This window comes from Cucurbita pepo, chromosome 6 (genome assembly GCF_057944985.1).
Source record: "Cucurbita pepo subsp. pepo isolate OVF chromosome 6, ASM5794498v1, whole genome shotgun sequence".
Classification (NCBI taxonomy): domain Eukaryota; kingdom Viridiplantae; phylum Streptophyta; class Magnoliopsida; order Cucurbitales; family Cucurbitaceae; genus Cucurbita; species Cucurbita pepo.
In genome coordinates, this window is record NC_141803.1 from 4411309 (window position 1) to 4548849 (window position 137541).

The following is a 137541-nucleotide window of genomic DNA, read 5'->3' on the forward strand; positions in this document are numbered from 1 at the left end:
GCACCACAAGGCATTGTTAACGAGACAGATAATATTCCTTATCATAAATGCATCATAATTTCTTAAATTAGCCAACGTAGGACATGAGAACTAAAAATATAGGTGGGTATTTTTTAAAAGTGGTTTATAAAAGTTGCAATCTCCCGAGACAGTTTGAATTTTTGATCGTATTTCAAAAAAAAATTATTTAAATGTTTTATTTTATTGAAATAAAAATATGTTTGTTAATTATGATTGATATTTTATAATTAATAAATAAATAATATCAATAATAAGAAAATTTATTAAAAATGAATTTAAGAATTTTATTAAAAAAGCAAACCAGTGGGCCGAAAGTTTGGGCCGACGCTGAAGGGTATGCAGGTCCATATACAAAAGCCCAAACCTTATGTTGTACCCATCGATCCACTCCAAGTTATCCATTAAGGACCCTACAAAGTTTGGGTATCGCTGTCAACCTCACGATTTTAACTGGCGATATATAACGTGTCAAAGCAGATAATATGTGCTAACGGTGGGTTTGAGCTATTACGAATGGTATTAGGTCCAGTCACCGAACGGGCACTAGTCGGAGTAGGACTAGACCTTCTTCATAGTAGACGCGTTTTAAAATCGTGAAGCTGATGACAATACGTAGCGGGAAAAACAGACAATATCTATTAGCGATGGGCTTGAGCTGTTACAAATTTAGATGAACGAAGTCCTTACCGAGCAAAATAAGGTAGACGAGTATACCATTGAAGATTTGTATGACTTCCTCGATCTCGAATAGTATATGAGTAGAGCGAGAGCAATGAACCCTGATCACCGAAACTCAAAAAAAGGCCTATTCCAATTGCTTACCAATTGATATGATAGTTGTATTGGTCCACCATGAACTTCACATCAAATGGGTACCCCTACAATCCAAAGGGTACTACCCCTATATTTGTTATAGCTCTAGTGCCTATAAATCATAAATTTTTTTTGTATCGAATAGGTTCGAGAAGCTAAAAAATGAGGGGGCATGGGAGAGGTCGGACAAAACATGCGTTGCACGTGGGTACGGGGGTGGACGAAGAGAGATGATTTAATGCAATTATAGTCCAATCCCAAACTCCAAACCAAACCACGCATGCCCTTACATCATGTTTTGAATTCTGACGTTCGTAATATATTTTAATGTAATATAGTTGGTTTGGAGTTTAGAGTCGAAAAGTTTAAAACGGGTATGATTGATGTTCGTAAAGAAGTTGTAACCTAAACATATCAGTTGGAGAAGGGAACGAAGTATTCTTTACAAGAGTGTGGAATCCTGTCCTTAATAGACGCATTTTAAAACTGTGAGACTGACGACGATATATAACGGATCAAAACGAACAATTGGGTCATGTTTATAAAAAGTACTTTTCGACCGGTTTGCTTGATTAATTAATCGATAAAAATGCGGTGGATAAACACGAGATTTTTTTTATTCTTTTTATTATATTTATGGGAAAAAAAAAGGCAATTTCTTGTGGCCTTAAAGTCCATGGAATATATCTCAATGTCCAAATCAAATGAAGATGGCATCCACCCATCTCTTTGATTTTGTTATTTTGGATCTAATTCTTTTATTTCCAAGTCCTTCCAATTTTGCTTATTTCATCTCCATAATCATTTCAATTTTTGTTTATTTCTTTAATATGACCCCGATAACCTAATCAACTCGGACTACTATAGGTTAAAAAATTCAAATGATTTACAGGTTGACATTTTCTTGTCGAGTCAACCCGACCAACCTGAAAATAGGATTATAATTCAACCCAATTCTACCCTACTTGTAAGATTATAACGAAGATTAAGAATATTTGACGTTTGTGATCAACGTTAGTGATACGTTGTGACCTGTGAATGTTTGATATTTGAGATTTTAGTTATTAATGTAACATGTACGATGAATATTCTTGTTGAGTCAACCCGACCAACCTGAAAATAGGATTATAATTCAACCCAACTCTACCCTACTTGTAAGATTATAACGAAGATTAAGAATATTTGACGTTTGTTATCTATGTTAGTGATACGTTGTGACCTGTGAATGTTTGATATTTGAGATTTTAGTTATTAATGTAACATGTACGATGGATAAGTAGAATTTTTTAAAAATAATTTTTTTTAAAAAAACAATCTGACAACCTAACCCAACCAGAAAATAGAGGGTTTATTTGGGTTGGGTTTCAATCTCTATTAGGGTTGATCGAGTCACCAACCTAACCAACTCGAAATTTCGAGCTGATTTAAAGATTTTATAAATCCAATTCAACCCAATATTTGGTCCGATAGTTTATCGAAGGTTAAATTAGGAAAATATTAAAAAAAAAAAAAAAAAAAAAAAAAGCTTAAACTTCATTTTCTAAGATAAAATGGTTACATTTCATTTTTGGATGATAAGTCAAATTTTGTGGGCCTAAAAGGATTCAAACATATGCACCATACAACATTTTAAATCTTTAATAATTGATGTTACTTCTAAATGGAATGATTCCCTCCACTTAAAATAATTATAATATTAATTTAACTGAAACTCGAACACGGTTTCGATTCAGTAGCATTTTCGTCAATAAAATTTTAATCTCGACATTGAAATTTGAGTTCCATAGTATCGTCAATTTAACGTTAGTTCTAAAAATGATAATGGGTCAACGACCAACCTAAATTATTATGAAAATTAAGAATATTTACTCGAGAAAAAAAAAAGCTTTTTATATATATTTTAAAAATATTAATTTCATAATATTCATCCCGACCTCATTTATCTAACAGGGAGACATATCTCCCCATTTCGTTAGGATGGAGCCGCACGGGTTAAATGGACATCTCTCTTATCGTTCCTATCTATTCTTCGGTCCTTTAATTTAATGTCTTATTCATTTAATTACGTTCGAATCGGTAAATATAATTAAATAATATAAACGATTAGAATCATATAATATATTAATTCTTTCATATCTTTATATACACATAAAACATGTATATGAATACAAACATATATAATCTTCAAACCCCAATAAATTAAAAAAAAAACACAATTAGGGTTATGTCAATCTAGTTCTTTACACATTAAAATCCCCGAAATATTAAGAATATTTTCCCTAAATATCAAATCAGCTGTATATTTTAGGTAACCATATCACCTTTTTAAACTAATTTTGTATATGTGTGTGTTATGAATACCAATTTGTCTCCGGCAATTCGATCGCTGGCCGGAATATCCCGTCGCCTACTATACAACCTTGCAATGTCGGCTGCGGTAGTTGGCTGAGAAGAGCGGCGATCGGGTTGTTGTCGTCAACACCGCCACCGTTCATCAACTGTAATCTCTTGCTCAATGGTTGGTCGTTGGCTGACTGATACTCTTCCTCGTCCCATGATGAAGTTGGTTGCAGCCGCCGTTTCGTCGGAAGAGATAAGGAAGCTAATTCAGAATACACGCTACGGTTCATCGCCGCTGCGGTTGTCGTCGTCGTCGTCGTTTGTTGGTTGTAGCCGTGGATTGTTATGGATGGAGGAATTAGGTCACCCATGTAACTAAAGCAATCTTTCAGCTCATGATCTACTCCCGATTTGTTGGAGATTGTTTTTTTATAAATCCGACATAAAACCCAATCATCCAGCTGAAGAACACAATCAAAATTTGTTTTTGATTATGAATTTGAAAAAAAAAATTCAAAATTGAAAAAGATTCGAACTTTATGCTCCAAATTCATACCCTCATTGAGCGTTTTTTACTGCCGATATAGAACTCCGGCGGCTTATTGTTCCCGCCGTCGGGTTTATCGGCGAGACGATATTCATGCATGATCCAATTAGTTTTGATCCCTTTCGGTGGCTTTCCGCCGTAGAAAACCAAAGCCTTTTTCACACCAACTTTCCGATTCCCTTCCGACAAAGCGATCACCGGCTTATCGGTTCCGGTTGCCTTCCAATACCCCGATGTCGCCGCACGATTCGGCCGTGCTCCGTTCGGATACTTCCGATCTCTCGGACTGAAAAAGTACCATTCTTCCTCCCCATAGCAAGCCTTAGCTGAAATTTTCAATACAAAATTAATAAAAAAAATAAAACAATTTTAAAACAGAATTATAAATTTACTAAAAAACCCAATTTTAGCCGGAGATGGAATATTCCGGCGAATAACCCACCTGGAAGCTCCCAAGGATCGTACTTGTAGAGGTCAACTTCGGCGATGATGGCCACCGGCAAGGGCAGAGAAGTGGCCTTTTTCTTGAGATAGTGAACCACCAGCTCTTCGTCGGTCGGGTGGAACCGGAATCCCGGCGGCAGATTCGGCCGGTCTGAATCGATCTCCGGCGCCGACTTTGAACTCTCCATCCAACAACTTGCAAAAATTCCCAGGCTTTGTTAATTGGCCACAGAAATATTTATAAAAAAATAAAAAATAAAAATAAAAACACACGAAAATATCAAAGAGAATCATTGGTCGGGGAATAATCACGTACATATGTTTCATCGGAACCTATTTAAAATAGCCGAATAGACATTCTCCACGTTGCCAAAGCTAGTGCTGAATTTACCATAATAGCCCTACGTATTGCGATAATGAGGGCTGATGCGAACTGGAATATGAGACGTTGATGAGTCGACACGTGTAATTCGAAAATGGAGCGATGAAACGTGGGATGAAGCTAGACGACAAAATAAAGGATAAGGGTGGGACCCGCGAGCCGCGGATGACGTCGGAAAATAATAATAATAATAATAATAATAATAATAATAAAGGGTTACGCTTCAGATGTCATGGTGTTGATATCAAAATAAATGGCCAATTTTTCAAACAAATATTTATTAATAAAGAAATTAGGTGGGCCATTTCTGTTTTTTTTCATTTATTTTTATTTTAAAATATGAGTTTAGACTGTGAGACTGACGGTGATACATAATAGGCCTAAAGGGATAACATATGCTACTAGTGTACTTGGGTTGTTACAAATGGTATCAGAACAAAACATCGGGCGGTGTGTTAGCGAGAACACTGACCCGAAGGAGTGGTTGTGAGATCTCACATCGGTTGAGAGAAGAACGAAACATTTCTTATAAGTGTACGAAGACATCTTCCTAACAAACACGTTTTAGAACTGTAAGGATGATGATAATACATCACGAGCCGTTTACAATTCTGTTATTATTATTTTAATATTTTGGCACCAATAACTCGAACAACTTTTCTTGAAATTCAAGCAATTCCTAGGATTCACAAAAGTCGCTTTGGTCCATAATTTCCTCACCATTTACCTTTTTTAAAAATTTTATATTCTCGGTGTTCATAAATTATTCAAAATATTCATCATCACGAAATTTTTATTCGTAAAATCATCATTTCGATATCGATAGAGAAAATTAGACAGACTAACATGTACGATGCTAATATAGACTAAGATAGTTGTAGCTGTTTCGATTCAGTTTTAATTGATTGGTCGTTTTCTTTATTTGATGGTCGATTCAAATAATAAAAACTAAAATGAAAAAATTTCACATTGAATATGGAATATCGAGTCGAACCGAGCAGCTTAATCGAACGGGATAAAGATAGATCGAAGGAGAGAATAAAGTTTAGAAATATACTTGGGGTCCCACTCATTTCCTAGATTGCTATCAAGTCCTTGTCTTATCACTATCTTCTCTGTTTTACTTTCTTTCAATTTATTTCATTTTATTATACTCACGAAAAGGGCAGTGTAAATCTCTCTCTAGCAGACATGTTTTAAAATTTTTGAACGTAAGCTCGAGAGGGAAAGCCCAAAGAAGACAATATCTACCAGGTCTGGACCGTTACAAATGAAATTAGAGCCAGACACTAGGAGGTTGTTCCTCGAAGGGGGTAGACACGAGGCAATGTGCCAGTAGAGACGTTGGGCCTCGAAGGGAGGTGTATTTGGTAGGGTCCCACATCGATTGGAGAAAGAAATGAGTGCCAACAAAGACACTGTGTCCGGGGTGGATTGTGAGAATATTGTCGTCTTTGTACTTTCCTTCAAAGTTTTTAAAACGCGTATGCTAGAAAGAGATTTCTACACTGATCGACTATATCAAACACATATCTCCTAGATCCTCTTGTACTAAGATAGATAAAGTTTATCTTTATTAATCATCAACATAGCTAACCAAATTAAGATTGCATCTTTAATTAAACATTAATCCAACAAAATAGTGGGTCCCACTCACTTAAATCCAATCCTTCATACAATATGAGAGGAAATAAAAAATAAATAAAAATATATAATTCTATGTTCGGGTTGATCGAGTTGACCCAGCTAAAAAAATTTCAACTGAATCGACCTAAATTTTCAAATTTTTAAAAATTCGACCCAACCCAAACAAGAAAAAAAATCTAACACAGCCAAACCCAACCTAGGTTGGGTTTAGATAGTCTAGATTGTTCGAGTTCTCGAGTCATATATAAATAATTAAAAAAAACTCGGTTGTACGAGTTGAGTTGATCGAATTTGTTGTAATATTTGAAATTTAAAATGTCATTTCTTATGAATAAAATGTCACCACGTGTTAATTCTGTTGGACGCCTTGTTTAATCTCTAAACAACAATTAGCCCGGGTCTAAATTTAATCATTGAAAAATATAATTATTTTAGAATATGATTAAAAGTCATAGGCTACAATTAAATGTGAGAAGAAACTTTAGTCTAAAATCAATAATGAAAAAAATACTTTTAAGTGAAAAGACAAGACTTTGATCTATAATTAAATGTCTTAATAATATATAAAATTTAAATTTAGAATTAAATTTGATATTTTTCAATGTAGAAAAGAAAAACCAAGATATTTATGTCTAACTCGTTTTTCTCACTCACCCGAACTTTTAGCAACGTTGCTCGACAAAACTTCATTGAAACATTGTTGTTCTTTCGACGATGAACCGCTTCAATACAATAAGCTAAAGTGACCTTTACGCTTGATTTTCCTGGTACGTAGGGTCGGTGTCCTAACGTTTTTTTTATAATCATTGTCTTAATTTAATAAGAATGTTAAAAAAATCCAATTACCCGAAAAATTCAATCCAACCAACCCAAACCGTACCGTTTGAGTTAAATTTAAATAAATAATGTGAATTGAACTGGATTAATAGTTGAATCAAACCTAATTTTACAATGCTCGATTTGCGCTAGAAGTCCTTCTAAGATCTTTGCAAACTTTTCCAAATAAAGTTAATTTAACTGATGGGTTCCAACCACGAGCTGGTTAGAAAAATGAATAACTCTTAGATCGAATTTGGAATTTATGATTTGGGTTTTAGGTTGCAATCTTGTAGTCAGTGGATGGGAGGTCTTCCATTCCGTCCTTCATTTCTTCTTGTCTTGCTTTCTCCTCGTTTACGGGCATGGACTATACTTGAGTCGAAAATGGGATGTCGCGTATCCGCTGAGATATTGGACCCCTATGGTATCTCGTACACATTCCGATAATTGGCCGTTCGTTCCTCATTACCGAGTTCAATAAATCCATAGGGTCAGTTCGACTATTTGGTCATGACGAATGAGTGGCTATGCAGCATGCTCTGGAGGAGATTGACCCGCTATTGTGATCTAGCAGCTGGATGAGAATCAGGTCAAGCTAGAGGAGCTGTATGAGGCGGAAGCTCCACGTACGGTTGTCACTCTTAGATACCAAGACGACTCACTCCATAAATTAGCTTGATCAAGACTAATCCAATGAATCGATCTAACGTCAAATCTAAAGCAAGGTTTGAAAAAGAATAATACCAAAAATATTTCGAGAAAACATAAGATTTTTGTATTAAACAATTATTTTAAACTTAAATGTTACGTGTCTTTAAACCCGACAAAGTGATAATTCAAACATAATGGTAATTCAAATACCAACAATCAAACAAAATATGACATGACATAAACAGTCTTAAACTAATAAAGACAAGAATGTCTCCGAATGTCAGGTGGTATTTATTGTCGCTTTGTCTAGCTTCATGTAATTGCTGGTCGAATAGATATTATTTATTTTATTTTATTATAATTTCATAATTATTTTTCCTTTATTTATATTCTAACCAATATTTCATATAATTAAATATTTAAAAAATAAATAAATAGACCAACTAACACACCCAAACAACTGAACAACTTTGACTTTATATTAAGACTTTTCAAAAATTCTTTGGTCATACACAACGGCTTATTAAAGTCTTGAAGAACAAGCAATGAAATCAACAACCGACTGCGCCATTAGCCGGTCAACGAAGCCACCTCCAAATTTGGTCAACTTCTTTGAAAATTCCAACTTTCCTTAAATACTCCATCAAAACCCAATTTTCTCCACTAAATTCCATCTGGGTTTTGATCCAACGCTCCAGAAATGCCTACAATTTTCCAGTCTCAGCCCCAGCCTGCTCGGAGGCCCTCCCTCGCCGCCGCCGCCGCTGCCGCCGGCAGAGAACCCAGCCGGAGTATTAGATCCACTTGCAGGAGCTTTAGTTTTAGTGGGATGGTTAGGAGTGGCCGGAATGTGATGACGGCTGGTGGAGATAAGTTCCGGCGGAATCAAGGGAGGAGAGAGGTTTTGAGAAGGGCGTTGATGCCTCCCAGCCGGAAACCCACTCTCCGGTGGCTGAATTTCCGTCCAACTCCTAGTCGGCTTTCCAATATGTCTATGGCGGAAGCTTAATTTTTTATTTTTTTTTTCTTTTTGGGTTATTTTTTTTATTCATATACGACAAATTTCTTCGATTTTCTTTCAATGTGCTGACGATCTGCGAATGATTTAATTCTTAATTTTTGGAGTGAAATTTCCGAATTCTTTGCTGTTCTTGTAAGTCTTGAACGTGTATTCAGAGTAACTTCAGTGTCGAACAAATGTATAGTTTGTTTGAAGGTTTCAGAGAAGGAATCGATTAAGGGGAGACTCTATGATCTAGTTTGTTCATATTGTTGACTATATTGAGCGGAGTTACAGGAGAACTGTAACAACGCAGTCTCACCGCTAGTAAATATTGTTCTGTTTAGACTTTACTTTATGTGTTTCACCTCAATATTTTTAAAACACTTATGCTAGGGAGAGATTTCTACACCTTTATAAAGGAACATTCGTTCCATTCTACAACCGACGTGGGATCGAACAATAAAAAATATATTCGTATAATTTAAAAAGTATATTCTGTCTAGAATTTTTTTAATTTTATGTTTAATAAATTCCGAAACTATTTTAGATATAAATAAAAAAAAAATAAAAATGTGAGAGATCTATAATTAATACCAAATAGAAAATTTTTAATTTTTTTTAATATATTTTTAAAGTTAAAAAAATTAACTAAATTTATAATTTAATATTTTCAAAATATAAGTTAACATATTTTAATTTTAATATTTATTTTTTATTTAGTTCATTGAATTTAAAAGTCGAATTAAATCCCGTGGTAGGAATAGTTAAATTGTTTTCTTTAAAAACATTTATTTTATATTTAATTATTTTAAAAATAAAATAAAATAAAATAGTTCTCACACACAATGCGTGGAAATTAGAAAATGATAAACATATAAGTTTCCGACACGACCATTGACTAAATGAACAGATAATATTAAAAAAATCTCACTTACATACTTTACATCGTACACATCACTAGTAGATATTGTCTGTTTTGGCTCGTTACGTATCATTATCAATCTCTCACGATTTTTAAAACGCGTTTACTAGAAAGAGGTTTTTACACCCTTATAAGTAATGTTTCGTTCCCTTCTCCAACTTATGTGGGATCTTACATTCAGGTTTCTGCACAAAAAATGTCAATGCGCAACCCGACCCAAATTTTAGGTTTTCAAAAAAGTCAACCCAACCCAATCCAAACAAAAAAAAAATTAAGTAATCTAAATTAGTCGGGTTCTCGAGTCATATAAATACCTTTAACTATTTGTAAGTTGAAAAAAAATCTACTTAATAACATAAACGCTCGTCCAAATTACAAAAACGTGTATATATAACTCAACTGATTAATACGTATACACACTCTTAAAAGGAATGTTTCGTTCCCTTATCCAACTTATGTGAGATCTTATATTCGGGTTTCTGCACAAAAAATGTCAATGCACGAACCGACCCAAATTTTACGTTCTCTAAAAAGTCAACCCAACCCAACCAAAAAAAAAAAAAAAAAAAAAAAAGTAATCTAGATTAGTCGGGTTCTTGAGTCATATAAATACCTTTAACTATATGTAAGTTGAAAAAAATCTACTTATTAAGACATAAACGCTCGTCCAAATTACAAGAACCCGTGTATATAACTCAACTGATTAATACGTGTATTCTCGACCGAAATATTAGACGTTTAAATAAAGTCGGAGAAGAAGAAACAACATTATATTTATTGCATACGACAATATGGTTCGTAGTTAAAAACGTACACATAGATCGTTTCAAACACACGTAGTAAGTAAGTAACCAAGCTTTTATTCTTAGAAGGGTGATGATATGAAGATAATCATAAGGTCTTCAACAGTTGAAGTAGCAAAAACAAGCCCTTCCAGGAAATTGGGCATGGCAAGCTCCATGTTTGGCACCTTCCCAATTCTTGCATTGTCGATCACAATGGCTCGTGTTCCCGCACCACCCCGACCACGTCTTGCTCCGCCTCTCGCACACCTTTGCCTCCACCACCCCGAGCTTCTCTATACCCACCATGTCGTAGAAACAAAAAACAAAAGTTATGTTAACAAAGAACAGCTTCTATCTGTTTATGTTCTTGTTCTAACGTCTTATCTGAAAAAAAAATAGTGACGAGATAGCGAAAAATAGCGTAGATTACCGTTCGTGGAAAGAATGAGGGCGAAGAGGAAGAGGAAAGCAACAGCCATCTCAGCAGAGTTAGCCAAAGCCTTTGCCATTGTTCTTAAGTTCTTGATGAAAAAAATGACTTTTAACTACACAACATTAGAGATGCTCACGGGGTGGAGTAGAGTCAGGGAAGTCTTCCCTATCCCTATTCCCGTCACCTATTTATTCTCTATCCTTGTGAAATTCTCCATTTATTTTTGTAGTGATTTGAGCGATATTTTTGCTGGTAATCTAATGTTTAATTTTCTTGTCCAGTGTAGACGTGGCTGTGTGAGTGGGTCGGTGTGAGAGATAGATTCAAAATCGGTACTTTAGGTCAAAAAGTCAAAGTCTACCAACCAACTATGTTGTAAATATAATATACAATTATTTTTCTTTCTTTTATTTTTTAATACAATATAATCCATAATCATTAACATCATGCGACTTCATGCGACTGTAATAAAAATATCCTCAAATTTTATACTTATCTTAAAAATATCTTTAAATTTTTAAAAATTTTAATAATACCCTTAAATTTTATACCCTCAAATTTTAAAAATTTCTTTCTTTTATTTATGAGAATTTTAATAATTCATGAAAATTATTAACAATGTTTTATCAAATTGCTGGGTGAAATTCTAAATTTTAAAACTAGAAGTAATATTACTATGTGTATGTTTAATGGAAAAGTTGTAAACAAAAAGGTCCTATGGTCTAGTGGTTAGGACATTGGACTCTGAATCCAGTAACCCGAGTTCAAATCTCGGTAGGACCTTTTTTTTTTATCCCTTTTTTCTTTTTTATTAGATAATTTCTTTTTATTTTAATTATCCATTCTTTCCATATCATAGCTAAATTATCCTTCTTTTTTTATTTTTTTATTTTTTTTTTCCTTTTTCCCCTCTAATTTTTGTTAATATATTTTCCTTTTATTTCAATTATTTCAATTATCCTTTTTTTTTTCTATTTTCTTTTATTTTTCATCCCTTTTTTTCCCTTTCCCCTCTATTTTTGGTTAATATATTTTTATTTTATTTTCTTCCTCTCTTTCATTCAAATATTTGAAGGGCCTCCCATTATGATCTGGAAAGAAGAGATAATTAAAAGAAAGGGAATAAATTATTCAAAAAATGAGAGAAAAAAAAAAAAAGGTCCTACCGAGATTTGAACTCGGGTTACTGGATTCAGAGTCCAATGTCCTAACCACTAGACCATAGGACCTTGTTGCTTTCAGTTTTAAATTTTAGATATATTTTCTAAAATAATTACATTGAAATAATTTTAACAAATCAACCGCCCATTGGTTTCCACTGTGAAATAATTTCTAACTCCGACAGATTCTTGAGCCTAAATAATATATAATCCATTTTATTAATAGGAAAACGAGAGTCGTATACGTTAAACATCTCAAAACCTACGAGGAAAATGATATTTTAGAAAAATTGAGTACACCTTCAATTGTAGGCCACGAGAAGAACGGAAAAGAAAACGTCAAGTCAATTCATATCTTATCATATAAAGTGCCAAAAAAATGTTAATGTCATATGGATGAATACATCCCTAACCGTGGTCCGACCCCATTACACGTTCCATAGTGCTTAAAACATCGTCGATGTCAACAAATTTCTTTAATAAGTGTTCGGTGGTTAAGTATATCTATAAGAACTCTATACTTTTAAAATTAATACATATACGAAAAGGGTAAAGTTGTCATATTTATTGTATTGAAAAATGGAAGTAAAATAATGTATTTATTTTAATTTATTTATATGATATTAAAAATGAATAATATGTGGATAGAAATTGGCAGTAATGGATACATTTCGGCATCAATATTATATGATAGTGATTTGACCAAAGACCCCATTCCCTCACTCATCTTTATTATTCATACATTTATTTATGCATATTTATATCTCATTTCTATAAATACCCACCTCCTTTTTCCTTCTTATTTATTATTTCTTTAATTAATCACTCACTATCCTTTTCTTTTTATACAATTTTTGTGGATTATTTTGCTTCCACGTAAATATCTCGACCCCCTCGATACTGGGTCGCACACCTCTTTCCTATGAGTGGGAGATAAGGACCAAAGCGGATAATATTTACTAGTCGCGGGTTTGGGTCGTTGTACAGACCCAATTATCTGACTCTAGGTCAAATGGGTCTAGAGGCTAAGTGGAGAAAAATCTGACCCCTTCCCCTGTTCCCGCCTACCCCTTCCCCTATTCCCCTATTCCCACCTACGTATATGGGACTTTCTTAGTTGCAGGGTCCGGGGAAAAAATATGAAATGTGATTTTTTATAGTGGGCCGATAGCTCTGAAAAACAGATTGCCCTCTTTTCTTTAATCTCGGGAGAAATACGATCGGGGGGCTAATTCAAACCCTTCGGGTGAAATAAGAACAGCCCCCACATTCAAACCGCCCCTTTTTCCCCTTCGCAAGAACTTGTTTCAGTTGTATATCATAAGGAATTCGAACAACTGCTTCAAATACAGTATCAATAAGTACCGCTTGTGGAATCTCGATTGTTTCAGTTGTATATCATAAGGAATTCGAACAACTGCTTCAAATACAGTATCAATAAGTACCGCTTGTGGAATCTCGATATCCACAGGCTTATTCGAGCAAATCGAATAAAACCCAGAACACCCTCGACATTAAAATTCAATAGTAGTCTAGCTCATCTACGTTATTATTCAAGACAACTCATCATAATCCAATCAAGCTAACCACACAAAAGAAAAGACATAAATACCCCGCAAAAATCATAATCCAAGGGCTAAAAAATATAAAGAAAAATCAGCATAATTATATATTTATATTTTCCATTAAACCTTTTGGGTCTGCTTCGCCTACCCAAATTACCACTACACCCTATTAATTACTTTATAATTAAAATTACGAGATTTTTTTTTTTTTTTTTTCTCTCTCAATTAAATTAAAAAAAAAAAAAAAAAAAAAAAAGCTGACGGGGCAATGAGATTATGCCAGGTCAGCATCTCCAGTCCAATCGGACCTCGCCAAACCCCACAAAGTGATGAAGTGGCTTCGTAAACGACACGATGTGGCTGCTGACCATGAAGGCCGTTACACCCTCCGAGACTCTAATATTCTCCATCTTCAATTCTTGCAACCTTCGCACGTACTCCGGCACGTGCAGTAGGTCCCACACAACCCCGGTCCCACCCGGTTTCAACACTCTAACTAATTCTCCGACAACTCGCATTCGCTCCGCCGCCGCCTCCGCCGTACGCGGCCCATGCTCCTTCCCAATCGTGTGAACAAACACACCGGAAACCACCACATCGAAGTAGTTATCCCCAAACGGCAGCCGTCTAACATCACCTTCTCGGCACGTGACATACTCTCCCACACCCTCCATCTTCGCCGTTCGAAGCGTCGACAACGTCGTCCGTTTGCTCCGATCCAACCCCACAACCCGACCCGAACTCCCTTCCTGTTCAGAAACGAAAGATTAAATTTACTGTATAACCCATCAAGTTTTGTGGTAATTTAATTTTTACCTTCTTGAGCTGTGTCGCAACGGCGTTGAGAAGAATGCCGCGGCCGCAGCCGAGGTCGAGGGCGTGTTTGACGGTTGACCAATCGGAGACGGCGTTAACCATACGGAGAGCCATTTCGTAGTGGAGAGGGAGGGAGGAGTAGAAGATGTTCGCGGCGGCGAAGAAGAGACAGAAGGCGGAGATGGCAGTGACGCAGCCGGTGAATCCGACGGCGAAACGGGCGGAAGCGCCAGAGAACAGAATCTCGAAGAAAGAACAGATGAATTCGAAGTAAGAAAGGTAAAAAAGGGAAAGCGCAGTAAAAAACACAGCATGAAGAAGAAGAAACACTATGGTCTGCCATTGATCTACTCCATAGATCGCATAGATCTGAGTCCAATCCCGACCGGAACTGTTCATCGTTTTACCCATTTTTCCCCAATTTCAGCCCTAAAAAACCCAGAAAAACAGAATCAAATCGACCCAGAACAGGATTCAGAGATCTGAATCAAAACCCATTTCAGAATCCACAAAATGTTCATGAATCTCTCAGATCAGATCCATCGGAATGGGGGATTTGAAGAGCGCCATTTGAAATGGGTGGTTCAAATGAACATCGGAATCTGGAACAAAAAAGGAATAAACAATCAGGAAAAGGAAATTGACGCGGTTTTGTCAGATGGGTTTTGCTTTAAACAACAAATTGATTTGGGAATTTTGACGACGAAAAATTCTCACTCGCAGTTTGGGAGTGGGGATGAGTCTATAAAGGAAAAGGGGGGAGGGGAGGAGTAGGGTGACCGGTTCAGCCGGTGACTGGAATTTTTCGTACGAAAAGTCCAAGCCCAAGAGGGGCCAATTTGAAAATTTTAAAAAATAATTATTAAAAATTTCTAAACGAAAATAAATAATTAAATAAATAAAAATTGATTTTTTTTAAATGAGTTGATAAGATAATTAGGTGGGTTCATGTTGAAAATGGGTATTATTTTTTTAATCTTATTTATAAAAGTTTTAGTGTTATTAATTGAGTATAATCAATATTTATTTATTGCTAAATAAATATGAAAATTATTTAAGCAAAATATGATTTTTAAATTTAAAATTTTCACAAAATGTACACGGGTTCGGGTTCGGGTTGGAGATTTTTTTTGGACCCACTCGAAATTTTGAATTGGTTATGTTGGTGATCCGAACAACTCAGTAAAATTCACAACGCAGAAAATTGGTTGGATTTTTTTGTTTTTTTTATATATAATTATTTCAAAAATTCTATTTATCCACTACAAATGTTACATTAATAACTAAAATCTCAGATATCAAACATTCACGAGTGACAATGACTCAAGAATATTGGTAACAAACGTCAAATATTCTTAATTTTCATAATAATCTTTAAAATAGAGTTAGATTGTAACCATATTTTTGTGTTGGTCGGGTCGACTAAAAAAAATAGACGCAAATTTTTAAATTTTTAAAAAATTCAATTTAACCTCAACTGAAAATAAAAATTTATCCCAACTCAACCTTGATAATGAAGTCGTCAAATATTCTTAATTTTCATAATAATATTTAAAATAGGGGTTAGGTTGTAATCCTATTTTTTGGGTTGATTGGGTCGACTAATTTTAAAATTTCCAAAAATTGAATTAAAATAAAAAATGTATTTTTCAATCCTTTAAAATATGTTTTTCCTTTAACTTTATGTCATTTCAAAATTTAATATCTAATATTATAAATTTTCAATATTAAATACTAAAATAGACTTAAAAATTCTATCTTTTTATCATTAAAAAAAATATCGTTCTCTTTGTACTATGCTTTCATCTAATTCATGTCGTTAAATATCGTTCTCAACCGAGCGTGACGTGTTTATTAGCTTATTATAATTTTTTAAAAAAATAATATTTAGATTGAACAAAAAGAATGGCCTTGAGAAAAGATAGCGCAAATCATGGGGTGTGACCCATGTGAGGGACGTACAATGGGTCCCATTAATTTACATTTTTATTTTTATTATTATTATTATTATTATTATTATTATTAAAAGCAAATTTAGATTTTGAAACTCAAAATTCATTTCATTTTCTTGCTTTGCCTAATTGCTCCCTTCCCATCATACTCTTAGTCAAATGTTTCTCTCTTTTTTCCTTTTTTAAGCAATGTTTTTTCACTATTATGCCCTTTTAAAACGAGCAATTACGTAATGTTTTCGAGGGTAGTTTGGTAATTTTATCATTCCACCGACTAGATCTACTTGAATGGTATGTTTTAAAGTAAAATTATACATTTATTGAGAATTATTATGATTCATTATATTACAGCAAACATCTAATTTTCACACCATTGATTTGACTTTTTATATTCGTATGTCAAAAAATGAAAGTGGACTAGGATGTTCGAGTTCGGGTTGGGTTCGGTTGAGTCTGATTAGAATATTTTTTAGACTCAACTCAATTGTTACCGTCGTAAGATAACTTTTTATTAAATAATGAACCCAACCAACCAAATCATAGATTTTTTTGACTGAGTTTAATCTGGATGTTTGAGTCATTTATTTAATTTTTTTTTTAATAAAACAAAAATATTAATTTTAATATCTATTTATTTATTTCTAATTTGTAATTAAAATTTATCCTTCCAATCTTATAAATGATTAAAATTATTTAAAAAGTGGTGGAAGAATATATAATAAAAAAATAACTAAGAAATTAAATAAATATATGTATACACAATTGTATAAACGAACGCAACTCTCGTGTTTAGTTGCCAACCGTTGAGGTTGGAACCTTGAGCAGATTATCGGTGATAAGTCGAAGGAAGGTGAGGATGACGTCAAGTCATCATGCCCCTTATGCCCTGGGCGACACACGTGCTACAATGGCCGGGACAAAGGGTCGTGATCTCGCGAGGGTGAGCTAACTCTAAAAACCCGTCCTCAGTCCGGATTGTAGGTTGCAACTCGCCTGCATGAAGCATCATTAACATTAGTTAAAAATATTATTTTTAAAAAATAGGGTCGAAGTTGTAACCCAATTTGTCAGGTTTATCGTGTCTCGGTTTCTAAAAATTTAACCCAACCCTAAACCGAAAAGAAATTTAACGTGTTAAATTGGATTAGATAGTCTAAGTCGATCGGGTTATCGAGTCATATTGACATTGGTAGTCCAAGTGAATCGGGGAAAATGGGAAGGAAAAGGTAAGTAATTATTTTTATTTTTATATTTCCTTTTGTTTTTATTTTTTATAATAGCGTGTGGGTCCCACATACTGACATTAGTAGAAAGTGGGCCCCAAGAATTCGGGAAAGCGACCAAGCGGATCCGTCCGATCGTAACCTTTCGTGGACCAATTAAAAACACCGACTTGCCACGTCGTTTTTTAATTTTAATTTAAAGATAAGGTTTGGGCCCCAAAATTTAAATTAAAAAAAAAAAAATCAAAATTTAATGCAATATCTAGATAATCCGCCACGTGGAGGTAAAATAGACTAAATTTGAAAATTCATAAAGTAAAATTTTAATTTAACATAATAAATATATAATATTATCATATTTAAAATATATAATAGAGAGTTCAAATGTGTATCGTGGAAACTTCCTTTTCATCTAGAAAATTTTTGAAAAATTAGTATTACAAATAACAAATAAAATTATTAACTTTAAAGTCAAATTTTTCAAAATTTAAATAACAAATAAAATTATATATATATATATATATATTTATTTATTTATTTAAGTTTGAACGTAATAAATATTTAGTTAAATTACAAATTTATTCCCTCAACTTTTTTGAAATTTGGATAAGTTGAATTCATAATTTTCAAAATTGCAAACTTAGTCTCTTAACTTTAATATTTTAGATCCGAAATTGAAAGTTTAAAGTTCCATCAGACATAAAATCTTTAAAAGAAATTAAATTTGTCACTAACCTATTAGATACAAAATTAAAAGTTTTGAGACTATATATATATATATATATATATATATTTTTTTTTTTTTTTTTTTTGAGCCAACAAGGTAGAACCCAGTGAACCGATTAAAATTCAATACTGATGGTGCTTCCAAGAGGAAGCAAGACTTTCATGATGGCCTTTTTGATCTCATTCGAATTCCTATAGAAGAAAGAAGGGTTCAGTCTCATAAAGCAAAACCTCTTTCTGAATCGCTCTGTGGGGATTTTTTTTTTGCGCTTGCTTACTTCTTAAAGTCAGGATTTACACTGAGACTCCAAGAATGAGCCAAAGAGCCTGAATCTAACTAGTTGATGGAGTCTGATTCAAAGAGTTTTTTTCGCATTTGGGCCGGTCACATTTGGATGGTAAGCTCTCTATCTATCAACAACAGGGGGAGGGGGTTGTTCTCCTTTGTCAACGCTACTAAGGACTAGGGCGAGCAGAATTCTGTAGATGGTGGAAGAGCCAGGGGAGGCCGAGTCATTTGACGGAAATAGATAGAACGAACAACAAAACTTAAAAACAACTTTTTTGTTGTACACCTTCACGTGCATCACATACACAAGTGCTCTTTGGAACCGTACAATAAGGTCACCCATAACACAGCTCTCCCCCTTAAGCTATCTTAGCCCTAGGCCGTGCTATTCAATATTATATATATATATATAAATAAAGAAGTCAAATCAAGCAAGGAAGGAAAATCCCAATCTTTCAACCCACAAGAATCCAAGCCAAATTTCCTTAATAAATACAGAAATGGGTGAGTAGGCCATAATGCAACATTTCAATACTATAAACTAAGATGCAGTGTTTAATTAATGACTAATTTAATTAAATTTGGCTAACTCTACGTTTTATACTCACAAACAAAGTCAACAAAGGCATTAAAGTTTTGCCTTCAACAAGCACATCTACCTAACCCATAAAGGGTTATACACACCTTAAGACCATACTTTTCAAACTTCCCCTCATATCATTTTTTTATAATTATTATTGTGTTGACCGTCGAGGTTTTCAACGGTAATCACTCAAGCCCACAGCTAGCAGATATTGTCCGTTTTGGCCCGTTACGTATAGCCGTCAGCCTCACGGTTTTAAAACAAGTCTTAAAATCGTGAGGCTAACGACGATATATAACGGGTCAAAGTGGATAATATCTATTAGCAGTAGGCTCGGGCTGTTACAAATAGTATATTAGGAGATCTCACATCAGTTGGAGAAAGGAACGAAACTGTGATGTCCCACATTGGTTGGGGAGGAGAACAAAACACCATTTATAAGGGTGTGGAAATCTTCCCCTAGCAGATGCGTTTTAAAAGCCTTGAGGGGAAGCCCGAAAGCGAAAGCCCAAAGAGGACAATATCTACTAGCGGTGGATCTGGGTCGTTACAACCTAAGAAAGGTGTGGAAACCTCTTTCTAGCATACGTGTTTTAAAACCGTGAGACTGACGACAATACGTAACGAGCCAAACCAGACAACATCTACTAGCGGTGGGCTCAAACTGTTACAAATAGTATATTGTGAGATCCCACCTCAGTTGAAGAGGAGAACAAAATATTCTTTATAAGTGTGTAGAGACCTCTATCTAACAAACACGTTTTAAAACCATGAGGCAGACAACAATACGTAACGGACTAAAGCGAACAATATCTACTAGTAGTGGGCTTGGACCATCGTACAAACCATATTGGCTTCATATGTGGGGTTCCTATGTAAAGATGGATCAGACAAGGACAAGAAGAAGAAGACATAAGGATAATGTTGTTTTATAATGTATGATTAGTTGGTTACTTGGTCTGGGTGTTTTTAAATGAAGAAACATGTGTTAGTTTGGTTTTCCAGCTGAAAAAACAGAACAAGTTTTGGATGAGAATCTTTCTGCTTTGTTTCTTTCTGTATTAATATCAAATTCAGTATCTGTTCTACTGGAAAGTCATGTAGTAAAGAACAAATGCCAAGAACATTCATCACATTGCAGCCAGCCAATCAGAAGATATAAACAAACTTTATTCAAATGGCTCTATCAGACAAGAATTTAATCAGATGAATCAGTTTGGGTAGAAATAAGTACCTAATGGTGGCTAGTCAGTCGACTGGATCGATCGTTTGTCGGGAAAGCTTTTATAGACTGGAAGAATCCCAACTGGCATAGACTGCTCCAATGATTTTCTCATGTAAGATTGGCCCCGAGCAAACAACTATTCCCCGGTCGAGACCTTCTAAGTATATTCCCCTTGAGAAATCCAAGGGTCGACCTCCTGCGTCCGTTACCACGCCTCCTGCTGCTTCTACAATGATAACACCAGCAGCATGGTCCCATATCTTCTCTCGGTATCCCGTCCTTGCAAACTTCATGAAAATCTCGGCATCGCCTCGAGCTATGGCAGCATACTTTACCATGCTATAGACTCGTAACGGCTGCTTCCTGCCACATGAGTGTAACTATGAAGAGAAGTTGTAACTATAGCCAGGGGGCCTTCTTATACTAGTAGTGATCATAGTGACAAGCATAAGAATCCATTTTGAAGCAAAGCTCTTCACATGTTGTGCATAAAAAAAATTCATTAACTTAACCTAAAGTTTGGTAAAGTTCTTGTTGTTCTGTACCTAAGCCCGACACTGTGAGCCAGCCCTGCGGTGAACGAGTGGTTCGAGTTCCGCTTCTCCACAGGTTCACAGAAAGTTGCAAGTGCTGGGTCATCAATGGAAGAAACTCGAACAAGGCTAGCTGAGTTTGGCCATTCGAGCTTCTCATCGCCATGGACTAATGGCTGCATCCACGCCCCACCACAACTTCTCCTTGCATATATTACACAACCTTTTTCGAAGGTACCGGAACATGGTTGCGATGATTTCGGTGTCGCTGCCTTATAATGATAATCAAAACATTCCTTCTTCAATGGATAATTAGGACATCCAAGAACTCCAAGGACTACTTCACCATTTACAATCAAGGCCAAAGCAACGGCATATTGATCCCCACGAACAAAACCCAACGTTCCATCAACAGGGTCGAGCACCCAATGTCTTCCTGTCGGACCACCGGTTGAATTGCACCGGCTTATAGCCTCGAGAATTTCAGAAGTTCCGAGTTCTCTAGGTGGACATTGAAGGCCATATCTTTGAGCTTCAGTTAAGCATTCATTTACGGTTTTTACCACAGCTGACAATAGACTTCTCGAATCCGGCTTAGAAAGAGTTTGTACGTCCTCCTCAGCGACAATGGATACGTTTTTGCTTCCAAAGTATTCGGAAAGGATCCAGCTAACAGTTGCTTGTACACTCCAATCTGTTCATGAATTGACAAACCATATGAAAAACCGATAAACGGAACGAACGATAAAGGTCAAAAGAATCTGTTCATTAGCAAACATTTTCATTCATCTGTGAGATAAAATCTGCTCTACCACTGCACCTCTTGTAGCCACTCAAACTAATGCTACAGCCAAGCCATTAACAGAATTTTTATAGAGATCGAAAAGTACAGGAGATGTATTTGAACAATCGAAATATGAAAGCCTAAGTTTGTAGACCACAACAACGGTTTTAAATTAAAAGGTCAAAAGAGTGACTGCACCATGTTTGTAACAGCCCAAGCTCACCGCTAGTAGATATTGTCCGCTTTGGCCTGTTATGTATCTTCGTTAGCCTCACAGTTTTAAAACGCGTTTACTAGGAACATGTTTCCACACCCATAAGGAATGGTTCGTTCCCCTCTCCAACCAATGTGGGATCTACAATCCACCCCCTCGGGGCCTAGTGTCCTCGCTGGCACTTCGCCTGGTGTTTGGCTCTAATACCATTTGTAACAGCCCAAGGCCACCGTTAACAAATATTGTCCGCTTTGGCCCGTTACAATATCTATTAGTGGTGGGCTCAGGCTGTTTCAAACGGTATCAGAGCCAGACACCGAGTGTTGTGTCAGCGATGAAGTTGGCCCCAAGGAGGGTGGATTGTGAGATCCCACATCAGTTAGAGAAGGGAACAAAGCATTCCTTATAAAGGTGTAGAAACCTCTCCCTACCAGACGCGTTTTAAAACCATAAGGCTAACGGCAATACGCAACGAGCTAAAGCAGACAATATCTACTAGCAGTGGGCTTGGGTTGTTACAATTTTAAACCCATCAAATGAAGAATAATAATAAATGCATAAACTATGGAAGCATTCAACCAATGGTATGGGAATCAGCCTTTTATACTATCAATATTCTTGACCAAGTTCATATACCAATTGCTCCCAATTCCTATTCATCATAACTGCATTTAATATCATCAACAGCCTCACATGTTTCCATTCTTTAACAGTGTTCGATTCGATGCATCGACAAATCCCGTGGGATTTCCTATTTAGAATCATTTAGCAGCATGACTTAGAGACAGAGTTTGTGTGTTATCTTCCTCATAATACATCAATATAGAAGTTAATACACAACTTATGAAGAACATCAATCCAGATAAGAACAGGAAAGGAAAGAATTGATGAACAAACAATGAAGAGATAACAAAAGAAAAATGGATGTTTAGAGGCAAACTACAGAGTACACTCCAACGAAATTAGAGGTCATAAAGTCATACACATTTGGCCTTTGGACAATGTGAGAGCAATGGCTAAGCAGCCCAGATGGCTGCATTAGTCTCTACTGTGTCTTCTTGATATCAATAAGTATTGAAAGCATTACATATTTTCAATTTCTTGCTCTTCCCAGCAGTGAAACAAACACATAAACAAAGCAAAATACAGTCAAGAGGCACATTCGGGACAAACCCCACCAAGAACAGCAACCATTTTCAAAAGAAAATAAAAGGGATACCAGCAATCGTCACCGGAGAATCGTCATCCTTGGCCATAACCTGGGCATTATCGGCTGAAACCAAACCCTCTTGAACTCTCCGGCAAAGGGCACACGCCAAATGAACAACTCGAACCGCCATATCCAATTCCATCGAGAACTCTCCGTCCTCCATTGCAAAACCCAGATGTTAAAACAATGATTCTTGAAAACCCCAACAAAATCAGGAGGTGTTCATCGTTGTAAGGATTGAAAACGTCGAGGGGTTTGGAGTGGGCATCGGCTTGGCGGTTGAATGGCATGTAGGGGTAATGGTAATGGGGCTAATTTGGGTTACTGCAATGGAAACGCTTCAGGTTTTGTGCACTTTTGGTAGTCATAAAGACCACAGGTGTCACTTTCCCGCATAGGGAATCGAAAATTTTGCCTCTTTTTCTTCGATTGTTTCTTGTTCATCGAAATCCTTTTTGGGTTCAAACTTGAAAGACAGAAGGTTCCAATTCTGAATTTAATTTCATTCCTTTGACGATTTTTCTTTCTTTTTTTTTTTATCGTAAAATCACAAACTCTACTAATTTAGGAAATGATTATCGATTTTTCATCAAAGAATATCCATTAGTACGAGGCCTTTTGGAAAGCCCAAAGCAAAGCTACGAGAGCTTACGCTCAAGATGGATAATATCATACCATTGTGGAGAGTCGTATTCGTCGATTGTCGATTCGAGGTTGCCTTTTCAATTATTTTCAAAAATTATATTTATAGACAGTATATGTTATATTAATAACTAAAATTTTATAAAATTTAAATATCAAACCTTACTAACGTGTGGGTAACAAATGTTAAATATTAATCTTCATAATAATCTTAAAAGTACAGTAGGATTGGGCTGGGTTGTAACCTTATTTTCAGGTTGACCAGGTTGACCCGATCAAACAAGTGTCAGTCCGCCGACCCAAAATCTAATCCGTTCTAACTTTTATAGTTTGGGTTAGATAATCTGAGTTGGTGGGGTGTAACAACTCAAGTCCACTGCTAATAAATATTATCCATTTTAGCCCTTTACGTATCACTGTCAACTTCATAGTTTTGAAACGCGTCTACTAAGGAAAGATTTCCACACCTTTATAGGAAATGTTTCGTTCCCCTCTCCAACTAATGCCAGATCTCACAATCCGCTCCCTTAAGGGTCCAACATCCTCGCGGCACACTGCTTGGTGACAAACTCTGATATCATATGTAACAATCCAAACTCACCGCCAGTAGATATTATCCGCTTTGGCCCATTGCATATCACCGCCAGTTTCACAGTTTTAGAACAGGAAAGGTTTCCACACCTTTATAAGTAATGTTTCGTTCCCTTCTCTAATCGAAGTAGGATTTCACATCGGGTCATCGAATCATAAGAACACCCCTAAATTTTAACAATAAATTAATATTAGGGACATATTTGCAAAGATTTATTAAAAATTTCATTAGTTTGACAGCGGAAAAAATGTAATGTTTTAAAATAAATGGATGAAATGAAAATTAAATTTAAAGATTAAAACAGATTAAATTGAATAATTTAAAATAAAAAAAAAATAAAAAAAAATCGATTTTTAGGGTTTGCAAGCGGTCTTGGGCTTAAATGGGCCGAGTATAGATCAATACTGGGCCGATATTTTAGCGTTTGCAAGAATAAATATTTAAACCATTTTTTCCCAACTAAATTAAAAGGAAAATATTCTTTATCTATATTCTAAAATAAATAAATAAATAAATATCGGTAGTGGGCCTCGGTAGGCCCATTTGGAAGGAGTATCTGGGCTTGGATCGGACAAGTCCACGACCCGGGCCCAGTCTGTGTATCGGTAGCTTAAGAGGATGGAGTGGCGGAAAACGAATCCCAACACAAGAAGCAACGATGTGTTGTAAAAGGGTGACGTGTCATGCGGGGTGTATAGTTGTCAAACAAATTGGGATGCGGATGACGTCACCCACGTGACTCTGCATTTCTTTTGGGATCGATGCCAGCGGAGCAGTGCTTGCTGGTGCACCAAATTCCCTTTTTATTCGTAGCACTTTTTTTATTTAAAAACAAAAAAATATTAATTTTGGGTTATTTTTCTCAACCACACGACTGAAAATTAAATAAAAATAAAAATATAAATAATAACTTTTTATTTGCGTTTTTCTTTTTCCTTCTTCTTATTCTTATTTTCCGCCTCAAATATTCGATTCCTCCCTCTAAAAATAAATTATTATTATTTTATAGGCTAAATTAATACAAATATTTAATTTTATATTTTATCTAAAAAAATATATTTAATTTTTTAAATATTTAAATAATCCGGTAAATTATTAGTATTTTATATAAAAAAATTTCTATAAACTTTAATTTTTTTTTATTAATATTAGAAGTATTTTTATACTCATAAAATTTTAAAAAAGTACTATTTACAAATTTTACCATTATAAATAAAAAAATATAAAAAGTTTTCACCGTCAATATATGAATATTTTTTTTAAACGAAGGTACGGATTTTTTTTTTTAATTTCAAAAGTGCTCTACAAAAGTTTAAAGATATTTTTGAAGTTTCTTTTCTCCACGGTATTTTTTAAACATTTTTAAAAATTAATATGTATTTTAAAACAAAATATTAACCGTTTCTATAAAGAAATCCTATATTTTAACTTTTATATATATATAGTTAAAGGGTATTCGTTTTTTTAATATTTTTAAAATTTAAGTAGCTTCGGAAGAAAAAATTATAAAATTTAAGAGTATTTTTATTAATTTAGCATAAAGTACTAAGGAGTAGATATAATAACAATTTTATACATTTATTCATGTTAATTTTTATAGGTTTTGTACTCGAGCATTTACTTGATGTTTTTGCAAAATGTATATAAAATTTGCACTATAAAATTTATCCGTGATTTATTGACGTATGATAAATAAATAAAAAATATTGGAATGTGACATTTCACGTGGTCTATTTTTTAAAGATTATGACTGTGGGTACAGACAATAGGTGCGATAAGAGCTATGCATTATTCAAATATCTCGTTAGTCTAAAATTTTTAAAGTTTTGACAAATATTAGACGAGCAACTATTTCACACTCCAACAAAAATAAAATTCCAAATTGGAAAATACATTAAATAAATCATAAATTTATTAGATACAAATTTGAAAAGATTAGAAATTTTAAAATTTATTTAAAAAATTATCCGATATAAAATAAAAAAATAAAAAATATATTAAATTAATATTAAAATTAATAGACTAAATAAATAAAAGAAAAGAAAAAAGCGTCAAAGCCACAAAAGTACAGTTAATCATTTGATAACAACTCTCTTAATCCCATTTCGAAAGTGCCATAAAGTTCACCATAATTAAAATATTAAAAACATATATATATTTATTTCTTTTAACTTTCATTAAATTAACAATATAGTTTTTTAATTTTCAGACGTAATAATTTAGTCTTAATTACCGTAATATAATATTAATTATCATACTCCAAAATTACATTAAAAAAATACAATTATTTTATTAATAATATATGTCTTAATACGTTAACCGATGCTTAAATTAAAAAGGTAAGGTAGAAATATTATTTGCTTCTGCTAATTACAGTAAAATTTCACAGTTTTAATGCGCGTTTATTAGGCAGAGATTTTTACATCCTTATAATAAATGTTTCACAGTAAATTTAGTCTCTAAATTTTTAATATTCAATTTTTTTAAAATAAAATTTTAATTTTGTGTCCAATTAGATATAAAATTAAAATTTTATGAATTTGATATCGTGTAACACACAAATTTATTAAATATTTAATACTAAATTATTATAAATTAAATAATTATAAAATTTAAAGTTAAAATAATTGATATTTAAGAAATTGGAATCCAAAGAGGAAAAAATGATTATTGTAATTTAATCAGTGATTATAAATTAATAATGCTAGAAGTCAAAGCGGTGGAGTTGAATTTAACTAATTTCTTTTTTAATAAATAAATAAATTTTATTATTATTATTATTTTTTAAAGCGACGCATCTCTCGGCGGAACCCACGGCAGAATGCGGCACGGACAGCCGTTTCTTATTTTTCATTAAATAATTATACACCATTATTATTGTATATCTGATTGGATGAAGATTATTTATTTTTTTAATAAATTAAAAAATTGGATACTTAAAATAACTCGATTAGAGTTCTCAACCCAACACTAAATTTTTCGGGTCATATTATTTTATTTTAAACAATTATATTTATTTGTGGGGCCTTCTTCGCCCTCCACCTAAGCTGCGCAGGAAAGACCCAAAGCCAATCCCACGAAACAGTGAAGCTTCATAGGGGTCTTTTTCTGTCCAGGTGCAGGTAGTCCGTATCTTCACAGACATATCTATTTTACCGAGCCTCTCTCCAAGACAGTGCCCAGATCGTTACGGCTTTCGTGCAGGTCGGAACTTACTCGACAAGGAATTTCACTACCTTAAGACCGTTATAGTTACGGCCGCCGGCTCCCCTGTCATCAGGACGCCAACTTCCTTGACCTTCCGGCACTAGGCAGGCGTCAGCCCCCATACATGGTACATAAATAACTAAAACATCATCGGTTAGATGAAAATCCCACATTGTCTAATTTAGAGAATGATCAGGAATACTATCTTCATTGTTACTATACCTTTTGGGAAAGTCCAAAGTAAAGCCACAAGAGCTTACACGACAAAATCATATCATTGTGGAGAATCGTGTGCATATTTATAAGAATTGAATAATAGGGAGAAAAATATTAAAAAAATGAGTGATAGCGACGTTGAAAGTACGTGACCATGTGCTTGGATACGCCTATTATAAGAATTTATTTATTTATTTATTTATTTATTTCGAGGTCAATTCTAATGTAATGTAATGGCCTGTCGGGTTACATCCAATTAATAAATTAATTCTGTTATTATGTAATGATTTTTCTGTCTTTTAATTTTATTTTTTATATTTTTAATAAATCTTAAAAATAGTTTTTATGGTTAATTAAAAATAAATTTGAAGGATTAATTTTTATTTTGTATTTTTGTTATTAATAATAAGTAGCTAAATATAGTATGGCATAATGACAGACAGATACAATAATTTTGACGATAGATTAAAAAAATAATAATAAATAAACAAATAAATAAATAATAAATATTAATTATAGCACCGTCATACAGCCGTCAAACAGCTAGCAAAGCAGGCGTCTCCGAGGAAAGAATCAAGTTGACGGCGATTTAACACCGTCAATTGACGCCCCATCACCAGCTCTTCCGTATCTTAAAGCCGCGTAAAGCGGGACCGGCTTGATCGTTTGTCCCTGCACAGCAACCATACCCTTTCAATCCTTAAAAAACATTAATATATATATATATAAATTATATATAATAACGATAGAGTTTATAAGCAAGGAATATATTTCTATTGTTATAAGACGTTTATTTGAGGGGAATACAGTTCAAAATAGACAATATTATAGGAGGGGTTCAGAGAAGAGGTCAAGACTATTACTTTTCAAGAGTTTTATGGGTCTCGAGGGAGACTATGTGGTATACTTTGTTCGAAAGGAGGATTATTGTGAGAGAGTCGGAAATGATCATGAGTTTATAGGGGAAATATATCTCGATTACTACGAGGCTTTTATGTTGAGGAGGGGTTTGGTAATTTCTAACGAAAACACCCCAAATTCGGATAAATCATTGTTTCTTCTTGGTTTAAGTGCAGATTAAGGAGTTTTATCACTAACCCATTTTAGAAAATGAGGGGAAAACAGAAAAGAAAACAGAAATGAATTGAATTGGTGGAGATTTTGAAGGGAAATGGCGTGAAAAAGCGCAGTTTCTGTAGCAGAGAGGTGAGGTAGAGGCAGTGTTTGTTCATGGCGTGAGTAAGAGTTTGATGAAGGCTTCCATTTCATCCCCCTTTTCTTATTTGTGGGGTCTCTAGTTTTTGTATATTGATGACAGCCTCGATAACAGGCTGGAAAGTTTTGTGTGGTGGCTGCACTAAAAAAACTCTGCTCTAGAGCCCTTTCATGCCGGGATTAGTGGGATCTTTCTTCTTCTTCTCCTTCCCTTCTCCGGCCTCTTTTCTCTCTGATTCTTCACTTCCCCAATACCCTTTTCAGGATTATCTGTTCTTCATCAGGTAACACTCTCATTTCTTGTTTGTCTCTTTGTTCTTTCAGCACTCTAAACCTGATTCTGGTCTACTATGGAGTTTCATGTTCTTATCTGTGAAATTTGTGAAATGGGTATTGTTAGATAGATCCATATGGAGGTGGGTTTTGAAGGGTTTTGTTAGATTTGTTCTTGAAGTGACGCTGTTGGGGTTTTAGTGAATTTAGGATCTGTGGGTATTGAAAATGGTGGAAATGAAGCTTGTTTCAATGTTTCTGGTTCTGTCTGGCGTATTGTTCATGTGTATTGGATCTTGCGCCGCTTTCACTCCCATTGATAATTATTTGATATCATGTGGTTCTACACAAAACATCACGTTCCAAGGAAGAACTTATGTTCCTGATTCTGGACATTCCTTGTTCGCCATTGATGGTGGAAGCTCTGTTGTTGTTAGTTCTAAAGGCACAAGTGAGCCATCTCCAATCTATCAATCTGCTCGGGTTTTCACCGGCATTGCATCGTATAAATTCGATATCAAGAAACAAGGTCGGCATTGGGTTCGGTTGTACTTTTATCCTATTCCGAAGTCGGAGCGAAATCTGGCGTCTGCGTCGATTACTGTTGTTACTGAGAAGTTTGTGTTGTTGAATAACTTCACTTTCAAGAACTATAATGGTTCTTTTATGTTCAAGGAGTATGCAATCAATGTCACTTCGGATTCCTTGACGCTTACGTTCATCCCGTTTAATGGTTCTGTATCGTTTGTTAATGCGATCGAGGTTGTTTCGATGCCTGATGAGCTGATACCTGATCAAGCATTGGCTTTGAATCCATCTGCTCCGTTTAGCGGTATCTCTGAACTTGCTTTCGAAACTGTTTATCGACTAAACATGGGAGGTCCTTTACTCACTTCGCAAAATGATACACTTGGAAGGACTTGGGAGAATGATATGAAATACCTCCATGTCAATAGTTCTGCAGTGAATGTCTCGGCTAACCCGGGGAGTATAAAGTATCATGCCGGTGTTACGCCAGAAACTGCACCGAACTTGGTTTATGCTACTGCCGATGCCATGGGAGACCCGAATGTACCGAACGTGAACTTTAACTTGACTTGGGTTTTCTCGGTCGAGCCAAATTTTCAATACTTCGTTCGAGTACACTTTTGTGATATCATGAGCAAGGCTCTTAACAGTCTGGTTTTCAATCTTTACATCAATTCTGATAATGCTCTGGGAAGTTTCGATCTGTCGTCGTTAACGGGTGACTTGGGCGTGCCTTATTACAAAGACTTCATTTCGAACTCAGCAGATTCGGCTACTTTGACTGTTAGTGTCGGTCCAGATACGATGGCAGACATCACCAATGCAACCATGAATGGTTTGGAGATCATGAAAATAAACAATCGAGTCGGGAGCTTGGATGGAACTTCGTCCGTTGAAAGCCTTTTGCCGAATGCGCCCTCGAAGAAGAACAATATAGCAATAATTGTTGGTTCTGTCTCGGGAGCTGTCGTAGCCATTGCTTTGCTCGTCTTGTGTTACTGCTGTTTCGTACGTCGCAAGTCGAAGTCTACTCAACCAGCACAACCATGGCTGCCTTTGCCCTTATATGGGAACTCTCAAACCATGACAAAAGTGTCAACAACTTCTCAAAAGAGTGGAACTGCAAGCTTCCTTTCATTGACTTCCTCCAGTCTTGGCAGATTCTTCTCGTTTCAGGAAATTCTCGATGCTACGAACAAATTCGACGAAAATCTACTCCTTGGAGTTGGCGGTTTCGGTAGAGTTTACAAGGGAACACTTGAAGATGGTGTAAAGGTTGCTGTTAAAAGAGGTAACCCCAGATCAGAACAAGGTCTGGCTGAATTTCGAACCGAAATCGAAATGTTATCAAAGCTCAGACATCGTCACCTAGTGTCTCTTATTGGCTACTGTGACGAACGATCGGAAATGGTTCTTGTCTACGAATACATGGCAAATGGACCTCTCAGGAGTCACTTGTATGGAACCGATCTACCACCGTTGTCGTGGAAGCAACGACTTGATATTTGCATCGGTGCTGCTAGAGGGCTTCATTATCTTCACACTGGTGCAGCTCAAAGCATTATACACCGAGATGTCAAAACCACGAACATTCTCTTGGACGAGAATTTCGTCGCCAAAGTTGCAGATTTCGGTCTCTCAAAAACCGGACCATCTCTGGATCAGACTCATGTTAGTACTGCTGTCAAGGGTAGTTTTGGTTACCTCGACCCCGAATACTTCAGACGACAGCAGCTGACCGAGAAGTCCGACGTATATTCATTCGGGGTCGTGCTAATGGAAGTTCTCTGTACAAGGCCAGCTCTAAACCCTGTTCTGCCTAGAGAACAAGTCAATATAGCAGAATGGGCAATGACTTGGCAGAAGAAAGGCATGCTAGATAACATCATGGACCAAAATCTGGTAGGGAAAGTTAATCCCGCATCGCTTAAGAAGTTCGGTGAAACAGCGGAGAAATGTTTAGCCGAGTATGGTGTCGACAGGCCGTCCATGGGCGACGTCCTGTGGAACCTGGAATACGCTCTTCAGCTCGAGGAAACGTCGTCTGCTCTAATGGAACCCGAAGACAACAGCACGAACCACATCCCTACCATCCAACTGACTCCACTTGAGCCATTTGATAATAGTGTAAGCATGATTGATGGAGGGAACTCGGGCACCGACGACGACGCAGAAGACGTTGCAACGAGTGCAGTGTTTTCGCAGCTCGTAAATCCTCGTGGGAGATGAGAAAACGAAACAACGTTGTTCGGGTAGTAAGATTTAGCCTGGATGACCTACAAAGACATTGGTGGGTCTAATATATTTACAGTGGATGGATGAAGAAGTATATGATTATGTGAGTTCTTTGTCTTGGATCAAAGTCCATTGGCTCAATTCATTCAGATTGTGACATGGTTCTGCGACATTAGCTGCCGCAGGTTGTTTTTTTTATACATTTACTCGGACAATGGATTGTATTAGTTGTATAATGTTTTTCTTGATGACAAAGGGTACAGTGAATAAAGCACACGTTTTTTACTTCCACCGCTCGCAGATATTGTCTTCTTTAGCTTTTTTCTTTCCGACTTTCTCTCAAAGTTTTTGAAACGTGTCTGTAGGGAGAGGTTTCCACACCCTTATAAAGAATGTTTCGTTCTCCTCTCCAACCGATGTGAGATCTTACCCTCCACTCTCCTTCAGAGTCTCGTGTTCACCCCTGTTGGGGCTCAGCCTCCTTGCTAAGACATCACTTGTGTCTGACTCTGATACCATTTGTAACACCCAAGCCCACCGCTAGTAGATGTTGTTCTCTTTAGGTTTTCCCTCAAGATTTTTAAAACGCGTCTACTAGAGAGAGATTTCTATACCCTTATAAGGAATGTTTCGTTCCCTCTCCAACTGATGTGGGATCTCAGTTTATTTGTCTCGAAATCGGTAAGCACACTTTTTTGACAAAGCTAATGCTCAGTATGGCTTGGTTTTGGTTATTGTGATTTATTTTCCGCAAACTATTCCATTTCCACTTGTGTTTTCTCGAGATGTCTAAATTGCATTATCTTTCGGTCTACTTTGTTTTGAAACTCTGGCAGGGGAAAACAACACAAACATTACGTCATGGTTACGCTTGTTCAAGGTGTGTTGCTTATGATCGCATGATGTCCCGATCATGTTTGTTTAGGACGTGTTGTCCGTGGCTGCATACCCCTTCATATTGAGTCAATACGTGAGTATACGACCCGTCATCAAAATCTAAAATACTCTATTTTGATTATTATACCTTCGAACTTGATATGTAACGAGCAGTTTTGTAAATGATGTTGTAAATGACATCAACGATATCGAACTATAACGACTATTTTAATTTATGTATAATTAAAATTGAGTTGTAAAGGATTTTTAAAATATATATAAACAATTAAAAGGAATTATTAAAAGTTTAATTGTAGCTCAATAAATAAACAAATAAACTATTAGAGAATAAATAAAAAAGAAAAAAGAAAAGAGAAAATAAAGTATATAAAAGGTCAATTTTCAAAATACGAAAATTTTTCCTTTTGCTTCAACTCGTTTCTACCCAAAACCCTAATTTCTCCTTTCTTCTCCGCTAATCCTTGGCCTTAAACCCATGCAGGCGAGTTGCCCTAATTGTGTTCGTCGATTCCATTTCTGATTTAGGTCTTCAATTTGGCGAATTTCGACTCCCCCATTGGCTTGGCTTAATCGAGATACGTTTTCTTGCTTCTGTTCTTTTTTAATTTCATTGTTTACGTCTGGGGCTGTGATTTTCTTTCGTCCATCTCAAAGCTTCACGTCGATTACGAGAAGTATTTTTGAGAAATTCTACCAGCGGAAGTGGTTTACGTTGTTTTGGGGGATACTCGTGCAAGGCGGTAATGTTATTTTTCAAATTCTGAGGTCTCTCATGGAGTTTCTCGATAATTGTGTGCTGATTGATTAGAATTTGACCAAATATGTAAGGAGTAGTGATCGAAACGAGGGTTCTTTTCTTAGACGGATTGAATTTTTTTAGGAACGTATTGTTGAATGATGGATAGCACCCCTGGTTTAGTTTTGAAACGTTCCTTGCGTAAGAAAGCTACTTCGCGAAATTATGACGAGGATTTAATGGACGAGGTTATAGAGCAGCATTTAGGGGGTGTTTCGAAGAAGAAGAGCAAAACGGCAGAGGATCTGGAGAAGGAAACTGAAGTTGAGGCTATGATAGCATTATCGGTTGGATTCCCAATTGATGCGCTTCATGAGGAGGAAATCAAAGCGGGAGTGGTCAAGAAATTGGGTGGGAAAGAGCAGAACGATTACATTGTTGTTAGAAATCATATCATCGCGAGATGGCGGGGTAACGTACGAATGTGGCTGTCGAAAGGGCAGATTAAAGAGAGTGTGAGCAGTGAGTATGAACATTTAATTAGTAAGGCGTATGATTTCCTTCTGTACAATGGATATATAAACTTTGGGGTGACACCAACCTTTACATCTCAAGTGGTAGAGGAGGCATCTGAAGGATCTGTGATTGTTATCGGTGCAGGTCTTGCCGGGTTGGCTGCAGCTCGGCAGTTATTATCGTTTGGTTTTAAGGTTGTTGTTTTGGAAGGTCGGAATCGACCTGGTGGACGAGTTTATACACAAAAGATGGGTCTGGAGGGCAAATTTGCTGCTGTGGATCTTGGTGGTAGTGTCATTACTGGTATCCATGCTAATCCTCTTGGAGTTCTAGCTAGACAACTTTCCATTCCACTTCATAAGGTTAGAGATAATTGTCCATTGTATAAACCTGATGGAACACTGATTGAAAAAGATACTGATGCTAAGATTGAGTATATTTTTAATAAATTGCTTGACAAAGTGACTGAACTGAGAAAGATTATGGGCGGATTGGCTAATAACATTTCTCTTGGAACCGTTCTAGAAAAACTCAGGCAATTGTATGCTGTGGCTCAGAGCAAGGATGAGCGACAACTTCTCGATTGGCATCTAGCAAACTTGGAATACGCAAATGCAGGATGTCTTTCGAATTTGTCTGCTGTGCATTGGGATCAAGATGATCCTTATGAAATGGGCGGCGACCATTGCTTTCTAGCAGGAGGTAATTGGAGATTGATAAAAGCATTATGTGAAGGAGTTCCGATATTTTACGGGCAGGTTGTTGACACCATTAAATATGGAAGTGACGGAGTAGAAGTAGTAGCTGGTGATCAAGTGTTTCAAGCTGATATGGTCCTGTGCACGGTTCCGCTTGGGATTTTGAAGCGAAAGCTTATCAGATTTGAACCGGAGTTACCTAAAAGGAAGGTGGCGGCGATTGAGAGATTGGGTTTTGGATTATTGAATAAAGTTGCAATGGTGTTTCCTCATGTTTTCTGGGGGGAAGACCTTGATACATTTGGATGTCTTCGAGAGCATTGCCATCAGCGGGGGGAGTTCTTTTTGTTTTATGGGTATCATACTGTTTCTGGAGGTGCAGTTCTTATAGCTCTTGTTGCTGGAGAAGCTGCTGAAGCGTTTGAATGCACAGATCCAACTGTGTTGCTCCACAGGGTTCTTGGAATTCTCAGAGGTATGATCTCTCCGGTTTTGGTTGTGAATTACCGTATGAATATTTCAGTAAGACTTCTCGTTTAACCTTGTTACCTCTCTACGTAAAGGCATATTTAGCTCGAAAGGGGTTGACGTGCCGAATCCAATACAGACGATATGCACGAGATGGGGCAACGATCCATTTTCCTATGGCTCGTACTCTCACGTTCGAGTTGGGTCCACTGGCAGCGATTATGATATTCTTGCAGAGAGAGTGTGGAACAGATTATTTTTCGCCGGTGAGGCCACAACTAAGCAATATCCAGCCACCATGCATGGTGCCTTCTTGAGCGGGCTACGAGAAGCTTCGTGTATTTACCAAGCAACTTGGGGACGATCAAACCATTCAAGGAAGTACATGACAAGAAATCTCAGACACGATATTCTGGTGGATCTTTTCAGGAATCCCGACATTGAAGTTGGAAATCTGTCATTTATTTTCGGTTCATCGTTAGATGGTGAAAAATCAATGGGGATCATGAAAATCACATTCAGGGACAAGGGAGAAAGTTCTAGCATTGAAGGACTGGCAGAGGATTGTGAAGATCCCTCACAACAACAGCTGCTGCAGCTTTACACAATTGTATCCCGTGAACAGGCACGCGAGCTGCTACTCGCGATTGAAGAGGATGAAAGTAGACTTCCTTATCTAGTGAAAGAGTTTGGCTTAAAGCTGATGGGACCGAGTGCCTTGGCTAATATTGGTAACTCGTTGATTTCTCGTATTGTCGGTGCTCGAAGAGGCCGGGGTAGGAATCGGCTGTCTGCTGGACCCCAACCCCAACCGCAAATGCAACCACAACTGCCACCCCAATCCCAACCACAACCACAACCACAACTGCCACCCCAATCCCAGCCACAACCACAACTGCAACTGCAGCCCCAGCCCGAACCACGACTGCAACTGCAGCCCCAGCACGAACCACGACTGCAACCGCAGCCCCAGCCCTGGCCCCAGGCAGAACCACAATTGCAAGCCCAGCCCCAGCTCCAACCCCAACCCCAACCCCAACCCCAACCCCAACCCCAACCCCAACAGCAACTCCAGCCTCAATCACAACTGCAGTTGCAACCCCAACAACCCGAACTACAGATACGATCACAGCCACAAATCTAATACATACTCTTCTGCTGCTGATATAAGAACCAACCTTGTTTTGGAAATGGAAGTACCCAGAACATGTGGGTGCATTGCATGAAAAGGGTGCCCACAAATGGGCATGCCTGTCCATTCCCAGATGACGAGTTGAACTATATAGCCCAAGGGATGATCAATTGTTTATTTCATTGTTTCACGATTTGGAAAACTGCCATTTTTTTAGCCTCGTAAGGATTGTTGGAAGCCTGAAGCAAACTGACAGTAATAACATCATCAGATGATCATGTGTAAACCTTTCGAGTAAATCATTGACTGTAAGACATCGATTTGGTGTCGGGTAGGAAACCATAGTAGTTACAATTCTTCCCTGTAGTTCTTGTAGTTCAATACAACTTTATGTCAACTCATTTTACACTCCAAATGGAAAGGTTGTACTCTTAGGCATCCATGGTTTTACTACACATTTTGTATCTGTAATATACACTCAATATTTTTTCCTGGAAAATTATAACCTACAGAACTCTTTCTTGCATTGCTTTGGTGTCTTATAGTTATCAGTTTATACTTTGGGGCTAAAGATGTTAAAAAAAAAGTCTAAGAACATCTCCTGATTCCGAAGTGGCGTAGGAGACATCTGGATCAATCACCGGATGTGCAACCCTGGTACTTTGACTGTACCAGTCCAAATCCATCGCTAGCCGGTATTGTTCTCTTTAGGCTTTTTTTCGGGTTTTCTCTCAATGTTTTAAAAATGCGTATGTTAGAGAGAGGTTTCCACACCCTTATAAAGAGTATTTCGATCCCCTCTCTAACCGATGTGGGATCTCACAATCCATCTCCCTTTGGGGTCCAGCGTCTTCGCTAACACATCGCCCGGTGTCCACTCCCCTTCGAGGCTCAACGTCCTTGCTAGCACACCGTCTAGTGTCTGGCTTTGATACTATTTATAACAATCCAAGCCCAACGCTAATAAATATTATCCTCTTTAAGCTTGCCCTCAAGGTTTTTAAAACGTGTATGCTAGGGAGAAGTTTCCAAACCCTTATAAGAATGCTTCGTTCCCCTCTCCAACTAACGTGAGATCTCCCACTCCTCGTTGTCATCACATGTCATTCTGAAACACAAGTATAAACCAGCATCATACCTAATCCAACTCTTATGTCGTAGATAAAGGCACTAACTTGGGCATAGATACAAACACCTCTAACCTTTACAAACCTATGTAATAAAATTTCGTTTTTGACCTATCGTTCTCTTTGAGATAAAGAAATATTTAAATGCATATTATCATCTCAAAAGTTGATGGTTCGATCTCTCACTCTACGATTGTAATAATTTAAATAAACTTTCGTACTATAGAATCTGAATTTTAGTATTCTTCAAAAAAAAAAAAAAAAAAAAAAAAAAACAAAAAAAAACAAAAAAATCCTATAAAATGACAGTGGTGGACTATTTTTTTTAGTCTTCAAGCCGCCGCAGCGCGCCACTTTCAGTTTCTCGAGGAAGATGTGGGGCTTATCCTGCTCTGTATTTTCTTATCCGTCGCCTAATTTCAGACCTTCATTTCCGGCAGCTACCCTTCGCTCCGCCACTTCTTTACCGGTGTCGCTCGATCGGAAACATTACACTTCCGACACTCCATTTGCTCCGGAGGTAACAAGAAAACTTCTCTCTCTTTGCACACTCTAAGATGCTTAGAAATGTGATTTCTCCGTCTTTTATTTTAACCGGCGGAGTGCATTTTGATTTCTTAGTAATCGGGTTTTGCCTAATCGAGTGGAACCTGAATCTCTCAAATACCTAACCTATCAGCTTAAGTAATAGAACTGAATTTATCAGCTTAAGATTTATTCTCATGTTTGGAGATAGTTTATTATGTGACTGATAAAACTCTTCTTCCTTCTTGCAATTCTTGTTGGTAGGTTATAGATCTTTCTATACATTATGGATCGTATCTGGTGCAATTTATATTGTATGTGCTAAGTTATGAAGGTCTTGATCAGCAGGTTGTTAAGGCGGTAGACTCCTTGCAGTATGAATTCAGGGCAGTGGATAATTTGGTGGCACGTAATTCTGCTAAAGTTCTCAAAGCCTTTCAGAATGCTCGGTTAGGATCTCATGTTAGTAAATCAATCTTATGCATAAGTGGATAAATTCTTGCAAAGCAATGTTTCACAATGTTAAACGATTAAATAATCTATTTGGTATTGTTGGTGCTTTATTTTCGATAGAGTTGATCTCATCCATCTTGTGAAAACATGCATTGGGAGATGCCACATCGGTTGGAGAGGGGAACAAAACATTCTTTATATAGGTGTGGAAACCTCTCCCTAGCGCTAGATGTGTTTTAAAAACCTTGAGGGGAAGCCCAAAGAAGACAATATCTGCTAGTAGTGGGCTTGGGTTGTTACAAATGGCATCAGAGTTAGACATCGGGCGATGTGCCAACAAAGAGGCTAAGCCTCGAAGGGGGGTAGACACGAGGCGGTATGCCAGAAAGGACGCTGGGCTCTGAAGGAGGGGGAGGATTGGGGCGTCCCACATCAATTGGAGAAGGGACGAGTGCCAGAGAGGACGCTGGACACCGAAGGTGGGGTGGATTGCGAGATCCCACGTTGGTTGGAGAGGGGAACAAAGCATTCTTTATAAGGGTGTGGAAACCTCTCTCTGGCATACGCATTTTAAAAACTTTGAGGGAAAACTCAAAAGAAAAAGCCCAAAGAAGACAATATATTGATGAGTGGCGTTTCTTGAAATTTTACTATCAGCATTTTGGAGGATCCACTGGCTATGGTCATGATGAAGCTGGAGGACGTGAGGCACTTGACAATGCTTTTGCTGAGATAGTTGGAGCAGAATCTGCAATAGTCCGATCACAGGTTTCAAGCAATTATTGATTTTATATTATATACGTATAGAACTAATTCCCTAGTTAGGTATTTATGATGTCTCTATCATCAGTTTTTCTCAGGTACTCATGCTATTACGTGTGCCTTGTTTGCGCTTTTGAGGCCAGGGGACGAGGTGAGTACACCTTAATGTCTCGTTTGATTACCATTTAGTTTCCGTGTATTGTTTTTGCAAATTAAGCTTATAAACACTATTCTCACGGGTTTTATAAATGTTTTTAACTAATTTAACCATCAGCTTTTGGCGGTAGCTGGTGCTCCATATGACACACTAGAGGAGGTCATTGGAAAAAGAGATTCTCAGGGATTGGGTTCCTTGAAGGATTTTGGGGTAGAGTATCGAGAAGTTCCAGTGAGCAACTAGTACCCGTACAAATAAAGCAATATGTTGCAAGATTTTTGAGCTTTCTCATATTGATTTTTTGGTTTTCTTCTTCAGCTTGCTGAGGACGGTGGACTTGACTGGGAAAAACTTGCAAGTTCTTTGAAACCTCAAACAAAATGTGCGCTCATACAAAGGTCATGTGGTTATTCTTGGCGGCGAAGTTTAAGTGTTGACGAGATAGGAAAAGCAATAAGACTGATCAAGGTAATTCTTTTGATTGAATGTCGTAACGAAGATTGATAGGATGGTCATTTTTGTAGCCAATTTCTCGGTTTTGTGCGCTTCAGTGTTCATCATTCAAGATAAAGTCCACCCTTCACCCTTCCCCTAAATACGTAAAAGTCTAAACCCACTGTTAGCAGATATTGTCTTCTTTAGGCTTTTCCTTTCAAGTTTTCCCTCAAGGTTTTAAAACGGACGTAGGATCTCACAATCCACCCCCCTTGAGGGTCCAGCGTCTTCGTTGACACACCGCCCAGTGTCTGGCTCTGATACAATTTGTAACAGCCCAAGTCCACTACTAGTAGATATTGTCCTATTTGAGCTTTCCCTTCTAGAGGTTTTAAAACGCGTATGGTAGAGTGAGGTTTCCACACCTTAATAAGCAATGCTTCGTCCTCCTCTCCACCTCACCCTTATAAGCAATGCTTCGTTCTCTTCTCCAACTACACCCTTATAAGCAATGCTTCGTTCTCCTCTCCAACCGATGTGGGATCTCACAATCCACCCCCTTGAGGGCCCAGCCTCCTCATTGACACAACACCGTCCAATGTCTGGCTCTAATACCATTTGTAACAGCCCAAGCCCATTGCTAGCAGATATTGTCTTCTTTGGACTTTCCCTTCCGGACTTCCCCTCAAGGTTTTAAAACGCGTATGTTAAGGAGAGGTTTCCACACTCTTATAAACAATGTTTCGTTCTCCTCTCCAACCAATATGGGATCTTACGAAATATTTGCTTGATTTACTTCAGATCCCTACTTATCGGGTTGAATGTAAAATAACACAGCTATCTTGCCTATTATTGACTAATAATTATTGAGATCGTAAATCTTGCATCTCCTATCTTCCTCTTTTCTTTCCCTTCTTTTCCTCTGTGCACTCTGAAGTCTAGTCTGTCACTAACCCTCCAATTTCTCTACTTCTTCATCTCGCTGGGTTTTCTTTTTGTTTTTAATTTCTCTGGCTCTCTGCTAATGTCAGTACGTACACTAGAATGAAACTATCGACGCATGACGTAGTATGACTTATGACCACTAGTTCATATGCTCTGCATGGTCAGCAAAAACAACAATGCCATCATCCAAGTGAGCTTGGAGAAATAATATTAATACCCTTCACGTTTTCTTTGTATACTTAAAACATTTAATCCTTTAAATAAAATACATTTGCTGAGATTTTCAGATGCAAAACCCTGATTGCTTGGTGATGGTGGATAACTGTTATGGAGAATTTGTGGAAACCATTGAACCTCCAACTGTGGTAAGTGATCTCAGGCTCCTTTTTCCTGCTGAAGAATAGCATTTCTATCAGTAATGGTTGGAAGGGCGCGGACTTAATTGCAGGAAGTTTGATAAAAAATCCTGGTGGAACGCTTGCACCTTGTGGCGGATACGTTGCTGGTCGAGACAAATGGGTGAAAGCGGCTGCAGCTCGTTTATCTGCACCCGGGTTGGGCGTGGACTCGGGTTCGACCCCTGGCGATATCATGAGGACATTTTTTCAAGGATTGTTTCTTTCACCTCAAATGGTTGGTGAGGCAGTTAAGGTAATTTGATTCTTTCCTCCTAGTTCGAGTTGTCTTTTGGTATGAAGACAAATTTTGTTAGGAATCACAACTCTCCACAATGGTATGATATTGTCTACTTTAAACATAAGCTCTCGTGGCTTTGCTTTGGGCTTCCCCAAAACGCCTCATGTCAATAGAGATGTATTCCTTATTTGTAGCCAATTTAGAACTCCCTCCCTACAATTCTCAGCAAATTTCTTTCTTTTCTGAGATCAGGGAATGATCCTAATAGCTGAAGTCATGGCATCAAAAGGCTACAAAGTCCAGCCACTACCACGTGTTCCTCGCCACGACACCGTACAGGTCTGTTGCGTTTCGCTTTCTCTATATATGTATTGAAGGTATTACGTCTTACGAATTCATATATTCCATTCAGGCAGTACAACTTGGAAGTCGCGAACTTTTGCTTGCGTTCTGTGAGGCCGTACAGAGAAGCTCTCCTGTCGCTTCGTATACGAAACCAGTTCCGGGAATAACTCCTGGATATGCATCAGAGGTAGAGTCGCAACTTCTTTACATTGATCAAATCTTAATGCTTTCATTTCAAATTGTTGAAGATGATTGACTGCTGAGTAGAACTAACATGAGAATGTGATTCAAACATCCTTCGTTTTGCAACAATTATGAGAAAAATTGACTGTATAAGCTTTGATGTCGAATAACATAACTACAGGTGATCTTTGCTGATGGAACTTTCATTGATGGAAGCACTAGTGAACTTTCTTGTGATGGACCTCTGAGAGAGCCATTTGCAGTCTTTTGCCAGGTTTGTGCTATTTTTGTGGAATACTCTCGTAAAATTACCGGTTCTTTTAACTTTAAAAAGTGTCTAATAGCTTAAACAAAAGAGTCACCCAAGCTTTGATCATTCTCAAAACTCCAACGTTTTCTTGTTTTCCTATATAATCCCATAAAATCTTAGACTCTGCCCTTACGCAAGTTTCGGATAGCGTTTCTAAGAGCATATCATCAATCTTCTTAGGTAGTCAAATTGATAAGCTCTCGTGGCCTTGTTTTTTGTTTCCTTAAAGGCCTCATACCAATGAAGACGTATTCCTTACTTATAAGCTCATGATCTTTCCTTTAATTAGCTGAAATGGGACTCCCTCCCAACAATCCTTAACAATGATATGACATACCGACTGGGACTAATGGGGATTTATTTGGCTTAATGTAGCAAACTTATTAGGCAATAGTTTGATTAACCAAGACTAAGTAACCTTTGGGACTGAATTTGTGAATGAACCGAATGTTTGTTTGTTTGATAGAAAAGTTCAGTATGAAAACCCTCTGATGAAGTGTTAACTTTGTGGTGCAGGGTGGAACACATTGGACCCAATGGGGCTTAGTTCTAGGGGAGGTTTTGAAATCTGTGTAGAATTATAGCAACAAAGGAGGGATGGGAACCATCATTCCCCCACCCCACACCATGCTTGGAACCTAGCCATGTGTCACGATCATGCTCATCCAAGGCATGTTGTCCGTGGCCGCATGCCCAAACAAGCCATCTTGGTAATCACCGAAACACTAAACCTTGTTGAAAATGTGAACGAACTAGAAAAACCAACCCACTTTCATTCAACTCCACCAAAATCTAGCACAATATATAAGGAGATAGGGAGCGGAATTTCCCACTCTCTCACGGATGAAATTGAACGCTGGTCCATTGTTGCAAGACGCTTGTGAAGAATTAGTGAAATTTAACTATCTCAATTTTCCGGCAATTGCATCGAAAATTCGAGTTTCTTTTGGATTTCCTTCCTAAATACTCCGTGTATTATTTATTATTTAGCTTACACCATTTTAACAATTTTTTTTTTTTTTTTTGTTACCCATATAGTTAAATTGATAATAAAATTATGCTATGATTGTTTGATATTAGCTATGGGCGATTGATGATCTCTGGTGCAAATAATAAGTCAGAGTGGGTACAGTGTTTAAATCAATAGAGAACCTTTTGAGTTTGGAGCCGCTATCCTTCGATTCGAATAAGTCAAATCCCTTCGGTCGGATATAATATAATAATAATAATAAATGCTAAAAAAGAAGAAATTATAACTTATTTTAAGCTAAGATTTGAAAAGAAACGGAATATAATTTAATTGGATCTTTAAAAAAAAAAAAAAAAAAAAAAAAAAGGACATCCCATGTTGTGCACGCGGAAACTTAGTTATGGAAGCAGTGAAACTTACGACGTCGTTTCAGCTACCAAAGAGACGAGTGGACGACGTGTTCGATACACGAGATTCACGAGTGGAAAATTCATCAATCGTACTTCGATCATTACAATTATTAAATCTACATCACGACGAACTTCCCCAGAATTTCTAAGAATCAAGCATCGGAATCTTCAACAGAAGCCAAACACTTTCAGGTTTCAATTTCCTATCTGGTAAGATTCCTTTCGCTTTTTCGCTAGATTTTCAGTGTTGTAGCATGTAGCATCTCGAAGCCTGTTGTTGTTGTTGTGGTAATGATAAGGAAATAGAAAAGGAAATCATAATCGCCTTTGTAATTGACTTCATTTCACTTCACTTTCCAAGTTCGAAGAACCGCTTTGGATCTGACTTTTGTGCGATCATTACAACACCTTGATTACGTTCTTCTTCTCATTTGTGTCACACTAGCTTTATTTCTCCTCTTCTGTACTTGTTCTGATGAAATATAGGAGAATGGAACGGAAAAGTAGGCGAGATAATGAGAAATGCGATTAGCATTGATCGTATTACGCAAGTTTCGTTATGTAGAAGCTCTACTTTCCGAGCCTGAACTCAGGTTGCTGCTGATGTGGTATTTCTAAATGTTTCATAGCTGTTTAGCGAAGCTATGTAATTAGTATGTTTCTAGTTACTAAGAGTGTTTTCTAACTGCGAATAATGATTTACCCGAGCTGGAACTGTAGAGATTTCGATTCCTAGAAGACATTTTTTAGCTGATTAGATTGAAATATGGAGAATCTAGCACTTCTTAGTACTTTCCCAGTAAGGATGTGGAAGATGGTCCAGAGACATGAGAATACCAGCTTATATTTGTTCTTAGCTAGGATCTGATATCAAAAGAAAAAAAAAAATCCCACTATTCATTTAATCATCATCTAATATGTGGTAGGTTGTATGATGTTTATGTATACAACCTACAATTTACAAGTCCAGGAAATAAAGATATCACCAAGGAATAATTCATATGTTTTAAATTGTCAAGTTGCAACGATGGTAAGAGATCGGTTAGGAAATGGAAAGCAACTGTGAGCCTATGAATTTTATGAATGATTTAGGTTTTTATTTGAGCTTTTCCCCCCTTAATTTGTTGGCTTTTAATTAATTCTCGGATGAAACTTCGAACTTAACTCTTTGCTCTAGAACTACTGAGTCGATTGTGCTTTCGGATGCTTATTAAGCTTTATTTCAATCTGCAGATCTCATTTCTGGGTAACCTCAGTGGTACATATCAGCAATCACAATGGATTATGGATATATGATTTTTCTGGCGGTTACTTCCTCTGTTGTTCTCACATCAGTATTTTCATTATGGCTCCTTTCCCAACATCTGTCTAACTGGAGAAAACCAGCAGAGCAGAAGGCCATTGTTGTTATAATTCTTATGGCTCCCTTGTATGCTGGTATCTCCTACATCGGTCTGTTAGAATTTATGGCAAGCAGTACTTTCTTTTTGTTCTTGGAATCAATTAAGGAATGTTATGAGGCCTTGGTAAGATTTTGATCCTATAGAACTTCTGCGAATGAAAGATTGATTTCTTATAGTAACTTCCTAGTTTTTCCTTGTAGGTGATTTCTAAGTTCTTGAGTTTACTCTACAGCTACTTGAATATATCCATAAGCAAAAACATTGTACCAGATGAGATCAAAGGTAGAGAAATCCACCATTCTTTTCCGATGACCCTCTTTCAGGTAGATTTTTTTTCTTCTCTGTTCATGTACTAAAAAGGATATACCAGGCCATTCCTTTGATGTTCATTTAGATTCAATACATCATGATTTGTTGTCGTTACTAGAAAAATATGAAGCATTAAGGTTTTATGTGCTACTATGCTTCTTGAAACATTTCATTCTTCTTGTTTTATCTTCTCAAACCCGGAAAAATTGAAATCAAGAATAGGGATCTTTGACGAACGGGATCAAGAATTATTAATTATTTTATTATTTCAACACAAGAACAAGAAAAGGAATTTTTCTGGTAAAGGAGCTCTCTTTGTCTAATTCGTAGTCTCTACCCAGTGATCTTTCCAAGTTCAGATCTTGGCCTTTCCTATCTGCCAACAACCTGCCAAAATCGGGGTAGGACCCTCCATAGCATCAGGTATGTGTTTCCAAAACGAACAAGATACGGGTTGAGAAGGGGGCTGCTACAAGAATGGAATATTCCGAAGCATTCCCTGAAGAAAGAATTTGAACTAATTGTGCCACTTGCGCAAAGACGACTGACTTTGGAAGTGGAACACAAAGTGGAGGGTCTGCCGTTCTTAACCGGGAAAAGAGTGGGACTTGAAAAGAGGATGGGAGAGAGGGGAACTCAAACAAGTAATAGAAGAGAGGAGAGAGCCTGAAAAAAGCCGTACTGTGTTGTTTCTATAAACAAATTGTGTGAATTTAGCCCAATCATTCCAGATAACGCTTGCATCCTCTGTATTACCGCGGCTTACAAAGGAATATTTGACTGTGATCAGTTGAACTCTAGAAAACTAATACAAGTCAGTAACACATTTGAGAATCTATGGCAATGATGATAAGCTGGTCAAACGGACTGATTAAACCTTTAAACAATGAAACTAATATCATGTTGAACAATTTTGCCCTCTCATTTTTTCCTTTATACTATTATTACACCAGTAGCTCTATGAATATCCATCCATGGTCAAAGTTGACACTCTGAAATCGTTCATACATACATATACATTTCCTGAGTATTTTGTTACTCAATTTCGTGGTTTTTTGGAATATGATTAATTCGATTTCTTAAATACTTCTTGCCCAACTTACAGCGCAAGTTCACAGCTTAGTAAAACTAAACCAGTCACTTTATTTCTTTGGGTTTTATTGGATGACCAAAGAGTAACTGTGAATGTCGACTCCTTATCAATTGCAGCCTCACAGTGCTCGATTAAATCATCACACATTGAAGCTTCTCAAGATCTGGACCTATCAATTTGTGGTGATTCGTCCTGTATGTTCCATCTTGATGATCTCTCTTGAACTAATTGATGTATATCCAAACTGGCTCAGCTGGACATTTACTATCATATTAAATGTCTCTGTGTCACTGGCTCTGTATTCCCTGGTGGTTTTCTATCATGTATTTGATAAGGAGTTGAAACCACATAGCCCTCTTGCGAAGTTCTTGTGCATCAAAGGGATTGTCTTTTTCTGCTTCTGGCAGGTAATTTTCTCGTTCCGAGTTTCTCAGATTTTTCATTTAGCCTAATCATCGGAATATGTCATCGTATTCCTTTGTAGTTAACATGTCATTTTCCCAAAATTTAGAACCAGTCACTTGCGACTGGGCCATAGAGAAATGTACTTGTCGGTTATATATATTTCCCAACTGATTTGGTGCTTTACATGCATGGAATTTCATTACTCTCGTTGAGCTGTATTCCATCCTACCAAAACTGAAAATAAGATGTTGCTGTACTGCCAGTGTACAGTGGTGATGATATTGTAAGTTAGTTGTAGGTTACTGGTTGTTGTTATGATTGGTTGTGGTAGCTTAACTGATTTCTTCGATATCGTTATCAAATCGGCAACGCAAGTATTAAATATGGACGTAGAGTTCGAGTAATTAAATTAATGAATGACAATATTATACCTTCACTCTTATAAGTTTGCAGCTACCTTTTGAAATGTTCTGTAAGTCTCAATAAACAATAATCCCTCAAGGATAATTCTTATTTGCTCAAGTATGCATTAAGGCTAACTATTATTGAAACTAATATTTCACGCTTTCAATTAAAACAACTTAAATCATCGTTTTCTTTTTCAGGGAATCGTTCTTGAGATGCTTGCTGCAGTGGGCATAATCAAAGCAGAACATGCCTGGTTCGATGTGGAGCACATAAATGAAGCCATACAAAACACTCTGGTTTGCGTGGAGATGGTTTTCTTTGCCATGGTTCAGATGTCTGCGTACAGTGCTAGCCCGTATAGAGATCAATCTGCAGCAAAATCTAAATCGGAGAAGAAGGAACAGTGAGCTCCCCCTTGGTAACACGCATCAATACAGATGAGCACTGAATAATATATCTCAGCTTTTATGAATGTTTTCTGCTCTTCAGCATCGATTATATGTGAACTTTTGAGAGTTGTATTTGGAAAGTTTGTTTTGGCTATTACCAGTTAGGCGACATTGTTGTGCCATACCCTCTGTTGAAGTCGAGCTCTCGGTATAAAAACTACCTTAGCAGGTCGTGTGGCTGACCAATCTGCTCGTGTTGTTGCTGTTAGCCTGTTTTGTATCTCTTTGTAGAACATTTATAGCACGAGAATCTGATTACACAGAAAAAATAATGATAATAAAATGCTGCCATCGTTTTGGGGAAATCTTTCTTAGTCTTCTTGCTTTCATGTTTAATCCCAAAGAAGATAAGACATGCCGAAATATACCTAGAATATTTAGAAATTACTTTTGTTAAATATCACAATTCGAAGGTGTGAAATCCCACATCGGTTGGGGAGAACGAGGTGTGGAAATCTCTCCTTAACAGATACGTTTTAAAAACCTTGATGGGAAGCCCGAAAGGGAAAGCGCAAAGAGGACGATATTTACTAGTGGTGGACTTGGACTGTTACAAATGGTATCAGGGCCAGAAACCAAGCAATGTACCAATGAAGAGGCTGAACTTTGAAGGGGTAGACACAAGGCAGTGTACCTGAAGGGGTAGACACAAGGCGGTGTACCAAAGGACGCTGGGCCTCGAAGGGGTGTGAATTGGGTGGTCCCACATTGATTGAAGAAGGGAGTGAATGTCAGCAATAATGCTAGGCCCCAAAAGGGGGTAGATTGTGAGATCCCACATCGATTGATGAGGAGAATGAAACGTTTTTTTATAAGGGTGTGTAAACCTCTACCTAACAGACGCGTTTTCAAAACCTTAAAGGAAAGTCTAAAAGGAAAAGCCCAAAGAAGACAATATCGGCTAGTGGTGAACTTAGGCCGTTATAATTGGTACATCTACCTTATAATGGAGCTTACTACTAGTATCACCGATTAACCATTGATGATATCCATCCACCTAAAGTACTGATAAACGAGCAAGGGAGGCCTAAACACGAACGTTAATACTCTAAGTAAATCATGGAAGATTTTGACAGTCAAAACACCTAACGTTCAATCGTCGAGGCCTCCCAATATTACACCGTGCACATAATTAAAAGAATGCATATAAATTTGATCCCGGTAGGAGATGAAAGTGAAAGAAACCAAGAATATAGGATAATCACACTGAAAGTTCGTTTTGCAACTTAAAACATTTAAGGATATTGATACAGAATCATATACCACACCGGGCAACCAACGAGAAAGCCTAGCAACCCTACCTTCTGTAATTTTACTTCTATAGCTTAACTTGTACCCACCATTCACGAGCTAGTACTGATCACAGAGACAGCCCAGCAAACAGCAACTCCAGTTCTTCTTCCTGTGATGCAGTTCTCTGACAAACGAAAACGAGATAACAAACAGAAAAGATATCAAATTCCGAGTTCAAATCATGAATTTCACATTACTTCTAACTTCCAAGAAATTTCTGCAACCATGAGAAAGTTTATGACTCGACTGTAGAACAGCACGTGTTAAAATTATCGAGTATATGCTCTTTTGGAACGAAACTAAGATCTTTTTCACGATGTTATTCTAGACTAAATGGACCGAAAGAAAATTGTGAAATAGAACTTGAAGCCTTGTATGAAGAAAAATCTATCTGAAATTACCAATAAGAAAATAGGAAAACAGAGAGTAAAAGTTTAATTATTGGAAATCAATAGAATCATTGAAAGGTAGACTAAAGATGAATAGATGTTCTTCTAATTAGGAAAGCTGCAAATTATTACTATTAGATAATACCACTGCAAAGAATTCGTACAAGTACAAGCTTTAAAATGAATGTGAAACCTAAAGACATCAATATGAACGAACAAATAAACAAACTCTAAAGTAAGCAATCAAACCATTAAGCATTAGGCAACGACATCTTGTTGAAAATATCAATTTCCTTTGCGATTTCAAAATGTCCCTTTCGAAACACAACAGATATGCAACGTTGTTTAAAATATCAATTTCCTTCGCAATCCTTTCAAAACGTCCCTTTCGAAACACAACAACAGATATGCGAACAAGATGGCTATAACAGATACTAATTTAGACTGCGAATGCAGGGTAATAGAGTGCAAATATAGTTTTATAACCAACAAAATTATTAACATGAACTGATTTTATGATTGCTGCAGTTCCATGATACCTGAATTGATAAAAGCTGCAGAATTTTGTTTAAAACCCGCATCCGATGAGTAGCATAGGTGCTGTTAGAAGGAAGCTGTTGAACTCGTTTCATTTCTTCCTGAACAACCACCTTTGCCTCTTGATGTCCCATTTGTTTCCCGTCGTTTTTAGGCAAGACACTGACTTTACCTTCCATGATCGGTCGATGGACCAGATAATCTACATATGGTCATCGAAATTGATATACAAATATAAACATCATGGTATACAAAGAATGTGTGTATGTATAACTAACAAATGCTGCATTGGATTAGGGTTCATCTCCCTCAAATCACCAGAAGAAAACAAACTCCCAACTGGGACTCGAAGTCATAATACTATCCAATCTCAGAAAAGGAAGTATCCAATCTCAGAAAATCAAGCACTTAATCTATAACAGCCCAAGCCCAAGCCCAAGCCCAAGCCCACCGCTAGCCGATATTGTCCTCTTTGGGCTTTCCCTTTCGATATTTCCCTCAAGATTTTTAAAACACGTCTGCTAAGGAGAGGTTTTCACACTCTTATAAAGAATGTTTTGTTCCCCTCTCCAACCGACGTGTGATCTCACAATCCACCCTCTTCAGGACCCAGCGTCCTCACTGGCACTCATTCCCCTCTCCCATTGACGTGGGATCTCAATTAATCTATAATGAAAACCATGACCAAGTACAACAGCTACTGCTAATTAAGAAGCTGAAACTCATTTTTAGCCCTTAAGCTTTCGTAACGATTAAGTTCTTGTACTTTAAACAATGCAACGATTCAACTAAATGTTTAGGAAACTAACAAATACAAATGGATCGATAATCATCGTCGATATTGAATCACAGGAGGTTTCTCAACTTCATTCCCTCACTCAAATTCCATTCCCAAACCATTCTCCAATCGGATATTTAGTGAAAATTTTAAGTCAAGAACTAAACCGTCACACGAACAGAAAAACCAAATTACAGAATCGCCATAACTACATGAAGCAGAAAACCCTAAATGCAGCCAATTCCATTTCTTGTTCATTCACTAAGAAATCTGTCCTATAGCCTGAGAATCATGATAAAGAAGGTTTCAAGACACAAACGACTCCAGATTCCTCCACCGTTAGGTCTAAAAATCCGCAACAGAGAGAAAACGATTCCAAATCAAAATGAACTATTACAGGCTCAGAATCAATATTCACTAAGTCCACCCGATCTCTTTCTCGGCAACCAAACAGAAAATTCTCCATAATCCTAAAACTTTAACCTAAAGAAAATCAGAAACAAAAACAAAATCTTACGAACTCACCGGCTTCGTCGTTGCCCAAACTTCAGCACCCCCAGCAGCAGCACAGATCCTCTAGGATCGCTATTGCAGAAGCTCTACACGTATGCCGTTGCTTGCCATTGAAACGACATCGTTTCATCGTTCCAGGGTTTATTCGGTGAGCCGGTAATACTAATATTAATAATAACATTCTTAATATAATTATATATTATAGTTGTAATAAATATTTTTAATTAGTGTCTAATAATTTTTTTTTTAATTTTATATTTAATAAATCAGTTTATTTTTAATTTTTTCTCGAATATATTAATAATTCATTAAACTTTTTTAAAATTCAATATAAAAACTAAATTTATAATTTAATTTTTTAATTACAAAATTAAAATATATAAACATATTTTAAGGAGAATATTTGAGCTAAGGTGGATGCCACGTGGACACCACATGGCTCTTGTTCGATATCCCACTCTGTTAATGTCAACTAGTGGTGCTTACGTCAATTTTCCATTATCGTAATTATTTCTTTTTTTTTTTTAGATTGTTTAATTATTTATTTATTAGTTTATTTACGTCAACTTTTATTAATTTATAGTGGAGGTTAAAATATTAGTTTAGTGTTTATTAGCAAAATATAATAATAATAATAATAAATTTTGAATTGGCATAAATAATACATAGTTTAAATAATTATTTCTATTTATAAGTAAAAACAATTTGTTTTAATTATGTGAAATTAATTAGTGTTTGGTTAATTTTGGATTTAAACTTGGAAAAAGTAGGTTCTAGTGTTTTATCAAGTTAATCTCTCGTTAGAAAATTAAGTAAAATTTTAATTGAAATTAAGGACGGTAACATTCTACTGTGATAAGTGCCTACAATGCTAGATTTTGCAAAGTTAGAGGTCTTTCTAGAATCCCTATAAACGTTCACAAAGAAAGCTAACTTTCTAGAATCGAACTTGGAATCTATGATTGTCACTCTTAGATTCTAACATGACTCACTCCAGAATTAGCTTGATCAAAACTAATTCAATGAATCGGTTTAAACATCATACCTAAAGCAAGGTTTGAAAAAGAATAACACAAAAAATGTATCAAGAAAATACGAAGGTTTTGTTTGTATTCAACGATTGCTGCTCAAACGTGAATATTACATGTCTTTAAATAGGTCGAAAAGATAACCGAAACATAATGAAGTTCATCTGCCAACTACAAACTGCAACTACCAATAAAAGTATTAAATACAAATCGAAGAAAATAAGACAGGACATAAATTGTCTCAGTTCGTAGTTCAACTACCAAAGTCAAAAATCTTCTATTCACTTTCTAATGTCAGTCACTCAATTCTTTTATTGATTTGATATTAATGCTATAAAGATTTTTGGTTTAAAAAATCCTTGTTTTGAAGATGCAATGTATAGGCCTCTTGAAGCTTCTTAACCTTGCTTCTCGTAATCGATCCTTCGAGTACATGCAAAGGGTCAGTAGTTGAATTTATATCATACTGAATCTACAAAAAAATACAAATACAAATCAAGAATTGGTTCAAGTTTTATGACAAGACAGGGATCAGGGTTCGAGAAACAATATTTTAAAGGACACAAGTCCTCAACATAAAACAGATACTTGGAGATAAACTTCCTCTGTAATCTCATAGCTCTCGAACGCTCCCCTATCTTAACCAGCATTCAAATAATTACTTGGAAGAAGAAAAGTAGAATTTAAACGGGAAGCTATTTAGACAAAATATATATATATATATATATATATATAATAATAATTATATCAATTTACAGATATTTTGCATGATTCTATTTTAAATTATCTAAATAAAACTATTTTTTTTTTCTCAAAGTCTTACATAATTAGTAAAAGAGTTATGACGTAATTATTGTGATATATATATATATAATAATTTTAAATTGAATGAAAAAGAAAATAAAAATTCCCTTATTTTCCTTCTTCCTCTGTCTTTTCGGTCTCAAAATAATCAGAAGACGAGACGAAGGGCTAGAGAGAGAAAAAAAAAAACAATTAAAAAAATCACTCTAGAGAGAGAGAGAGAGAGAGGAGAGAGAAAAGTGCGTTGAAAGACCAATCTGACCTCCGTGTCCGGCTGCTTCTTCCTCCTCCTCCTCCTCCTCCTCCTCCTCCTCTCTACTCCGCCCCCTCCCCGTTTCATCATGAATGAGAAGGCCAACGTTACCAAGGAGCTCAACGCCAGGCACAGAAAGGTACTCCTTCCCCTTTCCCTTTTCCATCCTCTCACGTTTTCTTCTTCGGATCATGAATCTTTGCAGGATTCAATTTGTCGGTGTTTCTTCCCAGTCATCCGCTTCTTTTCCTTGGTTGTTGATCAGTTTAACAGAGACGAGTTCTTTTTATTTGTTTATTGTGATTGAATTCGCTGTTATTAGGTGTAGATTTGGATTTTTTTCTTTTTTCTTTTTTCTTTTTTCTTTTGTATGTTATCGAACGAAATGGTTATGGATTTGGGATGCGGTTGGTTTGATCTCCGTATGTGGATCAATTGCATTTTATCCGACGTTTGGATTAGCAATTTGTTGTTTTAGTTTTGTCTTCTTGCGGTCTTTTTGCTGCCTTCTGAGGATTTGGTTGAATTCTGGCCGGTGGATTTCAGTTTTTTGTTTCTTGACGCATCTGATTCAAACTATAACGTCGATTGCGTATGAGTTCGAGTAACCTCATTTTATGATTTTGATTGATCGTGTCTATATCAATTTCTTAAGCGTAATTGTTCTAATTATAATTCGAGTGTTGTAGTTACATACAATAATCATATTTCTTATTCGGCAAATTATTTCTTTTGTACCACGGCCCTGGGTAGGAGGAAGGAATTGAACCTGTTAGTCAAATATATTTGAGAAGTGACAAATCTTTTAATTAAATTAGTGTTCTTGGAATGAAGTGTCCGCTCGAGTAATTTGGATTTTACAGAATTCCAGTTGCTTGGTGTTTTAGTAGTACATGATACCGGGGTCTCACATTTGTTACGAACTTCATTCACAACCATTTTCTTAGAACTTACCCCGAATCTCAATGCGTCATAGGTTGCTTCATAACCATGGGATGGAACAAAATTAGTTGATTGCCTATATACCCGAGTGGCCGAGTTAGAGCACTTGTGTTCCTTTTACCTCCAATCATAGGTTGCTTCACAACCATTTTTACGTGTACTTGTGATTGATAATGTAGTTGAGTTATATACGGGAATACAGATTTATCGAGTTAGACTTCAAAAGTTTCTGTTCAACACACCTTTTTTCTAGTTAATGGTTGCTCCTTTCGTTACATTGTCAATAAACTGGTTGTTTGATGAGATTCTTACCTTTTATGCTCTTATTATGTGCAGATATTAGAAGGGCTTCTTAAGCTGCCGGAAAATAGGGAGTGTGCTGATTGCAAAGCTAAGTATGTTTTCTCAATTCTTTATTGTTCTCATCGTTGTTGATAATTGGATTCATATCAGTTGTAGTACTGAAGCAAGTCCTATTTTACACCATAACTAGCCCAATGCTATTTCAAATAAATGCATGATAATTGATTTCTGTTTTTGCAGGGGACCACGATGGGCTAGTGTTAATTTAGGCATTTTTATATGTATGCAATGTTCTGGGATCCACAGAAGTCTTGGTGTTCACATATCAAAGGTAGTGTTTTTATTTATAAATAGCTGAAGAAAAAGAATTCTTCGTTTCCTTGGAAATACTGACGTCATTGGAATTATGCATGGGATGTATTAGTCGGTATAGCGAAGATATGCATGCCTATCTCTTCGTCTTGACCATTTCCATGATCATACTTTAAAAATATCGCTTGCGTATTCATCTTTTATCTTGACTGGCCCTTATTCCTTATGACCGTGGTAATTGGTTCAATTGTTGCTTCCATCCTTTGAGTAACTTCGCCTCAAGAAATTCAATTTGACTTAGTATTTTAGGGTTCAATATATGTCTTAAATACTTTCATCTTCTAATGATAAATCTTTTAACTTCTTATATCGCTAGCATGTTGGCAATTAGTCTTATGGTTTGATGGTTCTTTTTTCAGGTACGGTCTGCTACCTTGGATACTTGGCTTCCAGAGCAGGTTACTTTTATTCAGTGTATGCTTTCCAACCTATAGTTTATCTTTTTCGGTCAATATTGATTTCTTTTCTTACCAAGATTGTGTTTTTGTAGCAATGGGGAATGAGATAGCAAACAGTTATTGGGAGGCGGAGCTACCACCAAATTATGACAGAGTTGGGATTGAGAATTTTATTCGTGCAAAGTATGTTTGGAGTTTGCCTGCCTTCTAATAGATGTTCGTTTGGAGTTTAAAGTTATATTTACCCATTAACATTCTCTTACAATACAACTATACTGCATCAGTAATGTTTATCAGTATCGTGAGGTTTAAAAGTACTCTGCTTTATGCAAATTTTACAGATATGAAGACAAGAGATGGGTTGCTAAGGATGGAAAACCAAAGTCACCTTCTCGAGTACAGGAGGAAAAGCCTTCTTTGCAAGGGCAGAGGCCTGCAGAAAGAAGTGGGTCAGGGTATTCAGGTCATTCTGAAAATTTGTTCGAGGAAAGGAAGAGAGTTCGATCTCGTATTGTGAAGGAGAGTATACCTGCCTCGAGAGTTGCTCTTCCGGTTCCTCCCAGAGGACCTGAACAAGTATGTTGGCTTTTCTTTCCTGTTTATTAACTTCCTTACTTAAAAATTGGATGTTTCTGCTAAGAGTTCTATAACGAATTTCATCATGTGAAAATTACTTTTGATTTAGGACATGTTGTGGAAGAGAAAAAGTACGCGGAAACTGTGAATTGTAAATTAGTTATGTAGCTAGAAGTTCATTTCATAATATTACTTCTTTACTACTCAATGAACTTATAGTTGTTTACTTGTGCTTATTTCAACGGTTATTCATTCAAAATTAAAGAGAATTTGTGTGTGCTATTCTTTGTAAGCCATCAATAATGTAATTAGTAGTGTTTTCACGAATGAGTCATTTTGATTTTATTTGGTCGTAGGACCAAACCGGGGTAATTGTGGCGTTGCCTCCGGTCAATTCAGGGTTATTATGTTCATCTTTTCTTTCGACCTTTTTTAAAATCTAAACCTTGCAACTAAATGTGGTAAGATTTTTCTAATACATTTGTTATCTATATTTGTATAGGTTGCTCCAGCCCCCATACCACGCCAAGATCCAAAACCTGAACCAGTTGTACAGCAAGCCGAAGCAATGAAACAGACTACAAATGATGCCCTGGCTGTCTCTCCTCCAAAAGTTGATTATGCTACTGACCTCTTCAACATGTTATCCTTTGATAGCCCTTCCGCTGATGGTCCAGCTGCAGCTTCTACAGATGATAGTGCATGGGCTGGCTTCCAGTGTATGTTTTTAACTTTTCCTTGCGCGTGCATTTTTAAATATTTCAGAAATTATTTAGATATATGTTCAATGTTACAGCTGCTGAAGAAGCATCATCAGCAGAGAAACCTGGTCCAGCTAAGCCAGCTGAAGCCATTACCCAACCCTCTTCTGGAATTGAGGATCTTTTCAAAGATACAACTTTAGTTTCACCTGCTTTAGTTCCCGAAAAACCTTCGAAAGATGTCAAAAATGATATAATGAGTCTTTTCGAAAAGGTAAACATTTCATTATCACTTATAAGATTCGATACTGTTCTTTTCAGTAAAGTTTGCTACTTCTCTATTTTAAACTTTTGAGGTGGAATTATTTGTTTTGTGCATCTCTTGTGGTATTTACTTATAAGAACTATTTTTATTCTTTATTTTAATTTTGACTGAATTAAGCTATTTAGTTGTACGAAATTTATATGTAAAATAGCTACTTGATTAAAGAGGAGTTCTTCTTCTTCTACTGACAGTTGTATTTGATATTTTGATTTGAATACATGCAGTCCAATATGGTCTCTCCATTTGCTATGCATCAACAGCAACTTGCCATGCTAGCTCAACAACAATCACTTCTCATGGCTGCTGCAGCTAAATCAGCTGCTGGGGACACAAAATTTAGCAATACTCAAACCTCTGTCCCCAATGGCACCAATGTTCCTCCTCAAAGTTGGCCAAATGTTGCCTACCCGATTCCGGGAATGATGATGCAAATAGGTGCCCAGGGTGGGCCGCAAACTACAGTGCAGGTAGTTGGAACTGTTCTTATGATGTTCATTTGAAGCTAACTTAATTGAGAATCATCCACGTAGTTTCTAATTGTTCTTATCGATATTTTGCGAGTTAGATGATGAACAGGGGGCTGGCAAATCCAGTTGGGAGTTCTGTTCCATATCCAACATCTAGGTAGGCAATTATATACCTTTTTATGATACCAACGAAATTCCAAGTTCTGAAAGACTTCAAAGTTTTCAAATCGAGAGCTTGTGCTTATTTCCATTTTCAGGGCTTTGTTCTATCAAAGCATAATGATGATGATTCTGGAAACAACCAACATTTGAAACTCATCCATCAATTCGTTCTTTTCTTGCAGCCTTTACAGCCTCGGCCAAGTTTCTTCGGTGCCAGTTAATGGCGTGACCCCCACAGCGAAAAATAAAACTCAATCGTCTGCGTCGATACCATCAGCGACTCCATTGCAGTCGCAGTCAGGAAAAGAGTACGACTTCTCGTCTTTAACACAAGGTATGTTTTCAAAACATTAAACACTGGTGTTGGATTAAGGATGATTATGATGGTGGGATTATTTGGTTGGTGGTATACCAAGAAAGTTAAGTCGCAGAAAGATTAGAAGTGTCCAATTTTTCCACCTGTAGTGGGGATTGTAAACTATATTACTTGTAGAGAGGCAGTCTCAGTATTCATATTTTTATATTGTTTGTTCCTTTTCGAGTGAGTGATTTCTTCATTTGTATTATTATGAGTAGCTGACCAATAAAGAAGGGATTAGATTAATATGATTTATCATCTATACCATTTTGTAGTTGCTTGCTTTTAATGTTCTTGATTTGCTTTTCATTTGTAGTTGTTCTTAATGCTTGATTTAGCCATGAACACACTTGTTAAGTACTTATATTTGCTTCAAAAGGATTGTTCTTGAGAACTTGATATGATCCATTGATGCTCTTCCTTTATATTGTTGTTCGGATTATAGCTCAATTCAAATTTTATGATGTATTGTATTATAGTAAAAGAAAACAGTAAATTCATAAATTTTACATTAATTCAATGCTTATGTATTATGTTGGTCATCTATGTGTGTTATTTAGCTTTCACTATATTTGATTCAGGTTTTACGCATTCTTTCGTATTTGTTCCATTTGTTAAACAAGTTGGGTTCAAATTAGAACCTTTATTGCATGTATTATTTGGAAGCATCCCAACGAAGTAGCTAATGATAGAGTGAAAGATGGTCAAGTAACAGTGGTCGAACGAACGTTAAGCGTAGACCTAATAGTAGTTAGCATGACGGACTTCGATGTAATACTAGAGATGAATTGGAGTTTAAGTTTTGAATCTTTATTAAATGAATAATCTTATGCATTAAATACTTTTATTTAACACGAATATATGCTTTTATTAATCGTAAACAATAAAAATTACTATAAACTCTTTTATTAAGGACAACCCTAAATTTATATGTTTATATATATTCTAAGTTTTATAGTTTAACATTGAATCAAATATTTTTTAATAAAATATTATTTACTAATATTTCAAAGAAAAAATAAGGTCAATTTTAATCATTAATTTGACAAAAAGAAGTTAGTGAACTTTAAATTTTGTTTCATTTTTAATTAATTCCTTCAAAAATAAAAAAATATATATTAATTTTGATATTTGCTTGTTATTTTGTCACTTAATATTTACTTGGATACGCAAATATATTAATATATATAATTTGCTATAAAAAAAAAATTAATTTCTTAATGATTTTATAAATTATTTATAAATTTTAGTTTATATGGCTAAATTTGCTATAAACTAAAATTTATTTATAAATTAGGAAGAAAAAAGTGTTATTTATAAATTAGGAAGAAAAAGTGTTATTTATAAATTATAAACTAAAATTTATATAATAAAAGTATTATAATAAAAGTATTATAATTTTGAAATTTTTTAATGAAATTAATTTTAACACATTAAATAAATAGTCGCGAAGTCCCACATATTTCGAGTATTTTGTAAACCAAAGCCCTCTTTCTCGACCTTTCTCTGAACCGCTGATCAGAAGAACACGATATGCTCTCCGTAATGACTTCAAACCGTCTATGGATTCTATTCCTCAAGCTCCTACTCCTCTCCTCCGCCATTCTATCCATGGCGGAGACTCTGAAGTTCTACGTTCCGCTGGTTGTCGACATCCTCGTCTCCGACGTTCCTGCCGTTTGGAGCTCCATCGTTTTATGGTTAAGGCCTCCTTACCTTTACTTGTTATTTAACTTTATTATCGTCAGTATTCTCGCCTCTTCCAAGCTTCATCAGTACCTGGTAGATCCTCCGTCGACGACGGTGCCGAAGCTGTACGATGATTCACGAGCAGATTTCACAGTTATTAGAGCCGTCGGCGATGTTCTCGAGAAGAGCGGTCGTGATGCGGACGAAGACTTCGCGGCGGATGTTTCGGAAGATAAAGAGAAATCGGATGCGGAATTGTACTCCAAGATTTCAGACAGAGAAAATGATGAAAACGGAGAGACTGATCGGAGCCGATTACAGAACGAGGATTCGGTGGAAAATTTGTTGCAGAAGTACGATAAGAAGCCGCTGAAGCTGTACGCTGATTCACGAGCAGATTTCACAGTTATTAGAGCCGTCGGCGATGTTCTCGAGAAGAGCGGTCGCGATGCGGACGAAGTCTTCGCGGCGGATGTTTCGGAAGTTGAAGAGAAATCGGATGCGGAACTGTACTCCAAGATTTCAGACAGAGAAAATGATGGAAACAGCGAGACTGATCGGAGCCGATTGCAAAAAGAGGATTCGGTGGAGAAGTTGTTGCAGAAGTACGATAAGAAGCCGCCGATTTCTTCGAAGATCCGTAATCGGAAAGCTGCAAAAGCTGCTACGACTCCTGCAGGTGCAGTTCTCTAGTGTTTTTCCTCTCACTCTTCAACGCTATAATTTTCTTTTCAGAAACTGATTAACAGATGGCAGAACCGTAATTAATTCGATATTCGGAGGGTGAATTCGTGACGCAGGGACGACGTCGAGATGGTCCACGATGAACAGACACGACACGTTGGACGACGCGTGGAACGCGATAACGGAGGGCCATTCTGCACCGTTCTCGAGACGGTTAGATAAATCCAATACGTGTGAGTCGCATACCACACGGAACGAAGAAGAAGAAGAAACCGCCATAGGCCAAAACAACAGCCCTCCAAAAGTAACGAAATCGGAAACTAGCTTCAAGAACAACGACAAGAACCAGGAGTTGAGACGGTCAGCGGCGGCGGCGAGAGTGAGAAAAATGCCGTCGGTGACGGAGGAGGAATTAAACCGGCGGGTGGAGGCGTTTATAGAGAAGTTTAAGGAAGAAATGAGGCTGCAGAGGGAGGAATCACTGAAGAAATTTGAGCTGATGATCAACGGAAGCTATTACTGAAATTGCTCGCATTCTGATCGGTTAGTTGATTTACGTTGAATGCGTTTTTGATTTAGGGTTTTGTTCTTGATGATTTTCGTTTCGAGTTCTTTGATTCTTTGATTAACTGTTTTTTCTTTTTATAAAATATATAGAAAGTTAGGAGCTCACAAGTGAAAGGGTTATTAATTTTAATTGGGCCTTTGGACTTCAGAAGCCCATTTATGATAGTTGGGCCATTTGCAGATTAATGGGCTTCTATTAAAAGTCCAACGTGGATATGACCGGAAATATTATTTTAGGGTTAAAAATATAACCCGAGTTTTTTTCCGAATAATTTATTAACTAAGGCACACGTGGAGAGTTTCCATTGGTTAGAGAAAACAGAATAGTTATTTAGATAGATTATTTGGCAAAAACTTGGGCGTGCAATTATAATTGGACAGAGAATAGAATGCATGTGGAAACGTGAAACTATATGTTGTGTCTGTAAAAGAAGAGGCCAAAGCCTAAGCCTAAGCCTAAACCTTGTATTAGAAGGTAATAGGAATGCCACGTAAGCTAATCTAATATTTTAAGCTTTTGGGTATATATATATATATATATATAAATATTGTCCTCTTTGGGTTTTCACTCTCGGGCTTCCTCTCAAGGCTTTAAAACGAGTCTAGAGAAAGGTTTCTACACCCTTTTAAATGGTGTTTTGTTCTCCTCCCCACCCCCCTTCGAGGCCCGCGTTCTCGCTGGCACTCTTTCCTTCCTCCAATCGATGTGGGACCACCCCCAAATCCACCCCTTTTGGGGCCCAGCGTCTTTACTGGCACACCGCCTTGTGTCTACCCCCCTTCGGGGAAGAGCGAGAAGGCTGGCAAATCGTCCGGTGTCTGACCCTGATACCATTTGTAACGCCCCAGATCACCTCCAATCGATATGGGATTGCCCCCAAGTCCACCCCCTTTGTGGCCCAGCATCCTTACTGGCACACCTCCTCGTGTCTACCCCCCTTCGGGGAACAGCGAGAAGGCTGACACATCGTTCGGTGTCTTGGCTCTGATATCATTTGTAACACTCCAGATCCACTGCTAGCAGATATTATCCTCTTTGGGCTTCTCCTCAAGGCTTTAAAACACGGGTGTCTTGGCTCTGATATCATTTGTAACACTCCAGATCCACTGCTAGCAGATATTATCCTCTTTGGGCTTCTCCTCAAGGCTTTAAAATACGTCTACTGGCGGAAGGTTTCCACACCCTTATAAATTGTGGTTTGTTCTCCTCTCCAACCAAGGTGGGACATCATATATATATATATTGAAGCGGTTATCGGGATAAGGAATATAATCCTCCCTCCTAGCTCCATTTAGCTAATTAAAAGAAAATCCATCTTCACTCCCCGTTTGAGGGACGGGTCTCTTATTTATAAATTAAATGAAATTCTAGCCATTATATCAATTTTAAATTATGTATTAATTAGATTATGAATATATTCTATATTATAAAGTTTTTATATAACATCTAATTTATATAAAATAAAATGAGAAAAACTAAATATGAAGACAAAATAATAAAATTGAAAAGTACTTTTAAAGTAAAAAACAAAATAATTGAAATTATTCCATTTTATTATTAAGAGAGAGAGGAGAGAGTAAGTTTATGTCGGAGTTTCATGTTCCCTACACCATTATATTGCATCATTAAAATGTGTCCAAATTCCACATGACTTCTCATCACCAAATCTATAAATAAATAAATATTTCACATATCCCACAAATCTTTACCTTATTTACATTTCAAGTCGAATTTATTATTTATTATTAATTTTAAAAAATATATTTTTACCGTCTAAGGGTATACTTATATTGATGATTAAATTTTGTAATTACAAATATGATAATTAATAACGATTGAATTATATTCAACAAACATATTTAATATTGATTCAATAATGAAAATGTTGAATTTTATCAAATAATTTGATATGTTATAATGTACTACTCTACTCTATAGTTTTTAATATACCAAATGTTCCAATTATAATTTGAAACGGGTGAAATTGCAATTATTGAAAAACTTTCGAGGGACTAGATTGCAAATATAGCTACAACTTATTTCCCACTTATTTCAACTTATTTCATAAGAATTGTCTTTTTCTTCGTAATATCTTACACTTTAAGTCACTTATTTTAATATTTAATATTGATATCGACCACGTGACAAAAAAAAATAATTAATTAACTTTATAAAAATTTAACGTTGAAGTTTAAGGTTCTGTTCCCATTTATATCTTTAAATAACTAGTAAAATTAGGGAGTGAACGTGATAATATAAATAAACCTCATGAAATTAAATATGAGTCGAGGTTTAAAAAATATTTAAATCTTTCTCGTTATACATAATGTTACGAGTTGGAAATTAATATTTTTTTTAAAAAAAATAAATAAAAAGAATCTAATTATTTTAATTAATTAAGCTTTGGACTTCGGAATTTATTGAAATGTTTAATATAAAATATTGTCGAAGTGATGAATATTGGCGAACCACAACTTTATAGAAATTAGAACATGATCTCAATCATACACTATTTTTTAATTATATTTCTTAGAACATGCAAACCCTCTCCAAATATTTTAATGCATGCCAAGTGGACTCTAATTAATTACGTGGCATAATATATTTATTTTAAATATATTTGTGTGTTGCTCGTTGTAATGCTGACGTGGCGCTCTCTTCTTCCTCTCACTCCTCTTGTTCCCTGCGCCGCCGCCAACCGCCTCCCGCCAGACTTCCTTCCGCCAGATCTCGGCCGTTCGTTTCCAAATCTTGAATATAATATTATTATATATTTTTTTTTTTGCCACAACTTAAAATTTCCACGTCATTAATGTTAGCTGCCATGTCAAATAGAACTTCAGAGACGGAAGTGATGGATCCAACATGTATTTCGTACTATTTTTCTTTGGATATTCACGAGTCACCTCGTTTTGAATCATTTTGACATCATGTCGTTCGAATAATGTCGTTTTCTCTACAGAAGATGCGAAATCTCAGTTTTTTAAACTTTTACGACTATTCAGTACCCTTTTGACTTTCTTGAAGAAGTTGATGGGAGATCGAGATGTAAAACAACCCCAATTCTAGTACGAGCATAGTGAGATGAGATGACTCCACTCGATCAACTATGGTGGTTTCGTCTACTTGCCATTTCAAGCTCAATATTGACCTAACAAAGTTCGAGGGGTTCGAGTGGAGTTTTATAGTTGAAGAGGTTTGAAAGACTATTCTTACACATGGGGTTAGTAGAAGCAATGGACTTGCTTGAACGTTGCATATTTATGATCCATGTGGGCCATAAACTAAATTTATAATTTTAAAAAAAATATATAATATATATATTTATATATATATATATATATATATTTTATTGTTATTATTTTGGGTATTTTTTAATTTAATTTTTTAATTTTTGAAAAGTAAAAATTAATGGAAAATAAAAACAAATGTGAAATTCCAAAAAGGGGTCCGGGGGATTAGGTGGACTTTTTGGTCATTTTGTATTTGTTATAATGCAAATTATTGATCTAATTTTTTTTTTTAAATTGTATTTTGTATTTTGTCAGTTAATTAAGGTGGGGCCCACTTACCGTTATCATTAAATTCCAAATCCCTCTGATTTCCCTGCCACCAACACCATGCATTCCTTTCCCTCCATCAACTTCAATTTACCTTTTTGCCCTCCCATGTGTCCTTAATCATCTCCCCACCCCCCTAACTAAATGCTACCTCCAATCATTTTTAATAAATAATAATAATAAAAAATTAAACTATTATGGACGGTGTATGTAACTGTACAAGCCGACTGCTACCGACTCTTCATAGTGGTATGATATTGTCCACTTTGAATATAAAGTCTCATGGTCTTGCTTTCGGTTTTCCCGAAAAATCTTGTACCAATGGAGATGTATTATTATAAGTAAAGAATCCTCACGTCGAACGAAGTACATCACAGAACATAGAACCTCCTGTGAGACCTATGGAGCCCTCGAGCAAGCTCTCCTCAATCAAGACTCGACTCATTCTCTGGAACCCTCGAACAAAATACACCATTTGTTCGACACTTGAGGATTTTATTGACATGACTAAGTTAAGGGCATAACTCTAATATCATGTTAACGACTCAAGTCTACCACTAACAAATATTGTCCTCTCTGGACTTTCTCTTTTGAGATTCCCCTTAACGTTTTTAAAACACGTATGTTAGAGAGAGATTTCTACACCCTTATAAACAATGTTTCGTTCCCTTCTCCAACCGATGTAGGATCTCATAATCCACCCCCTACGGGGCTCTTGTTGGCACTCGTTCTCCTCTTCAATCGATGTGAGATCTCATAATCCATCCCCACTTTGAGGCCCGACATCCTTGCTGGCACTCGTTCCTCTCTTCAATCGATGTGAGATCTCACACAATAAGATTATGAGAAAGCGCCCATTGCTCTATCTCATATTTTAATTATGTTTAAATATTATTTTTGCCAATATATTTTATAAATATTATTTTGAATGAAAATGTCTTGAATATATTATTCCAATGTTACCCTTATATTTTCAAATAATTAATATATTAATTTAATATACATAATATTTTATTCTTATGAATTCAACTTATATTAATTTTACACGTTTTTGTTTGTAAAACAAGTTAATTTATATTGTTTTGAGATTTTTATAAATAATAAAAAAAAAAACATGTCATTAAATATTAATTTATATTTTGAAGTGAAATGTTTAAATTTATAACCACAGTATTTATTTATTATTATTTTTTAATATTGGATGATCAATATTGTAAGACTAAAATAAATAAAAAATCTCATTTTAAATTTTAATAGAAAATAAATTAAGATATATGAAAATAAAAATAGTGTAATGGAAATTTAAAATAATCTCCAAAGTCAAATATGGTTTTTATTTCCTCAAAGGGCATAAATGTAAATTTAATTTTTCTATTTAATTCAAAATTCCCTCCAAATTTAAGCAAAATGTCACGTTCAAGAAACTTTGACTAAAAGAACAATTATTTATTAAATTCCCAAATTCAACAAAATACCTAGTCATGTTCTTTCCAGAAACAATAATAAATAAATTAATTAATTAATTAATTTGGAGATATTTGTGGGCACAATTAAAAACTCATGTCATGACAAATAAATAAATAATTTAAAAAAAAAAACCAACTCTTATTTCAAAATTACGCATTTGCCCTTCATCTTAATTAGTATTTACAATTTTAAAAAAGAGGTTTATTCATAATTCAATAAAAACTTAGCATAAACATATATTTATTTATTTATTTGTTTATTTATAGATTAAAACATAGCCTTGAAAAATATTAATGGTTGAAAATAATATTGAAGAATTAAAAAATAAAAATAAAAATAAAATGATAAATGTATTTAATGAAATTAAGGGGCTCCAATGAGCCCATACATTTGGTCCACAAAATAGTTGCGGTTTTGATTTTGTGTTGTTGGCCATGTCTTTGTGGTGATGTGATTGACAAAAATGTGTCTTCTTTTTAACCAATAAATTATAAAGGATTTTCCCTTTTCTTCAAAATAGTAATAATAATAATAATTAATAAATGTTCGAATAAATTAAATGAAAATGACGTAAGATTTAATTTTATATTAATTAAGTCGGTTAATTTCTTATCGACATTTAGTGTCATCTCCGATGCAACATCCCATCTCATATTGTCATATGGTCTGGACACCATCTCAAGTCTTGGGATGTCATCGGCCATCACAACTCACTGGGTCATGTCATCGAAAATGGACCCACGTGTCGCTCGTCTCATCAGCACACTCGAACATCCATTCATCTGGGTTCTATCGAGGCACTGACCCTCCTATGCCGATACCATGTCATTTATGCACATTGTACAGAAAAGTCAGTGCATAATTCAACCTTAGACATTGTTCTTTGAAAAACACATGTCGTCCGATACTATCATTGAAAACCCACTTCAAATGAAGTCGCGTGAAACACTCATCACGGAATGCTCGTCCTCATTGTGACACGCGCATGTGCCATAGGATAGCTCGCTTAAGTCACAAAATTCGAGAGTGGTGTGACATACTTAAAGACATAACTAAATGTTTTAGAGACCAAATAGGGACTAAATTGTAATTTCACACAAAAACCAACTTTGTTGGATGATAAGACTAAGGAGCATGTTGAATATTTAATGCCATAATTTTAAAAGTAAGATTTTTGAGCCATTGACTAATTAATTTTCAATATGATTTAAATAACAAATTAATTATTAATAAGTAATTTACATTAAATTTATTAAATAATTAACTTTTAAATACCAAACCTTATTATAATTATATTATTGTTTCATTTAATTTGAAATTAGGTAATCCCAATCGCAACCCAATTATAGTATGTTAATCAATTAATAATAAATTAAAAAAAAAAAAAAAACTCCAATTTTTACAAAGAAATTAAACAGAAAATTGACAAAAATAAATAACAATAATAATTAAAATTTGAAAATTGAAAATTAATTAAAAAATATGTATGTATGTATGTATGGTGATGGCAAAGTTGTAATTTTGATGTATGTATGTATGTCTGGTGATGGCAAAGTTGTAATTTTGATGTTGTATGTATGTATGTATGTATGTATGTATGGTGATGGCAAAGTTGTAATTTTGAGCCAAAACATGGCCTAATGTTGAAGCTACAGCTTTAATTCTTTACATGACGATTCAGGCGTTGGTCTCCGGGTTCTGAATATTTTTTGTCATTGCTTTTCATGAAAATCCGAATTTCAAGAAAAGAAAATTAAGAATTTAATTAAAATTTTAATTTCTTTGTTGAAACCCAAATGAGAACCAGGCGGGTTCCGGAAGGAATTGCTTGAAACTCTCTCTACGGCTCCACCTACCTGAACCAAATTTTGAAAATTTTCTGTTCTTCATAGAAGCTTCAAGCAACAACAACAACAACAAATTAACTGAGCTTTCTCTCTCTTCTTTCAGTTCTTTTTTGGGTTTTTTTTTCGAAACAGAGTGAGAGAGAGAAAAAAAAACTAGAGCGAAACAACCAAAACTGCTTCTGTATCTTCCATACCCTTCATTTTTTCTGTTCTTCTGTTAATGGAGGGTTGTTGCTTAACGGAATTAGCCTCGTTTCCAATACCTATGGCTGTTGTAGAGTTTGTTTTCTGCGATTGTTCTCTGTTTTTTGTTCTAAAGTGATTCGAGTTTTATATTACCTTCGATTTCTTACTTTCTTTTTCACTTGCTTTTCGAATTCTAGAATCTGGGTGTGTAAGAACTCTTATATGCCCGTTTGATTTTGGGGTTTTTGATTACTGGGTTTTCGTTTACAGTGGCTGATTTTGGTGGGTTTTCAGTGTATTGAACTTGGGGGTTTTTGTTTTGGGTTGAATTCTGTGAGTTTTTGGCGTTTGAAGTAGTGGGGTTTTGTCAAAATGATGTTATCTGCATCGCCATCGACGATAGTTCGAAGCTCACTGGAGGAAATGCTTGATTCTCTTCGACGAAGGGATGAGATTGAGATACCTAAAGACTTACCGCCGGCATTGCCGTCTCGGCCCACTTCCAAGGCTCGGATTCCGCCGCTGCGGCGGGCTTTACCCGTTAATTTCAAGGTTAATGGCGACGGTTCCTCTGAGTGCTGTATTAATGGTTTCAATGGAAGGGAAGATCCATTGAGGAAGGAGAATGGTCTGGCTAACTTTGCATTAAGGAGAGTGAAGAGAGATCAAGGCGATGAATCGCCTTACTTGGTTGCTTCAGAGAAGGATAATGAAGATCAAGTGAATGGTCCGTATGGTTCTTCTCCAGAAGGGTCTAACTGGGAGGAGATTATCAGCTATTTTCTCCATAAGGTACCACTTCTGCTCACAATTTTCCTTATATTAACACATATCTTAATAGGAATATGATCGTTTTTGGATCAATTTTTTTTGGTAATGAATAATGATTATGAACAGTTCATCTAGCCTTCTAGATCTTGTGTGCATGTTCTTCATGATTCTCATGCTTTCTCCTCTATTAGAAACTCCGGGTTTGGTGTCAAATTCCATCTGGACAATGGGAGTTAGGAACTATACAATCAAACAGTGGGGCTGAGGCATCTGTCATGCTCTCAAACAATAAGGTAAGTTCATAAGCTTGGTGATTTATTCGTATCTTGAATCTTGTTTGATTCAAAAACTTATGATGAATGTACACTGCTTAGGTTATTAAAGTTTCGACGGTAGATCTTTTACCTACGAATCCCGATATCGTGGAGGGGGTTGATGATCTTGTACAGCTTGGTTATTTGAATGAGCCCTCGGTTGTTAACAGTCTTCAGCAACGATTTTCTCGAGATGAAATTTATGTTAGTATGGTTTAGTTTTGATGCGCGCTCTATACGTGTTTCGTTCTTGTTGTTGTTTGACTGTTTCTGGGTATTCTTGTTGCAGTGTAATGCAGGGTCAGTTTTGATTGCTGTTAATCCCTTGAAAGACACTATGAAGTATGGAGATGGATTGATTACAGCTTATAGAGAGAGAGTCATGAATGACCCTCATGTTTATGCTGTAGCAGATGCTGCCTATTCTGGGATGATGCAAGGTAGAATAATTCATCTGCACTATCTTTTATTGTAACAGCTCAAGCCCACCGTTAGCAGATATTGTCCTCTCTCGGCCTTTCCTTTCGGACTTTCCGTCAAAGTTTTTAAAACGCGTTTGCTAGGGAGAAGTTTCCACACCTTTATAAAGAATGTTTCGTTCCCCTCTCCAACTGATGTAGGATCTCACAATCCACCCCCTTCGGGGCCCAGCGTCCTTGCTGGCACTCGTTCCCCTTTTCAGTCGACGTGGGATCTCACAATCCACCTCCCTTCGGGGCCCAACATCATCGCTGGCACACCGCTCGGTGTTTGGCTCTGATACCATTTGTAACAGCCCAAGCCCACCGCTGACAGATATTGTCCTATTTGGGGCCTTCCCTTTCGGGTTTCCCCTCAAGGTTTTTAAAACACGTATGTTAGGGAGATGTTTTCACACCCTTATAAAGAATGTTTCGTTCCCCTTTCTCACTGATGTAGGATCTCACAATCCACCCCCCTTCGGGGCTCAACGCCCTCACTGGTACACCGTTTGGTGTCTGACTCTGATACCATTTGTAACAGCCCAAGCCCACTGCTAACAAATATTGTCCTCTTTGGGCCTTCCCCTCAAGGTTTTTAAAACGCGTCTGAGGGAGAGATTTTCATACCCTTATAAAGAATGTTTCGTTCTCCTTCCCAACCGATGTGGGATCTCACAATTTATATTCTTTTGTTTATTTAAGCTTTGTATTTCACTAGTTGAGTTTATATCTAACACCCACAAATTTGGGTTGATATTCATGTTGCAGATGAAGTTAATCAATCTATTATCATCAGGTTAGATTTCGATTTCGTATTCCCAAATCCAGGATATTTCTGCGCGTATAACTTGTATTCAATGATATATTTTTTCCCTTGTTCTTCTAGTGGTGAAAGTGGAGCAGGAAAAACTGAGACAGCAAAAGCTGCACTTCAGTACCTGACTGCTCTTGGCGGTGGCAGTGGCATAGTCGATAGAATCCCACGGGCTAACGTCATCCTCGAAGCATTTGGGAATGCTAAAACCTCCAGAAACAACAATGCCAGCAGATTTGTCAGTTTTTCTAAAACATTTCCTTCAATTTTGGAAAGAACTCTAGCAGACATTTTAGTCTGACCAAGCTAGTTTGTCCCTTGTGCAGGGGAAGCTGATTGAAATTCTTTTTAGCAGAACAGGGAAGATATGTGGTGCTGTAATCCAGACATGTAAGGAACTTTTGTGCTGAAAATATTAGGATAATTTTATAAGTTATGTTTCTGCTTACTTTTATTGACTTTCTGTAACGTTACGTGCATATCACACGTCGACTCACCTGGCAAATATCGATTAGTTCTGTTGGAAAAGGTAATTATCTCTGTTCTATCAGATCTTTGATCAAAACATACTTTGTAATTATGTGTCACCCTGAAGTTGTTATGTCTTCTTTGAGCAGTCGAGGGTCGTTCAGCTGGTCAATGGCGAGAGATCGTTCCATGTCTTCTATCAACTTTGTGCTGGAGCGCCATCTACACTTAAAGGTATCTGCGTTCGTGTTTTCTTTTTCTAATCATCAACTTTGTTCTCTTCATGAATATCTAGAAATTGTAATTATTTCGTTGTGTTTGTTTCTTCAGAGAAATTGAATCTCAGAATGGCCGGTGAGTACAGTTACCTTAATCACAGTGAATGCCTCGTGATCGGTGGTGTGGACGATGCACAGAAATTCCATGTTCTTGTGGTAAAGAAATATATACTACTTTGATCCGAATGCTACCGACCAACTTTTTTGAGATTTTATTCTAACTCGACTGTGTCAAATCCCTTTTTCTCCTTGCCTACAGGAAGCCTTAGATATGCTTCAATTCACAAAAGAAGATCAAGAGCATGCATTTCGTTTGCTTGCTGCAGTTTTATGGATAGGGAACATTACGTTTCAAACGATTAATAGTGAAAATCATGTGGAGGTCGTCATGGCTAATGAAGGTAACGCTTGGACCAAGATTTGTATTACTTTGTTTAAATGTGGCATGCATTTAATTACGCATGATGCTATAATTTGACGTTGATAGCCCTTGTGACGTCGGTAAAAGGGAAGACTTGCGGCGTTTAGGACCTACATAATTATGCATTATGCTATTTCATTTGCTTTATGTATTTTTGAACTTTTTTTATACAGCGGTCGCAAACGCTGCTGAGCTGATGGGTTGCAGTCCTAATGAGCTTAAGTTAGTTTTGTCAACTCCAACATGCAATCGGACATTACGACAGGTTGCTTTCTATTCTCCTCATCTGTGAAGTCGATATATATCAATTCCCAGCTGTCTTAGAAAACCATTCTTCTATCGTAACACGATATCCATTTGTCGTTACAAATACAGGCAACTGATGCGAGAGATGCATTGGCAAAATTCATCTATGCAAGCTTGTTTGACTGGCTTGTAGAACAGATCAATAAGTCACTTAAACCAAGAAGGGAGCACACTGGAAGATCCATAAATATCCTCGACTTCTATGGGTTTGAGTCACTTAAGGCACGTTATTTATCCGTCTATGTGTAACTTTTTTTTAATATGAAACGACATGTTATGGTGATTATCTCGTTGTCCCCAAATTCAGAAGAACGGCTTCGAACAGTTTTGTATCAATTATGCAAACGAAAGGCTGCAGCAGCATTTTATTCGGCACCTGTTCAAACTTCAGCAGGAGGTGAGACTCTAAAATCACCTGAACTTAACGCAATTCTTTAAAGAAATGTTGCTTGTTCTTCCCTTAATTCTGAAGTCTTCCACGCACTTCCATGATTTGTGTTCTTGCTTAATTTTGTCGTTTTTATAAACAATCCAAGGAAAGTTGCATACCATGGTTGATCGGTTTATCTTGCAGGACTACGAATTTAATGGGGTCGATGGCACCAAACTCAACTTCAAAGACAATCAAGAGTGTTTGAATCTTATTGAGAAGGTAACTAATTTCGAAACTAGAATTCACTCGGATTAATTACACGATCCGTATCATTTTAAGCATATATAAAAAATTATTTCCATTTCCTGAGATAGCGAGATTAATTCGTTTTATCTGGTGCAATCGAGCAGAAACCTATCGGAGTTCTAGCTTTGTTGGACGAAGAGTTGAGTTTTCCCAAGGCTACCGATCTGACATTTGCTAATAAACTAAAGCAACACTTTAAATCTCATCCTCGCTTCAAAGGCGAGAGAGGTAGGGCTTTCGGTGTTCGCCATTATGCTGGAGAGGTTAGTCGTTTCTATCTCCTTTCTCTTTTTCTAAGCAAAAAAAGTTAATTACCGTGCACCGATTTTATCGACATCTCGGTTCCCTTCTGTAGGTTGTATACGATACAAATGGGTTTTTGGAAAAGAATAGAGATATGCTGCATTCAGATTCCATCCAACTCTTTTCATCATGTTCTTGCAAGCTACTGCAATTATTTGCCTCAAAAATGGTTAACCATTCCCACAAACCAACAGTTTCAATGTGTTCTACAGAAGTAGTACAATCCTCCGAGCCAGGCGCGGGTACCAAGTACAAGGTAAAATGGTCGTGAGCGTTTCGATTTTCTTTATTCAAAACTTTCGTGGTAACTTATAATCCAAAAAATCTGTCTCTTCTGTTTGGATAGGTTTTACTATGTGACCTATTTCGTAAATTGGAGCGCACCGGCCATCATTTCATTTGTTGCATAAGACCAAACAGGAATCAAGTTTGTGGCATATTCGAGGAGGACATCGTCTTACAGCAGCTTAGATACTCTGGAATTTTGGAGGTTGTCAGAATTTCAAGATCTGGTTATCCTACCAGAATGATGCATCAAGAATTTGCTGAAAGGTAGAAGAAATTTTTTTTTCACTATCTTCTTTAGATTTTATGCTATAACTAAACTGTTATTGAATTTCATATCTGAATATGTTATAAGGTTCGGATTCTTCCTTAAAGAAACTGGTGTATCTCGAGATCCGTTGAGTATATCAATGGCTGTTTTGCAACGATTTAACGTCCACCCCCATATGTACCATGTTGGTTATACCAAGCTATTTTTCCGAGCTGGGCAGGTGAGTCCTGTCGTGTTTGCTTTTTCTTCCTTCCTTTCTCTCCTTTTTTTCCCAGTTTAGATAAGAAATGACATTTCATTGGTATTGTGGCTCTCAGATTAGGGCATTGGAGGAAAGGAGGAAGCAAGTTGTACAAGGCGTCCTAGCGGTTCAAAAGTACTATCGTGGTTGCCGTTCCCGTGGCCACTTCCTTCAACTTAAGCAAGCAGCAACTACCTTACAATCACGTATGTTATCTATCTTTAAAGTTTCGATTGCCAGTCGCGTAATATGTTGGTGCTGTTTCGTTTGTAGTTAGATTTGACATATTGATCTTTTAGTTCAATATTTTATCTGTACCCTTGTGAATGCATGCTTCTAATCAAGAGTATAATCTGCTATAAATACTGATTAATTGTTTATTCATGCAGTTATTCGTGGCGAAAATGCCAGAAGGAGATGTACCGTTAATGTGCCGAGGTTCTCATTCGTTGTTTATGCTTCCAGTGTTCCTAAGAAAGTTTACGAGCTGCAAGCAGTCATACGAATACAATCGGGTAACTGTTGTTATTGTGTTATGGTACGACATTTGTAATGATTGACATCATACTTAATCTTATATTTTTCATTTTACCCCTCAGCTATACGTGGATCGTTGGCTCGAAAGCATTTCAAGAGCATACTGAACTCTTTTCGAGAAAACAGAATGTCTAAAGTAAACGCAGACAAGAGAGCTTCAGAGGTAAAGGCACTCCACCTAACATGCTGCAGCTGACAACTTTTCATGTGTTGGCTTGTGTTTTTAAGTTCATATGATTATTAACCGTGTCATCGTGCTCATAACATCGTAATTCTTCTTTCTCGAGCAGGACAAACTTCAAGAACAGGTTGAATCCCTAACAACAACTGTGGATGAGCTTCAAAAGAGGGTTGTGATGGCAGAAGCAGCCATGGAGAAAAAGGAAGAGGAAAATGCTGCACTGAGGGAGAAAGTAAAGCAATTTGAGTGTATGCGGTCAGAATATGATGCCAAGATGAAATCCATGGAGGATATGTGGCAAAAGCAGACGGCTTCTTTGCAAGTAAGTTTACAATGATTATAGCAGTTTACTTCTCTTTTGAGCTGAGCTGAGATGTGTATTTTGTTAATGCAGATGAGTCTTGCTGTTGCTAAAAGGACTCTTGCTGCTGCTGAAAATGTAGCCTGTCCGCTTGGAAGAGTTGATGTAGCTAATTCACCACCTCACTATTACGATTCTGAGGATATGACGTCGATGGGATCTCGAACTCCCGGTGGTACCACGCCTGTAAAAGCCTTTGGAATCTCTGAGGTTGGAGCAGGGCGAGAAATGAACGGTGCTTTATTTGCAGTGAGCACTCTTGTAAGGGAATTTGAACAGAGAAGAATCGCATTTGATAACGATGCGAAAGCTTTAATTGAATCGAAATCAGGTCATGCACAAATACGGTCTAACATGAATCCAGAAGAAGAATACCGTAAAATTAAAGTCCGATTTGAAGCATGGAAGAAAGAGTACAAGGTAAGATTAAGGGAAATGAAAGGAAAGGTTCATAAATACGGTCATTTTGAGGTCGATAAACTTCGTCGAAAATGGTGGGGGAAGTTGAGCTCAAGATCATCATCATAGCATGTCAGTTTTGGACAGTTGATTCAGTTCAGCTCTGTGAATGAAAGGATATAGCTCTTGACAACTTGTTGGTGTTGAAGCTGAACGTGATAGAGCCGAGAAATGTGTCGCCCGTGAGGTAGTGTTCCGAAGGTTGTGCATAGCTAAACCGTAATATGCTGAGGGATCATCGTCTCCGCTGCATAATAGTTTAGTTTGTGTATAGTTTGTATTGTCATTATATATATATCATATATATATATATATATATATATATATTTAGTTTGATGGTATAGATGTTGATAGTTTGTAGCAGCAAAGGAAGAATAGAAGAAAGTGTTCATACTGTTTGTACTTCTGGATAGAGTGAATGAGCTCCATTATTATTTAATGGAAAGCTTAGTTTACTGATATTCTCTGCACTCATTTATCACCTGCAAGTTCTCCAGCCAAATATGAAGGTCCAACAGATGAAAATGGCCCCAAATGCTTGCCATACCATAATTCAATACTCTAGAACGAACAAACATAACATTACATTTAGGTATCTGTTCTTTCCGCGGCAAAAAAGGCAAAAAAAAGTTGACTTTGTCGACCTCAATTAAAGCAAAGACGCAATACATCTAGAGGTGGTAAATGAAGTATTCTTTATATACATCAAGAACGATCTACCTCTTAAAAATGGAAGAAGGCAAAGACGCAATACATCTAGAGGTGGTAAATGAAGTATTCTTTATATACATCAAGAACGATCTACCTCTTAAAAATGGAAGAAGTCAAAGACGCAATACATCTAGAGGTAGTAAATGAAGTATTCTTTATATAAATCAAGACCGATCTACCTCTTAAAATAGAAGAAACAATTGACTCTATTGATACAGTAATAATCCAGTAAAATCCCGAATGTCGAAAAGATTGAGAAATAAAATGTTATATAATTAGAATAAAGCTCCCTGTAACTTAAATTGTTAAATATATAAAGCTAAGGTCACTATTGTGCCAAAAAAAATAAAAAGAAGTTACTCTGCTTACCAACCAACACCTACAGAACATCCATCTTCTCCAGTTAATAAACGCAAGTCTCCAGCTGAAATGTGCTACATCACAAAAACGATTTAACACAGCATGAATTATACGGTGGATGAGTTGATAGGACAGGAAATATGTTCTCAACTCGAATCAAGACTCAGGTCGCCTCATGTCGTAGCTGGCAGTGAATCTATGAGGTTACATTCATGGCAAAGGTAGCTTAGCTATCTACCTTTTCTCAGTGCACCATAATTTCTTGTCGCCTGAAAATGTTAAGATAGATCCAGGGTAACAGTATGTAGAAGATCTCTCATTCTCACTCTCTAATAACTATAACAAAGATAGCTCTGTGATATTTTACTTTTTAGAACTCAAGTGATATTTTAAACAAATCAGTAGGTCAACAAGGAATATTTAAAAAATTCTCCATGTAAAAGGAAATGGATGCTAACCCGAGGTTGAGACTTATTTAATCTCTTTCTAGCGTTGTCTTCATCTTCGCTGTCATCATTGCTGTCATCTCTACCCATGAACGTTCTCTGAACTGCGGAGTTGTCTGATTTCTTTCCCCGTTTAGACTGAGTGGATCCTCTCCCTCTACCCCTTGGAGCAGTGCGCTTTCTTCCTTTGCTGAGAAGACTATCATCATTTTCCTAATAGAAAATGAACGTGGTTCAACAGATTAATCAAATAAGCATTGGTAATCTTCAATATAATTCGCTGTGAAAATCAATTTTCACAGGCAATATCAGCTACAAATTCTTGTATTTCATTAAAAAAATATCTTTTAAAAAGTTTCAATAATACATTTAAACTTTTTTTAAAAATTTAAAAAATACAATTACGGTTGGTTTTGGATGGAAACAAGTAGTATGTTGTTTTAAAAATACCACTAAATTTTCAAAATAAAGTACAAAATTCATAGATATTTAGCCAAAATTTAAATATGGAAACTTCAATAGTTAATATTTGCGGTTTTATCTATAAGTTCTACATTCTGCAGCTGAATTAACTCAAACTAATTGAGAAATGTACCCTACCGAACTGTCATTAATTTCTTCCACTTCATTTTCCCTTGGTTCTTCGCTAGAAGCAGAATTCATAACATCTGTATCGGCTATGCTTCGAACAGTAGCAGTTGCAGCAGCAGATGCAGACCTGCATTTTTAGCTACAACATTACATTTTATGATTGAAGTATGACACGAAGGACGTTCTTTATATTTAATCATCATACGAACAAACAGTAACATCCTTTTTAAACTTCAAGGCTATCAATATATTTGTTGTATAAGAGAGAAAACAAGATAATATAATTTGGACATCAACCCTTTACGCTTAAGTGTCTATATAATGCTGGAACTATAGATAGGGATAATTGGCGAATCTAACCATTCTATTTTTCTTGGTTGGGAAGGGCAAAATTGTGGGAGACACAAGTAAAACCTCACAACCAGCTGCTATGTTAGTGTTCCACGACATGCTTAGTAGATAGTGATTATTACTTTCCCTTTGTTTCAAATCTCTGACTCAGCAGGTTTTTGCAGAGAAAAACACTGGCTAACAGCTAATTGTAGTTTTAGGAGTTTCTACTGGCATTTTTTACTAAACAATATTTACTAATAACTGAGTCAGGAAGAACCTTTGCGATTGTCGAAATCCAAGAGATGCATCAAGAGTTGTCTGCTTCAGGCTACTGGTGCCCCTCCCTCTACCCCTTCCCCTTCCTCGTGTGGAAGTTTTAATTGGAGTGTCATCAGCTGCCTTAGATGATGCTTTCCGACCTCTAGTGGGCTTTGACCCAGATGCTTTTACCGTATCCTCATCATCACTGAAAGAAACAGCAGACCCAACTGCCGTGGAACTTTTACTGCCTAAATCCTGATATTGCGCATGATCAACAAAATTCTAATAGATAACAAGAGAGAAAATTCATGTGATGAGACGTAAGAGTAGAATAAAGTATAACTACTTTTGACGACTGCATAGATGATGTGAATGCCATATCCTTCTTGGAATGGGTGTTCCTCTCCTTGACTCGATCCTGTAGAAAATATATTCCTTTATTAATTCATGCACATTTATACCAAACTATAGACTTAAACCGGTGTATTTTCATTTATATGTTTACCATCCCGACGATCTGTGCACTTATTCCATTTATAATTGCTTCCATCTACTTTCTTTCTAATTATTATTTCTTTCTGCGTATATGTGTGGGCGAGTGAGCGTAAGTGTGTGTGTGTGTGTGTGAGAGAGAGAGAGAGGGAGAGAGAGAGGGAGAGGGACTTTCCTCCAAGCACTCCCCAACTTTAAGAATTAAATCTTCTTCTTCAAACTTCAAAGGATCTGCGTCTTGAGAAATCTTACTCTATGACGAGAGAAATTTAAGAATTATTAGCATTGAGAATATAAAGGAAATATACGAAGTAGAGAAAGAATATACTAAAGGAATTTCTAATACTTTTGCAAGTTATTATCATAAATACAAACTTTTAAACTTGCAAGTACACAGAAAATATCAAACAGGAGGATCCACACTTAGTTGCGACGATGGAGGATAAATTGAAGTACTTACTCGTGTTTCTTCTAGATTGTATTGCACGCAGGAATAAAATGCCATTTTGTCATCTTTATTTACAAAATTGTGCAACGCAACATCCAAATCATTGACAGGAAGGATCTCCATTTTCTGAATGATCGAATATGGCCATAGACACAACAAAAAGGGCATTAAATTGCAGATAAATAATCTGTCAAGAATCGTAATATCATTTGCAAGTGCTCATCTTTATGATTTTGAATACCCAACTCTTAAATTCTAGAGAGAAAAAAAAAATGATCGTAATAATAAGGACAGAAAAAAAAAATGGTCCATAGGATAAAATAACCCAAAAATGTAATATTGTCAATAACGCATCATGTGACCCTATTTATGGTCTAATTCATGTGAAAACTTACTCTCGGTAAATTATAATTCCTAGGAAATAAAGAAATATTACACAGTAACCCATATAGGAGCAGCTCTGTAAATTCGATATAATTGATGAAACAGCACCAAAAAAAAAAAGGAACGAAAAAATAATTGTTTATACCAGATTATTTTCTGCAACTAATGCTTCTATGTTTTGTTGGTTTAGTTCTTCTGGACGAAGCCTTTCTGAGTCATCAATTTTCACTATGCAAAAGAAAGAAAGGAAGGAAAGAAGTTACAGAGCACATAAAACCATGAAGCAACAACTAGTGGGGACTTTGGTTAAGTCAATTCCGAATAATAATAATAAAAAAAAAAAAGTTGACCACTTGGCATGAGATGTGACATTAAGAAATCTCCAATACCAACAAACACCACCCTCCCCCGACCCCCCACCCAATCCCAAAGGCAAAAGGCTAGGAATTAATCACCATCACTGCGACCTTTCCTTGAAGCTTTTGAGAATATAAGGATGTCTTGAGGATTTGCTACCTGAAAATAAATATGTTAAATTGTTCTAGCACAATATTGAAAAATGAATACAGCTTCCTGATCCAGGATTCCAGTAAGACACTACCTTGCCAACATATTTCTGACCAAATCTTTGAGGATTTATTGTCATAAACCCAGAGTAATCCACCTGCCAAATTAAAAAAGTTCATGATCCATACGCATAGGATTTCATTATTCAGAAAAAGAAGTCGGCATTGAATTGACTAGATTTTGGGAGAAAGAGAAAATGATAAAAATGCAGAAAAGTGAGCTTAGAATAATAAATCAGTAAACATTTAAGATGTTGAGTTATGTTCTAAATGACCGAAAAAGATGCAGTTAACCTTATGAATTAAGCTAGAGAGATGCAAGAAAGAAAAGACGTAGAAAGAACTTTCAAGAGCTGCAGAACAGCATACATGGTTACCTTTATGCGGACTAATGGAAGCTTGAGCTCTGATTTGTTTACAGCCCTTTTGCTAGATTTCTCAATCAAACTTTGAACCTGAAAAACATTGTGAAGTATGTAATTCATACACCCTGGTTACCACACTCTAAAAAAAATCGATAAAACAAAATGGGAAAACGAGGAAAATATTTCAACACCATTTGAACAAATTTTACATACCACTTTGTCCAAGTGTTCGATAATTGAGTTCTGATCATTAGAGTCGATGTCAGACTCATCCTTCAATACAATCTGCGTCAGAAAATTTGATTAATCAATCATCGGTTAGCATTGATGAACATCAAACAAAAACCACATATAACATTACCTCTGTGTACTCAAATGGCCTTACTGAAGTCAAAGGTATCTTGGTTGGCCGATATTGATTACCCTAAGTATATGATGATCCATGATTAAGAACACGCAGGTCTAAATACATTGCAGCTTCCATGCATACATGCAAAAACATTTTGACAAAGACAACCTTAATTTCCAACAAAAGGACATGCTTTGGCTTTGATTCACCATCAATCAATGATGTCGCGACAGAGGAACCTGGTTGTGTGATGTGAAATCCCATCCCAGGAACTTCCTGGAAAGAAATAGCAGGCATGCAATTTGATGAACTATCCCGAAGATTGTCCTATAGTGTTTCTTCCTTTGGAGAGAGAGAGAGATAGAGATGATACCAGAGGGTCAACCAAACATTCGTGTTCATGTCCCCAGACAATGAAGTCCAAGAAGCGAGGTAAAAAATGCTCATTTATTGCATTTTTAGGATTTGCCTTTACTCTGCAGGCCAAAGTAATTTCCGTCGGATTAATTTTAAATTCACCAAACTGGCATCACAGTAGGAATAGTCCATCACACATGATGTCGATAGAAGATATTGTTAAATGCGGAAACTAAATTTTCCTCAAATGTAGCTAATAGCCATAAACTATGTAACCTGTTTTGATGAAGTACCAGAATGTTGAACCAGTCTGTCACTTGACAGCCTTCCTGCGCTTCAGGCCGCATCCACTGAACAGCATGTGGTGTCTGAGAAGTAAAATAAATGTGAGTATCATAAACACTCGGGAATTCAAAGGTTGATTTCAACATAAAATACCTGGAACATCCTGTTCAGTCTTTCATCTCTAATATTTCCAAGACCATAAAGAGCCACGGATGTTGAACCCTGAAAACTTATAGCACACTCAGATTATTAAGTATACTGCCTTAATTGCATAGAAACTACCCACCAACCAACCTTTTTGATAAGAATGGGGCAGATGGTGATCTGACCAACACCAGAACCACCAAGAACCATTTTCCCGAAGTAGTTCACAAGATTGCATGCAGAGAGAATATCAACAGCTGAAAGGTTGTCCTATCCACCAATAATAGATAGATGGTATGAAGATACGTAAACCACGATCAAATGTATGACCAATAGGGCACACAGAAGAACAACAGCTAAGTAGAATAGATTACTTGTTAGACCCTGTAAACCAAAACCAGGACCCAACTGGGTAAAAAAAAAAACTGTGCTGGTGTGGTCGAAGTGTTGACTGCAAAATTATCATAATAAAAGACATCCGTCTACAGTAATATTCATACCACTCCAGCAGGATCATCATGGTTTCCATGAATACTGAATACTGGCAAACCAACATTAAAATGAGGATCTTCATAGTTGACGTGACCAAATCTGTTCAACACAAGAATGTAATGAACAACGAAAACCTTTGGAAACAAACATCTTGACAATATGAAACTAATGCTGAAGATTCAAAGCGAGATAGAAGTTCAAAATCAGTCTCACATTGAGAGAGGTAATGAGAATTAAGAAGTTAGTGAAGCAACTCCAAGTGCAAAATTCTAAGGTTGATAAAAAAAGCATGAAGAATAAGAAGATACAGATTTGCATGAATAAGCATTTGAATGCACGTATAAGACATTACGTGTTTGGAAAATTGATGGTTTGGTCGCTAACAACTTGGAAATGCACAGGTTTATCATTAAGGCAATGATGACGCAGGATCTCAATTGCCTTCACTAATGTTGATCGTGATGGCTTGTTCTCATGGAAAAGGTCACCGCCAAGAAGTAAAAAATCCACCTGAATGGAAACAATTGCCAGTCAGGATGCATTCGACAGGTCTAAAGAATAAAAAAAATCCAGCATATGATTTGATGTAACAATAAACGATATGTTATTTCTGCGACCTCTTTTTAATTAGAGCTGAAAGATGAGAACCATCAACTAAAGAGGACTCAAGAAGTAATATTGCAATAGTTTCCATGGTTTTGAATTGAAGAGAATAATTATGAATGCAGTTCCTCTCTGCTTCTGCCCAGACGAGAGAAGCAAATCATTTGAAATAATTTATCAGTTCTACAACAAAAATACTAATAGAACAAATTAAAGTCATTTTGATCAAGTTCCTCAACTCATCCCTGAAGGACTAATGTGACCAAAATACATTACAGGCCATGTGAACGAGCATCTAAGAGAAATCGGAACACAGGAATAATAAAACTCCCCATCACCTGCTTTTGTTCTGCAATTGAGCATATCTCTTCAAATGCCTGGAATGAATCATGCCGCCGTATTTCATCCTTCTCCAAATAACCCAGATGGCAATCTGTTGCGACAAGTATTCGAAGTGTATTTTTCATCTCCTCCCTAATAAATTGTCATTCTAAATTCAAAAAAAATTGGAAATAGTACAACAACAAAAAAAAAAAAAATTGCTGATTTAATCATAGATGTTCTTTTAGCATGCACATAAAAATTTCTTGATATAAATAAAAATCTGAGTAGGAAGTTTAATTAACAAGTCGAGAGGAAGATTGGTCTTTCCGTTGAACTTAAGTCTATGGAAGTCGAGATTGATCAACTAACATATGAATGCTCTCTGCAAAGAATTTTTTTAAAATATGCATAAAACTAAAGCTAGAAACAGCACCACATCCACAATGTCTCCTCTCACCTAGAACCAAATACAAAAATACGTCTACTTCTCACAATCCAACCTTTCCAAAAAGATACCCAAATCTGCAGTCAACTACAAAATTCTTGGCCTGGCTCACAAATTTGATTTCTAGCACTCCATTTCGGAATGAAAAAAAAATAAAAAAAAGACCTCAAAATAAGGAGAAAAGAAACCGATTACCGAGATATATCTCCCATTGCAATAACCCTTGGACTTCCTTGAACCTACGATATAAGAAAACGTTATGAACGGCGTTAATCCGAATCCCACATATCAAGTTACAAGTTTCTGAACATGAGCACTTCCAGCTATCCACAATATATGAGTTAAACGTCCATTTCTTCAATATCTCCCATCATTCCCAAAAACGAAGTAATGAACTAACACGAAGTTAAAATCGATACTGTGAACGATAAAATGTATATTCCACTAAAATTTCCAATTTCATAATCTTAAACCCTAAACAGGGTTTTAAGCGCAAACATTCAAAGTTGGATCAAGAAAAGGCCAAGCACTTTACACAAGCTAAAACTAAGCTAATCAACAGAGAATAAACCCGTAAGCGTGAGATGGAGAGAATGGATATCAAACCGACTCTCCACAAGGTGTTTGTGATTAATTTCGCGTAATAAACAGAGAATTCTTATTCAACCCGCATTTTCACTGAAGCGAAACGGCAAAGTGGAATCCAGAAACAAGCGAAACGAAGTTTGAATACCTGTGGTTATGGCGATCAGACGAACTATGGAGCTAGCAGAGCGGAACTTCAGACATGGAAATGCAGAAGAATGAGGTCAAAGCGGTGAAGCGTGGCGTGGCGGGGAATTTTTGAAGCCATGGACGGGGCGTGGGGTAAATTTTAAATTGGAATGAAATGTTGTCCTTATTAGCAATATTTTAATAATGGTTCAATTAAGGTTTTTTAAGTTTAATAAAATTTAATTTTGTATTTAATAAATTCTAACCAAATCAAAATTTACAAAAAATAAATAAATAAATAAATAATAATGTATTAAATATATATTTTTTTAATTTACTATACTTATAAATGGTTAAATTTATAATTTTTTAAGTTCGTGAAATATATAATCTCAAATTTTAAAATTTATAAACCAAACCTATAATTTAATTGTTAGACGAATACGACTCTCCACAATATTGTCCACTTTGAGTGTAAGCTCTCACGACTTTGCTTTGAGCTTCCCCAAAAGGTCTCACACCAATGGAGAGAGTATTTTTTGTTTATAAACTCATGATCATTCCCTAAATTAGCCGATGTGGGACTTTCATCATCCAACACCAATTAACGTGATTTGATCAAATCTTTAAGAACAAGATACGTAATTGATTGCATAGATTAATAATATTAAGAATATATATTGATTTATAAGATCTAGAATATAAATATTGATCTTGATTGTCGTGACTATCGAGATCGAGTTTTTGATTAAACTCTCGAAAACCCATATATAAAGGGTATTCTTTAACGTTTAGATAGAGATGAAAATGAAGTGGCAAATTTACTGGTTATCTCATGCTCGGCAACTGAACCAATTAATTTCGAGAAATGAGTTTAAATTGAACTATAATGTATGAAATTCCGTTGAAATCGTATTAACAAAAGTATATGTATATATTAGCATTAAGATGGTCGATATACATACATAAAACAAAAACCCACATATATTTAATAATTCAAAGTCGATTTAACGTAATTTTTTCTTCATAAAATCGACTTTAAAGAATTAAACGCATGATCATGAATGATTTTATTCATTTCAAAATCACGAATTCTACTAACATCGGATCATTCTTTGACAGTCTCCAAAACAGAAAGTTGAGTTGGATCAAGTTGTTCGGAGTCGGAAGAGCCTCTGAACAGCAAAACTGCAAGGCTTCCAACACAAAAATAGATGAAGCATCCGCAACAATGTGTCACAAATGACCCAAAATCCGTTCCCACTATGCATTGCCATCCTCCACCGTACATCCCGTCAAATTCCTGCCCAATTTTCAACACAAAATATCAATCGACTCGTTATATATCTATCTCGATTTAAAATTTTTAACTATCGTGACTGTGAAATCCCACATCGATTGAAAATGAGAACAAAACATTTCTTATAAAAATATGAAAACCTCTCTCAAATAGACTTGTTTTAACAAACGTGAGCCTAACAACGATACGTAACGAATCGAAACAGACAATATCTATTAGTACTGGACTTGAGATTATAACTATTAGGACTTAGCTGATTGTAACATCAGCTCAACAGCTCGATTCACAGGAGTTATTACTGACATTGACCATTAACTTCGAAAACAAGTCATAAAACTAAAACTAAAACATTTTCATACATAACGAACCTAAATTTTACCTTTTTAATGAAACGGGCGATGTCAGTGGGTTCAGTGACATCAAAACTGTCGAGCGCCTTAGCCGCAAGGTCTAGAGCGTCCTGTTGCATGGCCTGCAACATATCCGTCTCTCCGATGATTGCTTTGCCTTCTAACATGGCGGCCAACGGCGGAGTTGGCGGCGGGGCTGTGGCGGATGTGGGCGGAGGGGGAAGGAAGCAGGTTTAGTTATATAGAAGCTTAGGATAAAGTTTGGCTGGTGTGTGGCTCACCCATGTCCATACCCTCTCTATGTGGTCACTAGTGGGTCTTGGTAGAATGATACCAATTCCTTCATTTTGATACCCAAATAGGTCCAAAAATTTATGCGTCAAATCATTTAGATAAGCTTCGACCAAACTAGTAATGGATAAGTTGCCCACGTGTCGATTAATGGTTAACTATGGTTAATGATGGCTCGACTTGAATAAGACTCATGAACTTTGTTGAATCAGTCAATGGCATCTCGAGCTCCTCTCATTAGCTCGATATACTTTTTCGATCAAAGTGTATTGACTCGTGGAGCTGACGGAGAGCCTCGTGATTGTCTATATCTAATAAGAACGTCTTGGTATTATTTTTGAAATTTTTTTTATATGGGTGTAGAAACCTCTCTCTAGTAGACGCGTTTTAAAAATCGTGAGGTTGACCGCGATACGTAATATGCCAAAGTAGACAATATATGCTAACGATGAGTTTGAAGTGTTACAAATGGTATTAGAGCCAAATAGCTAGCGGTGTGCCAGCAAGGATACTGGGCCCCAAGAGGGATGGATTATGAGATCCCACCTTGATTGTAGAGGAGAAGGAAGCATTCTTTATAAGGGTGTGAAAATCTCCCCGTAATACGTAACACGCGAATGCAGACAATATCTACTGACAGAGGGTTTTGACCGTTACAAATGGTATCAGAGTCAAGCATTCTTTGTAAGGGTGTGAAAATCTACTCCTAATACGTAACATGCCAATGCGGACAATATCTGCTAACGGAGGATTTTGATTGTTACAAATGGTATCAGAGTCAGACACCGAGCGGTGTATCAGTGAGAACACTGGCCCTAAGGAGGTGCCAGTGAGGACGCAGGCCAATGCGGCGTGCCAGAGATAGAACGAAACATTTCTTATAAGAATGTAGAAACCTCTATTTCTCTGGGTATCGTAAGGCTGACAACGATACGTAACGAACTAAAGCGGACAATATCTGCTAAAGATGAGTTTTGACTGTTACAAAAACGCTCGCCCATGATAGGGTCGCAACGGACAAGAAAAAAGGTGGCATAAGGTGCTTTGTATTGGTGAATGGAATCAACGCTACAATATGTGGATATGTAATTGAAGCCTTTTCAATGAGATTCCAACTCGTCCCACTCCGAACGTCAAATGGTACAGACCAGGCCGAGAAAATCCCACCACCGTCGAGCCCGGAGAGCTCCCAAGCACTCTTGCGGCCCGGTTCCATGATTTTCGAAGCCCGCTGTGGAGAAACTATGGTTAGTGTTGGGTTTTATGTCCTAAAACTCATAGTTTGTAAACAAAGATATATTCTATTTTCAATAAAGTTATTATTGTTGTTTATTCAGTAAAAATTGTTATTGAATAAAGTGAACTTTACGATCATTAATCTAAATCCAATAAACTAAGAACACTCTGGCTATAGTATGACTACTTGAATTATATGTAGAGACATAAGAGTGGATCAAGTTCAAGTATATAGTCAAAATGATCTATAGTATAAGGATAAGGCTGAGTACCTTATTCTGGGGACACTATGGATGCGGCCCACTTTTGTATATGATATAAACAATGCGATCACTAAATTGTGCATGTGGAGACATGTGAGTGGGGGCGTCCTATGCAATGAGTATTGCATAAGATCGGACCATGAAGAAAACCACTCTCACTTTATAAAGTCGTTTACTGTTGAGACTGATTTTCTTTTCATTCGATAACCTAGGTAACTCGGTTTTAATCCTGAGCTAACCATGAACTCCTATTTATTCGGAATTATCCTTAGATTTGCATGGGTGAGAGTGGCTCTAGTTCGCCGACTCAACAGGCCTCCCATTTCAGGGGTAAAACTGGGTGAATGGTTGGGGACGTGGGGTGCAAGACGGAATTCACTCCTACCCACTTTTAGGGATAGAAGAAAGGTAGTTCCCTTAAGCACTGACTCCAGGTCTTGAACAAGGGGCCCCACCCTCTCATTGGCCTGAGAGGGATTCGGTTTACTGGTTGGACCACAAACCAATTGTTTATTAGAGGATCAGTGAGACATAAGGAACAAGAAGTAACTTCAGGGGTAAAACGGTAAATTGACCCAACTCTAGTTACGAACAACCTGTGAAGGATCGACTTACTAATCATGGTTATATCAGATGGACAGAAATATATCTATAGTGAGGGGAGTGCAACTACTAGGCTATAGTGGAGTGTCCTAGTAGTTAACGAATATTGGTTAACCAGGTTAATGAGTTTAATCGGTTAATCTTGAATCGTTGGAGCCCATGATCTATAGGTCCATTAGGTCCCTCTGCTAGCTCATATCGGACTAAACCATAGAACAGTGTGACGAGTGAGTTCGAAGTGTTCGAATTCAAATTAGGGAATATGCGTTACATATATACGATATATTTAACCGCAATTTTATTTTATTTACGAATTAAACGAAAAGAGAGAATCTGAGATATTTAAATAAGATTTAAATATCTTAATCAATTATGTGTCGGAATTGATTGGGATTGGCATTTGAATTAATATTAAATATTAATTAAATTGTTTAATTAATTATTTAATGTTACTTTAATTTGAAATTCATTATTCAAATTAATTGTTGAATTAAAATGAAGAAAGTCAAAATGTTGACTTTCATCCCATTAAAATGAAGAAAGTCAAAATGTTGACTTTCATCTAATTAAAATGAAGAAAGTCAAAAGGTTGACTTTCATCTAATGGAAAAATCATGTTAGTGGAATTTTGAGGTGTCAAAATTTGGTTTAACCAAACTTGCATGTTTGCCAAATAAACCCCACAAGTTTGAGTGGAATTTTGAGTGTCAAAATTTGGTTAACTCAAACATGCATGCTTGCCACATAATCCCAAACATTTGAGTGGAATTTTAAGTGTCAAGATTTGGTGATCTCAAGTTTGCATGAACATGCAAACTTGACTCTTTAAATAGAGTGATCATGATACTTGGAAGGAATTCTTCTTCATCTTGATAAAAAAAAAACCTCTCACAAGCACTCTCTTTCACGTATACAAAATCCCTCCCAAGTTTAGTCACTCACCGGATTCCACAATCCCGTTCTAAGGCCGGAGAATAGTGGAGAAGACACTAGTGGTGGTTCGAAATCGGTTCGTGAGGCAAAAGGAGTTTGAACTACAAAAGGTTAGTATTTAAACTCATTAAGTTTTAATACTTATGAACATGCTAGTCATTTACAATAATTGATGTTCTAAAAGTGCCTAAGATCCAAATTGCTTCCGCATGTGTTATATTAACACCATCAGTTAGTCCTTCAACGAAGAATCAATCGGCCCACAAATCGTAGCCCGCACTACTGAACTGAGTCCTTCAGCAGTCCAATCCGTACCCGGATTCACTCCGATTAGGCCTTAAAACCAGTCGGTCGGTTAGTATTCTATTCGTCGAGTTAACCCGATCAACCCGAAAATTGGACTGCAACATTACCCTATTGGTAAGATTATTATGAAAATTTAAATTGCGAATAGGGATGTGATGTCTCACATTGGGTGTGGAGGAGAACAAACCATCGTTTATAAGGGTGTGGAAACCTTCCCTTAACAGACATGTTTTAAAGCCGATAGATCTGGGGCGTTACAAATGGTATCAAAGCTAGACACTGGACGATGTGTCAGCCTTCTCGCTCTTCCCAGAAGGGGATAGACACGAGGCAGTGTGCCAGTAAGGACGCTGGCCCCAAATGGGGTGAATTTGGGGGTGGTACCACATCGATTGGAGGAAGGAAAGAGTGTCAACGAGGACGCTGGCCCAAATTTGAGGTGGTCCTAGAGGAAGGAAAGAGTGTCAGCGAGAGCGGGCACCAAACAGGGGTAAATTTGGGGGTGGTCCCACATGATATTGTCCACTTTAAACATAAGTTCCATTTTGCTCCTTTTAATTAGTAGATGTGGGACTCTCCACCATTAGTCTTCAACGGTAACCAATGTTAGTGGATGTGTTCTGAGTTGTAAACGCTTAATATTTAAATATTATGAGATTTTAATTATTTATGTAACATATACTATATATAAATATGATTTTTTTAAAAAATAATTGAACAAAATTCGACAATTCAACCAGTAAATAAAGTTGGGTTGAATTGTGAACTTTATTCGAATTGCTTAGATCACTAAATCAATGGACACGAAATTTTATGATGGTCTAACAGACTTATCTAACTCAACCCGTATACATGATTAGTCCAAACCAACGAACGCTAAACTTGAACATAACTCGATAATTAATATATTCTCCCATTTTGAATTTCCATTTTCCATTAAAGAAAAACAAATCTAAATTTATAATTTTTAAAAGCAAATATAAACAGGTGAGGTATTAATTTAAGGCTGTGATATTCGGAGGGATTTAAAAGTCCGACCAAATCAGATTATGACACAATGCGTCGGTTTGTCACCGACACATCCGTGCCGGTAACGCAATCGCCTCCACCCCAACTAACACTAACCTACTGGCTAAAGGTGAAATAATAAAAAGAATAAAAATAATAAAAATAATAAAAATAATAAAAATAATAAAAATAAATAACTAATTTGAATAAATAAATAAATAAAATTGTTGTGAAATCCTTTTATTCCCTGGTTGTCACAGCACGTTCTACGGCGCCATTTCCGCGGGACCACCAAAATGGTTGAGAAAAGCTCAGTAATAAATCGAATACAAATCATCCCTTCCATTTCCCCTACATCTCTCTCTAGAAACACATCCCCTTTTCCCTCTCCCTCTCCCCACCGCGAAATCCCTCAGCCACCATGGTCCGCTGCCTCTTCACATGCTTCGGCAAGGGCGGCGGCGACAACAACGGCGCCACGCCAGACCCTAACGACAGAGGGACGGCGGAGGAGCAGGGGCGCAGCGGCGGCGTCGTGGTGGAACTATTCTCGTCGCAGGGGTGTGCGACGTCGCCGGAGGCGGAAGTTCTGATATCGAGATTGGGGAGAGGAGATTTCGAATTGGAGGCGCCGGTGCTGGTTCTGGCTTACCATGTGGATTACTGGGATTATATGGGGTGGAAAGATCCGTTTGGACATAGCCAGTGGACGGTCCGGCAAAAGGCTTATGTGGAGGCGTTAGGGTTGGATACGATGTTTACTCCTCAGGTGGTGGTTCAAGGCCGGAAACAGGCTGTCGCCACCGATGAGGCTAGTTTGCTTGCTATGATTAAAGATGCTCCGATATTCCCCTCTCCCGCTTTTCAGGTAATTCTTTTCTTTTCTTTTTTTTTTTTTTTTTAAATTATTTAATTGATCTGTTAGGCCAATATTTTATTTGATACGTATAGATAAAAACTTTAATTATTATTATTATTATTATTATTATTTTGTTAATCTAAAATATAAAATATATATGTAACATCTCAAATCCACTTCTAGTGAGTAGATGTTGTCGGCTAACGTGGTTTTAATTATTGTGATGTTTCTACACTTTTTGGTTTTGATATTATTTGTACCCGTCCAAGCCTATCTCATAATCCACCCCTCTCGAGGGCCTTATGCCCACGCTGGCACACGTATCCGTGTTTGTCTTTGATGTCATTTGTAACAATCCAAGTCTATCGCTGGCCGATATTGTTTGTTTTGGCTCGTTATATATCGCTGTCAGCCTTATGATTCAAATATTTTAAAATCAACGGACAATATCTTCCAACGGTAGATATCGCCAACCTCACGGTTTTTAATGTTCTAAACCCATGAGATTAATGGTGATACGTAACAAGTCAAAACAGATAGGTTTGGGCTGCTCCAAATGGTATTAGAAGACATCGGAGCCATGGGGTTGGACTGTTACAAATGACATCGGAGCCATGGGGTTGGACTGTTACAAATGACATTGGAGCCAGGGCTTTGGACGGTTACAAATGACATTGGAGCCAGGGCTTTGGACGGTTACAAATGGCATCAAGCCAGGGCTTTGGACGGTTACAAATGGCATCAAGCCAGGGCTTTGGACGGTTACAAATGGCATCAAGCCAGGGCTTTGGACGGTTACAAATGGCATCAAGCCAGGGCTTTGGACGGTTACAAATGGCATCAAGCCATGGGCTTTGGACGGTTACAAATGGCATCAAGCCAGGGCTTTGGACGGTTACAAATGGCATCAAGCCAGGGCTTTGGACGGTTACAAATGGCATCAAGCCAGGGCTTTGGACGGTTACAAATGGCATCAAGCCATGGGCTTTGGACGGTTACAAATGGCATCAAGCCATGGGCTTTGGACGGTTACAAATGGCATATGAGCCACTGAGCCTGGACGGTTACAAATGGCATATGAGCCACTGAGCCTGGACGGTTACAAATGGCATATGAGCCACTGAGCCTGGACGGTTACAAATGGCATATGAGCCACTGAGCCTGGACGGTTACAAATGGCATATGAGCCACTGAGCCTGGACGGTTACAAATGGCATATGAGCCACTGAGCCTGGACGGTTACAAATGGCATATGAGCCACTGAGCCTGGACGGTTACAAATGGCATATGAGCCACTGAGCCTGGACGGTTACAAATGGCATATGAGCCACTGAGCCTGGACGGTTACAAATGGCATATGAGCCACTGAGCCTGGACGGTTACAAATGGCATATGAGCCACTGAGCCTGGACGGTTACAAATGGCATATGAGCCACTGAGCCTGGACGGTTACAAATGGCATATGAGCCACTGAGCCTGGACGGTTACAAATGGCATATGAGCCACTGAGCCTGGACGGTTACAAATGGCATATGAGCCACTGAGCCTGGACGGTTACAAATGGCATATGAGCCACTGAGCCTGGACGGTTACAAATGGCATATGAGCCACTGAGCCTGGACTGTTACTAACATGTTTTAAAATTTGAGGCTGACAACCGTACATAGCTAGCTGGTAGTGGGTTTGTAACGGTACAATATATAATATAATATATTATATATTATGAGATAATACAAAAGAATAATTATACAAAATTTAGAACATAAATATTTTCAATGAATTAGTAAGAATTTATATTATAATAATATTAGTTGGTTATTGGTTCATATAATACTTTCAAAAACATTTGAAGCCATTGGTAACAATTCCGCAGGGGACATTCCAGAGGCCAACGACGGACAGCCTGGAAGTGACACTAACCGGAACATTGAGGACGAAGGTGGACAGCGACGGCGCCGACGTGATGGTGGCGCTGTACGAGAGCGGACTTATCAACGATTGCCTAGCCGGCGAAAACAAAGGCCGAGTTCTAGCCAACGATTTCGTCGTCAGAAGGCTCGAAAAGCTCTGCTCCGTCAAAGACACCTCCGCCAAAAAAACCGTCTCCGGCAGCCTCATTCTCACTCTCTGGGAAGGCTTCGAGGGCTCCAAATGCGTCGTCGCCGTCTTCGTTCAGAACAATTCGCATCATATTTTCGGGTTTCAGAGCTTTGAATTGCCGGAAGATATATGAAATTCGGCCGAGATTCGACTGTATATCGACTTCCTCGGAGCTCATCAGGGCGGCGGCCGATTTTGATTCCGACCACGATTTATGTACAGGATGTGTTAACTCCGTTAACTATTTGGTAGGATTTGTCGTTCAATCTCTTCATTTCTTTCAATAGTTTTATGACTTTTGGTTGTGATTTTTTTTTTTTTTTTTTTTTTTTCATTTCATTTCTATTTTTTCTATTATATTTTATATTTAAAATGTGGTATTTTTATGTCCGAGATTGGAGACTGGATAACATAATATATATATATAATATATATATATATATATACATATACACATATATTTTAAACTCGAGAAATATTATTATTGTTTTTTCATCGCTAGGATTTAAATTAAAACTTTAATTTACCATCGAGATTGGAGACAAGTTTGTTTGTGTTGCATAGTTTTTGTTTGATATCATTTAATTTTTTATTTATTATTTTAAAAAAATAAAGTTTGAGTGGATCTATTCAACCTATGTTTTAAAAAATCAAACAAATTTGGAAAATTTCTACCGAACTTATTTTTGTTTTTAAATTCAACTTAAAAAAATTCAAATATTTTTGTTTTTATACATGTAAACTAATAAATCTAAATTCAAGATAACCATTGGTTCAGTATAAATAGTTATTTTTCTATAAGTAAGCAAGAGAGTAAGCTCACCGTATACAATCTTTAGGTAGGGAGAAGTTGACAACTATCACAGTATATAACCTTACGTGGGAGAAGTTGACTACGGTTGACAACTAGTCAAATCTCCTTATCCAAAATTATATATCGTGAGCCGTTGTTACTCTCTTGCTTGCTTATATAATGTTTCTTTAAGAAATATATCTGCCCTCATTTTCTAAAACCTTCTTAAACTGAGGTCAGAGGCTCGAGCATATGTCGCTTGGCCGTAGGCGACGTAAGAACAAATTGGCTTAGCTCGCTTGTCGTTGGAAAGTGAGTGCCGCACAATTATCTATTGTATGAATAGTCATTATATGTTCTTCTATTGTGAGAGGGGCTGGGATTGTTTGAGCAACACAGTTGAGCTCTTGCCAATTGATTCTAAGTAGCTTTATAGAGAGCAACTCACGGTTGACCCAATTGATTCTGAGTAGCTTTATCGAGATCGAATTGAGCAAAAACTTCTAATTCGACAAATTGAGCCAATTCCAATTTTGATTTGAGCTAACAAAATAAATATATTCATAGAGAGGGTCAGATATAATATTTGGAGAATATGTTAGTATGAAATATATCTTAGATATTACATCTTAATATTGATTTATAGTATATTTTATTTTATTATAAACATTTAATTAATTTATATTTTTTTTATTGGTAAGTATTAGTTATCCCTAACATATTTATAAATATTTATAAGTTAACACATATTGAAATTTATATTTATTTTGAAATTTAAAAAAATAAAAAATAAAATAATTATCAAAATAAGCAGCACCTAGTTTTAAGCTCAAAATTATTGAATTTTTGGAAACACAATATTACATATCTCATGGGATCCAAAAGGATTTATAATCCAATTCCAATCATGAAACCACACACACATATATATCTTATGATCATAAGCAGTAGTACATTTATTTTTACAAGCAAAATTCATTATATACAATAAGCAGTGTTCGACTTTCATTCAATCAAGTTCTTCGCGTTAGTAATGACATCGACATCGGATTATTTTTCGCTCAGTCGAACTTTCCAACTAAAGACTCCTTCCATCTTCCAGATATCCAGAGCTTGAAGATGATGATGATAATACCTGTACAGATTTACCATTGAAAAGAGTGTAGTGCAACAGTTAAATCTAACTCAACACCGAGTCTACTGCGCCGATTTGTTGACGAGCGAGGTACTTCTCCCTCCGTTCTTTCTGTCCGATCCAAAATCGAAACCCAGAGGATTATAAGATCAGTATAGGAATATAAGATGAGCTCAACATTGATAACATGAATATTGAATCGAAAATGCACTGTCGGGTTGGGTTGGGTCGGGTCAAGATCATCGTACGTACCCATTCATCTATCACAAGACCTTCACCACCAACAACCTGAGGACCTGATTCTGCTGGAGGCTTCTTGCGTGCTTCGAGTGCAGCCTCGGCTTCGGCCAATTGACGTTTCAGTCTTTCGAGAGCCTATAATATCAAAATGCAGTTAAATTGGACCTCTATCTCCCAAGAACAAGACTTGTGTTCATTGATTTACTTACTGCACTAGGTCGCTCTGGATCTACGAATATGACCCGCAAAATCCGCTCAACGATTACTTGGTCCTTCTGTTCATCAAACTGAAAATGTTGCAGAACATAAATACATGCCAATATCAAAAAGTTAGACAACTAAATTCGAACTTTCACAATGTATCCTTCAGTGGTCGAACACAAACGTGAACCGAATCGATTCCGTACAACTTCGAATAACAATAACGATAAACAAACTTATTAGCTTATTTCAGCGGCTACCACCGAAGAAAAAGTCCATTACAAACTAGTACGCTTATTAGATGGTAATAGAACCTACAAACTAGAGATGCTATTTGACAAAAAATCATATTAATCAAAAGAGAAGAGATGCTCTCATGGCTTTGTTTTGGGCTTCCCAAAAGGCCTCATACCAAAAGAGAAGAGGGAGGCTTATGGAGCTCTCAACTAGCCTCCCCTTAATCGAGAGGGCATGGGTCTGATACCATGTAGGCTTATGGAGCTCTCAACTAGCCTCCCCTTAATCGAGAGGGCATGGGTCTGATACCATGTTAGGAATCACGACTCTCCACAATGGTATGATATTGTCCACTTTGAGCATAAGCTCTCATGGCTTTGTTGGAGAAGCCCAAAAGGCCTCATTTATTATTCTTTAATTTTATTGTTATTTCCATAAATAAGAGAACTCTCACCCCATTTAGGTGTGGTGGATTCTGCAAACATTCACAAAGATGTATTCCTTTACTTATAAACCCATGATCATTCTCTAAATTAGCCAATGTGGGACTCATTTCCAATAATCCTCAACATCAGAGATGTTTAAGTTTAACAAACCTCGAAACAGCATAGAGAGACTCACCAGCTCGGGTGCGTATTCTGTTCCACCATTCACTTTAAGGCTCATAATCTTAAACTTAATTTTGCTCTTATGGTCCTTCGGCTTTCCATTGTTCTCGGGGTGCTCCACGAATCTGAAGACTGTTAAAAAGATGGAAGAAGAAAATGAATACTTGTTTGTGTTGATATTCATTATTATCAAAAGTTAGAAAACCATGAAAAATGAGAAATAAACGTACACTAATGAATTGAAAACACTAACATTACCACCAAAAAGAGAAAGATCATGACAATGGAAACATTACCAGTTGCAATAAAAATTTCTTCAGGAGCAAGAATGCCACCAGGAGGCCGCATATAACAGCTCTTCGGGGCCGTAGTTTGAAACTGAAGGAAGATGTAGAGACCATTTAGAATGGTATAGATACTCACATTTTAAGCTATTAATCATAGAAATGAGCAGTTCATATCGGCTTGAAATGCCATTCAAACAAGTATGCAATTCATCAGCCTTTACCTGCCTTTCAGGCGATATCAAATTACGTTACGAAAACCAAACCTAGACTGATAATACGATGACTTCAATAATCTAATCGTTGAATGAGTTGAGACTTGCAATAACTGTACCAGCCCAAGCTCATCGCTAGCAGACAGTGTCCTTTTTGGGCTTTCCCTTCTAGGTTTCCTCTCAAGGTTTAAAAATGCGTCTACTAAGAAGATTTCTACACTCTAATAAAGAATATCTCCAACCGATGTGGGATCTCACTACCAACCCCCCTTCGGGGCTTAGCGTCCTCGCTAGCATTCGTTGTCTCACAATCCACCCCCCCCCCTTGGGGCATCCTCGCTCACACACCAACTGGTGTCTAGCTCTAATACCATTTGTAACAGCCCAAGTCCAAACCCATCGTTAACAGACATATCGTCCTCTTTAAACTTTTCCTTCTCGGCTTTCCCTCAAGGTTTTTAAAACGTGTATGCTAAGGAGAGGTTTCTACACCTTAAAGAATGTTTCGTTCCTATCTCCAACCGACGTGGGATCTCACAATAACTCTTTGAAAAGTTTAAAAATAAAGGAAATTTGATACGAAATCCTCTTCGTTAACGGATTAAAAGGTCGAAAAACTTGATTTCCTCAGCTGAAAACAATTTGAATGCAGAATTTACACTGATTGAGAAAATCAAATAGACCCCATGGACTAACTATGCTAAGAAACAAGCAATTGTTAGATGGCTGAAACCTGAAACTATCGTTTAATAAAGTTCCCAACAACATTAATTACCCAGAAGATGAACAATTATTAAGATGCATGGAGTTTCAGAAAAAGGTAATGGAAGATCAGAATGATAACAGTCATCGTCTCAAAGTAAAGAACAAAAAGAACATCAGAAGAACAGATTCAGATGCATTCATGTTTCCATTATGGCTTGTTGGGAATTAAAAAGTAAGAAATCAATATAAGAATAACTAAAAGAACAAAAGGCGAAAGAAGGACTGCAATGGAAGAAATTGGAGTGATACCTTGAAAGCTACATGGGATCTGCTAGTATTCTTCATCCTAATGGCGCTCTTTACCTGCTTCCCAGGTTCATCTACAGAAAATCCATCAAACAGTACAGAGTTCAGGATGAATGCAAATTCTGAATAATAGTTACGCACAATTTTACAAAACTTGTAATTCCCCTGCTCTCCAAGTAAATATGAACTGACCGCAAATGGTAGCAGGAGAAACCGAAGGCTAGAACGATTATTTGATTCAATTCAGGAGAGTAAAATGTTCTAATCCAAGAGCAAACGAGCATAGTTTCGGCTCGCATTATCCAGATTGAAGAAAACATCCAATTTCCAATTCAAATTTTAAACAATACAATTCAAAAACAAGGAGAGATTCCAATTCGATTCAGAAAACTAAACACCAGCAACGGAAAAGAGAAAAATTAGAGAACAAGAACTTACAAGGAAAGAATAAAGAATTGTTAGGATCAAGATAGAGCCTACGCCGAGGAGGCAACAGCGATTTCGCTACAGAGGAAACCGTCATGGAAGACGATGAAGCCTTCACGTTATTCGACGCCGTTGAATTTCTATCTTTAGGTCCATTTCGAGCATGGTGAATGTTCTGAGTCGACAACGAAGAAGACGAAGTATTCCCCGATTGCCAAATCGAACATAGCCTGAAGAACTTCACATCGGCGGGAGGCTTGTGACGGTCGGCGACAGTCATGATCATTAACACTATCACATTAAGGTTTCCCGGGCCAAACCGAATATCGCCGATTCCTCTCTGATGGAGGCGACGGTGGCGGAGAGCGGATTCGAGAGGCGGATGTAAATACGGCGGAATATGGTTTTGATGTCCGTGCGGGTGGACACGTGTCACAGGGAAAATACGTCTTGACAGCCCAACGGCCGTTCGTGCAATTATTACGAATCCGTGCTGCTCTGAGTTGTAAGATTTTTTGTCAGATGAGATGGAATTGTTTGGAATAATTAGCCCACGCGCTCTTAGGGTACTTGATTTACACGCGCACATTTTCCGGTTAATTCTTTTTACTAAATTAATTAAAAATATTCCTGAAATTTAATTTTTTTCGTAAATACTTTCAATAATATCTTTAATTTTAAGAGTATTAATGAAAATTAATAAAAGTATTTTTTTTTATTAATTTAATCTTTTTTTTAAAATAATAAAAACAAAAATACAAAAGCGCATCAACTAACAAAGGGAAAGAATAATAAGCTACCAGCCATTTCAGGCATTTGACTCCCAACTAATTTTGATTAATTTAGGTATTTAATAAACATAATTAGAAGTCAACTGTTTTATTCTTAGTAAGTTACCCATAAAATAACTATACTCATTTATTTTTAGATTTAGAGTATATTAAGCTACAAAATTAGTAATATTGGTTTTTTTATCGATGAAGTATGTCATATTTTGAATTATTGGTACGTTTTTTTAAAAATTAATTTTTAAATAAATTAAAGTTTTGTATTTTTATTAACAATAATTCGAGAGGACAGTGTCATGTTTTATGATTCAAGGCCCAAGCGTGTATAAGATGTGAGGTAATACATAAAGCTTTGTACTATAATTACGAGTAGAAACTTGCATATATAAAGTTGATTATTTTTGTCTGTCATTCAATTATTAAGTATATATTGATTTAATTCCTAAAGTTTAAAAAATATATAAAAATTAATATATATATATATGGAATGCATTAAAAATTTAGTAATAAAATAGATAAAAAAATTATTGAAGGTTTAAAAGTTTTGAATAACAAAAATAAAAAATGATTTAAAAAAAAAGAAAGAGAAGGGAAAGAAGAGAAATAAAAGAGGGGAGTGCGCGTGGGAGAGAAAGAGAGAGAAGTAGGCGAAGGAAGTAATGATGGATGGATAATAAATGATGAGAAGGTAAATTAGGTAGAGAAAGGGGAGTGGCGGTTCGTACGGCAATTAAAATGGTCGGCTGCGGCTAATGCAGTTTGGTGGGAAGTTGTTGCCCGTTATTATTATTATTATTATTATATATTTTTTCTTTTAATTTAAAAAAAAAAAAAAAAAAAAGAAGATAACATCGAAACAATTGTATATAAATTTTATGTGGGATGGATGAGAGAGGGAGGCAGGCACCCAACATTGAACAACATCAATTACAGCAATGAAATAGGTACCAGCAAGCGACCCTTTTTTTTTTTTTTCAAAAAGAAAACAAAATCCATCAGAATACATCGTCGCATGGATCGATTGATCATCGGTGAATCTTGAACGATTTCCTGTTTATACCTGGCTTGGCTCGTACCATATTTGGGTGAATTCTCAACTGCTTAAGTTATTTTCGTAATGAAATTGGTCGACTACTCTTTGAGCCTTTCAAAGAAATACAAATATCCCATGTCCTTGGGCGGGTTAACCGAAACCCCGACCTTGTCGTCGTTGAAAATAACCCATCTACCATCTTTAAAGATGTGAGCAACATAGTGACCGCATTGAGTCGAAGTCCCAATGTGGCTTATTACTCCCATAAGTCTATATCCTGAAAAAGAAATAACCAATAGTTCAGATTTTAATCTAGCATCAGATCTTGAACAGAAATTCAACGGATCGAACCAGCCAACGAGAAGAAAATTGATTAGTAGTAAGGTTGTCGAAGATCACGTCAATACATTTCGAGAAAAAGAGGGATACATTTCGAGAAAAACTGAATTCACCAAATGCAAGGACAAAATTTTTGTTCAGAAATCTCTAAACAGGACAAAAGTTTTGTTATCATGTAACTAACATCATCATGCAATTGTTCTTCTACTAGATAAATTGACATTAAATTTTGTTCAGAAACCTCTAAACAGGACAAAAATTTCAACGTAAGGGGCTATATCAAGCATATATCTTTTCCTATTAACTTAAAACAATGAAGCATATCATCACATTTATACAAATGGAAACATGGCACCAGATTTTTTGTTTCCAGAAATTTTGAAATTTTTGAAATTGTGAAAAGTTGGGAAGTGAGATATAGAAAAGATGATTGAAAACCAGAAAGAAAACCGAGAATATGATCAGGAGAACACATCCACAGACGAAATAAAAATAATTATCAAGATTAAGAAACTAACTCTCTCCACCATCGGGTAGCGCACCATCGAGGTTGGTTGGTGTGCTCGATGTAGTGGCGTCGAAACAGTCTGCTTCTGATGATATAGAAGCTTCGGGATTGTTAAATATCCAATCTGTTGCCTTCTCAATGTCACCACCCTACAAACAAAGATGCAAGGAGAATCAAAACCCATGTATGATTCACATGTTTCTTCTTTTTAGTTGTTTTCTCTTCTTTTCTCTTTTTACCCTCTTTTAGAGGTTCTTTCTGTGTGTGTAACTATTGAAGTACTTACAGATGCCTTTAATGCTTTCTTCGCAACGGCTTCTTGAAAACCAAATTGAAGCAACATATCAACTTTTGCTTGGTCAACAACAAAATCTGCCTTCTGAGAGATTGGATTATCTATATCTAGAAGAAAAGTACATGAATGGCAAATATTTACAAATAACGCCTTAAAACACAAGTGCTGAAACAATAAAAACTAGATGAATGGCGTATTTGAGGCATACATAACGTTACCTTAAAACCGTGCATGTAATAGAAGTACAAGGAGAGAAATTTGGTGTACATCAGGACAAGATGATTTAAAGATACCTGGATCATCCATGTGAGAAAGTAACCAATTCATGGCCTCTTCAACTCCAACGTTCGAGGTATTAATGGCAGCTTTCTGACAGTGAAGATGGTTAAATCCCATTGACACAAGTTGAGCAACAATATCCTCGTCGGCTGAAGGTTTATTTGATTGAAACTCGTCCTCAGGACCTGACAAAGACGACAAAAAGTGGGCTCAAATACACATTACAAAAAGTGAGCTCAATCAATTTTGAGAGTTCATATTCTTAAGAAGATGCAGAAGTTGCAACACTATATTCCATGATTTAGAGTATTGACAAGATAGAGAGAGACAAAGATCAAAACATCTCGAAATTTCCATATATTATATATTACATTGATAGGTAAGATATGATATACAATTCTATATTCTAAATGCAATTTTCTGCAGATGTAAATATCAAATAGAATAAATTATATAAAAAGAACACTAAATTCTTCAACAAAAATCACAACACAGTCAGTTTCCCAAAAAATGAGCAATAAGTCATCCGCACATAAAGCTCCTTTATCAAACAACGCATATCTCAATGAGGTCAGTTATTCCTTACTTTTTAATCATCTTGATAATTTGTATTCATTATCTATATTAAAACATGTCTCTTTGCCGATTCCCCCAGTTACACGTTGCATATATATAAAATTAGAAAGCACACCCCTCCAATCATATGCCCTGTGAAATTTCCGTGTTAAATGTGTGCAATATCAAATTTGAAAATAGTGTTCCTACCCAAGAAGCAGATACACAAACGCATACCGCACAATATATATCAATTGAAGAAATGACTAAAACATGAATTCATAAATTAAATATATACGACATATGAACGGTAATTTTATGCAAGTGCCAATTCATTTGTGAGAAAGTAAGGACTGAAATACCAAGAAGAATCCACATACCAGCCTCGGGCAAAAGTTCTTCCCCAGTCTGAGGTCCTTTACTACGCATTTGACTAAGATCAATGATGTCAGGGACATCAATATAGACATCTAAGCAATAGAAAATCAGACAGTTAAAACATAAGAGATAGAACGACCACACAAGGGGAAACAAGAAATCAAGAAAGGTGCAGTGAAATACCTAGTTTTTTAGGCACCCAGCCCTCCCCCATGATAAATTTGCGCATATGCAATACCAGGTAGTCTGGGAAGGAAGTTAATCTTGCAGTCCTGTAGAGTTATGGAGCAGGGAAGATGAAAATACTAACTCAATTTTGCTCATGGCAACACCTCACTTAATTATGGAAAAAAAAAAAAACTTGTAAGGCACTGCTTAATGAAATCGATTACCATAGACCATAAACTAAAAACTTTTGGTAACTAGTACTGCATGCACAACGCTACAAAATAAAATAGTGGAAAAACCAATTTTTCAAAATGTTATTTTATTGCAATCCGAGAAAAATGAAGAACGCTTACTTTGTTGCAGTAGTCTTCGTTTGCAAGGCAGTGCTGTAAAAATCATGAATCTCCTCGGGTGATGAAAAGCTTGCAAGGCATGCCTCTAAAGGCACTCTAGGCCGGATAATTTCATCAGAGTCTCTGCTAAATACATTATTCTTAGCAACAAACTATCAATGTCAAATGGTAAAAACATGCAAAAGAAGATTCCCACTTACAGTTCCTTCCCTTCTGATGTCTTCTGTGCCTTGCGCTTCTGGAAGGCTTCAACTTCATCTGAGATTTCAAACAATGGTGTCACTTGGTGACAGACCGTTATAAAGAAATAATGACTAAACCATCTTACATTTATTAGTAGCTTCATGTAATGGGATGTTCAATGAGAGAATGTAATCATGCCGTCTGTTATAAGCAACTTTTCCAGAGGAACACACAATACGATCCTCAATACCAAATTTGAAGCTCCTTGCAGGATCACTTCCAGAACTCCCAGAATTCTGTCGCTCAACTTGGTCAAGAAAATGCAGGAAGAATTCCAAGGCATCCTGTAAAAATTCCATTCACTTTTATGTAAAATAGACTAATAGATTTTTTGTGCAAAACTAGTACATCTGAGATATTTGGATTTCTCAACAAAAACAGATACTTCTGTGGCCATCAGGCACAGACCATGGTTTTAGAAAACATCTTTGACAGTCAAAACCTGAAAAGTTAAACATCCGAGTCGCTTGGATCCAGTATAAGTGGAAACAATGGATTGAAGTAGTTGAGAGAACTTTAAAGATATTATAATGTAAAACAGCAACATAACTCAGCCAAAAACAAACTCGAAGACATTATACTAATGACAGACAAATAGATGGTAGTGGTACATATTTTGTCCAACATGGAGTCAACCCTAAAGCACTATCCAATATAGGTCAAGGCTTCTGCAACAGGCTAATGAAGTGTAATTAATAAACTTACAATGTGAACATACCTGCTGTCTCATCGTAGAAAATTCAGGATGGCTTGCGGCAATAACTGCTTTGAACATTCGAGGGGGTATGCCCTCCTGTTTCTATGGTTGATCCACGTAAATGACACAGAAAGACAAACAAGAAAAGCTTCACAAATATGTCCAAAAGTTGGAACCAGCCATACAAGAACAGGAATTACTAATGAACAAAGAAAGTCTGATTACTTGAACCTCAAGAACAACATGCAAAACAAAGAATTGTTTACATTTACCAGGAATTGAAAGCAAAATAAAAGGTGCGGTAAGTATCATCATTCAGCAATTACATTATCCAATCTCAGGTCTTAAGAACAAAAAAAGAAATTAAAGAGTTTGTCCAAAACTTACTGCATTTGTTGCTAAGGAAGAAGAATTCATCTTTTCAAATTTCTGCAGGACAGATCGGAAAACGGAAATCAACTAAAAGCAGAAATAATTGATATAGAGGGATTGCTTGTCTTTAGCAACTTACGTCTGGTGAAGGAATAGAATATTTTCCAGATAGCAAACCATGTGCCAGCTTTGTTCTGTAAGACCAAAAACATAACTAGTATAAATATATCATCCACCCCCCCCCCCCCCCCCCCCCCCCCAAAGGAAGAAAAGAGCTAAGAAAAATACTAGGTAACTATAAAAGCTTTATAATTTCCTAGCCACTTACAGCTGCATGTTAAGGTCGACAGTCGGATCAGCAGGAGCAGTTTCAAAAGCCGATTTTAAACTCTGTTTTGTGTAGTATCTGAAAACATACCCGAGGAAAAGTAAATTTGAGAAGGAATGTTACAACACGGTTTGCTGTAACAAAACAATGTAGATTTTATGTGGACCTTTCACAGAATGAATGCGTTGAAAATACAACTTGCATTGTCGCTGCCAAGTAGCAGCTGCAAGAAAAAAAAAACATAATAGTGAGCCATAGAAAAAATTAGATATACAAATTTAATAAACAGTCAATAATACATCAATACCTGTTTCCTAAATTAACAAGCCCCGTGTAACCTGGCCCAAAAACTGGTTCGACTTCCTGCCCACTTTCTTGTATCCGATTCCAATCAAAATTAGTGTTTTGGTCAAGCTCTCTTTCAGCAGTGGTCATTTCAGTCTGAAAATGAAAATAGAAGCTGCTTTCAACAAGATTGGGCACATAGAAAAGAGAAACAAGATCGGAAAGTCAACATATAAGTGTTAATTCAATTTTTAGGAAAATATTAAAAATGTTTTTCAAGATCTAACTGTCACAACAAATAACTAGTCAAATCCCTCAAAACAGTGTCCATACAGCTACAATTAAAAGATAATTATAAAAGAAAGAAACAACAGAACAACAAAATTAAGAAGTAAATAAATAAATATGTGTGTGTGTGTGTGTGTGTAGAAAAACGTTTACATTAAAGGCTCAATGTGATATGATCACCACTACGGCAGAGTTGAACAGGCTCAATGTGATATGATCACCACTACGGCAGAGTTGAACAGGGATAGAGGATATGTCAAGGTAGTGAGCGATAATGTTATAGTTCATTGAAGATAATTCAAGTCCTACCCTATCAAACCAAATTTTGTTTCCTACACATTTTGACTTTCCTTTAAAGTGGGAGGGTGGCCATCCAACAGAAGCTTAAATCCTAAAATAGCCAACAGTGACTAGACCAATCAATCTGACTCCCACCAAAATGGCCCTCCACAAGATTAGGTGAATTGTCCTTAGACTGAAGCTCAAACCAGTAGGCAAAAATGTAGGAAGAAGCTCATAACCGTACAAGTAAAGGTGGATCAAACATCAGCAACAATGCCCATTTGGGACGTCACCTTCGATCAACAATTTCCTGCCATGATCACTATTCCACAAAGTCAGAGATTTTGGACCTGAGTCCTCAAGCTCCGCCCTCTCTCCCCCCTCCGTCTACAAATCCCCCCCCGCCCGCCCGCCTAAACCTTCCCTGCTTGTCACTTATTCTTTACCATTTTCCCTCCCTTATCTCAATGGCATCTTCAACCCTCTTAAGCTCAATTTTCACTGGGGAAAAAAATTGCATCATAATTTTCTCTCCTACGAGCATGAAACATTTCTATTATGTAATAGCATTAGAATTATAAACTAAGATTTGCCTCATTTCGGATGGAAAATTGATAATGAAATAATAGCCATAACAAGGTGCAAAAATTAAATCAAAACCATTATAAAGTTCCTATCCTACAAAGATTGTGGGTCCATTGCAAATTGCAGAAAAACCACATCATAAGATCAAGATATACACTGCAAATACAGCTTACAGTACACCACGACAAATAACTTTTGATCCGAACTAAAAATATCCAGTTTCCATATTTGTCAACATATAAGCTCCCTGCAAGATTAAACAAGCTCTCCAAGCATTCTGTTAGAGAATACCCAACCTTCTGTAAGGATGAAAAGTCAATGCCAAAGAAAGCAAGATGCTGTCCTAGAATTGGGTCCAAGACACTATCATCCTCTGGATAAGAGTAAACATCTGAGCTGCCACAAAAACCTCACCCACAATTAAAATTCAAACATGTATCAGCTGTGATAAAAGACGAAACGAGTGCAAAGTAACAGAACTACTTTCTTCCAAAAATTCCAATCATTAAGGAAAACAGAAAGAAATGGTTTGGCAAAGAACCAAAGGAAACACCCTAAACGTTATTCCCAAAGGAGGTCTTACTACCATTACCAACACTAATAATTGAAAGATTCTGCATGATGCAAAAATAAAAATAAAAATAAACATTCAAAATGTTTCAGCAAGGACTCCATGCATGGCCTGCTTTCTTGTGTTATGTAGTCCATCTACGCTAATCCTTCCCATAAATACAAGTCACCGCCTTATGCCATAACTCATTTGTTTCCTCGATCCAATCCGCTCTCCGCTTCTCCATTTCCCACACAAAGAAAAGTTATTTTTCACTCTATTTCTAATGTTACCCCTCCCATTACAAGAATAAAGGAAAAACATACCAGGATACGGATAAGGAAAAACTCACTTTACATCCCCCATATAAAGTAGAGTTTTTTGTGTCTCAATCAAGATGAATACAATTATAAATTGAAATTGACAACTTTATCAAGCAAAACATTACCTGCTGCTTCGAGGTCAGCTGTGATTGTCCCTAGCTTAACAGAAAGAGGATAGCCAGTCTCTTTGTAGTGCTCAACAGCATGGTTGTTACCTCCTGTTCCATCCCAATTTCTTCTCCCACAAAGGATCATTCCATCGGTTAAATTAAGCCACAGATTCTCAGTTTTATCACATTTCGAACACTTCCATCCAGAAGGAGGAACTGTAACACCATTGTCAATCTGCTGCAGATTCATTGCATATGAACTAATCTGCTTCTTATCAGCTGTCCATGCTGCAAGTTGCTCTTTTCTCTCAGTGCTCTCAGCCAATAAGACAGCATCAGCTGCCAACCTTACCTGCAATCGTAGCATAAGCCTGGGTTTAAAATATTAACAAAAAAAGTTTTCTGCTCCAGATAAGGGATGGGAGTGGGGAAAGGACTTTCACCTTCTCTGGCAGCTCCACAGAAGGAAATGGAAGAGTAGCATAATTAGGCAGTATCACTATATTATAAGTTTCATCATATTCGGGTTCATTGTTATCAAACCCACCATCAACTCCTGAAGAAAGATAACAATAAGGATCACAAGTATTGAATGGATGTTCCCAAATTACGTTGTTAGGAAGTTTCATGATATGCATTCTTGGTGGTGTACAGTAGAGAATATTATTTCAGTAAAAGCACTTTATCCACATTACTACTCACGAGAACAAAACTTGGTATTAACTGAAGAGAGCAGAATGCCAAAATAAATTGATTTAATTTCTTAACCAAAATAGGTTACGCAACAGAAACCAAATTTTGAAAGCTTGGACCGTGAAGATTACAGTTTCTTTATACCAATTATATCATAATCACTCAAATAAGTAAGCAAAGAAACTAATTATTATACAATGAAACATTTACACGAATGGGAAACAATCATCTTGTCTAATATGAGTGCAAAAAAAATTTAAAACGGAATGTTATTTGTAATTTGAAAAGAAAAAATAATCATATATTTAGTAAAAAGTAATAGAATGATAAAAAAAAACACTTTGGAAATGGGAAGTGCAAAGGGTTCATGAAGCAAAGATTATAATGCTTCGTTCGTCTTATTACCACGAGTGACTAAGCCCTATGTAAACCTGGACCAATGACACGGCACTCCCACTAGATCCTACAACATCTGAAGTTGAACTAGTTGAAAAACTCAAGGATATCAATACCATAGATAGGCTGCCATCAGTAAGCAAACTCAATTGTTAGCCTAGTGAATGAGGGATAATAGCACACTATTACTTTATTTTTCTTAACAGAAAATGATTTTCATTCTGTCCTGTTATTATTTATTGTATCGCCCTATGCACAATTCAAAATCCGGATTTGGCACTTGATGATCCAGGCATTATGTTGCATCCTCTGCGACATGATCACATTACCTACTCCTCGATTCTTAAGAGTGAAGACCATCCCCATAGATCAACACGAGTCCTTCCAGCATATTTTGTCCTAACTCACATGCATCCCACGAAAATTCCTAAGAGGTCACCCAACATAGAATTGTTCCAAGTAAAGCACGTTTAATCATGGAGTTTCTATAATTCCACCGAAGAAACTCCACCAAAAAGAAAGGTGCACCTTGTTGGTATAGGTAGTGACTTTCAATTCTTTTAAGCCTTTCTTAGTCATCCTATTCTCAGAATTGCTCTCTTTCGGATGTGGTCTCGGTTCATTCATGTACCCCTCCTTTACTCGGGTGACACATTTATAGAGACTTACCTTTATCCTAACCGCTACTTCCTTCGCAAACAAGTAGATTTCAAGGGAAAATAAACTTTTAGTCTCTAAGGTTTGAGTTTGGTAGCAATTTGGTCCATGAGTTTTCAAACTTGACATTTTAACCCCCAAGGTATGGGTTTAGTAGCATTTCGGTCCCTACCATCCGCCTTATGTTAATTAACTAACCGGAAACTAATGTGGCACTTTTTTATTATTATTATTTTTTTTTTATTTTTTTATTTTTTTTTTTTACTTTTTAAAAAATAACCCACGGGGAAGATAATGGGGTTTCTGAACACACACTTAAAATTTGTTTAACTGTGCACTCTGAAAAAAAAAAATCCTTGGTAAGAAACCACAGTGATGATTGATGGCAATTGGAATCTAAATTTCACAGCAGAGGTCTAGTTGAGCAAGAGTTTGAAGATAACCAACTTAAGTTAAAGATTAGAAATAAGGATTATAATAAAATAGAAAAGCTCAGACGCTTGACAGTTCCAAAAGTTACTCTTTCAAGCCTCTCTTTTCACATGCGAAAGCAAGGTTTGTAAACAGTTGGAAATCACCAAAAGTTGTGCGGTGACATAAGACTCCCTCGTTTTTTTGGAAAAAGAAATTGTAGGCACTCAATCTTTAGGGAATCATAGCAGAGGAGGTAAATCAGAGAATCCTAAGGCCCTTATGACAACATGCTGGGTCTGTTAAAAAAAGGTAAGGAAACTAGGATCACTTTGTTCATCCACATTCATTTTAGTTTGAAGTTGGGTATACACCATAAGTAAAAAATAGTCGAGGATTATCTAAATGAATGTTGGCACATCATTGCTATGGGAGCTAAGGTTGAATGGAAATAACAGGATTCCCTTGGATAAATCTAAAGTTAGGGAAGAAATTTGAGCACTAGCTAAACTTTTATTATTGTCTTGGTGGTACACTAGACTAACAATTTTTATAGTGATCCACATTTCAAAATCTCTCTTGGAGTCGTTGCATTGTAAGTTCCTAGAGTTGGATCTTTGGCCACCTTTTTTTTTATCTTTTATACAATCAATGAGAAGTCCTCTCTGACCAAAAATATTATCTATACATATTGACAATACTATGTTTCCCTATCTAAATTCATATGGAAAAAAGTTTTCAAATATTCCTATTTCTACATATAAGTAAAAGTGAGTCATATCATCAACTTACTAATGTACCAATGATGCTACTGGAAGCAACAACTAAATAGAGTACCAACAACTTATTAGAAAAATACAAAAAGCTATAAAAATTGGGTATGTATTCCAATCACATAAGAAAGGTAACCAGAAGAAGACAGATTAAGATTAATAAACGTTGTGGTAAAAAAATACCTATAGCTAAGAGAGTAGGTTTCTTTGAAGGCCTGTCTTCAGGAACCAACTTCTTTCTTTGCTTTATGTGCAAATACACAGGATTTCCAGTCCTCTCATAGTTCCAAACTACAAAATCCTTCCCAAAAGCTAGAAATGTATTCAAATCAATGAACAAACCACCTTCTGATCTCTGAAACTCAAAAGAAAACAAACATCATAAGACAGTGGCATAGAAGAAGAGCTTCCCCAGACAAAAAGTGAAGGACGTCATAAAAATGTATGGAAAGCATCTTGTTGCTTTTGGACAAACAATATGCAGGTAAAGGCATAGAAGAGTCCATGGAGTTGACCAAGGTAAATGTTACTGATCCAATATTTTCGTACACGTGGAAATAAGAAAGTCATTTATATTCCTTGATCTGAAGATAATGTTTTTCTACTCAAGCTAGGAAAACTATGAACAATGTTAGGTTGAACATATTCTTGAATCTTAGCCGGGTATTTTGCGGGCTTACTTGTTCTGTTGTTCACAATGAAACAACCTTTAACGTTCTTAATATCTTACTACAGATTAAATCTAACCATATATATTTTATTCATTTGAACTATATTCACGTTTTTTTTTTTTTTTTTTTTTTGTCCACATTAAGAAATGGACTGTATATATGCGAACTAAAGTATCTCTCACTCACTGTATGACTGAATTGCATGGACAAATCTCCGAACAATCAATAATGACAAAGAAAACAAATACAGTCACTAAAAAAGTAAAGCTTTTACGAATTGACACTTGAACGAAGGCATTAACAACTATAGCTTCAAAACAACTGCAATCCAAATGTTCAAATCAAATAACCATCCAGATAAGCAAAAATCCACGAAAAGGCCAGAATCGCTACTTCCTTGAGAACAAAAACAGTTCTGAAGCAAACACTCAACAAATACAGAGCTTCTCACAACTGAACACCGGAATTCCAGCGCAGTAAAACAAAATGAAGGATTCAACAGAAAAAAGACAGTTAAAACGACGACGGAACACACAAAAAGAAGAAGATAATACCGGCGTGTCGAAAGACAAGCAGCATTCCTGCTTGTAGATACGATTGGTAGGCTCCGGAATCCGAACGCGCGAGAGATTAGATCGAAGCAGGTCCATTGCGTCGGTCATTTGTGCGAAATTCGAATGGATATGGAGGATTGAGAGAGTGCAGAAAGAGGAAGAATATATTCCTTTCCCTTTGCCCTAAGCTGAAAGAGAGAAAAAAACGAAAGAAACTGAATACGCTGTTGCTCACACTGCTGAAGTAGCGGGGAAAATGATGAGGAACAGAGCTTTTATATGCCGCGCGATTTTTCCATTTTCTTCGTCTCCTCGCTTTCGTTTCTTATTCTAGAAAGATACGCGCAACGCAAGACCGAGGAAGGAAAGCTTAAAATATCAGTAATTTTATTTTAACTTTTAATCCCATTGAATTTACTTCGTTTCATTTTTAATAAATCTTAAAATTAACCCTGGGTTAAAATAAAAATGAGAAATATAGGTAATTAAGTGAAAAATATAAACTAACTAAATTTTGAGGATAAGACAAAATATACCGTTATTATAATATATTCTCTAAATATTATATTTTAATATTGTGTAAGTTTGAAAAGAAATTTAAAATGTTTTAGATTTATTTTTTTAAGTTTAATAATGTTATTGAAATTTCGAAAGTTTAAATGTTATTAAAAAATTTAAAAATTTAAAAATATTTTTTAGACAAAAAAAAAATACAAAGTTGTGCGTTTTTTTTTTTTTTTATATATATATAATTTAGCACGTGTATATACATGCATTTTCATACATGGCGTAACGAGATGATGTCATCCACACGAGTATATGACATAAAATAACTCTGAAAAATCTTCCAATCAGAAATAGTGTTTGAAACACACACATATGTTAAATTAATAAAAATATTCATAAATTTTATACATTAGACAATTATAACTTTATAAACCGTCAATAATACATGAAAAGTTAAAAATACCTACGAACTTTTACAAGTAGTATTTGTTGGATGAAAGTCCCACATCGTCTAATTTAAGGAATGATTATGGGTTTATAATCAATGAATACTATATCCGTTGGCATGATGCATCTTGGGGAAGCCCAAAGTAAAGCCACGAGAGATTATGCTCAAAGTAGACAATATCATACTATTGTGGAGAGTCGTGTTCATCTAACATGGTATTAGAGTCATGAATTACTTAAACTTTCGAAAATTTAAAAATATTTTAAAAATTTTATAAAAAGGTTTTAAAGATTAACCCATAAGAGAGAGAGAGAGGATATAATTAATTACTTATTTATAAGATAATTAAGTTATCCATTTTAGGGATTAGAAAATTATAGACATTTATATTATTAGTTTAAAAGATATTTTAACGGTGAAGCCAGACGAAGCGCGCCCTATATCCTCGCCCGCCCCCAGCGCTCCAAATCTCCAACGCCATCCACTCGTCTCCTCCATGAACACAACACCAACTGTTCTTCAAGTTCAGATTCTCATTCTCCAATTCCATTACACTTTCTAGCCTCCAAAATGCCTTGCTAAATCCTCGCAAACTGCTCAGAGATTCGAGTTTTGAGTTTTATGTCAAATGGAGTCCATCGTTGTAACCAAATCCAAGAAGAGGAACAAATTGTTTCCGTGTTTCCGAGCGGCGGCCTCCGGTAGCCCTGTCGGCCATGGCGCTCCAGAGGAGCAGGTTTTTCCATTCATGACGGTGAGAGACAATGTGCTGCCGGTGGATCGAGGCGATGAAGATTCCAGTCGCTGGAAAAAGAAAGGCGGTCGCGGTGCTTGGTCGCGGGCGGTTAGGGCTGTCATATTCGGAACTTCATTGGTTTGTCCGCCGATTTAAAACGCCTTTTGAGATCGAAATGAAACGCATCAATTTCGTTCTCTGTTCTTCTTTTTACGCGACTGATTTACTTCGATTGTACGATTGATTTTTTACCGACGCGATTTCCGGATGTTGTTCGTGTGTTGCAGGCAAAGAAGATTGGAAAAAGGAAAGCGAAACAATATCAAAATTCGAAGGAGTCTCAAAGGCATCTAGCCCCGCCCTGGTTTAGCAGCAGATCAAGAAGTGGTTCAGATCTAAATTACCGCAACTATTCTACCCGTAGTTCTGAGCCATTTTCATCCTCCTCGTTCTACAGTTCGTCTCCTTCCTCCACGGAAAAAAGCGACGCATCATTTCGACTCTATCCAACTGCATCGAATCGACTATACACACAGATTAATTTCAGAAAAATCTTCAGCGGTTGGTTTGTGCTACTGGTATGTCTTCTAAGCTTGGTTTTATGGGGGAAAACCGGAGCTATTATCTGCACTTCGGTTTGGCTTCTCTGTTTGTACCGCTGGAGGTTCGGATTCAGGTCACCGGACGACAAGGCCACTACGGCGGCGATAAGTTCCGACGAATACAACGACATTGAGATCATGGAAGAATTTCTGAAGCGAGACCGTTTAGCTGCTCGGAATTCAACCTTACGCATTGATTGATCTATAACAGCGAAAGGGCGCCAATAAGGTACGAAATGGCGTTTCAAAGCCGATTTTTGCATTTTTTCATTACAAATTTGAAAAACGTCATAGTCGATTTTGTTCATCACAGACGTTAACAAAAAATCAATTAAATAAAAACTACCAAACTTAATTTGTACAATTATTACATTAATTTTTTTCTTTCTCATAGAAAATCGCAATGTAAATATGTTTAGTTGGGGATTTGAACCTTAAATTATAGTTGAGTTGGGTTCAGATTAATAAATCTTTATTTTTCATACAATTGTTGAGGTCAAGATTTTCATTTATCAACACATGTATTTGTAATGAAAGTCAAAAGTATTATATTTGAAAAAATTATTTGCTTAGAAGTCAATTTACGACATTGAGCGAACTGTTGATATGGTGTCGAAATGAAGGTCAATCAACTACCATAAACGTTGGCCTACAACTAAAGCTCGAGTTGGTCTAGTGCTCGACTGCGTACACTCCTAATTAAAGTCAATATTAAGTTGGAATTGGTATCCGAGTGTGAATATGTACCTTTATGAACGACTGTTTGGTTTAGAATTGAGCACGAATCATAACTTTCTTGTTTGGTTTAACGAAGCCTACCGACAAAAATTGCGGTTATACAAACTATCATTTAATTAAATATATGAATTTTAGAAAACTAGTCTCTTGACTTGCCGGTATGTTAAATATAATTGTTCTTCTTCCTAACCCATGTGAGATCTTACAATCCACTCCTTCTAGGGCTTAGCGTCCTCGCCGACACTTATTCTCCTCTACATCCGATGTGGGATCTCACAATCTACCCTTCCCCCCTTCGAGATCCAGCGTCCTCGCTGGCACATTGCTTGGTGTTTGGCTTTGATACCAATTGTAACAACTCAAGCTCACCACTAGCCGATATTATCCTCTTTGGGTTTTCCCTTTCGGGATTCCCCTCAAGCTTTTTAAAACACATATGCTAGGGAAAAGTTTTCACACCCTCATAAAGAATGTTTTGTTATTCTCCCATCTCACGTGGGATCTCACAAATCCACCCCATTCGGGGCCCAACATCCTCACTAGTGTCACAATCGCACTCTTGATAGCAGCGGACTTGCGATTGTGTGTCACTCACTTTCCAACGACAAGTGAGCTAAGCCAATTCGTTCTTACATCGCCTACGGCCAAACGACGTATGCTCGAGCTTCTAGCCTTGGTTTAAGAAGGTTTTAGAAAATGAGGGCAGAGAGAGATTTTTGAAGGAGAGATTTTGAAAGAGACGTTATATATGCAAGCAAGAGAGTAACAACAACGGCTCACAGTATATAACTCTTGGTAGGGAGAAGTTGACAATTAGTCATATCCTCCTATAGTGAGGCATTTCATGTCCGGCAGGTCTAGACATTTTTTTCGAAACCTCATACTCACTGGAAATAGAAAAGTAAAACACTAGAACATGGGAAGACATAAAGGTTTGACATAGGCATGCGACCATAGGCCCAAACAAAAGAAGCCTTGTCTAAATCTTAAACCCTCCTCAAATTTTGGTTTATCTTCAACCTTCAATCCGTAGTCGCCATGGATACTTCTAACCAGTAGCTTGAATCACTTGCCCGTGAGATTATGGTTACAAAGCTTTTCCTCAGGCCGCAGTCGCTTCCTCTCACCGCCTTTACACCGAAATTCATCTTCCCGTCGAAGCGCTTTCTCCAGATATACTTCACCCCACCGTTCTCCTCCACCATAATCCACTCCCAATCTCAATTCTCCGCCCACACTTTCTCCTATGGACCTTCTCTTCGCAAGGGCCACCATCCATTTCCATCGGTATCCAGACAGCTTCCTCTTGATAACTCTCAACCTGTTATCAAGACCGTAATTGGAAATCCGGAGAGGGAGCGGTTGCAGAACGAGAAAAGTGAAGAAGTTACATTAGATGAAGATGCCTTCATTCGGATTTTTGACATTGCTGCACTTCGAATTCCTTCTAGAGGTTGTTTCGAGCTTGAGAATCGGCTGCGTGGCCATCTCTTGAACTGGCCACGGATTCGCAATATTGCAAGAGTTCCCGGCGACGAGGTCGAGGCCGAACTGGCAGAGCTTGTGGGAGAGCAGAATCGGAGCTATTCCGACGACGGAGATGGAGTTGATATTGATTCGCTGCACCGGCGAATTTATGGGAAAGCTGAGGACGATGGGGGGCCTCTGAGTCCCGTGTTGTACAGGGAAAAGCTAGTGAAAACGTTCGATTCAAAAGGGTATGTGAACTTCAGACATTTGGCGAAAATGTCGAGGCCGAAGAAAAAGAAGGAGAAGAAGGAAGAAGGGAAAGACGAGGGGATTAAAAGAATGGGGAAAAGTGAATTTGCCGTTGTGGAGGTCGTGGAAAGCGAGGAACTGGAAGTGGATGATATGAAGGGATTGTTGGGAGATGAGTTTAAGGGTGGAAAATGGAGGGGTTCAACTAGATTGTTGCTTTTGGACGAACGATATGCAGACAAAGGCGTAGAACAGCTTCCAGAGGCGATTAAGGTAGCTCGTTATGATAGTTACTTGTTCAACACTTTGATATAAGAATTTGTTACTTCATTCATGTTTCTTGATCTGCATTTAGTGTTTTGATAGTTACTTGTTCAACATTTTGATTGTTACTTCATTCATGTTTCTTGATCTGTGTTTAGTTTTTTGATAGTTACTTGTTCAACATTTTGATATGAGAATTTGTTACTTCATTCATGATTCTTGATCTGCATTTAGTGTTTTGATAGTTACTTGTTCAACATTTTGATATAAGAATTTGTTACTTCATTCATTATTCTTGATCCGCGTTCAGTGTTTTGATAGTTACTTGTTCAACATTTTGATATGAGAATTTGTTACTTCATTCATGTTTCTTGATCTGCGTTTAGTGTTTTTATAGTTACTTGTTCAACATTTTGATATGAGAATTTGTTACTTCATTCATGTTTCTTGATCTGCGTTTAGCGTTTTGATAGTTACTTGTTCATCATTTTGATATGAGAATTTGTTACTTCATTCATGTTTCTTGATCTGCGTTTAGTTTAGTGTTTTTATAGTTACTTGTTCAACATTTTGATATGAGAATTTGTTACTTCATTCATGTTTCTTGATCCGTGTTCAGATAGTTACTTGTTCAACATTTTGATATGAGAACTTGTTCAACATTAGTTGATGAGAACCTTATCTTGGTCGCTCTTGTATTTTAGAATCAAAATTTTCTGGTTTCTTGTACTTCAGGCTCTGCTGAAAGGAGAAACCCAAGAAAGCATGAAATCAACAATTGAGCTTGTGAGGTGCAGGCTTACTTTATATTATGATTACTGGCAGATGAATGAGGTATTCACAAAAGGGATAATTTTGGTGTTCTTGTTATTTGTTTTCTATTTATAATCTAATTCATTATATCGTTTCATTTTGATTGCTTAGTTTTAGTCTCTAAATCTATTCAGTTTTCTATGTGTCAATTCATTTTGATTGAAGAATTCTAGTTTCAGTAAACGTAGCGTTCAATCATTTCTTTACATGGTTGATTGGTTATCTGAATGTTTCTGAAGCTAAGAGGTGGAAATGTGACAACATATTATCTTCTAAAAATTGGATACGGGCATACACGCTACACATACACACTCATATTAACATATATATGTCAACGTGGTGGTACCTAAGCCGAGCTCAACTGGTTTAGTCATATACTGTTGAGTAAGGAGTTAGAAGTTCGAATCTTCCATTCCTGCATTTCGTTGAACTAGAAAAAAATAGCGATACTGTGATGTCCCACATTGGTTGGGGAGGAGAACAAACCACCATTTATAAGGGTGTGGAAACCTTCCCCTAGCAGACGCATTTTAAAACCTTGAGGGGAAAACCCAAAGAGGACAATATCTGCTAGCGGTGGATTTGGGCCGTTATAAATGGTATCAGAGCCAGACATCGGACGATGTGCCAGCCTTCTCGCTGTTCCCTGAAGGGGGGTAGACACGAGGCGGTGTGCTAGTAAGGACGTTGGGCCCCAAAGGGGGGTGGATTTGGGGGTGGTCTCACATCGATTGGAGGAAGGAAAGAGTGCCAACGAGGACGCTGGGCCCCGAAGGGGGGTGGATTGTGATGTCCCACATTGGTTGGGGAGGAGAACAAACCACCATTTATAAGGGTGTGGAAACCTTCCTCTAGCAGACGCGTTTTAAAGCCTTGAGGGGAAGCCCGTCCCCTCAAAGGGAAAACCCAAAGAAGACAATATCTGCTAGCGGTGGATTTGAACCGTTACAGATACGGTTAATCTTTATCAACATAAAATCTTCACCGTTACGCATATGTATCTTTTGTTCTATAAGTTGTTGTCTGCTTTACACATTCTACTGATTTTTATGTTAAAAAAAAACTATAGTTTCAATTATTATATTGCATTTGCAAGCTCCCGACTAAACCATATACCCCTTTCCCGAGTCGGATAAAGCTTTATTATTTTGGCTAAATGATATCAGTATATTGTTCGTCCCTGCCTGATAAATGTCAGATTGCACAAATTGGCTGTTAAAATTCACTATTGAAAGTCCTTTGCACTGCTTTCAGGTTTTGGAGGCCTTGCTTCCAAAGGATATGGTTATTCCTTCAGCCTTTGAAACCGTTGGACATATTGCACACCTAAACCTTAGAGATGAACATCTCCCATACAAGAAGCTTATAGCCAAGGTAAATTAGTTTACATGTCTTGTATCAAATATAATGGAATTCAATTTTGTTCTCATAAGAAAGTAGCCTTCCCATTCAGGTTGTTTTGGATAAAAATAAGCCAAAGATACAAACAGTAGTGAATAAGATTGATGTCATCAACAATGATTACAGGACAATGCAACTTGAAGTTTTAGCTGGGAACCACTCCCTTGTGACCACTGTAGTTGAGAATGGTTTACGATTTCATTTGGACTTAGCAACAGTGTAAGTTCTTCTCTCCGCAAAAGCTAGTATAAAATTAGTTGCTATTTCTTTCCCTTTTATCAAGTATCATGATAAGTTAATAACAATATTTGGAATAGTCATGGAACGCGATTTTAGGATATGATGTTGACATGGTTAGTCACGAGCAAAATCACTCTCAGACGCACTTTCAATTATTGAAATTATGTTTAAAAGTGTAAAATTAAGATGAAATTGATTTTGAATGATTCTCGAGTGTTCGGAACTGATTTTGAATTCGAACACGATGAAGGTGATTTTACCATTCCCTTAAGGCGCTAAGGTGATAATCTCTTGAAAAGATTCTTAAAACTCATAGATGAATTATGATTGAAGGAATTTGTAAGATTAGAAGTTCAAAATTTTGGGAAGGATTTTTAATCTCTCCCTCCTTGTAGGTACTGGAATTCAAGGCTCGCAACTGAGAGACACAGGCTACTAAGTGGCTTTACGTGCAAAGATGTTGTTTGTATGTTTGTCCTAGATTCACTTAGAACTTCTTCGTCTTAGTTTTATGAATGTTTTCTGAAGTTTACTTTCTGCCATCGACGACTCTTATAAGGCAAAAATAATAATTGACCACTTGTTCTGAAATGGGAATCATCAGGTGATGTCTTTGCTGGTGTCGGTCCAATATCCATATCTGCCGCAAGAATAGTAAAGAAAGTATATGCCAATGATTTGAACCCCAATGCGGTTGAATATCTAGAAAGAAATAGTGTTCTCAATAAGCTCGAGAGGAAGATTGAGGTATGATATCTTTAAAATTTGCAACTTTGATCATGTTTTCTCGTCTGATGGAAAAGGGTAGAATGTGTTGAGGATCGTTGGGAGGGAGTCCCACGTTAGCTAATTAAGAGGACGATCATGGGTTTATAAGTAAGGAATACATCTCCATTGGTATGAGGCCTTTTGGAAAAACCAAAAGCGAAGCCACGAGAGCTTATGCTCAAAGTGGACAATATCATACCATTGTGGAGGTTCGTGGTTCCTAACAGAATGATATTCTCCTCAATTGTTAATCTGCATCTTTATAGCGTCAGGCTTACGAGGTAGTATTCCTTCTCATTCATTACTCTGTTTTACTACTTTCAAGGTTTTTAACATGGAAGGAAGGAGGTTCATCAGCGCTATGTTTGCAAGTGAGAAAGCTCCAAAAATTACACAAGTTGTCATGAATTTGCCAAAGGATGCTGCTCAATATCTAGGTTTGACCCAAATCCCTTTTCCCTCTCCCACCTATATCTCACACTCACATCAGCATCATACGACAACCTTCACTCATGCCATGCCATAAAATCTTCTAGGATTTAGTCCGTGTAACAGCCGCCAGCGTCTTCGCTAGCACATCTCCCGTTGTCTGGCTCTGATACCATTTGTAACAGCTTAAGCCCACCGTTAGTAGATATTGTCCTCTTTGGGCTTTCCCTTCTAAACTTCCCCTCAAGGTTTTAAAACGCATCTACGAGGGAGAGGTTTTGGGAATCCACCCCCATGGTAGCTTAGCGGTGGGCCTGGAACGTCTATTTTTTGATCTTTTATCATTTTTGAGTTTAAGATTATGTAATCCCGTCGTCCCATTACCCTCTCTCTTCCTACACTGCAGATACTTTCAAAGGCATACTAAGAGACCGATCGGATGTAGAGTTCATATCGCCAACGATCCATGTTTATGGATTCTCAAAAGCTCGAGATCCAGAATTCGACTTTCACGAGGTTTGATCCTAAAATGTTCAATTTGAGCGTCCTTCATTCATCCTTTTCCTACAATATGACTGCTTATGTTGCAACAATTGATATGAATATTGCAGCGGATAAGAATTGCACTAACTGAGGTTGCTGTTGATGTTGATATGCGAAGGGTCCGACTTGTTGCACCAGGAAAATGGATGTTATGTGCTTCATTTAGACTTCCCAGAAGTGTCGCTTTTTCAAAGCGTGGACTTAATATGTAAATTACATAGACAAATTTTTTTTAAGGGGAGACGTACTTTGTTCGAGGAGAGGGGTTGGATGATGAAGAGTTTATAAATAAAGAATACTCTCTCCATTGGTGTGAGGCTTTGGGGAAAGCCCAAAGCAAAGCCATGAAAGCTTATGATCAAAGTGGACAATATCATACCATTGTGGAGAGTCGTGTTCGTCTAACACCCAGAAGTGTCGCCTTTTTCAAAGCGTGGACTTAATATGTAAATTACATAGACTATTTTTTTTAAGGGGAGGCGTACTTTGTTCGAGGAGAGGTGTTGGATGATGAAGAGTTTATAAACAAAGAATACTCTCTCCATTGGTGTGAGGCTTTGGGGAAAGCCCAAATCAAAGCCATGAAAGCTTATGATCAAAGTGGACAATATCATACCATTGTGGAGAGTCGTGTTCGTCTAACACCCAGAAGTGTCGCTTTTTCAAAGCGTGGACTTAATAGGTAAATTACATAGACCATTTTTATTTATTTATATATATATATATATATATATATATATATATATATATATATATATATATATATATAATTATGTTTATCGTCCTCAAATTCACACTTTCTTTTATTTCTTATTTAAATTATATTAGGTTTTATCTAATGTTACGGGTAGCTTTTATGGCTTTTATTTATAAGTTTATTTGTTTTTATCCATTTCCAAACAATATTCTCAAAATTTATATTTTTTTTTAAAAGTACATTTTTTAAATTTAGAAGTTGGTAAAAAAATTCAAATCAATTAGAAACCATTATAAAAAAATGGTTAGGAAACAAACAAATGAATTTTGTATCATCTTTTCTTAAAAAGAAAAAAAAAATGGAAATAGAACTTCGAAGGAGTCGTTCCCGTCTGTCCTTAGACCAGCATGCAACGACTCGCTCTTGCCATAGGAGCAGCTTGAGCAATCCACCAACAGCTAACGGGTTTGGGACTGAGACCTCGTGCCCAGCCCTTAGAGCCAATCTTTTTTCTAAGGTTACGGATCCATTTTTTCGACTTTCCTTGCCTACATTGTTCCATCGACCAGAGGCTATGGGTGTTGCATGTGAGGGTAACAATGCGTAACGCCCAAACAAACATGTCCTCAATCAGAAGGCTCCGAGTGCAACTTGCATTCAAAGAGTTAACGAGAAAAAATTAGTCTTAGTTAAATTATTTTGAACTTTTTAACTTCGTTTTTGAATTTTTAAAAAAAGTCATGAACGTTCAAATCGTATCTATTCAATACATTTTTTAAAATTTCATTAAACATAAATTCATCAATTAATTTAAACTATTTTTAATATAAGAAGAATTAGAAGAATTGGGCAAAAAATAAAAAATAAAAAATAAAAAATCCATTTATCCATGGGTATTACCAGACATCTCCCAGACACATTCTGCTTCTACCTCTCATCATTTTGTTTTGTACTCATTTTAGTCCTCACAACCCTAACTAACACTCCCAACATTCAACGGCCCAGATTCATCCTCTCTCTTTCTCTCTGTTCTCTCTCCGAGAGAGGATCTGAGTTCTTGAGATTGATGGAGATCTAAATTTTTATAAATATGATTATGTCTATCCCCTTTGTGTGGTCCTAAACCCCCTACCACCACTCTGCTCTTAACTTCTTCATCCCGAGCTTTCTAGATGTCTCGACTCTTAAAATTTACGTTCTTCGTTGTAATCGAAACTGGTACGAAGGCACGTGTTCGTAATACCCACAATTCTAACTTGGGTTTTTGTTTCAATTCTGCCTCTACTGTTCCAACGTGTTTCGTTTTTTATCGAGCTTTCTAGATGTCTCGATTATTGAAATTTACGTTCTTTGTTCAAATTGCTACTAGTACGAAGGCACGTGTTCGTAATAACCACAATTCTAACCCTTCTTTTACTCTAGGGTTTTGTTTCAATTCTACTATTCTAATATTTTTCATTTTTATCGAGCTTTTTTGATGTCCCGGTAGTTGAAATTTACGTTCTTCGTTCAAATTGCTACTGGTACGAAGACACGTGTTCATAATAACCACAATTGTAACCCTTCTGTTACTCTAGGGTTTTGTTTCAATTCTGCCTCTACTGTTCCAATGTGTTTCGTTTTTTTATCGAGCTTTCTAGATGTCTCGATTGTTAAAATTTACGTTCTTCGTTCAAATTGCTACTGTTACATGGCACGTGTTCGTAATAACCACAATTATAACCCTTCTTTTATTCTAGGGTTTTGTTTCAATTCTGCCTCTACTGTTCCAACGTTTTTCATTTTTTACCAAACTTTCTAGATGTCTCAACTGTTAAAATTTACGTTCTTCGTTAAAATTGCTACTAGTAAGAAGGCATGTGTTCGTAATAACCACAATTATAACCCTTTTTTTACTCTAGGGTTTTTTTTTTTCAATTCTGCCTCTATTGTTCCAACGTTTTTAATTTTTTACCAAGCTTTCTAGCTGTCTCAACTGTTAAAATTTACGTTCTTCGTTAAAATTGCTACTGTAACATAGGCACGTCTTCGTAATAACCACAATTCTAACCCTTCTTTTATTCTAGGGTTTCAATTTTTCATTTTTACCGAGCTTTCTAGGTGTTTCGACAGTTAAAATTTACGCTCGGGTTCGTATATAATTGTGTTTGGATTGTAGCATGAAAGGTTAATGACAAATTCATTTACCATCTAACTTCATAATTCAATCATATATTCTATATGGTTTAGTATTCTTTTTTTTCAACATATAATAAAATGTAGAATCTTTAGCATTTGAAGTGGGACCCACATCCATTAATAGAATTAAGCTTCTAAAGTACATCAGCCTTTTCGACCGAACCCCAAAATGACCAAAATCACGACTCTAAATTTTACGAGCTAACCAGCTAGCTAAAGTGGGAGCGACCACAACTAAAAGAAAACAGTTTGTATATTCAAAAACTAAGACCATTCCAATTGAACACGCTTCGGTTTCTCATTTTGATGTAAGGGTTTAGCCAATGTATAGTGTTGTCAAGCACGAGATGATCCACAAAGTGGTCTAGTATTGTCAGCTCCTCTCCGAGAACAATAACCAATTCCCGTAACCTATAAACCTTATGAGAATGAAAAAGTAAGTAAGACCCAAACGAATAATGTCACGGTTGGATGATGAAAGTCCCACATCTGCTAATTTAGGGAATGGTCATGAGTTTATAAACAAAGAATACTCTCTCTATTGGTAAGGAAGTCCAAAGCAAAGCCAGGAGAGCTTATGCTCAAAGTGGACAATATAATACCATTGTGGGGAGTCGTGTTCGTCTAATAGTCACAACGTATCATACAGGCATCAAACAGTTCGGGTTTGCATCCAAAATTTTAATAAATTTTTATTTCAAAATTAAATTAGAAAAAATATTTAATTAATAATAATGAGGAGAGAGAGAGAGGTAGAGAGAGAGAGAGAGAGGGATTCCATCCACCAATCATAGGCAAAAGGCCACAATCTGCTCCCCAGAAACCAAGAATCCATCGTGTCCGCCCAAACCCAGCAACCTTTCTCTCTCTTCTCACACGTGTCAACACTCCCTTCCCACGTGCCAAACCCACCTTTCATTTCTTCCTCCTCAGCCGCCTATTTCTTAGCCCACTCTCAATATTGGGTAGGGACCACCTCACTGTGGTCCCCACTCCCAAACCAACACCACAATCTCTTTCGCCAATCACCATCATCCGATCCGAATCATTAATTTCAATAATTTTTATTTATTTATTTATTTCATATATATATATATATATATATCTCAATGAATTATTTAATTTTAAAAATTTATTAATTTTATATTTAATAAATAATACTTGAAACTTACTTATTTTTCCTAATTATATATATATTTAATGAATTTTTAAATTTAAAAAATGATTAATAAGTTTATATTTTATGGATTTATTAATTTTTAAACAAACTTGGGTATTTAATTTTTTTTTAATTAATTAAAAAAAAACCTATTTTTTAGGGATTAAAACAATTTATTTATTATTATTTTATTGTCTGTTTTCACCCTAATCGCATCGACACGCTTCGGTTCGGTCACGCGGTTTGGGCTCTTTTCCTCTACACAACCCTTGACCGCCATATTATCAAGGCATCACTTGCGTGAAATCCTACGTGTCGCTCTTCCATTGGCTATTTAATCATCCCTTGTTTTTACCTTTTTTTTTTAATAAACTAATCAAAATTTAATCTTTTTTTTTTAATTTATTTCAAATATTAAAAAAAATAATTTTTAATTAATAAAGATTATTCTCTATCACTAATCACTAATTTATATTTGGATTATAGTTTATTAATATTGATTTTATTTATATATAATTAATAAATATGTGAATATTATTATATTAATATTTTTATCCTTTAATTTCTATTAATGTACGAAATATATATTAAATCTATTTTTTTTCCTATAATAATTATTGGAAAAGGCAGGTTAATTAAAGCCTAATAAAAATAAATTTGATAATAGGTATAGGTTAATTTATATATATATATATATATATATATATATATATATAGAGAGAGAGAAAAAAATTGGGACATTAGAGGGTTCAGCTTTTTGGAATTTAAGGGCACATATGAAGAAAGTACATCATTGCAATCCTACCTAACACTAGCTGCACCTCTTTTTTTTTAGGAGGGATGGTCAATTTATACTTCTATATATTGAGATTCTCGACTCGGGATGCCGTGAGAATCAATGATATGCTATGTTCGAGTTGTATGTTAGTCAATACAATACGTGCTAGAAAAACTTAGGTTAGTCTGTAGGGTTAGTCGGGGCTCAAGTCAAGTAAGTAAAATGATTGTGTTGTTGGAGATGCATGGAAATTTTGAGGTCATGGGGCGTCGAATATGGATTCTAAATCTTGGTTTGAACCCTAGATATGAAGGGTTACGTACAATATCTTCTTAAAATACATGCATGACCATATAAGCTCTAACCGTGTATCAAGTTCATGGTCTTTTACTCTCATTGCTTTTTCAGTTCAATCAAGCCCTTAAATTTGGCCTGTTTGTTTCAGTTGTACGATGATGAAAGTCCCACGTCAACTAATTTAGAGAATGATCGTGGGTTTATAATCAAGGAATACTATCTCCATTGGTATGAGGTCTTTTGGGGAAGCCCAAAGCAAATCCACCAGAGTTTATGCTCAAAGTGGACAATATCATATCATTGTGGAGAGTCGTGTTCATGTAACATAAGTAAGGGCAACAAGTCGAGTCCGTATTAATCAGGGTTAGGGTTTTGATAGGGGTTGGATGACCACCTCAAAAAGAGTGGCCACATAGAATATATATATATATATATATATATATCACAGATCACTCAATTTAAGAATTAGGAGGGACAGTTTCCTATTATATTTAAAATCTCGGACATAATGATATAATTTTTTTCTATGGAACAAAATTTAAAAATTTATTAAATATATTTAAAAATAATTAAAATTTAAAATATATAATTCTATTAAATATTTATTTAAAATTTACTGATAAATAGGACATAAAGTGATACAATTTTTTCTCTGCAACAAAATTTAAAATTTTATTATATATATATATATATATATAAATTAACTTATAAAAGTTTAGAAATTAAATGAATGAAACAGTAAAAAAAAAAAAAAAAACATTACACACATAATGGGAACATGATCACTATAAACATGGCGATGTCCCATTAGACAGGCAGTTCTGCATGTTTTACTCTTCTCTCTCTCCTCCCTCTCTCTTTCTCTCTCTAGAAGTCCTGAGCCTTAAAACCCCCAATCTCTCAAACCCAACCTCTGATTCTTCTTCAATGGCGTCTCCCATGGTGGTGATCGAAGAAACCAAGCCCGGCGAGCCCCTCAAAACCAGAGCCGCCAGAAAAACCGCCGCCAAAAATCCCCACCACAAAAAACCGCCGCAGAGAGGCCTCGGCGTTGCTCAGCTCGAACGGTTAAGGCTTCAAGAACGGTGGAAGAAAATGACCGAAATCTCCCCTCCCCATCCCTTCCAATCCCACTCCCCCTTCCTCCTCGATTTCCCCTTGCAGTTCCCCGCCGCCGCCGCCGCCGCCGGAGGTAATGACTACGCTACCGGCGTTTTGGGTTTCATCGGAAATGGTGGGTTTGGCAGCGGCGGTGGACTGATGACATTGGAGCCGTTTCCACACGGCGGTGGAGCCATGGTGGACCCCAGACTTTTGATTGGAAATAGCGTTGAGGCTACCAGAGAGCTCTCTTCAATCCCAAACTTGCCGCCTCCACCACCACCGCCACCGCCTCCTCCGCCGTGTGTTTCTGATCGTTGTGATATTTGTTTTAAGGTAAAATCTCTATAATCCAATATATATTTTTCAAAAACCATTTGAAATTTTAACATCGCGATTTTTTATTCCCAGAAGAAACGAGTCAATTTCAGCAATACAATGAAAGAGAAGAACATTATCGGAAATGCAGAGCCGCCGCCGCCACCGGCGGCCGCGAGTTTCGATTTTCTCGGTCTGAGTACAAATTCCGCCGCCACAGATTTCGATTTCAGTTTAAATTTCAACCAGGTGATTCAAAAACAAAACCCAGAAAAACCCAGATCATAAAATTCCAAAACAAACCCGAAATTTAACGATCTTCTTGTCGGTGTAATGAAACAGGACGGAGCAGGGGTTAAGCAAATACACCGGAAAGTGGCAGGGAAGGGCGGCGGCGGCGGCGGTGAAGGAAGTACATTAATGGAGTATGAGTTTTTTCCAAGGAAAAATGGCAGAGGAACAGAGTTCGAGGAGCGGAAAAGGCCAAATGAAGAATTGGGATTATTTGCAGAGGAAGAAGAAGAAGAAGAAGAAGAAGCAGTACAGGCGGTGGATCATGGAGAAGGTTCTTGTATTACTACGAGCTGCAGTGATATCATTAATGGCGGTACCAGAAATTCCACTGTTCTTGATTTGTCTCTTAAGCTTTCATTTTAGATGCAAAAATGGCGGAATCCCTTTTTTGTTCATGATTTCCATGTGAATCAGACACCCATTTATATACATTTCATTTTGTTCATCCCATTTTTATTAAATGGGATGTTCTTCATGTTCATCAGCATTTACTTTGAACAAATTTAGGGTTTATAATTTCATAATTCAACATAAACCCTTTATACATTTTAAAATTTTAATCTCTAAAGTCGAATTCCGAAAACGAAAAACATGTTTTTATAATTATCGGTTTGATTACTATTAGTTGAACGAGTTTTTAAATATTTGTTTTTGTTTTTGAAATTTACAATCTAGATAGAAACTTTGAAAGTTCAAGTAAAGGTTAGAAATACTCTCACTCTGTTGGAGCTGCTCTCCCGAGGGTCTGTGAATATAACATTCCAAGCTCACCACTAGTAGATATGTTATGTTTTGACCCATTACGTATCCGTTGTTAGTCTCATAATTTTTGTTTAAAACGCGTCTGTTAGGAAGATGTTTTCACACTCTAAGGAATGTTTCATCTTTAACCACCGTGGGATTTCATAATACACGCCTTGGGGCCAGCATTCTAGCTGACACCGAACCGATGTGGGATCTCACAATCCATGCCTTGGGGCCAACAGCCTAGCCGACACCCAATCGATGTGGGATCTCACAATCGACCCCTTGGGGCCAGCGTTCTAGCTGACACTCAACTGATGTGGGATCTCAAAATTCACCCCTTGGGACTAGCGTTCTAGCTGACACCCAAATGTGAGATCTCACAATCCACCCCTTGGGCCAGCATTCTAGCTGACACCCAACCGATGTGGGATCTCACAATCCACCTCTTGGGGCAACGTTCTAGCTGACACCCAACCGATGTGTGGGATCTCACGATCCACTCCTTGGGCCAGCATCCTAACTAACACTCAACCCATGTATGATCTCACAATCCACTCCTTAGCTGACACACCACTTGAAGTCTATCTCTTATACAATTTGTAACGGTCCAAGTCCACCCCTAACAAATATTTTCGCTTTACACATCTGTCACATATAGATTTCCACACCCTTATAAGGAATGTTTCGTTCTCTTCTCCAACCAACGTAGGATCTCTCAGTAGATCTACATGACATCTAATCCACACAAACTTAGGGGAGCCACTCAGTGGAACCTGCATTTACATGGACGATTCCATACTATATAGTCGAAAAGAATCGCTACAAGAAGTTTTCCCGACTATTGTTAATCCGAGTAAACCCCATCTTATTGCTAAAGAAACGAACCCGAACAAATACCGGAACAAATAAGTTTTAGTTTAAGAAATCCGACTAGAAATTCAAACTAGGAAAGGGATGAAAGCAAGAGAATGTGAGCTCTGGGGGCAGCAGGCAATGGGAGGGCTGATTTAGAATAGAATTCCAAAAGGGAAGAAACAAGCAGTCCATGGAACCCCCAGTGATACCTGAGCTGAGTGTAAATATGGACCAAACAGAAACAAGCAGATAGCAGCAGGTAGCAGATTGATAGCAGCAGCGGCAGCAGCCCAAGGGCTCTGCTAGTGAAGGCGCACTGTCTTCTCCATTGCCTCTTCAACCATCTTTCCTTTGCTCTTCTTCGACCTTACCCGATATAGCTTTTCAATTCTTTTTGTTGTTCGCTCAAAATTCTTACATAAATGTCTAAATAACAATGGTTGAATCGAATGAATTAACGACGTTTGAAACACTGTGATTCGTGAGGGTTTTTATATGACTCGAGAATCCAACCAACCTAGATTTTTTTAACCCAGATTATAAAAGTTGGGTACAGTTGGGTTGGGTTCAATTTTTGGAAAATCGAAAATTTGGATTGGTTTGCAAGTTGACATTTTTTTTTTAAGTTTTATTTATCCACAATTTATAATTATTCGGATATAATCTTAGATAAAAATATATTAAAAGTTCGCAAATAAATACAAATCAATATATAATTATTCACATAAAAAAAAATCAATAAAAAATGACAAACGAATATTGTAACATATTAACATTTTCAACATTGTCATAAAACTAAAGACAGCTAAATACGGATATTTATTGAGAATTCGTTAAAATAAAAAAGTAAAAATAGAAGGATAGATCAAATTAAATAAACAATAAAAATGATTAGTTTAAAAATGTTGTAATAACAAAAATAAACATACTATAAAATATTTTAATTGCACGGCAGCCCTAAACTAAATAAAATAAGAAATTAAAAATAATAAAATAAGATAAAAGAAATTAAACAAAATAATAATAAGAAAAAATGTATATCCGTGGCGTGGGTGTCCTTAGAGAGGCCGAGTACGACTCTGGCAAACATATTAATATGGAAGGATTCTTAGTATAATTTATATATTTTTATTTGGTTCGGGTCAACCCGAAAGTTTTATCCACGAACCTAAAATCGAACCGATTCAGTTCGAGTTCAGGAAAATGAACCCAACCCTACCCGGAATGCTAATCCAACCCAACCTAACCCTTATAGTTTGAGTTTTGGGTTGGTGCAAGTTGTGGGGTTGAATGTATCCACTAAAAATAGGAATAATTTTTTTTGAATTGGGCCAGAGGTAAGATTAGGCCCAAGATTATGGGGCTTTCTTGTGTTCATTTCCGACCAGCAAAAGAAGGCCCATTTAATAAAAGCCCACGAACATAGAATCTTCTATAAGACGTTCCCCATCTTCGTTTTCTTCTACGCTCGTTTTCCATTCCGAACAAGTTTCCCGGATATCTCTGAGCTTCCATTTCCCACAATTTCTCCATCCAATTTCGATTTTTCTTCATGGATCCTCAGCACCAGCTTCGAGATCACACCTTAGATCCTGACCCCCAACTTCCCTCCATCAAAATTCACCATCCGGCTTCCCCTCGCCACCCATCCGCCACCACCCCCGCCGCAACCCCCACCCCCACCGCCGGCGCCCGCCGCAAGATAGGCGTTGCCGTTGACCTTTCCGAAGAGAGCGCTTATGCTGTCCGCTGGGCTGTTCAACACTACCTTCGCCCTGGTGATGCTGTTATTCTTCTCCATGTTAGCCCTACCTCCGTACTCTTCGGCGCCGATTGGGGGGCCATTGATATTTCTCTGAAGACTGCTGGTGATAATTCAGATGATGAGGATGCGGGCGATGCTGATAATAATCAAAATCAGAATCGCAGCGAGCGGTCGAAACGTAAAATGGAGGACGATTTTGATGCTTTCACTGCCTCGAAAGCTGCCGATCTAGCTAAACCTATAAAAGATGCTCAGATTCCGTACAAGATTCACATAGTGAAGGATCATGACATGAGAGAGAGGCTGTGTTTGGAAGTGGAGAGATTAGGGCTCAATGCCCTAATCATGGGCAGTCGGGGCTTTGGTGCAGCAAGGCGCGGTAAAGACGGCGGACTTGGTAGTGTCAGTGATTATTGCGTCCATCATTGTGTGTGTCCTGTGGTGGTGGTACGGTTTCCAGATGAGAAGGAGAGCGGTACTATCGGCGGCGCTATGGTGGCGCTGAAGGAAGAGGACGAGGCCGGGATGAAGTCTGCATCTGCGGAACCGGTGGAATCTTAAGGTTAGAAATCTCTGTTTTTCGAGATTGCTTCTCGTATTGTAATGGGTTTCCTTGGTTTGTTTTTTTGAAGCCAGAAGCGATTCTAAGTCTAGTTGTCGTCTAGTTTTCCATTGGAACAAAGTTGAACATACGGTCTATCAGAATGTTGCAAATTTGCTAAGTATTTCCCCACTTTCATGTTTGTTTAGTAGAGCATGGCTATGGTGAACTTGTTTCTGTTCTTGCTTTCAATAACTTAATGTAATTATGTTATATGTAATTGAAGACATAGCATCTTGTGTGTTGATTTTGTATTTTCATCTAGATTGGGGAAACAAATTTGGAATGAATGTCTCTCATCAAAATAGCGATGATGATCTTCAAGTTCTGTATAGAGGAAAGTATGATAATCTGATAATGTTGTCTAGGATACTGGGTGAAATTTGTTTCTGGGTTAAGTTATATGGATGATTAGACTCTGAAAATGACTGTTCTTGTTGTATTGAATGGTCAAGTATAGGTTATACTTGTTGTGAGATCCCACGTCGGTTGGAGAGGGGAACGAAGCACTCCTTATAAGGGTGTGGAAACCTCTCTTTAGTAGACGCGTTTTGAAACCGTGAGGCTGACGACGATACGTAACGGGCTGAATCAGACAATATCTACTAGGGATGGGTTTGGGCTATTGGCAACAGACGCGTTTTAGAAGCCTTAAGGGGAAGACCGAAAGAGAACCCAAAGAAACCATGTTTGTTAGTGGTAGACTTGAACTCTTACACTTGTCATCCTTCCTTAACCGGGACACGACATCCGACTTGGACGTAGTCCTTAGAAGACCTTGTTAGAATTATGAATCCAAATGCTAATCTCATTGAGAACTTGGTGGATTTGTTGATTGGACTGTTGTGAATTTAGTCTCTAAATTTGTCACTTCAGGGCTGGTGGAGAGTTGTAAGAATGATGAGTGGTTTGGTAAAGAGTTTTGAAAGGTAAAAAGTCCCTTTGAAAACACTACTCTCAAAGCTCATCTTAAGCTCACTCTATAAGCTTAAGCGGTTCGGTTTAACGTCTTGGCGTCCTTAATCACGAGTCTACTCTTATGCAGTTTGATTGTCTACTAATCATCTGAGATTATAGATAAATCTTCATACAGAAATGCCTGCATTTTCTTCCTGAAGTAATTCTTCCTAAGTCGAGTTACTGCTTATTTCACAACAGTAAGTAGTGAAGTTGTAAGAATGATGAGTGGTTTGGTCAAGTTCTTGCTGCATTTTTTACGAGTATCTACTCTTATAGTTACTGCTTTAAGTCGAGTTGTGTTCTATGTAGGGTTTAGGGTTTATTTGATTCAGATTATGATATTTGTATTCGAGTTCCAATCGAATACAAACAAGGGTATAGAATATATGCATTATGTTTCAATGATTTTCACCAGATTGGATTGCCTTGTGTCACGGTCATGCTTTGTTGCCAAAACCCTTGCCTTCCATCACTGTATTATCGCTTTCCTTGACTTCTTTCATGATGTATAGTTTCCTTATTGTGTTTTTTTAATAAGTATATGACCATTCGGCAAGATCATGTCTACTACGGGTAGACATGAAATGCCCTAGATTGTAGGGGTGTACATTCAACCCGGCAACCTGACAACGTGGACCAACCCAACCCGAACTATAAGGGTTGGGTTGGATTAGCATTTCGGGTAGGGTTGGGTTCATTTTTCGGAACCCGAACTATAAGGGTTGGGTTGGGTTGGGTTGGGTTGGATTAGCATTTCGGGTAGGGTAGGGTTGGGTTGGGTTGGATTAGCATTTCGGGTAGGGTTGGGTTGGGTTGGATTAGCATTTCGGGTAGGGTTGGGTTGGGTTGGGTTGGGTTGGGTTGGATTAGCATTTCGGGTAGGGTTGGGTTGGATTAGCATTTCGGGTAGGGTTGGGTTGGATTAGCATTTCGGGTAGGGTTGGGTTGGGTTTATTTTCCGGAACCCGAACTGAATCGGTTTGGTTTTGGGTTCATGGGCAAAATGTTCGAATTGACCCGAGCCAGATTAAAATATATAAAATATATTAAGACTTTTGTTGTATTAATGGATTCGTCAGAGTGGTACTGAGTCCAACTCAAGACAATCACGCTCGAGTTCGACGTCAGTCAAATACATGTTTATGTTATATCTTATATATTTATACCTATAATACAAATATTTGTTTTTATTTTTAATTTCTTTGTTTCGTTTATATTATTTTATTATTTTTAACTAAAACTTTTAGAAAAACTAACATATAACTAGTTTTATTAATATATTTTATATATATAATACAAATATTTATTAATTATGATTTATATCTATGTTTAAGTTATTAAAAACTTTAGAATAAACTAACATATAATTATTATATATTTTATACATATAATACAAATATTTGTATTATATCTACAAATATTTATTAATTATGATTTATATCTATGTTTTAAAGTAACATATAACTTATGTTTAAATGATTTAGATCAATGTTGGTAAATTATATATATATATATATATATATATATATATATATATAATTTGAAAATATATTTTAAATTATAATATATTTATTATCTATTTATTGTAATATTATTATATCATAATATATATATATTTTTATTAGTTTAAGGTAACAGTATATTTCAATTAAAATATTTTTATATTTTTTTTATTTTTGCTCTTATTTTTTATTGAATTTATTATTATTATTATTTTGTCAATAATTAGAGATTGATTTGTGTTCGTGAACTTTTAATATATTTTATCTTCCGAATAATTATAAATTGTGGGTAAATAAAATTTAAAAAAAAAAAATTTGACAACCCAACCCGGACCCAACCCGAAAATAGAGGGTTGGGTTGGGTTGGGTTACCAATCCAACCAACCCGAACTTTTGGGTTGGGTCAAAAAAAATCTCCCAACCTGACCCAAGTCGGACCATGTACACCCCTACTAGATTGTACTATAAGGGGATGCGACTTGTCGTTTTTAGTTTAGAAATGAACTGAAGAGCGGTGTGCGATTGGTATGAATTGTGACTTCATCCGCCCTAAGGGCCATGACCATAACTTTAAGGTTTGGGAACGTCTCTTGTCTTGGAAGGTGTATTTCTCTCCCAGGCGTTTTGTGAGATCATTTTTTTTTATCATTTATGAGAGATGTCTACAGAACACATAAGCCTTTTCCGCCCCCATCTCCACCACCTATTTCATTCTTCATCTCTCGGATAGATCAGGTTTCTTGTGTGTAATCTTATGTTTATTATTATTTTTATAAAATATAGTTATTTTAAAATTTTTATTTTTCAACATAATATTCATTAAAAATTTGTAAATAAAAATTATAATAAATTCAAATTTTAATATTAACCTAAGTTTTAACCATTAAAAAAAATTTAATACCGTTTTTATCGTCGGAAGAATTAACTAAATATGTCTTTGATACATTCAAGAAATTTGTTAAGATTAGGACGGTTGCCCTCATCAATTACGCTGAAGAAAAGCTTCTTACAATCATCAATATTATTGTCTAGAATCGAGCAAGTATTTGTTACATTTTATCTTATATTATATATATAGCATTGTATTTTATTACACTTCTAGATCACACATTAGTTGTAAAAGGAAACGAAACATTCCTTACAAAGGCATGGAAACCTCTCTCAAACACGCGCGTTTAAAAAACCTATAGTGGAAGCCCAGAAGAGAAAGCCCAAAAAAGACAATATCTACTAGCGGTGGACTTAGACCATTATAAAACGATATCAAGTCCAGTTACTAGACAGCGCGAGACACTAGTCGGAGTAGAGCTATACACTCCTTAAGCTTGGAACATTACAAAATGATATCAGGTCCAGTCATTAGACAGTGCAAGGCACGAGTAGGGCTAGACCCTCCCTGGATTTAGACCATTACAAAATGATATCAGGTCGAGTCACTAGACAGCACAAAACACCGATCCAAAGCCGGTACAGATCAAACCAAGTAAATTGAGTGGTTAAAAATGACCAACAAAGAAGAATAGCAAACATACCGAAAATAATGGTGTGGAAATAATTTATTTGATATTTTATGTTATTAAAAAATTAAAATTATCATATGATTTAATTAATTTATTTATTTAAAAAAAAAAAAAAAAGATTTTATTAAAAGAAAACAAGGGGAATTTAAATATAGGTTGTTCTTCCTGAAGCAGGGGCCGGAATTTTCTCGCTCTTAAAACATTCTCCCATCGTCCATTTCGTCTATATTTTATTTCCATTTCCGACCTGTTCTTCCGTGATTTCTTCACTTCTCTTCTTCCATTTCTCTGAATTTACAGATTCTGAATTCTCCATGGATCTTCAGCACCAGTTTCGAAAACCAACCTTGGAGCCAGACCCGCACCTACCCAACATCAAAATTCACCATCCAGCTTCCCCTCGCCACACCTCCACCGCCACCCCCGTCGCCACCCCCACCCCCACTGCCGGCGCCCGCCGCAGGATTGGGGTGGCTGTCGACCTCTCCGAGGAGAGTGCTTTTGCTATTCATTGGGCTGTTCTACACTATATTCGTCCTGGTGATGCTGTCATTCTCCTCCATGTTAGCCCTACTTCCGTCCTTTTCGGTGCCGATTGGGGCTCCATCGACATTACTCTCGATACTGCTGATGATAATCCTGATGATCATAATTCTGGTAACTCTGTAAATGGTCATCATCTGAACCGTACCGAGCGTTCGAAACGTAAATTGGAGGATGATTTTGATGCTTTCACTGCCTCCAAAGCTGCTGATCTTGCTAAGCCGTTGAAAGATATTCAGATTCCGTATAAGATTCATATTGTGAAGGATCATGATATGAGAGAGAGGCTTTGTTTAGAAGTGGAGAGATTGGGGCTGAATGCGCTGATCATGAGCAGTCGGGGTTTTGGTGCTGCAAAGCGTGGAAATGACGGTGGGCTCGGAAGCGTTAGCGATTATTGCGTGCATCATTGTGTGTGTCCTGTTGTGGTGGTGCGTTTTCCGGATGAGAAGGATGTTGGGATCGGTTGTGATTCTGTTGCTGTGAAGAAGCAGGACAATGGCGCCCCCGAAAAGTCTGTTGCTGTGAAGAAGCAGGACAATGGCGCCCCCGGAAAGTCTGTTGCTGTGCAGAAGCAGGACAATGGCGCCCCCGGAAAGTCTGTTGCTGTGCAGAAGCTGGACAATGGCGCCCCCGGAAAGTCTGTTGCTGTGCAGAAGCAGGACAATGGCGCCCCCGAAAAGTCTGTTGCCGTGCAGAAGCAGGACGATGACGCCCGGGAAAAGCCTGTTGCTGAGGCCGTGGAGTCCAAAGGTTAGACATCTCTGTTTTCCATGATTGGTTCTTGCATTATAACTAATGATTTTATTTCATCTCTGAAAATAGAATCGATTTTAAATTAGCCGTAGCTTAGTTTTCAATCTTCATAAAGTTGAATGCTAAGTGTATCGCAATGTTATAAGTTTCCTGTGTACTTCTGAATTTCATGCTCAATTGTATCTTTTTAACTTTAATTTGAAGAGCATTGTGCTGTGGGGTTTCTCCCAAAATATGGGAAATTAGGATTTGGTATTAATGAACTTTGGAATATCTGAAAATTCTTGTTTTTGAGTAAAATTACGATGATATATGTAACCGCCCAAGCCTACCCCAATATTGTCCTCTATGAGCTTTCCCTCTTGGGCTTCCCCTCAAGGTTTTTAAAACGCTAGGGAGAGGTTTTCACACCCTTATAAAGAATGCTTCATTCTCCTCTCCAATCGACGTGGGATCTCACAATCCACCCCCACTTTGGGGCCCAGCGTCCTCGATGACACTCGCTCCCTTCTCCAATTGATGTGGGACCCCCTTCGGGGCCCAGTGTCCTTGCTAGCACATCACCTTGTGTCCACCCCCCTTCGGGGATCAGCCTCCTCACTGGCACATCGTCCGGTGTTTGGTTCTGATATCATTTGTAACGGTCAAGGCCACCGCTAGCAGATATTGTCCTCTTTAGGCTTTCCCTCGGACTTCTCCTCAAGATTTTTAAAGCGCATATGTTAGGGAGAGGTTTTCATACCTTGTAAATAATGCTTTGTTCTCCTTCCCAACTGATGTGGGATCTCACATTATATTTTTCAGTTCTTCTTTGAATGTTATATGGATGGTGAAATTCTGATATTGAAAGTTCATAGTTCTTGTTATCTTGAGTGATCTATCTTTTCGCAAAACTCTTTTGCCTGCCTCTTTGGATCCATGGCTGATTCCCCAAATGTACATGCTGTGAGTTTGGTCTTCAGATGAGGTTACTTGACGTTGAAGGTTTATTACTAATCATTTTCGAGGACTATGTGCACGGAGAATTGCAAACCCAAGTGATCTGTCTAATGTCCCAGCATCTTTAACTAGTGATCCAGCACTAGGATTATGTGGTTTGATCTTATTAGCAAATAAGATTAGAGATACTCATACAGAAAATATACTTTTAACTTACTGGCTT

At 36.7% G+C, this 137541-nt stretch overlaps 21 protein-coding genes, 2 non-coding genes and 1 pseudogene across 33 annotated transcripts in view; 14 read left to right on the forward strand and 10 right to left on the reverse strand.

Moving 5' to 3' along the window:
- Window positions 1-2935: 2935 nt before the first annotated feature.
- On the reverse strand, window positions 2936-4415 carry LOC111796631 (NAC transcription factor 56). The gene is made up of 3 exons (XM_023679346.2): window positions 4164-4415; window positions 3731-4047; window positions 2936-3635 (listed from the first exon to the last, which is right to left on the reverse strand). The coding sequence occupies exons 1-3, from the start codon at window positions 4351-4353 to the stop codon at window positions 3186-3188; spliced, it is 957 nt and encodes a 318-aa protein (XP_023535114.2). The 5' UTR covers window positions 4354-4415; the 3' UTR covers window positions 2936-3185.
- A 6014-nt stretch (window positions 4416-10429) lies between these two features.
- PDF1.4 (defensin-like protein) lies at window positions 10430-10899 on the reverse strand. Its single transcript, XM_023679379.2, has 2 exons — window positions 10805-10899; window positions 10430-10667 (listed from the first exon to the last, which is right to left on the reverse strand). Exons 1-2 carry the CDS (start codon window positions 10881-10883, stop codon window positions 10492-10494), a joined length of 255 nt encoding a protein of 84 aa, XP_023535147.2. The 5' UTR covers window positions 10884-10899; the 3' UTR covers window positions 10430-10491.
- Window positions 10900-11518: 619 nt separating this feature from the next.
- On the forward strand, window positions 11519-11590 carry TRNAQ-CUG (transfer RNA glutamine (anticodon CUG)). Its single transcript has one exon. It is a non-coding gene; the product is annotated as a tRNA-Gln (tRNA).
- Window positions 11591-11964: 374 nt separating this feature from the next.
- TRNAQ-CUG (transfer RNA glutamine (anticodon CUG)) lies at window positions 11965-12036 on the reverse strand. The gene has a single exon. It is a non-coding gene; the product is annotated as a tRNA-Gln (tRNA).
- Window positions 12037-13614: 1578 nt separating this feature from the next.
- On the reverse strand, window positions 13615-15068 carry LOC111796634 (uncharacterized). Its single transcript, XM_023679349.2, has 2 exons — window positions 14349-15068; window positions 13615-14281 (listed from the first exon to the last, which is right to left on the reverse strand). The coding sequence occupies exons 1-2, from the start codon at window positions 14757-14759 to the stop codon at window positions 13817-13819; spliced, it is 876 nt and encodes a 291-aa protein (XP_023535117.1). The 5' UTR covers window positions 14760-15068; the 3' UTR covers window positions 13615-13816.
- Window positions 15069-20144: 5076 nt separating this feature from the next.
- LOC111796628 (3',5'-bisphosphate nucleotidase AHL) lies at window positions 20145-23558 on the reverse strand. Its single transcript, XM_023679342.2, has 3 exons — window positions 23097-23558; window positions 20892-21573; window positions 20145-20709 (listed from the first exon to the last, which is right to left on the reverse strand). The coding sequence occupies exons 1-3, from the start codon at window positions 23248-23250 to the stop codon at window positions 20406-20408; spliced, it is 1140 nt and encodes a 379-aa protein (XP_023535110.2). The 5' UTR covers window positions 23251-23558; the 3' UTR covers window positions 20145-20405.
- Window positions 23559-28835: 5277 nt separating this feature from the next.
- LOC111796594 (receptor-like protein kinase THESEUS 1) lies at window positions 28836-32284 on the forward strand. Its single transcript, XM_023679284.2, has one exon. It carries the CDS (start codon window positions 29461-29463, stop codon window positions 31987-31989), a length of 2529 nt encoding a protein of 842 aa, XP_023535052.2. The 5' UTR covers window positions 28836-29460; the 3' UTR covers window positions 31990-32284.
- Window positions 32285-33292: 1008 nt separating this feature from the next.
- LDL2 (LSD1-like2) lies at window positions 33293-36968 on the forward strand. Its single transcript, XM_023679289.2, has 2 exons — window positions 33293-35317; window positions 35406-36968. The coding sequence occupies exons 1-2, from the start codon at window positions 33787-33789 to the stop codon at window positions 36452-36454; spliced, it is 2580 nt and encodes an 859-aa protein (XP_023535057.2). The 5' UTR covers window positions 33293-33786; the 3' UTR covers window positions 36455-36968.
- Window positions 36969-37886: 918 nt separating this feature from the next.
- LOC111796620 (uncharacterized) lies at window positions 37887-43267 on the forward strand. The gene is made up of 12 exons (XM_023679325.2): window positions 37887-38089; window positions 38443-38556; window positions 39205-39315; window positions 39398-39460; window positions 39584-39697; window positions 39785-39934; window positions 41134-41211; window positions 41276-41497; window positions 41735-41821; window positions 41895-42014; window positions 42192-42284; window positions 42837-43267. Exons 1-12 carry the CDS (start codon window positions 37943-37945, stop codon window positions 42894-42896), a joined length of 1359 nt encoding a protein of 452 aa, XP_023535093.2. The 5' UTR covers window positions 37887-37942; the 3' UTR covers window positions 42897-43267.
- A 489-nt stretch (window positions 43268-43756) lies between these two features.
- On the forward strand, window positions 43757-48072 carry LOC111796635 (uncharacterized). 2 transcript variants are annotated; one of them, XM_023679350.2, is made up of 5 exons: window positions 43757-43910; window positions 44934-45226; window positions 45304-45426; window positions 46622-46912; window positions 47516-48072. In XM_023679350.2, exons 2-5 carry the CDS (start codon window positions 44978-44980, stop codon window positions 47723-47725), a joined length of 873 nt encoding a protein of 290 aa, XP_023535118.1. In that variant the 5' UTR covers window positions 43757-43910; window positions 44934-44977; the 3' UTR covers window positions 47726-48072. The 2 variants fall into 2 exon arrangements, with proteins under 2 accessions (XP_023535118.1, XP_023535119.1); XM_023679351.2 differs by having other exon boundaries at window positions 43780-43910; window positions 44927-45226.
- Window positions 48073-48942: 870 nt separating this feature from the next.
- On the reverse strand, window positions 48943-51427 carry LOC111796661 (uncharacterized). The gene is made up of 3 exons (XM_023679380.2): window positions 51290-51427; window positions 49989-50188; window positions 48943-49184 (listed from the first exon to the last, which is right to left on the reverse strand). Exons 2-3 carry the CDS (start codon window positions 50163-50165, stop codon window positions 49128-49130), a joined length of 234 nt encoding a protein of 77 aa, XP_023535148.1. The 5' UTR covers window positions 50166-50188; window positions 51290-51427; the 3' UTR covers window positions 48943-49127.
- Window positions 51428-53239: 1812 nt separating this feature from the next.
- Window positions 53240-58217, forward strand: AGD5 (ARF-GAP domain 5). Of its 2 annotated transcripts, XM_023679322.2 has the most exons (11): window positions 53240-53501; window positions 54641-54699; window positions 54848-54938; window positions 55339-55393; window positions 55470-55560; window positions 55719-55953; window positions 56456-56672; window positions 56750-56928; window positions 57204-57446; window positions 57545-57603; window positions 57791-58217. In XM_023679322.2, the coding sequence occupies exons 1-11, from the start codon at window positions 53451-53453 to the stop codon at window positions 57960-57962; spliced, it is 1452 nt and encodes a 483-aa protein (XP_023535090.2). In that variant the 5' UTR covers window positions 53240-53450; the 3' UTR covers window positions 57963-58217. The 2 variants fall into 2 exon arrangements, with proteins under 2 accessions (XP_023535090.2, XP_023535091.2); XM_023679323.2 differs by lacking the exons at window positions 53240-53501; window positions 54641-54699 and having other exon boundaries at window positions 54895-54938; window positions 55339-55377.
- A 1167-nt stretch (window positions 58218-59384) lies between these two features.
- On the forward strand, window positions 59385-62239 carry LOC111796630 (uncharacterized). The gene is made up of 2 exons (XM_023679345.2): window positions 59385-60334; window positions 60456-62239. Exons 1-2 carry the CDS (start codon window positions 59500-59502, stop codon window positions 60860-60862), a joined length of 1242 nt encoding a protein of 413 aa, XP_023535113.2. The 5' UTR covers window positions 59385-59499; the 3' UTR covers window positions 60863-62239.
- Window positions 62240-67655: 5416 nt separating this feature from the next.
- Window positions 67656-75578, forward strand: LOC111796588 (myosin-2). Its single transcript, XM_023679277.2, has 24 exons — window positions 67656-68759; window positions 68930-69031; window positions 69113-69256; window positions 69342-69492; window positions 70282-70309; window positions 70400-70565; window positions 70654-70717; window positions 70843-70856; window positions 70945-71029; window positions 71126-71229; window positions 71333-71474; window positions 71668-71759; window positions 71870-72022; window positions 72108-72197; window positions 72375-72452; window positions 72584-72742; window positions 72835-73038; window positions 73129-73334; window positions 73423-73558; window positions 73656-73785; window positions 73969-74094; window positions 74179-74279; window positions 74407-74619; window positions 74692-75578. The coding sequence occupies exons 1-24, from the start codon at window positions 68340-68342 to the stop codon at window positions 75184-75186; spliced, it is 3603 nt and encodes a 1200-aa protein (XP_023535045.2). The 5' UTR covers window positions 67656-68339; the 3' UTR covers window positions 75187-75578.
- Window positions 75579-76016: 438 nt separating this feature from the next.
- Window positions 76017-83941, reverse strand: MRE11 (DNA repair and meiosis protein (Mre11)). Of its 3 annotated transcripts, none has more exons than XM_087124663.1 (23): window positions 83807-83941; window positions 83269-83312; window positions 82643-82778; window positions 82054-82211; window positions 81710-81800; window positions 81360-81479; window positions 81219-81287; window positions 81057-81148; window positions 80797-80899; window positions 80592-80699; window positions 80436-80498; window positions 80288-80359; window positions 80087-80164; window positions 79745-79807; window positions 79599-79659; window positions 79289-79371; window positions 78772-78885; window positions 78485-78564; window positions 78166-78235; window positions 77836-78074; window positions 77235-77352; window positions 76647-76847; window positions 76017-76457 (listed from the first exon to the last, which is right to left on the reverse strand). In XM_087124663.1, exons 2-23 carry the CDS (start codon window positions 83283-83285, stop codon window positions 76419-76421), a joined length of 2175 nt encoding a protein of 724 aa, XP_086980789.1. In that variant the 5' UTR covers window positions 83286-83312; window positions 83807-83941; the 3' UTR covers window positions 76017-76418. The 3 variants fall into 3 exon arrangements, with proteins under 3 accessions (XP_086980789.1, XP_086980791.1, XP_086980790.1); XM_087124665.1 differs by having other exon boundaries at window positions 77230-77352; XM_087124664.1 differs by having other exon boundaries at window positions 82643-82794; window positions 83807-83920.
- Window positions 83942-84702: 761 nt separating this feature from the next.
- LOC111796659 (Dynein light chain type 1 family protein) lies at window positions 84703-85747 on the reverse strand. Its single transcript, XM_023679377.2, has 2 exons — window positions 85467-85747; window positions 84703-85090 (listed from the first exon to the last, which is right to left on the reverse strand). The coding sequence occupies exons 1-2, from the start codon at window positions 85602-85604 to the stop codon at window positions 84896-84898; spliced, it is 333 nt and encodes a 110-aa protein (XP_023535145.1). The 5' UTR covers window positions 85605-85747; the 3' UTR covers window positions 84703-84895.
- A 4654-nt stretch (window positions 85748-90401) lies between these two features.
- Window positions 90402-93429, forward strand: LOC111796639 (uncharacterized). The gene is made up of 2 exons (XM_023679354.2): window positions 90402-90945; window positions 92810-93429. The coding sequence occupies exons 1-2, from the start codon at window positions 90499-90501 to the stop codon at window positions 93167-93169; spliced, it is 807 nt and encodes a 268-aa protein (XP_023535122.1). The 5' UTR covers window positions 90402-90498; the 3' UTR covers window positions 93170-93429.
- Window positions 93430-94647: 1218 nt separating this feature from the next.
- LOC111796638 (vesicle-associated protein 4-1) lies at window positions 94648-98581 on the reverse strand. Its single transcript, XM_023679353.2, has 7 exons — window positions 98199-98581; window positions 97764-97834; window positions 96547-96628; window positions 96264-96382; window positions 95414-95491; window positions 95217-95339; window positions 94648-95075 (listed from the first exon to the last, which is right to left on the reverse strand). The coding sequence occupies exons 1-7, from the start codon at window positions 98470-98472 to the stop codon at window positions 95010-95012; spliced, it is 813 nt and encodes a 270-aa protein (XP_023535121.2). The 5' UTR covers window positions 98473-98581; the 3' UTR covers window positions 94648-95009.
- Window positions 98582-99820: 1239 nt separating this feature from the next.
- Window positions 99821-111428, reverse strand: LOC111796598 (ubiquitin carboxyl-terminal hydrolase 14). 3 transcript variants are annotated; one of them, XM_087124895.1, is made up of 20 exons: window positions 111101-111428; window positions 110059-110230; window positions 107389-107501; window positions 106961-107297; window positions 106259-106353; window positions 104830-104963; window positions 104689-104745; window positions 104523-104600; window positions 104334-104388; window positions 104210-104251; window positions 103844-103924; window positions 103211-103409; window positions 103083-103140; window positions 102883-103005; window positions 102545-102633; window positions 102364-102453; window positions 101443-101613; window positions 101141-101250; window positions 100865-101003; window positions 99821-100284 (listed from the first exon to the last, which is right to left on the reverse strand). In XM_087124895.1, the coding sequence occupies exons 1-20, from the start codon at window positions 111206-111208 to the stop codon at window positions 100106-100108; spliced, it is 2430 nt and encodes an 809-aa protein (XP_086981021.1). In that variant the 5' UTR covers window positions 111209-111428; the 3' UTR covers window positions 99821-100105. The 3 variants fall into 3 exon arrangements, with proteins under 3 accessions (XP_086981021.1, XP_023535062.2, XP_086981022.1); XM_023679294.2 differs by having other exon boundaries at window positions 101141-101256; window positions 111101-111426; XM_087124896.1 differs by lacking the exon at window positions 110059-110230 and having other exon boundaries at window positions 101141-101256; window positions 111101-111426.
- Window positions 111429-112475: 1047 nt separating this feature from the next.
- Window positions 112476-113757, forward strand: LOC111796643 (uncharacterized). The gene is made up of 2 exons (XM_023679359.2): window positions 112476-112929; window positions 113079-113757. The coding sequence occupies exons 1-2, from the start codon at window positions 112684-112686 to the stop codon at window positions 113592-113594; spliced, it is 762 nt and encodes a 253-aa protein (XP_023535127.2). The 5' UTR covers window positions 112476-112683; the 3' UTR covers window positions 113595-113757.
- Window positions 113758-115104: 1347 nt separating this feature from the next.
- LOC111796605 (Met-10+ like family protein) lies at window positions 115105-120802 on the forward strand. The gene is made up of 9 exons (XM_023679302.2): window positions 115105-116123; window positions 116850-116948; window positions 118182-118301; window positions 118381-118547; window positions 118964-119034; window positions 119173-119315; window positions 119662-119773; window positions 120172-120281; window positions 120377-120802. Exons 1-9 carry the CDS (start codon window positions 115215-115217, stop codon window positions 120518-120520), a joined length of 1875 nt encoding a protein of 624 aa, XP_023535070.2. The 5' UTR covers window positions 115105-115214; the 3' UTR covers window positions 120521-120802.
- Window positions 120803-126240: 5438 nt separating this feature from the next.
- LOC147792183 (uncharacterized) lies at window positions 126241-127609 on the forward strand. 2 transcript variants are annotated; one of them, XM_087125025.1, is made up of 3 exons: window positions 126241-126854; window positions 126930-127085; window positions 127179-127609. In XM_087125025.1, exons 1-3 carry the CDS (start codon window positions 126243-126245, stop codon window positions 127491-127493), a joined length of 1083 nt encoding a protein of 360 aa, XP_086981151.1. In that variant the 5' UTR covers window positions 126241-126242; the 3' UTR covers window positions 127494-127609. The 2 variants fall into 2 exon arrangements, with proteins under 2 accessions (XP_086981151.1, XP_086981152.1); XM_087125026.1 differs by having other exon boundaries at window positions 126933-127085.
- A 2577-nt stretch (window positions 127610-130186) lies between these two features.
- LOC111796644 (universal stress protein PHOS32 pseudogene) lies at window positions 130187-131345 on the forward strand (annotated as a pseudogene).
- A 3889-nt stretch (window positions 131346-135234) lies between these two features.
- Window positions 135235-137541, forward strand: part of LOC111796625 (universal stress protein PHOS32) — an 8637-nt gene continuing 6330 nt past the window's right edge. For 2 of the 4 annotated variants that reach the window (XM_087124653.1, XM_087124654.1), the window contains exon 1: window positions 135236-136376. In XM_087124653.1, the coding sequence (XP_086980779.1) occupies window positions 135395-136376 (982 nt within the window). In that variant the 5' untranslated portion in view covers window positions 135236-135394. Of the gene's footprint in view, window positions 136377-137541 lie in introns of all 4 variants that reach the window. The other 2 variants (XM_087124652.1, XM_023679339.2) reach the window with 2 other exon arrangements.

Excerpts from the sequence above, each read along its gene's own strand:
- LOC111796631 (XM_023679346.2), bottom strand. The coding sequence starts at position 4,353 with ATGGAGAGTTCAAAGTCGGCGCCGGAGATCGATTCAGACCGGCCGAAT. Across the intron at positions 4,048-4,163 it reads CGATCCTTGGGAGCTTCCAG|CTAAGGCTTGCTATGGGGAG; the intron begins GTGGGTTATTCG and ends TGAAAATTTCAG. Across the intron at positions 3,636-3,730 it reads GTAAAAAACGCTCAATGAGG|CTGGATGATTGGGTTTTATG; the intron begins GTATGAATTTGG and ends TGTGTTCTTCAG.
- PDF1.4 (XM_023679379.2), bottom strand. The coding sequence starts at position 10,883 with ATGGCAAAGGCTTTGGCTAACTCTGCTGAGATGGCTGTTGCTTTCCTC. Across the intron at positions 10,668-10,804 it reads CCTCATTCTTTCCACGAACG|AGAAGCTCGGGGTGGTGGAG; the intron begins GTAATCTACGCT and ends TGGTGGGTATAG.
- LOC111796634 (XM_023679349.2), bottom strand. The coding sequence starts at position 14,759 with ATGGGTAAAACGATGAACAGTTCCGGTCGGGATTGGACTCAGATCTAT. Across the intron at positions 14,282-14,348 it reads TTGCGACACAGCTCAAGAAG|GAAGGGAGTTCGGGTCGGGT; the intron begins GTAAAAATTAAA and ends GTTTCTGAACAG.
- LOC111796628 (XM_023679342.2), bottom strand. The coding sequence starts at position 23,250 with ATGGAGGACGGAGAGTTCTCGATGGAATTGGATATGGCGGTTCGAGTT. Across the intron at positions 21,574-23,096 it reads TTCTCCGGTGACGATTGCTG|ATTGGAGTGTACAAGCAACT; the intron begins GTATCCCTTTTA and ends ATTCATGAACAG. Across the intron at positions 20,710-20,891 it reads GCTCACAGTGTCGGGCTTAG|GAAGCAGCCGTTACGAGTCT; the intron begins GTACAGAACAAC and ends CTCATGTGGCAG.
- LOC111796594 (XM_023679284.2), top strand. The coding sequence starts at position 29,461 with ATGGTGGAAATGAAGCTTGTTTCAATGTTTCTGGTTCTGTCTGGCGTA.
- LDL2 (XM_023679289.2), top strand. The coding sequence starts at position 33,787 with ATGATGGATAGCACCCCTGGTTTAGTTTTGAAACGTTCCTTGCGTAAG. Across the intron at positions 35,318-35,405 it reads GGTTCTTGGAATTCTCAGAG|GCATATTTAGCTCGAAAGGG; the intron begins GTATGATCTCTC and ends CTCTACGTAAAG.
- LOC111796620 (XM_023679325.2), top strand. The coding sequence starts at position 37,943 with ATGTGGGGCTTATCCTGCTCTGTATTTTCTTATCCGTCGCCTAATTTC. Across the intron at positions 39,935-41,133 it reads AAGCAATAAGACTGATCAAG|ATGCAAAACCCTGATTGCTT; the intron begins GTAATTCTTTTG and ends TGAGATTTTCAG. Across the intron at positions 41,212-41,275 it reads CCATTGAACCTCCAACTGTG|GGCGCGGACTTAATTGCAGG; the intron begins GTAAGTGATCTC and ends AATGGTTGGAAG.
- LOC111796635 (XM_023679350.2), top strand. The coding sequence starts at position 44,978 with ATGGATTATGGATATATGATTTTTCTGGCGGTTACTTCCTCTGTTGTT. Across the intron at positions 45,427-46,621 it reads TTCCGATGACCCTCTTTCAG|CCTCACAGTGCTCGATTAAA; the intron begins GTAGATTTTTTT and ends TATCAATTGCAG. Across the intron at positions 46,913-47,515 it reads TCTTTTTCTGCTTCTGGCAG|GGAATCGTTCTTGAGATGCT; the intron begins GTAATTTTCTCG and ends TTTCTTTTTCAG.
- LOC111796661 (XM_023679380.2), bottom strand. The coding sequence starts at position 50,165 with ATGGAAGGTAAAGTCAGTGTCTTGCCTAAAAACGACGGGAAACAAATG. Across the intron at positions 49,185-49,988 it reads TGCAGCTTTTATCAATTCAG|AGAACTGCATCACAGGAAGA; the intron begins GTATCATGGAAC and ends TTCGTTTGTCAG.
- AGD5 (XM_023679322.2), top strand. The coding sequence starts at position 53,451 with ATGAATGAGAAGGCCAACGTTACCAAGGAGCTCAACGCCAGGCACAGA. Across the intron at positions 55,394-55,469 it reads GCAGGTTACTTTTATTCAGT|CAATGGGGAATGAGATAGCA; the intron begins GTATGCTTTCCA and ends GTGTTTTTGTAG. Across the intron at positions 55,561-55,718 it reads GAGAATTTTATTCGTGCAAA|ATATGAAGACAAGAGATGGG; the intron begins GTATGTTTGGAG and ends CAAATTTTACAG.
- LOC111796630 (XM_023679345.2), top strand. The coding sequence starts at position 59,500 with ATGCTCTCCGTAATGACTTCAAACCGTCTATGGATTCTATTCCTCAAG. Across the intron at positions 60,335-60,455 it reads AGCTGCTACGACTCCTGCAG|GGACGACGTCGAGATGGTCC; the intron begins GTGCAGTTCTCT and ends TTCGTGACGCAG.
- LOC111796588 (XM_023679277.2), top strand. The coding sequence starts at position 68,340 with ATGATGTTATCTGCATCGCCATCGACGATAGTTCGAAGCTCACTGGAG. Across the intron at positions 69,493-70,281 it reads CTATTCTGGGATGATGCAAG|ATGAAGTTAATCAATCTATT; the intron begins GTAGAATAATTC and ends TTCATGTTGCAG. Across the intron at positions 71,760-71,869 it reads GCAATCGGACATTACGACAG|GCAACTGATGCGAGAGATGC; the intron begins GTTGCTTTCTAT and ends TTACAAATACAG.
- MRE11 (XM_087124663.1), bottom strand. Across the intron at positions 80,700-80,796 it reads AATGTTTGGTTGACCCTCTG|GAAGTTCCTGGGATGGGATT; the intron begins GTATCATCTCTA and ends ATTTCTTTCCAG. Across the intron at positions 78,565-78,771 it reads ACAATCTAGAAGAAACACGA|AGTAAGATTTCTCAAGACGC; the intron begins GTAAGTACTTCA and ends CTCTCGTCATAG.
- LOC111796659 (XM_023679377.2), bottom strand. The coding sequence starts at position 85,604 with ATGTTAGAAGGCAAAGCAATCATCGGAGAGACGGATATGTTGCAGGCC. Across the intron at positions 85,091-85,466 it reads TCGCCCGTTTCATTAAAAAG|GAATTTGACGGGATGTACGG; the intron begins GTAAAATTTAGG and ends AAAATTGGGCAG.
- LOC111796639 (XM_023679354.2), top strand. The coding sequence starts at position 90,499 with ATGGTCCGCTGCCTCTTCACATGCTTCGGCAAGGGCGGCGGCGACAAC. Across the intron at positions 90,946-92,809 it reads TCCCCTCTCCCGCTTTTCAG|GGGACATTCCAGAGGCCAAC; the intron begins GTAATTCTTTTC and ends ACAATTCCGCAG.
- LOC111796638 (XM_023679353.2), bottom strand. The coding sequence starts at position 98,472 with ATGATCATGACTGTCGCCGACCGTCACAAGCCTCCCGCCGATGTGAAG. Across the intron at positions 97,835-98,198 it reads CAATTCTTTATTCTTTCCTT|ATGAACCTGGGAAGCAGGTA; the intron begins GTAAGTTCTTGT and ends GATTTTCTGTAG. Across the intron at positions 95,340-95,413 it reads ATCCAGAGCGACCTAGTGCA|GCTCTCGAAAGACTGAAACG; the intron begins GTAAGTAAATCA and ends TTGATATTATAG.
- LOC111796598 (XM_023679294.2), bottom strand. The coding sequence starts at position 111,208 with ATGACCGACGCAATGGACCTGCTTCGATCTAATCTCTCGCGCGTTCGG. Across the intron at positions 106,354-106,960 it reads AGCTGACCTCGAAGCAGCAG|ATGTTTACTCTTATCCAGAG; the intron begins GTAATGTTTTGC and ends GTGGCAGCTCAG. Across the intron at positions 102,634-102,882 it reads ACGAAGACTACTGCAACAAA|GACTGCAAGATTAACTTCCT; the intron begins GTAAGCGTTCTT and ends ATAACTCTACAG.
- LOC111796643 (XM_023679359.2), top strand. The coding sequence starts at position 112,684 with ATGGAGTCCATCGTTGTAACCAAATCCAAGAAGAGGAACAAATTGTTT. Across the intron at positions 112,930-113,078 it reads TCATATTCGGAACTTCATTG|GCAAAGAAGATTGGAAAAAG; the intron begins GTTTGTCCGCCG and ends CGTGTGTTGCAG.
- LOC111796605 (XM_023679302.2), top strand. The coding sequence starts at position 115,215 with ATGGTTACAAAGCTTTTCCTCAGGCCGCAGTCGCTTCCTCTCACCGCC. Across the intron at positions 118,302-118,380 it reads ACAAGAAGCTTATAGCCAAG|GTTGTTTTGGATAAAAATAA; the intron begins GTAAATTAGTTT and ends CTTCCCATTCAG. Across the intron at positions 119,774-120,171 it reads GGATGCTGCTCAATATCTAG|ATACTTTCAAAGGCATACTA; the intron begins GTTTGACCCAAA and ends CCTACACTGCAG.
- LOC147792183 (XM_087125025.1), top strand. The coding sequence starts at position 126,243 with ATGTTTTACTCTTCTCTCTCTCCTCCCTCTCTCTTTCTCTCTCTAGAA. Across the intron at positions 126,855-126,929 it reads GTTGTGATATTTGTTTTAAG|AAGAAACGAGTCAATTTCAG; the intron begins GTAAAATCTCTA and ends TTTTATTCCCAG. Across the intron at positions 127,086-127,178 it reads TCAGTTTAAATTTCAACCAG|GACGGAGCAGGGGTTAAGCA; the intron begins GTGATTCAAAAA and ends GTAATGAAACAG.